The sequence below is a fragment of the Polypterus senegalus genome, chromosome 3, assembly GCF_016835505.1.
Source record: "Polypterus senegalus isolate Bchr_013 chromosome 3, ASM1683550v1, whole genome shotgun sequence".
Classification (NCBI taxonomy): domain Eukaryota; kingdom Metazoa; phylum Chordata; class Cladistia; order Polypteriformes; family Polypteridae; genus Polypterus; species Polypterus senegalus.
Genome location: NC_053156.1, coordinates 270,254,052 through 270,398,230, shown reverse-complemented (window position 1 = coordinate 270,398,230; position 144,179 = coordinate 270,254,052). Strand labels below are relative to the sequence as shown.

Genomic DNA, 144,179 nt, shown 5'->3' with positions numbered 1-144,179 from the left:
GGACTACCCAAAAAAGACATAAATCGTTTGCAACGAGTGCAGAATGCAGCTGCTAGAATCCTAACTAGGAAAAGAAAATCAGAACACATTTCTCCAGTTTTGATGTCACTACACTGGTTACCTGTGTCATTCAGGATTGACTTTAAAATACTGCTTATGGTTTATAAGGCCTTGAATAATCTCGCCCCATCTTATATATCAGAATGCCTGACACGTTATATTCCAAATCGTAACCTCAGATCCTCAAATGAGTGTCTCCTTAGAATTCCAAAAGCTAAACTTAAAAGAAGTGGTGAGGCGGCCTTCTGCTGCTATGCACCTAAAATCTGGAATAGCCTGCCAATAGGAATTCACCAGGCTGATACAGTAGAGCACTTTAAAACACTGCTGAAAACACATTACTTTAACATGGCCTTTTTATAACTTCAATTTAACTTAATCCTGATACCCTGTATGTTCAATTCATCATAATAACTATTCATGGTGGCTCTAAAATCCGTACTGACTCCTACTCTCTTTTCTGTTTCTTTTTCTGGTTTCTTTGTGCTGGTGGCCTGCGCCACCACCACCTACTCAAAGCTTCATGATGCTCCAACAATGATGGATGGATTAAAAGGCAGAACTCTACGTGACCATCATCATCATCAAGTCCTTCCGTGAGAACCCTAAATCCAAAGAGGACTGTTTCATTTATGTTAGGTAGAATGCCCAGAGGGGACTGGGCAGTCTCATGGTCTGGAATCCCTACAGATTTTATTTTTTCTCCAGCTGTCTGGAGTTTTTTTTTGTTTTTTCTGTCCTCCCTGGCCATTGAACCTTACTCTTATTCTATGTTAATTAATGTTGATTTATTTTGTTTTCTTAATGTGTCTTTTATTTTTCTATTCTTCATTATGTAAAGCACTTTGAGCTACTGTTTGTATGAAAATGTGCTATATAAATAAATGTTGTTGTTGTTGTTGTAAAAAGTAATACCACATTTGACGCTGAAGGAGTCAAATTTCAAATTTTTGAACAACAAATTGAATCACCTACAGTACTGCAGGCAAACAAAGCTTTTAACTCAGTACATAACATTTAAATGGAAATTGAGCAATTTACCTTTATAAATCTCCATAATCTTGTAAATGTCTCCTTTGTGAAGCTCAGACGCACGATTGATGATCCGGAGGTTGGGGTATCCTGCAAAACATCAAGCACCATGAGGTGATGACGCACGATCAATCGATTGAGAGGTATGGGGATTGGAGACCCCCATGGATCAATGAGTGCTGGCGTGCCTCAAAGCAATGAAACAGTCAACAGTCTTTGTCCCCATTAACATCTGCACTGCAGCTCAAAAACAGTGTTAAAATTGCTGAGCTACTGCCAGGACCTCCAGCAGAAGAAATGGGACTGAGTGTAAGCAGCATGTGTTGTATCTAATACAGGCGCCCCTGTCCCCAGTGGCAAAAGCGTGGATCAAACCATGGGATCACAATCAGAGCTTGCCCAGAAATCAATACTAGACCTCACCCTTGTCCACGGATCATTGCAAAGTCCAAGTTCCATCCATTAAAAAAAAAAGCTATTTGCTTTTATGAATGCTCTGCCTGAGGCAAGAAACCCGCAAAAATGCGTAATTCTGTGGCCCATTCACAGGTGACAATTGCGCACACGATGCTTGATTCTTTCAATATCATAGAGCAGGCACACTAACTAATACTTTGTAAATGATGTACAAATGACAGCACACCGCAGCACATCAATTGCACCACGAAAAAGTCGGATAGTGCAGCTCACTCAGTTTTGGTGAATCGTGACACCTTCCTGTTTGTCGCACCCACTGAAATGCCATCTCACACCCCTGGCATGTTAAGGGTCACTAAACAGGCAAACCCATAGCTTGAGCATTAACTGTCAGATCTTCCTTCCTCTCAGTCTCACACTTTATTCAGCTTTCCTAGTTTGAATCCATGGTGTCAACATGTTGAGGTAAACACTCCCAGCTCTTGTATCAAGCTCTCCTTGAGAATCCATCTGAGAGATACAATCTCTCCATGATGTCACACTTCTTCTCCTAGTGGGCATCCTAATTACATCCCAGATCCATCTCAGCTGGCTCCTCTTGATCCAGAAAAGCAGCCGTTCAATCCCAAGGTCTTCCCAAATTGCTGAGCTCCACTTTCTCTGTCATGGAGCATGAACCCAACCATCTTGCATTGGAATCATAACTCTTATACTCATAATCTTATTCTTTCAGTCACTACCCAGCACTCACAACCATAGGTGAAGTTGGGAATGTAAAGTGAAAGCTTCATTGGAGGGCTTAGATGATACTTCAACACCAGAGTCCAGTAAAGCATTTAGAAATCTGTTGCCATTGACTCGCTGGTCAGTCTCACTCATGAACAAGACCCCAAGACAAATTATACTGAACTTCTCTACATGGGGCAGCTCATAACCTGTAAGGAAGAAAACAGGCCGTACTGGACACGTCAGAGAAATTTGGATGTGCTAATTCTCATCCTGACTACACTCACAGTAGTTGTAAACCAGTTGGTGCAGGCCAGAATTCACAGTCTACTAACGCCAAGAGAGCAAAATTGACTTAATGTCAAGTATAATAAAGCTTCACAAAAACAAGAATCAAATGACATGCAGTAACTGACACGAAAATCCATAATCTTTTAGTGCCATCCTCATGATAATACAGAGTACAAGTATCATAAGGCAATGTCCGCCTTTCTTCATTTGAACATTCCGTTTTTAAAGGAAATGATACACTCCACACTAGTGTTTTCACAACATGTATGAAAGTATCGAAGTCCAAACCAAAATGACTGAAAATCCATATGATGCAGACATTCACCTACGCTAGGCATCTATCAGAGGTAAAAATCCTGGAAGGGGTGGTAGCATTGGGACTTAATGCAAAACTGTAAGGACCAGTAAAGTATGTGCCTTTTGCATATGTAGGCAATGTTCAAACTGTACAAAACACAATTTAGATGCACACAAGAAGCGCCAAGGAAAGGACCTCTTTTATATCCACTATTTTGGAATATTTTTTTCTTCAATGAAGGATGACTAGTCAGGGAATGAGACATTGTAATGAGCAAAAGCCAATCAGGGAAGGTCTCCATAATAAGCACAAACCAATTGTATCCAGCAGGGGGCACATGTTCCCTGGTAATGGGTTCATTAGTGATACAACAACAACAACATTTATTTATATAGCACATTTTCATACAAACAGTAGCTCAAAGTGCTTTACATAATAAAGAATAGAAAAATAAAAGACACAATAAGAAAATAAAATAAATCAACATTAATTAACATAGAATAAGAGTAAGGTCCAATGGCCAGGGTGGACAGAAAAAACAAAAAAAAAACTCCAGACGGCTGGAGAAAAAAATAAAATCTGTAGGGATTCCAGACCATTAGACTGCCCAGTCCCCTCTCAGTGATTGCAGCGCGTTACTTAACCAGAATCTACTGTATATCTCTCTATTATATAAAAAAATCCTGCGATGAGATGACACTTTTTTTGAAGAGATTTTTTCCAAGTCCTGCGGGACGAGACATTTGACTTGAAATTGTTTCATGTCACGCCCTCCTCTCAACTATATTCAAACCAGACCACGGTAATCTCACCTCTCATTCGTGTGAATGCTTTTGACAGACACATTTCCTGCTCTCTCATCTCTTATACATTTTTATGTTTTCGTCACTTTAAGTCCCCAATTAAAAAAGACGTATTATGTCCAAATCTTATTGATGAATTTCATCCTGAAGGGACATCAACAGAAGAAATGAGTACACGGGCAATCCTAGCACCGAGAAACAATGAAGTCAAACATATTAGCGTGAAAATTGTCAAACGGTTACACGGCAAATTGGTTAAATGCGTATCAGTAGACGGTGCTGAAACAGTTGGTGGTGATCGTGCGGAAGATGAAAACATCAACTTACAAAATATCCTGAAGAATATCTACAACTGTTAACACCGTCCAGTCTTCCACCGCACGAATTACTGTAGAAAGAAGGATGTATCCAAGAAAGGTAACGTAGTACAGCTTCCACCAGATAACATTTGACAACAAAGGAGATCTTGATATGCCATTCGTATTAAAACATTAACCGTTTCCCATTAGAATAGCTTTTGCAAAGATAATTAATAAATCACAGAGACAAACATTCGAAAAAGTCGTTTATTTATTAGAGAGAAAGAAACTAAATTCTCTCACGGACAGTTATACGTTGCATTGAACATCCACTTCCCGATGTGCAAACAGCTGAACCGTAAATTGTTTTGCGCATAGCGCTGGCCCTGGGGTTGGCAAGCGAGGCGAGCAGCCCCGAAGTAGATATAAAATAAAAGTCTATATCCCTCCCCGTGATATGGCGGCCATGTTATCCTACAGAGCATAAAGAATCCTGTCAGATGAATACTTAGCTTTTGTTTAACGTTGGCTTACACTGCAAGTAATCAACTTTGGCATTGAGGAAGGTATTTTTGGTAGAGGTGGAGACGTCGTCCATTCATCCGTAGGTGAGCTTTAAAGTTCAGGGCAAATGTTGGAGTTTTTTTGCTTTCTCTACAGTTCAAGGTTTCTGAACACACTAGCATGCAATATCCAAACATTGGTACAATTTTTTGCTGGCCTAGCATACATAGAAAATAGTACACGATTACTTCAACTTCAAGCACAAATTGACCGTTAGGCCATTGGACTTACCGCCTTACCTTTAATAGCCTGCCTGAGCTGTTCCTACTTGTCTCTCTCCATCTCTTTATTAGTCTGCTTGGATGGCTGTATCAGTTTCTCTCTCTGTCAGCTGCCATGCATAGTTTGGATAGTTTCTGCCGTATCAATTCATGTTGTCTAGTTTGAGTAAAATCAGGTACAATAAAACAAACGTCAAAGATCACAGTGACATACTTCAAAACCTTTGGCTAAATCAATAAGAGCACAAATAAAGACTGTGCTTTCAAAACTGTTCGTTTTCACCCATCCAATGTGCAAAGTCAAGCTGATATTTTTAAGTTATTTATCTCAGGTATTAAAAATACCAGGGTAATAATAGTGTGAATACAAGGCAAAAATGAAGAGTAATGTCTGTGATTTTAAATGAAAACATAGTAAAGTGGATGTAGCCTAACTCACCAAAATGACAATAAACAGGACTGGCAAATTTTCATTTCTGTGTGGAGACAGAGAGCTGGCTCATCATTCCATAAACAGGATGGATTCTACATTGCACATTCTGAACCCAAGGCTTAACTTATCAATGGTGTCCTCTGAATAGTAGGCACAATAGGTCCTAAGGAATGTGCCCAACCCCACCCTCCTCAGAAAAGGAGGGCATTCTATTGCCCCCATTGTTTTAACAAAGGGCACAACTACCCCAGTCTGCCAGGCATTGGGCACTGCTTCCTAGTATTCATGTTTCTGGTGAAGTTCTCCTTGGTTTTAAGAAGTTCTGGGTGGTCCAAATTAACCAACAGTATGACAGCTTATCTTTATGAGAGATGCAAGCCCATCCACCACTATAAGTAGGGGTCCTTGCTTTCTGCAAGACTTACTTTAGTAGATAGATAGATAGATAGATAGATAGATAGATAGATAGATAGATAGATAGATATTATATAACAGATAGATAGATAGATAGATAGATAGATAGATAGATAGATAGATAGATAGATAGATAGATAGATAGATAGATAGATAGATAGATAGATAGATAATGACTTGGTTGAGATCACACATTGAATTGGAGTGGTCTATAGAAGTCAAAACCAGTAGTCACTTGGCCATTCTGTCTGTGCTGGCCAGTCGTCTCCCACTGCTCCTGACACATTCAGCACTAAGAATCAGCTCAGATTGGGATGTCAGACCATTTTAGGGCACATAGACACTGACTGGAGCAAGAACTGACTCCTGATCCCTGGAGGTGTGACAGCCATGCCTTAACATCAACAGACGATAGAGTTTAGTTTAAGTTTAACTAAACTGCTGTTTTATTGTGTGTTGGTATATATTTTGATCATTTTGTTTTGCGCGCTGCTGAAAGCCATAAGTTCAAAATTTCTAAAATTATGGACATGATTTGTCAGATGAATGAATTGAACAAGGAACGTTTTAATGTTATAAGAGATATGGTGGCTCATTGGCTAAGGTTTTGTTCAAGTGCTGTTACTGCCAGAAGGGATCTTACTTTGTTCGGCCCTTAACATAAAAATTGCTCTGGGGCGCTGTACAATGGATGACCCTGTGCTCTGACTTCTAAAGGTCATGTGAAAAGACAATTTCCCCTCTGGGATTAATAAAGCATATTAAAATCAAAAGACATACAGTAAATCTAGATACATGTTTAGATAATGAACGTTTGACGCTATTACTGCTTGCCAAGTATTAAAGCAGATCTTACGAACCATCGATAGATTTGCCAAAAATTGATAAAATCAGCAAATGCAGGAAAAAAACTGTAAGTGACAGATGTCTAAAATTTGGCTTCTTGGCTGCCATGCCCTCAGTACTGTTTACAGCTGCCTTATGCAGGGCCTGCCTGGCAGCCATAGGCTCAGCCCTGAATTGAACTTCAGCTGCATCATTTTGAATATTACAGATTTTTTCCTTCACGTTCTTTTCCAAAGTGACCTATGCATTATAATACTACAATTGTTTCCATATTTCAAGAACTGAGGCCCTGGCAAGTTATACTGTTTACTTGGGGTCAGAGAGTGAGTCATTGGGGGGACGGAACCAACAGCCGTGTGCACAAAGCCACTCAAAGTCCAACGTGACTGCAAATGTGTCACTCTCCCTAAAGAGGGATTTGCAGCAGCTTTAAAAGAAAGATCACCAATAAACCCTTACCGGACTGTTTAACCAACACTATCTGCTTTTATCCTGCAGGAAGAATAGATAAAGTGCCTTTGAAAAGTATCTAGACTCCTTCACTTTATCACATTGTTTTATATTGTAGCCTTATGCCTAAATCATTTAAATTAATTTCTTCCCTCATCAAACAACACTGAATACCTCAGGATGACAAACCAAAAACAGGATTGTAGGAATTCTTGCAAATTTATTAAAAGTAACAACTGAAATATCACATGGACACAAGTATTCAGACCCTTTGCTATGACAGCTGAACGTTGTCTCAGGTGCCTTCTATTCTATTGATCATCACTGGGAGGTTTCTACACCTTGTTTGGAGTCCACCTGTGCTCAGTTCAATTGAACTCGTAGGACATGACTTGAAAGGCACACACCAGTCTATAGAAGGTCCCACAGTTGACAACATTAATCAGAGTAAAACCCAAGCTATGAGTTCAAAGGAATTGTCTGGATAGTTTAGAGACAGGGTTGTGTGTCAAAGCACAGCTCTGAAGAAGGCTACAGAAAAAGCTCTGCAGCATTGAAGGTTCCCAAGAGAACAGGGGCCTCCATATTTCTTAACCTGAAGATGTTTGGGACAACTATGAGTGTTCCTACAGCTGGCAACCTGGATAAACTATGAAACTGAGGGAGAAGGACCATCATAAGAGGGGTAGCAAAGAACCAGATGGTAACTCTGGCTCCACTTCAGAGAACCTGATTAACAAAGGCACACATTTGTCTGTAGAAGTTCCCACAGCTGACAGTGTGTATCAGTGTAAACGCTAAGCCATGAGGTTGATGGAATTGTCTGTGGAGCTTAGAGACAGGATTGTTTTGAGGCTCAGGTCTGGGGAAGGCTATAAAAAAAGTTCTGCAGCACTAAATGTTCCCAGGAACACCGTGGCCTCCTTAATTTCTAAATGGAACAAGTTTGGAACAACTATGACTGTTCCTAGTGCTGGCCAGTCTTGCCCCAGGATTTTTTAATTTAATAATAGAGAGACTGCCTGCTCCAGAGTGTTTCTACCTAAACAAAGCAAAGACAACATACTAGTGGCTTAGCGTCAACTCTGTGGATGTCCTTGAGTTGCCCAGAAAGAGTCTGAACTTGAACCCATCAAACATCTCTGGAGAGAGCAGAACACAGCTGTTCACCGACAGTCTCCATCCAGTCTAACAGAGCTTGAGGGGGTTCTGTAGAGAAGACTGGCAGGAAATCCCTAAATCCAGATGTGCAAAGCTTGACATGTCAGACCAAAGAAGATTCCAGGCTGGAATCGCTGCCAAAGGTGATTCAACTAAATATTGAGTAAAGGGTTTAAATACTTGAGTCAGTGTGATATATCAGATTTTAGTTTTTAATAAATCAACAAAAATGCCTAAAATCCTGTTTTTGCTTTGTCATTCTGGGTATTGAGAGCTACTTGATGAGTGAAAAAATTTGTTTAAATAATTTATCCAAGACCACAATATAACAAAACGTGTACAAAGTGAAGGGTCTAAATATTTTCTGAAGACACTATATATTTACCTGGATGAGTAAATGCTAACATTACTCAAAGTTATTGTCTGCTTTTACATGCATTTTTTATTAGTCTTTAATTAAATATTGTTTTTTGTATCAGTATACTGCTGCTGGATTATATGAATTTCCCCTTGGGATTAATAAAGAATCTATCTATCTATCTATCTATCTATCTATCTATCTATCTATCTATCTATCTATCTATCTATCTATCTATCTATCATATGATATAATATTTGTCAGTGGCACAATGGTTAAAATTAGTGCGATGGTACAGAAAAATCATATAGGAGAAAATGATGAATGAGTGAGAGACTTGGTACATCTCTCAGAGACTAGTGCAGGTTTGTTGGCAAATCTGTGGAGGCACTTGGTGGAACATATATTTCAGGCGCCATGGTGGGAGTGCCTGGAGATGATGACACACAACCAGCATACCCTGAGTCGTCATGTTTAATGTAATGATCAGGAAAGCTCTGCTTGAGGAAGCATCAGCAAGGGGCAGTGTGCATTAACAGAGCCCTGCACCACCTGCTGGGTGAGTTTCGGTCCTGGTCTTGCCAGAGGAGTGGTGAGAGAAGAAGGCTTTGAGTATTTTTTCCCTCTTGTTTTGCTCTGACTACTGTCAGAATCAGCTCTCGAAAGCTGAAAATAGATTCATTTATTTCTACCCTGTCTTACTCAAAGGTGCATTTCTTACATACACTCACCGGCCACTTTATTAGGTACACCTGTTCAACTGCTTGTTAATGTAAATATCTAATCAGCCAGTCACACTGCAGCAACTCAGTGCATATTGCCAAGACGACCTGCTGAAGCTCAAACTGAGCACCAGAATGGGGAAGAAAGGTGACTTTGAACGTGACATGGTTGGTGGTGCCAAACTTGGCTGGCTTCAGAAAATGCTCATCTACTGGGATTTTCACACACAACCATAACTGGGCTTTACAGATAATGGTCCATAAAAGGGAAAATATCCAGTGAGTGGCAGTTCTCTGGGTGAAGCCTTGTTGATACCAGATGTCAGAGGAGAATGGTCTGACTGGTTTGAGCTGGCAGAATGCAAGGCGACGGTAATTCAAATAACCAAGGTGTGCAGAAGAACATCTCTGAATGCACAACATGTTGAAGCTTGAAACAGATGGGCTACAGCAGCAGTAGACCACACCGGGTCCCATTTCTGTCAGATATGAATATGCAACTGAGGATTCAATTTGCACAAACTCACCCAAATAGGACAACAGAAGAGGAGTCTGGTAGGATCAGAATTTGGCATCAAAAACATAAAAGCATGGATCCATCCTGCCTTGTATCAATGGCTCCGGCTGGTGGTGGTGGTGGTGTAATAGTATGGGGGATATTTCTCTTTCACACTTGGCCCTTTAGTACCAGCTGAGCATCATTTAAATGCCACAGCCTACCTGAGTATTGCTGCTGTCCATGTCATTTCCTTTATGACCACAGTGTGCCCATCTTCTGATGGCTACTTCCAGCAGGATAACACGTCATGTCACAAAGCTGAAATCATCTCAAACTGGTTCCTTGAACTTGATAGGGAGTTCACTGTACTCAAATTACCTCCACAATCAACAGGTCTTAAACCAGTAGAGCACCTTTAGGATGTGGTGGAACATGAGATTGGCATCATGGATGAGCAACTGCCAAATCTGCAGCAACTGCATGATGCTATCATGTCAATATGGAGCAAAATCCCCGTGGAATGTTTCCAGCACCTTGCTGAATCTGTGCCATGAAGAATTATGGCAGTTCTGAAGACAAAAGGGGGTCCAACCCAGTACTAGCAAGATGTACCTAATAAAGTGGCCGGTGCGAGGATGTAAAAATTACCCCAAACCTTCTCTACTTTAGCCAGAATTATTAGAAATGTCTGCAACTTCTTTGTGATTAATTTGAAATTTTCTGTTTGCTACTGAAATGCTGCAGACCAAAGTGCCCCCTAGCACAGTTAGCCCTCAAAATGGCATTGTGTAATGATAAGCTTATTAAACGAAAGGCTATTACAGAATTTCTTGGGGCAGAGAAGAAATCGGTGCTTAACATTTACAAGTAGTTAAAAATGTCTGTGGAGACAATGTTACTAATGAAATCATTGTGTTAGCTGTTAAGCTTCATGAATTGTTGGTTAATAGAAGGTCAAGCAAAGCGCATTGACATGCTTCTCTCTGGCCAACCAACATGGCTTCAATGTGTTGATGAACTTATCTGAGAGTACTGCAACCAGAAAACCATGAGACGTTAGTAACAAGAGGGATTTGTGAACATTGATGATACCCTAAGATGGGCTTCACAAAGCCTACTGAGGTTTACAGAACTGTGCAGAAAGCAGTGTGTTTACCGTTGATGAAAACATCTGCCACAGATTGTCACTACAGATGAGACCAAAAGACAGTCAATAGAATGGCACCACACAGCTTCTCCTCAGAATAAGTTTAAGATATCCCTCCAACAGGAAAGCTCATGCTTTTTTGGAGACACAGAAAGGTTGGTTTCAGTAGACATTATGCCACATGGTCAAACTGTCCTTCAGAGGTCTGTCTTTGGACTGTTACTTTTACTGATGTACAGTATATTAATGACATCAATTTCAATGTTGTTAGTAAACTTGTGAAATTTTCAAATGATACTAACATTGAACGAGTGGCAAATACAGAGGCAGCAAAAAATAATTCAAGGAGACTTGAGTAATCTACAGAACTGGCTAAACATTTAGAAATTCTAGTTAGTCTAGAAAAGTGCAAAGTGCTACAAATGGGCAAAGGCAACACCAATTATAAATACAATATGGGAGACACTGTCATAGAGGAAGAAGGGGTTGATGTTGGCACAACTTTTTCATTGTCTCAGCAATGCACAGAAGCAAATTAAAAGGCAAATAATATGTTGGGTTATATGGTAAAAATTGTTGAATTAAATCAAGGACTGTTATGATCAGACTATATAATGCACTAGTAAGACCACATCTGGAGTCCTGTGTGCAGACAGCAAACAAGCAAACAAGTGCATCCCAGGACTTAAGGACATGTCCTACAGTGACAGGCTCAGAGAATTAAACCTGTTTAGTCTCGAGCAGAGGAGACTGTGTGGGGACGTCACAATGATCAGATGTACTGATAAATTAGATTGAGCAGAATTCATATCCTCAAGGAAACCAATGGAATTTGAAGGGAAGTGAATTTATGATTTAATTGACACCCTGACCCCAATCCACACCCAGCCAGGACTTGCTAAACAGACAAAAACAAACTCCCAAAAAATCTTGCAGGAAAAAGGGGAAGAAATTTTGGGAATTCAAAGAATGCCCCTTTCCAGGTAGGTTGGGTGTGCAATGAGTGTCAAAAGATTTGCCAAATACAAGACAGAAAATAGAACATAAATAGTCCTCTACTCAGTGCAAGATGGCTGGTAGAGTTATTGGTCTCATATTAATTGAGAACATCCGGAAACAGAGTCTTGTTTTTTAGACATTCTGTTGCTTTAGTTGTAGGTCTGTGATGGGATGAGCTGGGATGTGTCTGTAGATCTCTCGATAGAAGACCTTTGCTGGTTTTGGCAATCACACTGATCTTTGGCACATACTACCAGGTGGAAAGGTTGGCATGTTTTAAAATAACCTCAGTGTGCAGATGCCAAGATAACTTGAGAGAATAAAGGCAAAGTGTATTAGCAACAATATTTTTTTTCAGGGCAAAAGTCAGCTCTGGCATCTCTGGTTGGGACGGCTGACTCAAGAAGAGAAGAGAGATGGCAGCCATGTCAGAGAGTTTTTTGAGACATCAGCACCTCTCCACCACCGCAAGAATTCAGGAAGAGAAAGAACAGCACTAATCTCTCAGTTGGCCAAATTTCTCTTTTGCACAGTTCTCGCATTTTTTTGCATCTTGATGTATTAGAAGGTGCTGACAAACATGTGGTTGTGAAATGATCTCAAGCAAAGTGACATGGAATAATGAACCATATGCTAAACCAAATACACGTGTTTCTAATCTAGAGGGACAAATAATGTTCTATCTATCTAGGCGGCACGGTGGCGCAGTGGGTAGCAGTGCTGGCCCGCAGTTAGGAGACCCGGGTTTACTTCCCGGGTCCTCCCTGCGTGGATTTTGCATGTTCTCCCCATGTCTGTGTGGGTTTCCTCCCACAGTCCAAAGACATGCAGGTAAGGTGCATTGACCGTGGCCGTGACCCTGTAATTAGGATATAGCGGGTTGGATAATGGATGGATCTATCTGTCTATAGACATAGAGAACAGATCAATGGTAGATTGTTGGTAGGGCAGAAGCTGAGACCTAATCAGTTTCAACTGGGTCGCTTGACAAGGATATCAGATGTTCAAAACACCCAAAATACTCAATGACCCCCCGTAACATCACTGATGAATACATGATATGTTGATGCATAATCACAAGACTCAGCAAATCTGAAGCTCATTTACTATGGCTATTGATGATGGCAAGATATTACAGTTTTTCTCAGTTGCTTTGGTGCATTTCTCACAACAGACTTAACATTTGCATAACAGCGAGTGCATTTCTCAAAACACTCAGTGCAAATGGCGAAACATCATGGATGACCAGCAAAAGCAGGCAACCTCTTCAAAATCCTTAATCCATGAATCAAAAGCAAATATTTACATCGCTGAATATGTCAGTGCCATCAAAACGCCATGAATCATCGTCCACGGACATGACAGCCAAAATGTAAAGTCATGTTATCAATATAAAATTGGCACAATCTACACATTTTCTGATGCACAAAACATCTGAATGACAAGGGCAGGGAACATTAAAATACAAAACACCGATTGCGGGAGATTGATTCAAGAAGAATATTTTATTGATTCTACAGGTATATGGTGACATACCATCCACTGCACTTGGAGTCTAGCAAAAAAAAGCATTTCAATACTTTATGCATAACATATGAAATGAAGGAAAAAAAAATGACAACTTCGAAAACAATGTATACGTACATACTGAAATGTGTTTTGTATTTTGATGTTGTTTGCCATTGACGATGTTTTGAGAAATGCACTCGCTGTTATGCAAATGTTAAGTCTGTTGTGAGAAATGCACCAAAGCAACTGAGACTGATTGATCTAAGATCTCACACCTGCCCCGAATAACGTGTCACCTAAGAGCAATTTAAGGTGGCGCAGAAATCATTAGTATTGTGAATAGAAACCAAAAAAAGGTTTGTAGAAACCTATAAAATACACTTGACAGCCAATGATATCTTGTTGAGCACTTTTGACTGCAATGACTTGCACAATGAAAAAATGCCAAGTTTGTCTGGAGTGTAAGACTATGCAAAAGAGGGCAACACAATGCATTTTGATCATCATGACATAAGCAACCACTGATGCATGATATAGCTGAGAATTGCACATAAGCATCTGTCTGAGTGAACTAAAGCCATTGCAAGATGATAAAAACACCCAGAAATTGCTGTTATGATATGCACAACTGACTAAATCAATCAATCAATCAACATTTATTTATATAGCACATATTCATACAAAAAAAATGTAGCTCAAAGTGCTTTACAAAATGAATAGAGAAATAGAAGACACAATAAAAAATAAACATAAGTCAACATTAATTAACATAGAATAAGAGTAAGGTCCGATGGCCAGGGTGGACAGAAAAACAAAAAAAACTCCAAAGGCTGGAGAAAAAAATAAAATCTGTAGGGGTTCCAGACCAAGAGACCGCCAAGTCCCCTCTGGGCATTCTACCTAACATAAGTCAAACAGTCCTCTTTGTATTTAGGGTTTTCATGGAAGGACCTGATGATGATGGTCACGTAGACTTCTGGCTTTCAGTCCATCAATGTTGGTGCATCATGATGCTTTGAGTAGGTGGTGGTGGCGCAGGCCGCCACCACAAGGAAACCGGAAAAAGAAACAGAAGAGAGAGTTGGGGTCACTACGGATTTTAGAGCCACTGCGAATAATTATTATGAAGAATTGAACATACAGAGTATCAGTATTAAGTTAAAGTGAAGTTATAAAAAGGCCATGTTAAAGTAATGTGTTTTCAGCAGTGTTTTAAAGTGCTCTACTGTATTTGCCTGGCGAATTCCTATTGGCAGGCTATTCCAGATTTTGGGTGCATAACAGCAGAAGGCCGCCTCACCACTTCTTAAGGTTGTGGGAATTGAACAAGCAGTTTTGAGAACTGCAATTCTGTTGTGAGCAATGCACCAAAGCAATTGAGAAAAACTAACTTTATAGAAGCTGATTGTGTGAATGCGGTTCTGCAAATGCGGCCCTCAACCTCAATACTCTGATATGACCCATCTTAACCATTGGCAAGTAAGGGCTTTCCACTTCCAGTTCCTGTCCCTGCTATCATTTGCTCCATTGACATTTGAGGCTGGCAGCTGCTGTGTTCCTCTCTGCTTCACAATGAGCTGTGGAAGATTACAGAGGTGGCAGGTGGGATTTTGAATATGTTACAAAACAATGCCAAGTTCTGCCCTTTCCTGTCCTATGATGAGACATTGCATAGTGCATGAGAGGATCTGGCAAGTGTCTACCATAATTTGAACTAAATAAATGAGAACGATGAATTGTATTATGTCATGTAAGCTTAAATCGTTCTTCCCCAAGCATCATTTTAATCTCAGTTTATTGTTATTGCTTTTACAACCATTCTGGTGCCTCAGGTCAGCTGCACAAATGTTCTTCTCGTCCATTATTGAGGCATTTCAACTGGCACATGAATGATGGAACGTGTAGTATTAGCAGAGGACAGACAGTGCTAAGCTATATATTATACAGGCATTGTCACCTAAAACGCTCCAAATGTTGGTCTTTTTTTTTGCATTTTCATCTTCTGCAGACATTCAGGGCCAATTATATGGCCAACAGGAAGCTTAACCTCCAAAAGAGGCGTATGCGATTTGATCCTCATTTTATGTAATGCTCGGATCAGATTACTCTTAACAAATTAATCAAGGAAATAACTTTGCAGTTTGCAGAGTTCTGTACCTTTGAACATCTCATAAAATGCTTTGCATTTCTGGGTGCTCTTACTTTCTCACATGCAGAAGCTGAGAAGCGCTGGGGACGAGGAGAAGCAGGTGGTGGTGTATAATACAAGCCTCAGAGGGAGGTTGTAATGTAGGGCAGCCACCGTTCACTGCCCCGGAGGTCAATGACTACAAAAGGGAGGCTTTTAGCCATTACTGATGGCGAAGGGTCAGTCCAGGCATAACAGAAGGATATTATTTTGAGGTCACAGCAGGGTTGTCCAAGGAGTTGTTTGCTCTGTCATATTACACTGTGAACCAGCAGTGTTCAAATAAAGACCTGAAAAATGCCTTGGTTCTGAGCTAGTGACTCCCACCTAAAAATGGTCTCATCAGCAGGATATGTGCTTTCAAAACAAATTATTTGCAACATGTCAGATTTTTTTGTGCACAGTCAGAGCACAGAAAATTTTAACATGATGGACGCATAGTAATTTGTGCTTTTAAATGTGATTTTATTGCATTGGTATGAATTGCTTAGAGACCGCAGAAAACAGTTTCAGAAGGCATCAGTAAAAGGGTGCTGCCCTGTAGGGGGGTGTTAGGAGAAAGTCAGCACTGGGGCTATTCATTTGCTGAATGTAGAAGAGGAGTAATGTGGCCATTGCCATCGCTTAACAAAGATTGCTGCTGTGCAGTCTTAAAGTGTGTGCTTCTGCCTAGTGAGGTGAGCTGGCCAAATCATTGACCTCTAAACTCAAAGGCTGCTGGTTGAATTACTGCCTCTGACTCACTAGAAGATCCTAAGAAAGTAATTCCATCTGCCTGGGCTCAATCTGCAAAGTTAAAATAAACAGACAGATTTATTTTATGAAAATAGACAGTGGTCCTACGTATGGAAATAAATGAAGAACTAGTAGAACAAGTCCCATCCTCCAAATACTTAGTTGTAATAACTGATAACCAGTTCCAATTCAATGAAAGTGCTTTAGATACGCTAAAAAAATCCAGAAAAGGTGTTTGTTTCCTGCACATATTGAGCGACTTGAGCATGAACTGCCACATTCTCCATATGTTTTACTTCTCTGTTCTACAGAGTGTTCTTTCTTTTGGTTTATTTTGTGTTGTTGGCTACAAGCATGCCCAAGACAAACTCAAACTCCGGCGCCTGATTAAAGTGGCGAGTAGTGTCATTGTGATGGAGCAAAAATCAGTGCATCAGCTGTATGAGGACCTGCTTCTTTAAAGGCTCCTTCAAATCCTCAGCGATCCCACATACCCACTGCATTGCAAATCTAATTTTAGCTCTGTGGCGATAAACAGATTCTTACAATGTTGGCATAAAAACTTCCAGATATAAGAGCTTATCTGTACCCTCAGTGATTAGGCTATTTAAGGAAAACCAGTAATTGGAATACACATTCATCACTGACATGGCAGGACCACTATGAAGATAGATGTCAAGATGTCATAAATATGTATTTATTTGGGGTGGCACGGTGGCACAGTGGTAGCGCTGCTGCCTCGCAGTTTGGAGACCCGGGTTCACTTTCCGGGTCCTCCCCGTGTGGAGTTTGCATGTTCTCCCCGTGTCTGCGTGGGTTTCCTCCGGGTACTCCAGTTTCATCCCACAGTCCAAAAACATGCAGGTTAGGTGCATTGGCGATCCTAAATTGTCCCTGGTGTGTGTGTGCCCTGCGGTGGGCTGGCACTCTGCCCTGGGTTTGTTTCCTGTGTTGGCTGGGATTGGCTCCCTGTAGTTAGGATATAATGGATGGATGTATTTCTGTGTATTATATGCATGCATGTTGGTGTTCAGATAGATATACAGTATGTAGAGTCTTATACTGCATTTTCACCTTTCTTTTTTTAATATTAAAAACCTACTAGGGGGCTTTTCCCCCTGTTCGCTTCGCTCGCTAATAGCCAAATGCTATGTGATGTTGTGAAGAGGGGGGCTGAACGCACCCCAAGGAGACACAACCGCTCCTCCAAAACCCCCTCTTAAACAGTATTACAATGGGAAAGAAATTCCTTTTTGTTTACCTCCTCTTTGCTCGATCAGCTGCTGGCTTGCTGCTGCTTCTGTGCTGCGTGATCTGCATTTCGTGTGGCACTTTGAACGTTTTATAGTCACTGCCTTGTTTCTCTTCTCCCCCAGACATCCTCAAACACTATTCGATCTCTTTTCGCTGTTCCGTTTTTTCACCGAGTAATATTTACGTTTGTTTGTGCTAATGTGATCTTACTCTCATTTTCTTGAGACTTTTGAATTTTCCTACTTCCATTATCTCTAACCTGCTCTGCATGTGTATCACGGGACTTGCTTCTAAAGGTTGTAAGTATGACGTGACTTGTCCATCTCACGGGACGCCAAAGTGTCTTTGTCTCTCTGTTCATAAGATCTCTCTTCCAAAGATCACGTCTCATCGAAAGATATTTTTTTTATAATATGCATTTTTTTTTTTTTTTTGCACTGTGACCTCAATAAAGTATTGTCATTTTTTACATACCTGACTGGTGTCTCTGCTTTCTTTAGGTACCCTTGATCCATTCGGATTCACTCTGTGGTCTGTGACACCCAAGGGTTCAGCGAAATTGTACAAAAGTTCAGGAGTTTTGCCAGACTTTGCAAAATGCATTGAAGTCAATTTTGTATGAAGATCTGAAGTAGTTTTGAGAGGATTATAATGGTGCATTGGTCTTTTAAGCGTCTTGGGGGGTCTAGGGAAGTGTTTGCCAACTATGCTGAACTGATAAGTGTAGCCAAAAATGTGACATAAGCTGGGAAGCAACTCAAACAAAAGACACAGAAGGAACAATAACTACAAATAAAATACAAGAAATGGCCATAAACTAGAAATAAGTAAAGAAAAATATAGTTCATTGCACTCACAGAGTTCCAGTCTTCAGGGCACTGATTAGCTGTGCCACCCATCATTTTTTGAATTTTTTGTTTCCGATCTGTCTTTGAAAATATTTCACACTTTTTTTTTCTTCCATCAAGAAGATAGAAGCACCTTGAAAATGGTAAATCTTCTGTTAACATAATTAAGCTTTTCTGATCCAAGGAGGGGAGTCGGGCCTTTAAAGGCAGGTCTGTAGACCAATGAATGATGGGAGAGGCACATCTTCAGTTCAAAAGCACAGTATTATGGGAATGCCTTTCCTGCTTACAGTGCATGTTGACTTTATTGTAGAAGTATCTCTTCATTATATTTTAGCATGTGTGGAGGTTAACCCGGACACAGACAGGCAGACACCACCATTGTCACCCAAACACACGTTTATTTACACTAATATTGACAATAAGTGCACCACAAAACCCCCAAAGTCCTGGCCACACAATGCCTTTGTCTGACTCTCTTCAGGCCGCCTCCTTGCCTTCTCCAGCTCAGTCCTCTCCGTTCCCGACTATCGCCCTGAATGAAGGGAGGCGGCCCCTTTTATCCACACCCGGATGAGCTCCCCGGCAATCTCCCGCTGACACGCCCCAGTGGGGCGGAAGTGCCGGCTGTTCTCCCGGAAGCTCTCCGGGTGTCCCTGCTTCTCTTCCCCCCAGCACTTCCTTGTGTGGCGGAAGTGCTGATGTCCAGGGTCCCGAAGGCATTGGGGTGCCTCCTGGTGGTGACCACGGGCCCCTACAGGGTGGGGCTTCCACGCCCTGAACCCGTGGCCCCCAAAGCAACCAGGAAAGTGGCCCCCACGTGATCCCAGATGGGCACACGCCCACTTCCGGTCCTCCAAGGCATCCCGGCCGGGTCGTGGCCCCTGACACCCTCGACACATGCTAAATTACTTTTTCGCACATTTTGAGCATACGACTGGATAACTGATTATGCAACATGAGTAACATGATATTTTTAATGGTCATTTTACACTTTGTTTGCCTTTGTACATCTTTGGTCACAAATGCGTTCTGTTACATCATAAACCCTTTTCTCTCATTCTGCATGAGAACATGATATTTAAAATGTTTCCCTTCCGACACTACGCAGTACACGAGGTAAGTAACAACTACAAAAAGATCGTCATTGGGTGGAGTATTCCTTTAATGAAAGGTTTAAATTGAATAGCCAATGAAAAGACAAGAGTTAGGGCCTAAGTAAGACAGTTGTCAGAAGGCAGCTTGGGGTCGACTCCAAATTAAACTAGAGGAGAATCGGTTATCACAGTCAGGAAGCAAAAAAAAAAAAATCAGAAGCAAGGAAACAAAACCAAAAAAGTTTAAAGCCCTCTTCCTAACTAAATTCTACAAACTCACAGTTTCTTTACTAGTCTCTAAAAGCGTGGGTACAGAGTGCTATGTGCTGCCATCTTAAATAAGTGAAATGCAGTAACATAGGGACACAATTAGAAACTTCTTAAGGGGAAATTTTGCAGAAAAATCAGGCATTGTTTTTACACAGGGAGCCGTAGATACTGTACATGGAATACCAAGAGTGTGGTAGACAGTGGGACTTTATGGACCTTCAGAAACTCGCCTTGATGTTATTTTGGATGTAATAAGTGGATTGGGCTGGTGGCCTTTGTTGGGCTGAATGGCCTGTTCTCTTCCAGAGTGTTCTAATGTTCTAATGAACTTCAATAATAAATAAAAGTGGAGGAGGAGTTCAAGTATCTCGGGGTCTTATTCACAAGTCTGGGAAGAATGGAGCGGGAGGTTGACAGACGGATCGGTGTGGCATCTGCAGTAATGCGGGCTCTGCAACGCTCCATCAAGGTGAAGAGAGAGCTGAGCCAAAAGGCGAGGCTGTTGATTTACCAGTCGATCTACGTTCCTACCCTCACCTATGGCCACGAACTTTGGGTAGTGACTGAAAGAGCAAGATCACGGATACAAGAGGCCGAAATGAGTTTTCTCCGCAGGGTGGCTGGATTTTCCCTTAGAGATAGAGTGAGGAGTTCAGTTATCTGGGAGAGACAAGGAGTAGAGTCACTGCTCTGTTGAGGAATATCAAACATGATATGAAATGAGATGCAACCAAAACAGTTTGCTTAAACAATCTTTAACTTAAGAAAAGTTATTAAAAGTGTGTAAATAGAGCTGTTAACTTAGCACGGTGGAAGTGTGGTAAGTGCGACGTAAATGGCACTTTAATACAAAAGCAGATAAATTGTGCCAAGAATGCCTGACTTACAATGAGTCCCTGTGTAATTGCTCTGACTGAAACAGCCAGCTACAGACATGACAGCTCCTGTAATGAGTTGTCTATCTAAATTGCTTTGATTGTCAAAAAAAAAAAAAAATGGTCGACATCACAAAATTTTGAATTACAGATTAAACAACCATATTTTGGGTTACTAAAAAAAAAAACAAGGTGGAAAATATACACATGGCATATCATTCAGGTACACCCGAGGATTGTGCTAGGCAATGAACTAAGTTCCATAGGTCGGTTCTAGAACCTTCTCAGGGCCAAAGGCTAATTTACCAGGATTGGACAACAGGCTCAAACAGACAGGGCAGGACTGTAGACTATCACAAAGACCACTGTCACTCATATACAACACTGTCACACACAGTGACAATTTGCAATTGATGACAATTAACATAACCAAAAAAAAAGCTTTTGTAATTAATTCCTTCGTTGTTTGAGCATGTCTGAAATGGGACTGAAGTGAAGGGCTAACTTTATTACTGCAAGTGCCCATTATGGATACCAGGCGATTGTGGCAGTCTGTTGGTAAATTGTGGCAGCTGTAAGATTGGATTAGCGCAGTGTTTTTCAACCAGTGTGCCATGGCACGGTGGTTCACCATGAGAACTACCCAGGTGGGCCATGGAAGTAATAGTGCAGAGCATTTGGGCCTGAACCTGAGTGAGACAAGTGGTGGTCGAGACTTATCTGAGGAAAACAGGATCACCGGGAGAAACTGGCATAAAAGCAGTCTGCTATCGCTATGTTGCAGCACTTAGAGCACTTCAGACACGTCTCCTGGCTGTTGGAGTCCATCTGCTGGGGTATGTGGTCTCCGGTGAGCCTCACAGGTCTGGTGGTTAGTGGGCATTTGGGTTGCCTCTGAGGCAAAGGGACAAAGCAGCTGGGAGATGCCACCGGTGTGTTCACTTAGTGCCGTGTCGGAGAATGCCGATCTTGGAGAAGCTTTTTTATCGGCTTCTCTTGTAGTCCCACCCCTTCAGACAGCACCTAATCAATAATATTTTAGAATAATCATTTATATTGGGGAGAAAAGACTCCTCTCTCTTTTAACTACTCTGTATTGTTATACTCTAGCTGTTGGCCTTCCTCTCTTTCTCATGGGTGGGGGTTGATTTGAATTTAGTTCTGTTAAGTTCTGACTTGATTGTATGGAATGTTACATGTTTTTAATAAATTCAATAAAAACAACAAAGAAAAAAAGAAAAAAAGAAAGATCATTAACCTTATATGCAGTTCATTAGCCTTTAGGCAGTCTAGAAGCAATACCCAGGCTCACATGAGACTCACTAAATCTGTTAAATTCTAAGGGAACTCATTTAATTTATGAAATCTTTGTTTATAGCTTACAAGATATAAAAAGGCAACACAGTGGTTACGACTTAAAGCATCCCGAGGCATTAGATACTGATATGCTGGTTCTCTTCCATTTGCACACAAACAGTTGAAAAGTTTTCATAAAGCAGAAGGAATTTTTATTTTCTGTTTGCGCTCAGCTGAACTTGCTGTAAGAGGACTGCTTGCCTGTGTACGCCGAATTGGCTTGTGAAAGTGACTTTCTACCCCGCTCACGCATTCTGCTAGTATTTCATTAACTTGTACTGGGGATCCGTTTGCTGTCAACAGCAACTTGACAAAAATATACAAGTTGGTGTAAATGCTGTCAGGGCAAAACAGTTAACAAATTCACAGTTGAAGTTGCTCAGAATGTTTCTCTGTTTCAAGATAGATGACTTTGCATATTCGCCAATGCGTTTCAAAAGATTTTATCATTTCAAGACTTTGTACAGTGTGATCTGTTTCAGCTATCTCAAGAAAAATAGAACTGTTTTGAAAATGTCTTGAACGCGTAGGTGTGCCAAATTTCAACTAAAATGGTCCATAAAGGACTGAGTTGTTTCATGTGGACAGACAGACACAAGCATGATGTTGCATTAAGAGCTTCTTGAATTATATGCAAATGCACTTAAAAAATGACTGCATTATGCCATGAATGGAAAAAATATGCTTAATATGAAGTGTCAGTTATGCAGTTGATTAGCCTTTAGGCAGTCTAGAAGCAGTACCAAGGCTCACATGAGACTCTCTAAATCTGTTAAATTTTAAGGGAACTCATTTCATTTATGAAATCTGTTTATAGTTTGTGGTAGCGCTGCTGCCTCGCAGTTAGGAGACCCGGGTTCGCTCTTTGTTAATGTTATATACTACATGCAGATACAGAACTTCAGTCAAAAAAAACAGAAAAGACATACAGGATGGATGGCAGGATCTTAATTAGTAGAGCATGATAAAGAAAATTAATTACTTTATATGAAAGAAACAGAAATTATAATGTTATACAGTAAAAAACCTAAATGAAATTCAGCAATATTCATCACTACTGCCCTAGCCAATCACAAGCACATCTCATTCACCTCAAAAGTGGACCTAAAATACAAACTACATCCATCCATTATCCAACCCTCTATATCCTAACTACAGGGTCACGGGGGTCTGCTAGAGCCAATCCCAGCCAACACAGCCTCGCAGTTAGGAGACCCGTGTTTGCTTCGCAGGTCCTCCCTGCGTGGAGTTTGCATGTTCTCCCCGTGTCTGCGTGGGTTTCCTCTGGGCGCTCCGGTTTCCTCCCACAGTCCAAAGACATGCATGTTAGGTGGATTGGTGATTCTAAAAATTGGCCCTAGTGTGTGCTTGGTGTGTGGGTATGTTTGTATGTGTCCTGCAGTTAGTTGGCACCCTGCCCGGGATTGGTTCCTGCCTTGTGCCCTGTGTTGGCTGGGATTGGCTCCAGCAGACCCCCGTGACCCTGTGTTCGGATTCAGGAGGTTGGAAAATGGATGGATGGATGGATGTTTATAGCTTACAAGATATAAAAAGGAAATACAGTGGTCAGCACTGATGCCACACAGATTCAGGGACCTGGCTCATTTTCTGGCCTAGTCCCTGCTTATGTGGAGTGGGGGCCAAACTATCCTAGGCCATCAGAGTAGCAAAGCATGCCCACACCCAGAGAATCCACAGCCATTTCCAAGACAGTGATGATGCACAGTGCATGCGGCAGGGCATCCAGGGTCTATCACTAACAACAGGGTAACACCACCAGCCTGTGACAGTGGTGCCTCCCTAGCAGATGCACTGAACCACTTCTTTGCACAGTATGAGGCACAGAACAACGTGGCAGTGAGGAAGACCACCTCTCCTCTCAATGATCACTTACTATGTCTGACCATGGCCAACATGAGGAAAACTACGCAGAGTCAACCCACAGAAAGCAGCCGGACCAGGCAATATCCCTGGCAGGGTGCTCTGCAAAGCAGTTGGTGGATGTTCTCACTGACATCTTCAACATTTCCCTGGGAATTGTAACTGTTACAATGTACTTCAAGACTACAACAACATTTATTTATATAGCACATTTTCATACAAAAAAATGTAGCTCAAAGTGCTTTACAAAATGAAGAATAGAAAAATAGAAGACACAATAAAAAATAAAAATAAGTCAACATTAATTAACATAGAATAAGTAAGGTCCGATGGCCAGGGTGGACAGAAAAAACAAAAAAAAAACTCCAGACGGCTGGAGAAAAAAAATAAAATCTGCAGGGATTCCAGACCAAGAGACCGCCCAGTCCCCTCTGGGCAAGACTACTACCATTGTTCTTATGCCGAAAAAGTTCTCAGTGTCCTGCCTCAGCAACTATCATCCTGTTGCACTCACACCCATCACCATGAAGTGTTTCAAGAGGCTCGTCAAGAAGCACATCAAGATCCTACTACCACCCCTCACCAGAGCCACTGCAGCTCACATACCGCTGAAACCATTCAACATACGATGCCATAGCCACCACCCTCCATTTGTTCCTCTCTCCCCTGGACAAGAAGGACACATATGTGCGAATGTTGTTCATAGACTTTAGTTCAGCATTCAACATACTCATTCCTCAGCACCTGATCAGAAAGCTAAGCCTGCTGGTCCTGAAAACCTTCTGTAATTGGATCCTAGACTTCCTGACTGAGAGATCTCAGTTAGTCAGGATTGGAAACAGCATCTCCAGCATCACCACACTGAGCACTGGTGCTCCACAGGGCTGTGTGCTTAGTCCAGTGCTGTTCACTTTACTAACTCACAACTGTGCAGCATTCACATTTCAAGCCACGTCATCAAATTCACTGACAACACAAGCACAGTGGACCTCATCTGCAAGTATGACAAGCAGCATAACGAGAGGAGGTGCAGAAGTTAACAGACTGGTGAAAAGCCAACAACCTGTCTCTGAACACAGACAGAATAATGGAGATGGTTGTTGACTTCAGACATCTAGAAGTGATCACTCTTCACTCTACATCGGCGACTCAAGCATGGAGATTGTCAAGAGCATTGGTGATCACCTGGTGGAGAACCTCACCTGGTCCCTCAACCCCAGCTCCATTGCCAAGAAAGCCCAGCAGTTTCTGGGCTGAGGAAAGCCCATCTGCCATCACCCATGGTCACCACCTTCTACTGAGGGACTATTGAGACCATCCTGTGCAGCTTCATCACTATCTGGTTTGGCAACTGCACCGTCATAGATCGCAAGACTCTGAAGAGGGTAGTGAGGACAGCTGAGAAGATCATCGGAATCTCTCTTCCCTCCATCATGGACATGTACAGTACACACTGCATCTGCCAAGTTACCGGCATTGTGGAGATCCCAACGTAACCCTCACATAAACTATTCACTCTCTTGTGTCTGGAAAAGGGTACCGAAGTGTTCAGGTCTTCACTACCAGAATGTGTTTTAATTTCTACACTGATAACACATACATACCTTCCCACTCAACTAGATCATGTCTTTATTTTTATTATTATATTTGTTACCATAATGTTACTTTTTTCCTACATCCAGTGCCAAGTTTACATCTGTTCATTCTATTAAGATATTGTCATATTTTGGCTCACAGTTTGGTAATCTCTGTATTTGTAGATATCATAAATGTGTACTGGTTGGCACTGCACTGTTTTCGTTTGTACCATTGTCTGTCTTTGCATTGTCCTGCAATGTCTGCACATGCACTTTATGTTAACATATGTAGTTTGTTCTGTAGTCCTGTATTTCTGGGTAGCAAGGTGGTCATGGAGGACCCTTGTTTAATTTCATATACTAACTGTATATTACTGAAATGACAAAATGCTACTACTACTACAACAAAGACATGCAGATAAAGGCCCACCGGTGTCCTGCAACAAATTTCTATCCAGTCCAGGTTTGGTTCTTCCCTTCGGCACAATGCTGTCTGTGAACATGGAGAAAGAAAAATCAAAACAGCCAGAAAATTAAATGGTGGATCGTTCATACTGGATGTGCTCAAAGGTTTCCATATTGATCTTACAACATGTAATAAATTTTAGTGCATACAGACCTTTCACAACAGTCACAGATTAAGAGCTTACCTGTTCAATGTTAAGGAATGGCTGTTGGGGCAACTCATCTTGGCGACTTGGAAAAGTTTTGTTACTGTATTCTGTGTCCAACACTTACAATTGTTGGTGAAGAGAGATTCACTGATTTAGACTGCTGTGATCTTTGTGGAGTCAATGGAGGTTCTGACTGGGTCTCTTGAGAGACTGAGTGAGGAGTCTGAGTGTCTAGGCTTGCGAGTGTCCTGGATAAAAACCAAGATCCAGGTCTTTAATGACCTCTTGGGCGCAGCCATTAGAAGTGTGTCTGTCGGCAGAGAGATTGTCGACCTTTTGAAAGGTTTACATACCTTGGCAGTGACATTCATGTCTCTGGTGACTCTTCCTATGAAGCCAGCAGATGGACTGGCAGAGCACAGGGGGTCATGAGGTCACTGAAAAAGGGTGTGTGGCCCTCCGGATATCTCTGCAAAAGGACGAAGGTCCAAGTCTTTAGAGTGTTGGTGCTCCCTTGTTTTGCTATATGGTTGCGAGACATGGATGTTATCCATTGACCTGAGATGAAGACTGGACTCCGTCGGTGCTGTGTCTCTTCAGATAATCCTTTTGTACCACCAGTTTAGCTTTGTTTCGAATGAACGGTTGCTGACGGAATCCCAAATGACGCACATTATCTGCATTGTGAGGGAGCATCAGTTACGGTACTACAGCCATGTACTGAGATTCACCGAGGATGACCCAGCTCGCAGGATCTTCATTGCTGAGGACATGAGTGGCTGGACCAGGTGAAGGGGACGCCCACATAACAACTGGCTGTGGTAAATAGATGGTCATTTCTGGGGTGAGACTGGACCAGTGTCTGGCTGGGGGGTTGCCAACTGAGATCATGAGCTTATTTGTCATGTGGCGGATACGGCAAAGCACTGCACCAGTGCATCCTCCCCATCCTAACCTAACCTGTAGTGAAAGAACATGTAAACTGTTTGTCCTACTTACTTATCCAAATCCTTACCCCAGGAGAACAAGCTAGCAACACCATTGGCCTATAGTTGAGATACGACAGTTCTATGAGGTTAATCAACTTGCGTGTTGTGGACAGAGTTGTAATATGCTGTGGCAGATGTCATTTGAGTGTTCCGTTCGGTTGAGATTTGGAGAGAGAGGAGGCCATTTCTTAAGACTATTTTTACTTATCAAACCATTGGGTGATCACAAGTGCCTTTTTAATTAACTGGATTCAGAAAGTTTTCACACCCCTTCACTTTTTACACAATTTATTGTGGTGTATATTTAATTTTAAATAGATTTTAAATAGGACGGCACGGTGGGGCAGTGATAGCGCTGCTGCATCACAGTTAGGAGACCCGGGTTCACTTCCCGGGTCCTCCCTGTGTGGAGTTTAGATGTTCTCCCTGTGTCTGCGTGGGTTTCCTGCGGGTGCTCCGGTTTCCTCCCACAATCCAAAGACATGTATGTTAGGTGGATTGGCGATTCTAAATTGGCCCTAGTGTGTGCTTGGTGTTTGTGTGTCATGCGGTGGGTTGGCACCCTGCCCGGGATTGGTTCCTGCCTTGTGCCCTGTGTTGGCTGGGATTGGCACGATCTTTGCACACCTGTACTGGGGCATTTTTTCCCTGGTAGATCCCCTTCGGCTTCAATAGATTGAATGGAAATCACCTCAGACTACCATTTTCAGGTCTCACCATAGGTATTCTGTGGGTTTTAAGTCTGGGCTTTGGCTGGACCACCCAACAACAGTATGAGATTTACCCTGAAGCCACTCCAGCATTGTCTTGGCTGTATGATTTGCGTCACTATTGTTCTGAAAGGTATTTGGCTGCATTCATCCTTCCTTCAATTCTGAGTGGTCTTCCAGTCCTTCCCACTGAGGAGCACCCCCTTAGCATGATGCTGCCACCACCATGCTTCACCCTAGGGATGAGCATTACCTGGGCTTTGCCAGACATAGGTTTGGAGTTTCCGTCTATCCACTCTACCATAAATGCCTGATTGCTGTAGTGCTGCTAAGATGGTTGAGCTATTGACAGGTTCTACCATCTCAGCAGAGGACATTAGCGAAGCTCTGTTAGAGTCACAATTGGGTTCTTAGTCACCTTCCTTCTTGCCTAATTACTCGGTTTGGCCAGATGGTCAACTCTAGGAACAGCCCTGGTAGGTTCAGACTTCTGATTCACAATTATTGAAGCTACTGCGCACTTAAAGCTTTAGAAAGTAACTGAAGTTTAACATGAAAAAGCTAAGATTGTAGTGAAACAGTGAAGAAACCTTTTTTCCCTTTATGCCTTTTATTCTGAGTGTAAAGTAAGTTTTTCTGATTTTTTTTTGTTTTTTAATTTTTAATAAACCTTTTTAAAACGAACCTTATTAGATTGAGGAATTTATTTTGTTACACATTTGACTCATGCTGAATCCTACCTACCTTGACAACTCAGTCCTGACATGCAGTGTGAATTACGGGGCCTTATATACGGTATACAGGATGTCCAATCAATTCAGTTTGTCACATTTCACTCCAGTCAAGTTCTAGACACGTCTCAAGATGCACCTGACCACAATGTAGAGTGCAGTAGAAAAGGGTCTGAATACTTATATGAATGAGAGACTTAATAAATCTACAAACCTTTCAGAAAATCTGTTTTTGCTTTGTCATCATAGATTATTGAGTGTAGATTGATGGACAAAATAGCAAATATATCCATTTAAAACTAAATCTACAAAGCAATAAAGTGAATGTACAGAAAGTGAAGGGGTCTGAATACTACCTGAATCCACTGCAAGATCATTATTATCCTGGGATACATAAGTGTCCAGACAACAGGAAAGAAATCCTTATGTAGTACTTAGCATTGACCATGACTTCTAAGGTTGGTTAGAGCAAACAAAAAAAGAACCCTTTAAATGCAGGCCTCTTTGGAAGAGTGTAGTAGAATAAAATTCATGGCATCTTACACCAGTTTTAATAGTTAAGAATTTCATCTCCAAACTTAAAAAAAACATGAGCATTTGTACACTGGTCAAAACACGGCAAAGGATTGACCAATATCTTAACTATCTTAACTTCTCATGTGTGCTCTTACACCTCTGCCACAGATAGATAGATAGATAGATAGATAAGGCACTATATAACAAATAGATAGATAGATAGATAGATAGATAGATAGATAGATACAGTTGTGCTTGAAAGTTTGTGAACCCTTTAGAATTTTCTATATTTCTGCATAAATATGACCTAAAACATCATCAGATTTTCGCTCAAGTCCTAAAAGTAGATAAAGAGAAACCAGTTAAACAAATGAGACAAAAATATTATACTTGGTAATTTATTTATTGAGGAAAATGATCGAATATTACATATTTGTGAGTGGCAAAAGTATGTGAACCTCTAGGATTAGCAATTAGTTTGAAGGTGAAATTCGAGTCAGGTGTTTTCAATCAATGGGATGCCAATCAGGTGTGAGTGGGCACCCTGTGTTATTTAAAGAACAGGGATCTATCAAAGTCTGCTCTTCACAACACAGTTTGTGGAAGTGTATCATGGCATGAACAACGGAGATTTCTGAGAACCACAGAAAAAGAGTTGTTGATGCTCATCAGGCTGGAAAAGGTTACAAAACCATCTCTAAAGAGTTTGGACTCCACCAATCCACAGTCAGACAGATTGTGTACAAATGGAGGAAATGCAAGACCATTGTGGTCGACCAACAAAGATCACTCCAAGAGCAAGACATGTAATAGTCGGCGAGGTCACAAAGGACCCCAGGGTAACTTCTAAGCAACTGAAGGCCTCTCTCACATTGGCTAATGTTCATGTCCATGAGTCCACCATCAGGAGAACACTGAACAACAATGGTGTGCATGACAGGGTTGTAAGGAGAAAGCCACTGCTCTCCAAAAAAAAACATTGCTGCTCATCTACAGTTTGCTAAAGATCACGTGGACAAACCAGAAGGCTATTGGAAGAATGTTTTGTGGACAGATGAGACCAAAATAGAACTTTTTGGTTTAAATGAAAAGCGTTATGTTTGGAGAAAGGAAAACACTGCATTCCAGCATAAGAGCCTTATCCCATCTGTGAAACATGGTGGTGGTAGTATCATGGTTTGGGCCTGTTTTGCTGCATCTGGGCCAGGACATCTTGCCTTCATTGATGGAACAATGAATTCTGAATTATATCAGAGAATTCTAAAGGAAAATGTCAGGGCATCTGTCCATGAACTGAATCTCAAGAGAAGGTGGGTCATGCAGCAAGACAACAACCCTAAGCACACAAGTCGCTCTACCAAAGAATGGTTAAAGAAGAATAAAGTTAATGTTTTGGAATGGCCAAGTCAAAGTCCTGACCTTAATCCAACCGAAATGTTGTGGAAGGACCTGAAGCGAGCAGTTAATGTGAGGAAACCCACCAACATCCCAGAGCTGAAGCTGTTCTGTACGGAGGAATGGGCTCAAATTCCTCCAAGCTGGTGTGCAGGAATGATTAAAAGTTACTGGAAACGTTTAGTTACAGTTATTGCTGCAAAGGGGGTCACACCAAATACTGAAAGCAAAGGTTCACATATTTTCGCCACTCTCAAATATGTAATATTCGATTATTTTCCTTAAATGACCAAGTATAACATTTTTGTCTCATTTGTTTAACTGGTTTCTCTTTATCTACTTTTAGGACTTGAGTGAAAATCTGATGATGTTTTAGGTCACATTTATGCAGAAATATAGAAAATTCTAAAGGGTTCACAAACTTTCAAGCACCACTGTAGATAGATAGATAGATAGATATGTTAAAGGTACCCTGTAATAGATAGGTAGATAGATAGACAGACACTGTAGACCGAGTAGCTTTGAAAGATAACAATGCAGGATGTTTCCCGCAGGGGCAGCACTTTCTGAAGCCATAGGGTCAGACTGAACAGGTGACAGAAGACACTGTAAAAGTGGTCAGCACAGGCCTTAAGAATTGGAGGATTGACTCCATTTGGTCCTGCAGCTTTTCCTGTGTGTAGGTTTCTCAGTTGTCTCCTCACTTGGTCAATGGTTATAAACCACCCATACTGATGGTTAGAGGTGGACTTATCACTAGCCATTCCCAAGTAATAGCAGTGTCAGTTGTAGTTGATGGTGTGGGGAGACTGGCCATTCAAAGAAACATACAGTGGGAGGTAAAATCTATTAAGTCTATCATCACATGCCTCTCGATATAGTTCTTGAAAGTGACTGTAACCCTTCCTTTTCACTGCAATTTCCTCTCTACATAAAGCCAAATCTGGTTGTCTCACTCAGTGTATAAACTTTGTTTTTTAAACCCCCTTCCCTCCTGCACTAATGATGACCGGTATATCTTCAGCTATAAATGTCCATCCATTACCTGACATTTCTTTTGCAGGTTCATGTTAGTCAGGAGCCCACCGTGACAGCATCAGCAGCCAACCCTAGATGGGACACCAGTCTCCTTTGGGCTTTTAAAGATGTTGTATTAATTAACTTTGACTGCCCAAATGAAGGTTATGTGAACCTGTTCCTCCAAGTGTGTATGTGTGTGTAAATGTGCTTTGCTATCAGAGATGGCTCCTCTAAGTGCCCAGTGCTGCCAGTATAGGCTCCAGCCCCTATGACACTAAACTGGAACAAGTGGGATGAGTACTGTAATTGCTTTAGACTGAGCCCTGAACCAAAGCAGGGTTTATATGGCAACTTTCATAGAAGACCAACCACAAAGCACTTTTCGAGCATTCTCAATTAGAAGCATGTCAGTAAGGATGATTATAAAATTGCATACATGATAAAGTAACAAGAGATTTGGAGGTTTTAGCACAGAACATATTTTTTATTTAATATTCTCAATATTATTGCACAAATAGACTCCAGTCGAAGTAGGAGAAATGGTAAAGTTTTTTTTTTCTGTAACAGTTACCAACTCAGCTCGCTGGTTGCTCTCTTCTTTGGTTTAGAAGATAATAGAAGGCACACCTTGCTTTGCTGTTTAGTCTTTTTGCTTCATTTATAATTAGCAAGGTGATAGGAGAAAGTCCATGTATTGGAGATGAGAGCAGAATCCCCTTCTCAACAAACAGCTGCTGAGTATATATACCCTGGTCAAATACCGTACATTAAAAAAAAAACAAACAGTTAAAAAAAAAAGCTTCAATCTAAACTATCTTAGCTTTCGGTTGCACCCTAAGGAAACAGGTAATGAAGACATTTCCTTTATAAAGTCCATCGTAAGACCTAATAACCCCACCAGAAAAGAGAGTCAAGGTCCTCAGCAAAGACAAAGGCAACTTGTGACAGCATTATAACCCTCAGGAGTCCAGTGTCGCTCAACACGCCCCATCTGACCAGTCCCGCCTTCTGTCCCTCCCTCTGGGCGGGGCTTTGTCCTCCATGCTGTTTCTTCACAACTTTCCAGAGCTGATATCACCGTGTATTTCTTGTGCATGGGGTGGGATTTGAGTTACCAAAAATTCCTAACTTAAACAACCTTTTTTTTCCCCCAACTGAAAAATATATATAATATAAAGGGAGAAAACCTCAGAATAATTTAGATTAATCATCAAAAAAGAACACAGCAGTATTGGTTGGCAATGTGTAGCCAGGCTTTTGAGATGAAAGTCAAAATGTGGCTTTTCATGCTTCCTCTTTGCACATCTAGTAGGGATAACTTACATGAATTCGACATTCATCTCTAGTCAATGAGTTCAACAGGAAAATACCATGAAAGCATGACTAACACTTAATTTATAAGTACAAGTTATAGGTAAGGAGACTGAAATTGAAATAATCGAGCAGCCCTTATAAAGCACCTTATCATGTCACTGGGCACAGCGCGCTGTGGATTCCTGTGGAGTGCTGTGATATTATTTTGTCTGTTTAGATGGTGTAGCTTGTGTGTACAACTTATCTCGTCTGTATGGTCGTTTGGCTCACACAACTTCTTTCTCCACCTCATGATTTACAGTTTTTCATACACTTGTTCACATGAGTAATTGTTTTGCACACACATTTGCTGCATGATTTATTACTTTGTGTAAATGATAAATTGTCGGTTTATGATTTATTACATAGCTTGCGCAAATGGTCAATGCTGTCAGGATCTCCCTGAAGAACATTTTGTTTTATTTTATTTCATGTTTGAAAGTATTACTGTCATTATTTTTTGTTGTTATTGACAGAATTTCATTAGAGAATATACTCATTTGTTTCATGCAATGTTTGGAATAATTGCTGTTTGTTAAAGAGTTTAAATTTTTTTATATATATTCTTGTTGCTATTTGTCATTGGCACCACCGTCTGCTAACCACATGAGTCGACACAGGCATGACAGAGGACGTCGGCACACTGCTGCTTTAAATGATGGTGGCACAGAAATACCGCGTGAAGATTTGGACTGTCGAGGCAAAGACTCAAAAAACAGCACAGTGCTGGAGTACTGAAGAGCAAAATAACAAAATCCGAAGTTTAGCAAGGATACGACTTCAGTCTGAATGTTCAATTACGTTTGGGTAAAAGGCTAATGCATAACCTCGGCCTGGTTAATGGCCATGTCTTTTTAACACAACACATAATCGAGACAATTCAATACTCAGAAAAATTAAAAAACAAAAGGAGAAAGGCCACATTTGCATAAATTACTTCTGTACCTTCAGGGTGACGTGTTGTTCCCATAACTTAGTAAGAAACTATTCACCGTTGGGCTAATTCATGTGATTGCTTTCAGTTGCACAAGTGATTTTATGAAGATAATTTCTCTTCTGAAATGATTTATTGTTTCCATAGCCTAATGTCATATTAACAAAGAATGTTTTAACTCATTTCTGAGAAATTACAGTTTTTGGATATTATCTCATTTCAACTGCTTATCTTGTTTGTCTGCACCAAATCCTCCCATGCAAGAAATATGTGGGCAGCTTTACGTGTGCCGAATGTATTTCTGAAAGTGGAATTTCTCTACCACAAACCATTTTTGTGAGCTATTAGATTCAGTGAGAAACACCATTTTGAGAGAGAGAATAAAACATTGATATTTTAAAGTTACATGTATCTAGTGGCATAAATATTTTTTGTGCTCAGAATATCATTTGAAGTATATTTTGAGCAGTCTACCTCGTCCTTAACGTTAGTTGGAGTGGAGGCACCCACAATCAAGTATTTGCTAACATTGTCAGCTCTCGACTGGTTTATTTTTTCTCCTACAAACTTGCCAGGAATTTATTTTTTGCAAGGCTAGAAAAACGCTATTTTATTGCCCAAAAGTGAGAAAGTTGTTGTTTAAATGGCTTTTATAGAAATATGCCGGGTTGGATTGATCCAACCATCATCTTGACCAGTTAACTGGTAAACAAACGGTAAAAAGATTCACAATATTCTTTTATTTAAAAAAAAAAAAAGTGACACCATTTTCTTGGGAATACAAAGGCGGAAAACTACAAGGAGCTTCTCACTTCCTACCAGCACTTGAGTGCAACAGATCTTTAAAAGTCCATGTCCTACTCTCTCATTTGGATTTTTTCCCATCTCTGCTGAACAATGGTCGAGATTCCATCACTCAAACGGAGAGACGCTATGGTGGAAAGTACAGTGAGTCTGTGTTGTTTTTTTACCGTGAAACAGGATTGTACGGTGTGAAAAACTTCCAAGTGACTGTGTTTTGTAGGCAAACATTTGATTATATGTCTATTTTGAATTAATTATTTAGACTTAAAATTCTAAAATATTCATTTTTTTATAAAATACTTTTTTCTTTTCATTTTAAGCCTTCATGTCTCGTAAACTGGAAGTGATTCCATTGCCAGATTTGGATTCACCACAGTCAGGTCTGAAAGGGACACTACGGGTACAAAAACAAACCCAGACCAGTGCTGTTATTAGCGCATAACTTGTATTTTTATCGACTTCTAATGTTACAGCTCAGCATCAATTTTGTGCCTGATTTGCTGCATCTTCTGGCTGACGTAATTGTTCCCATGACTTGTCTTGTTTATATTATTTTTCCCATTTGATCACTTGCACTTAATGACTTCTGTCTGCAGAATTGATGATTTTCTGTCTTATTTAAATGACATATTGTTCCCATAACTCTTCATTTGGTTTACACATTTTGTGAAAAATTTTGTAACTAATTTGTGAAATGTTTCTCGGTGTGATTTTATATTTAACTAAAACCCTTCTGAACATGATTCCTTAATAAGATTGCATCACAACATCAACAGATGTCTCATTTGCACGATTTGTTATCATTTAAACAATTTTTTACTCACAATTGTTTAGTATGAATGGTCCTTTCAGGCTCACTTACTGCTGTTCCTGGCTGACATCTTCCTCCTGTTCCTGGGACGTCTTATCCTGCTGGTATGATTTTACCCAACTGAGTGCATTCAAATAATTAATGGCATTTGATGAACTTGTGCTTAAGCTGTTTGCTCATTTCAACTGAGATGAAGTTGCGAGGTCTTGTTTTCTAGTTTATTTGACTATTTTGGGCACAGAACATTTAAACTCATTTGAAAACTTGATCTAATTTATCTCGTTTCAGCTAATTATCTTCTGTGCATGACCATATCAGGTGCAAAGTACTTCTTCTGCCCAAATGGTCTCATTTGCAGGATTTATTATCTAATTGGAATGACATATTGCGCTACACAAATAGATCATTTTGTTTTCACAACGTAGTTTCACTGCACGATTTGTTACTAATGTGTTCTGCAGAATTTCTTGTGCAAAACAGATTTACTTCCTGTGTTTTACAACATTGACTCACCTTCACGTTTGCATGCTGTGTTATTTAAGTTTAGCAACTTATTTAATTTGCATGATTATCAACTTTTTGATTTATTATCTATCGTACATTAATTATTAACCAATTTAAATGATTAATTTTGTCGGCATGATCTACTGTTTTTGCAGCACTTATCTCGTGTACACTACTTACTCCTACATGTGGATAGTTTAACTGTTTCATGCACACAATTTACCACTTTGATGTGTTTTCACACACATTTGTCTCAGTACAGCATGATCTCGCTGTGGTCAATAAGGTGCCATAGGTAAGGACTTTTAAAGGCTGCTGTGAAATATGCCAAGGCCAGGGTGTATTAGGTGATGGTCTATAATCTGTTAGTTGAAGTCCTGCTGTGTGAATTGTAGTTTGGGATAAAGAATCATTGTGATAAAGCAGGGTCACTGCTGTAAATAATGATCTTGAGATGGTTAAAATAAAAGTTGTTTCCTGCAGGATAATCCATTTAAAAAAAGAAATTAAGCTGTAATCCTGCATCAAGCCAGTGGGGTTATAAAAGATAACCAAATCTATAGGCCTCTTTGACATTGCAGTGGCTTTTTTTTTTTTAACAGTGTCAAATCAGAAAGCAGCTATCTGCAGCCATCCAAACCTATCAACTCTTTAGTTTTCTCACTTCACCTTTAATGGTGAAGAAGACACGTGAAGAAATGTCCAGAAGGAAGAAGGGAATAACCCAGTTAGGCTGGTTGAACCTTGTCCCTGTAGATACTTGCTTCCAGCACTCTGAACCTCCGGTTCATTCTTTAATACACGTCTCCTCTCACGTTCCTCCCCATACGCCCTATTAAGCTGTCGAGGTCCCACCCTCATTAAGTGCACAGAGAGCTCACATCCAGTTCCACTAGTTTAAGCGGGGCTCAAGTTTCATGAGGAGAAGCACAGCCCGCAGCACTCCATGCAGATCTCCAGGCAGTCGGCAGACTCGCAGCAGGCATCGATGATGCCACAGTCCATGTCACAGGGCATGTCGCAGTCCCCACACTCCTCAGATGCACAGCAGCAGCAGAAGCACGAGTCTGAGGAGGTGCAGGAGCCACAGGTGGCACAGTCCAACATGATGTTGCACAGGCTGAGGAACTCACAGAACAAGCAGGCCAAGATGCAATGGACGCAGCAGTCTGTATAAAAAGATCAAGGGCAACAAGGTCAGGGCAGATCCTATTAGGTTTATCATTTTGTGTAGCCAAGGCTGGTAGAACTCGCAAAACCCCACCATGTCAATTAACACCGTATGGTAGTCTGAATCCTATTACCAGCCCACTTCTTCACCCTCCCATAGTAGGCAAACAAACAAGTTGACCAAGTCTTCCCCTCTCTGATCATACCCCTCATAGCATAAACCCACTGATTAAGCCAAACTGTTCGAACCCCCAAATGTTTAATCAATTGTACATATTTACTGTAGGCTACCAACCTCCTTTTTGAATCCCATAACATACCCATGACCTTTTAATCAGTCATTTATACCTACTCTCAGCAAACTGACTGCTAACTCAGAAACTTCTCAAAAGGGATAAACCACAACCTCGCCAACTGAATTCCAGTCTTTTACCCCATTATGCATACATCTTCACAGCATGCTATCCACTCCTGCCTAGGCTTATAGAGAGAGAGGAGAGAGGTTAGGAGCACGCACTGATACAGCGCATTGCCGCACCCACCACACGACAAACCAACTCAGGATCCAGATTGGGACCCGAGTGCAGTCATGCAACGGGTGATACCTCAGCACCACAGACTGACACAAATTACCCCCTCACCAATTGCATCAAATTGCCGTGCTCTCTGACTAAAACACCTTCCTCTTAGACATGCTGCTTTATTGATATTCAAAACATCACCTTGCTGACTAACCTTGTCTATTATACCTCCCTCATGCATCAAAATGGCCCACCGATAAAGGCCCATAACCTGGCCAAATCTCCAAACAACTGATCAATCCCCCCACCTCAAAACTGAATTCCATAAACCTGGCACTCTTTAATCGTATCATTTACAGCCACTTAATGTGCAAGTGATCTTCTAGCGTTCTCCTTTGGCAAAACGTTCCAATGTCAATGAACTGCACAAAAAGAGTTAAATGTCATCATCGGTCACCATGAATCTGAAAGCATGACGCCTTGTGTTTTATAAAAATGTTTAGTCAAGCTGATGCTTTATTTATAGCAGAGCAAACTCTTCTCTGCTAGGGTGTGCGACTGAGCCCTGTGTAGGATCCGGTACGCGTGCTTCTTGCCTTACACCCAGTACTACTGGAATAATAATAATAACGCAGGCATTTTTACTTCAATATGATATGCGTTAGGTTACTTGTTAACTTTAAAAAGTATCAGACTACCCTACTGCTGTCGAGACTGAGTTGCTGCATTTAGCACTGTACATTCAGCTCATTAACATAAATTTAGCAGTTTCTGAAATACAAGAACAGATTATTTCTGCCAGGAGAAGGAATAATGTGATCGCTTGAACATTTGCATCTCGTAATGTATTTTGTTAACATTTTACCCATGGCTGCTGAAACCGTGAGCAAAGTAAATACATGGGCAGGCTGTTAGAGAGCAACGAACATGTGCAGACTATAAAACTCTTAACTGTAACCCGGTTAAGGGTTTACATGGCCACATAATTGGCTTATTACCAGAGAAATCTACCTCTGCTAATCAGGCTTCTCCGAGGCCAATAACCCAATTTCTGTAATCGGAATAACATGGCATTTTAGTAATTGGGGTTCTGTGGCTCCCTGGGTTATTGAAGGACATGTAAACGCACCATTTGTTTGAATCTTGTTGGTGGACTACACCTTTAACCCATTATTGTGTACGTGGTCACTGAAGGCTGACCGCTCCTGCTCATGCCAAATGACAGCTTCAAAAAGTTGTCAACAACTTTATCAAACTGACACAAAGTATTAAACAAGACTGACAAGCATGTTCACCTTTTTAGCCAAACAGGCTGGTTGCATCCTCAAATCTTTGGCTAACTCTGTGAAAATTTGTGACTTCCTTATACGTAGGTCCTCAGGCTCACTAATTTCTACTCACATCATGGCCACCATTACCTAATAAGTTATCGGTAGGGCAAACCATCACCTCGGCGACTATGTACGTACTCAAAATTGGCTAACCACTTTCCCTTATCAACTAAATCCCATAGGATGGCTATTCACTTCCTCATAGGCCCATTTATTTTGAGTCAAGTAGGAAGTTTAGACCTTCACCCTTTCAATTCAATCTTCTTATTAAATCTGTCACAGCAGAGTGGCCACTCTGTCGTAGGCACATTGAATCAGCCAAAAAGGTTTGCTACATCCCCACCCCATTGTCTAATTTCATCAAATGCTGCAAATCTCTCACAACTAACCAGCTACTACTTCATGGACCCACTTGCCAAAAGGCCCAACGATTCCTTAAAATGCCCGCCTCCAACTTTGCTGAAATGTCTCATTACTTGTGTTTAGAAACAATTACTTTGACGGCTACTTACCTCCCTCTACCTCTGCCGGGATTTGGGAGTTGGTGGATTTTGAGCTGCCTTTGCTTTTCTTGCTGCTGTGGCTGTTGATTGATGGATTTGACTGCAGCTTTTTGTGAGGCTTCTGCGTAACAACCTGGGGGAAGACCCGGGGGCCTCCGTGGACCGTACCATTCTCGACGCCGTTCTGTTGGGGACCTTGAGTCACAACACTCTGCCATTGAGAACCATGTTCAGGTAACATTTCCAGTGCAGATAAAGGCAGGGCCGGCTGAGCTTGAGGCTGACCTTGAGGAACACATCAAACAGCATTGTATTAAAGCATATTCTTTCTTTAGTCTATTGCTGTGCATCTAAGCAAATCTTGGCTTCTAATAAGCCCTGATACCATCACTGAGAAGTACCGACTAGTGTTAGTCGTCAAATGAAGAAGACTCAATCAACATTTTCACTCATGATTACAACACATGGGCAGCACATTGTGTAGTGATACCACCTTGCGGATTCAGCATACTGGGTTGTCCATGTGGAGTTTGCACATTTCTCCAAATGTCTGTGGGTTTCACTCCTTCCCAAAACCATGCATTGCCCTTGGTATGCTGTGCGTGCAAGCTCTGGCCCCCTGTGACCATGAATTGAATCAAGCAGGTTTGGGAATGCTATGTTACATTACATACATCAGGAGGGTGAGGCCATTGTGCCCGATTTTACTTTCATGATTTACATGAGCGATTAAAAGAAGGAGAGCCGGACAGCAGAACAGCGGTTAGTGGCTCTGCCTCCAGGCATCTCAAACCAAATCTCAGCTCCCAGTCCAGATGCTGCCTCTGTCCATAAAGCCGGACGCTTCTCTCACATATGCACGATTTTCCTTTTATTATTGGATTTACCCCTCTCCAAATCCCAAAGCCTACTATTAGATTGCTTTTTACAAATCAAAGTTAATGGTACACAATCATGAGCGGAGTGGTGGCTCTGAGGCTAGGGATCTGCACTGGCAACTGGAAGGTTGCCGGTTCGAATCCCGCAAATTCCAAAAGGGACTCTGCTCAGATGGACCCTTGAGCAAAGCCCTTAACCTGCAATTGTTGAGCGCTTTGAGTAGTGAGAAAAGCGCTATATAAGTGCAAAGAATTACTATCAAAGAATTATTATGGTACTGTATATATGAATTTACCACACAAAACTGTGCTAAGGACATGCAAACTCCATATGCTGTGAGCAGACCATAACTTGAATTGAGTTGAATGGCAGTAGCTGTTATCACCGCACTATATTTGGATATTCACCCCCTGGAAGATTTTAGATTTTATTGTTATATAACCAACACCAATTTTATTTTGTGTTTTATATATGTACAGTACCTAATTTCGTTGTATTTGTTACAATGACAATAAAGATATTCTGATATTCTTTTATAAATATTAAAAAAAAGGACAGCCATATAAAAATTCAAAAATGTGTCACAATCTTGAAAACCTGAAAAATAATAATGATTTTTGTTTAAGGGTCACCAGGTAGCCATTCATTTTTACTTATTTATTTATTTTTTGCATTTCAGAAGCTAGCCAGCCAGTCCTCCGTTCATTCATTTTCTTATCTCGGTTAATCCAGCTCACATCAGTCACCACTTAATTCTTCTTGGATTTCATCCTAAGTGGTCTGTCAAAATGACTCATAATAAAAAGCTGGCGCTACAACGCCAGTCATCTCAACTGTGGGCAAACCGAGCTCACGGTCAGAATCACAGCAAAATGAAAACTAAAAAGCCCAAACTGGTCCCCAGTTGGAGTGACATTAGCCTCGGTCAGTTTCCCCAGTGGACCATGGACTACATCCTTAAAGCCTTGAAAGCTTTCTCCAAAAACAGAAATTAAAAAAAGTCTCTTGTTTTGGTTGTCTGCCCTTCAAATGACGTTTTATAATCTTCTCTTTGTTTTACTACTGGACATTTTGCCACAAACTGTCAGCGTGTCCCTTACATTAAATAAGGATCTGGCAGTTTGCTGTGTTTTTTATTTGCTTATATTTGAAAATGGCACCTGTGATCTCATGTGTTGATGTACAGTGAACTATAACATAAAGAAAACGGGAGGAAGGCCAAGGAAAATGGTAAAGTAAATGGGATAAACATCAAGAAACAGCATGAAAAAAGCTAAAAACAGACTTTGACATAATGTTGTTTGAGTGCCCGTACTTCTTCATTTGTTTATATGTAACGTGGTTGGAGCTCATTTCTATAATATCTGAAGCATAATAAAACTGTAAAAGAAATTAGATGAAAAAGATTTCCTAACTGATTTAAAAAAGGTGAATCTGTGCATTTCAGATTGGAATGTACTTTAAGTGGCTGTAGCTGCTGTGCCCATCTGGGTGTCATCGACTCACAGCCATCGAGCTCTCCTACTAGGAGACCTTGTTCCCTTATTCACCCTCCATTGTTGTTCTTGGAGATCTAATGGTGCAGACAGTGAACAACTGGCCCCAATAAGATCTCAATGAGATACCCCTTCAATGCATATGTCTACAAAGTCGCTGTTACCACACAACACGGGCATATTTTAAAATGGTTTGCACAAGAGATGTCTGCAAAAATGACAGAGATAGACATGCCTTCTACGGTTACTCAATGTTGCCACCTGCTGACAGCCACGTGCATTACAGCTACAGTATAGTAAGTAACCGTTGCTCCTCCTCATAATCAATAATATCGGGGTTTGGGAATGCCATTTTCATAGGAAGTAACAGAATTTAACTGACATGTTCATTTACACAGGACTATTACTGATACTTTATAGAAGGTAAAAGGCTCTGTAATTGTTACTGACATGTGAACGCACAGTCCCTAAAAAGTAGCTGACAGAGCGAAACAGCCGGGACTAAAATGACAGAGTTCCTCTGGTAATAATTACTTCATCTTACCTCCTGGTGTAAAACTAACCCTGTCCAAATTGGGCTTTTATCGAATTCTCCATCTTCATCTAAAACGTCGTCTGTCATCCAGAACTAAAACACTGTCCTCAGTGAGCTGCAATCATACTAGGACTAATATAAGTATTTAGAGAAGTAAATTCTTTTTTGTTTTTGTTTAAATCATTTTTATATTTTCAAAAACTGTCACAATTAACAACCTAAATATTGATGAGTAAACCCTGCCTTGTGTTTGGCAAAATTAGGGAAATGTTCACGAATTTTACTCTGTGAACTCCATAAAATGCATTGACGTCAATGGGAAAGGAGAACTAGTTTTGAGCGGATTATAATGGTGCAATGGTCTTTAAAGTGTCCCTAATGTCTAGTGAAAAGTCTACCAACTATACTGGACTGATTACAGTATTGTGGCCAAATATGAGATGTGAGCTATGAGGCAGAAGTGCTAACCACTGCACCACTGAGCCCCAAACAACAAAAGCTGCAGAGGGAACAAATACGACAAAAAAATTACAACAGAACAGCCACAAACTAGCAATAAGTAAATCAAATATAGATCATTGTGCTCACAGAGTTCAAATCTTGGTGGTTACATTAGCCTTGCCATAAAGCAGGATTGGCTGGTTCCATTGTTTGAAGTTGCAGCTCCAAGCACAGTGGGAAATTGCTTTTTTGTTTCCCGTGTATCTGTGAAAATGTTTTTCCCTTTCTTCTTCCATCAACGATAAATAAACTCCTTGTAAATAGTAATAAACCTTTTGGTTTTATTACATCACAGCATGTCCGTATTTTCTGATAAGGAGAGGGCTCCTTTAAGGCTTGTTTTAAGATTGTTGCTGAGTGAATAATTAGCCATGCGGTGCTGTGTTGCCAGCACACAGTGATCAGTGTTATATATCTGTTGGCAGTACTTTTAACACCACAATTTTTTAAAACACATGTGGAATGGAAATCCGCCATTGTTTCTCAACCTTTATTGCTACAGAAAACATTTTTACCTTTTTAAGTTAACTGATGACCCACATACGTCATTTGTTGAGTCTGGTGGGTTTAAACAAGTGCAAAAAATAACATGCAGCTTTGTTCAGTGAACAGGGTGGTCTCAGTGCATCTCAGTGGCTGAAACTGCATTTTGTGGTTACCCTCATGTGCTTGAGACACCGTGATGGCCAAGTCAGGAATGATCTTACGGTAGGCATGCATTAAAGTTCTCTGCTTGGTTGCTACAACTCTGTGATGTGACGCTGGTCTTGAAAAGCATCATGGGGCCCTAGAGGGAAAAAAATGCTCACCTAAACAGGCTGTACAGCGAATATCTGGGAATATATTCGGAGAACAAGATCACAGGTGAATACGGCATATTCATAAATATTGAGGGTCAACACTAATCTCAAACAAGCCCATTAACATCTCAAAGTACTACACGGCCCAATATACAGTACATACTGCAGATAAGCAGCCTGCCGCATGCGTTTAATGGATGCAGGTCAGGGTCAATTTTGATTTATGAACATTTTTACTTGTCAGGAGTTTCCAGAACAGGATGACTGCAGTGCTTGAGGTGCGTCTGTATACATTTGGATCCTTTTCATATCTTTATGAAATTAAATTTTATGCACTGCAAGTCTGGTAGTGAAATCCTAATCTCATGCTTACATAATAACTAAATAAATAACTTTTAAGTGTATCTGTTTTTTTTACCACATGGCCATTTTGATCACTGTATCTTGGCCAATGTCAGGTAGTTTAAGTTCTGTAGTGTGTTGAACATGCTGAGTGTATTAAATTGCAAAGGGAGAGTGAACTTAGTAAACTTTGGACCGACTCTATTTTTTCTTTTTTTTTTTTTAATATCAAATAAAAATGGCTCATGCTTCTTCAGATTGACATAAGGAGAAGGAGGAAGGGCTGTCGCTCTTGGAAAAGTTGAAGACACAGAGTGGCTCTGTGAGCTTGTTGTCTACAGAACTTCCAGTGATCTGCCGCAGATGTAAATGAGGCAAAAATGTTGATTTTGGCAGCTCACATTAATCAAGCCATCTCCTACATTTTATTTTGAGGCCCAAGAGACAGGAAAATAAATACCATGAAGATTAACTTTGAGGACTAGAAACTCTTTGAGACGCCATACAGAACGGTCATAAAATAAGCCATAAGTGTGGCTGAGGTTTCCTTCAGTGTTCCTTCCGCTCTTCACTGTCATGTATGCAGGCTGACCCGAAAGGTAGAAAGTGTCTGATCACATTTGCTTAAAGCTGACAAACTGTCCTGTCAAGACAAGTAAATGATTTGTTTTCATTACTTCTCCTGCTTCCTGTTTGCAGGCTACCTAAACCGGGGTCTCGTCGGATGCACGACGTGTGCATACAAGCCCGACCTCAACTGAGGCCAGATGGCACTTCCTGTTTGGACGGCTCAGGTCACTCGCAGTCCTTCTTCTTAATGCCTAATTTTTTTTTTTTTTTTTGACACTTTTCCCCTGGTGGACAATACCTCTTGTGGGATATGGAGCTGTTTACTTTGTCTTTCAGGAAAAGCAGCATGATTTCCAGATGGTCAGACTCGCTTTAAGGAGGGATGGGGCCAGGCAAGTTACATTCTGGGCTAATAAGGGGCCCCAGTCACCCTCCATGGCTTTACAGCAGGCTGGTGGTGGAAATTACAGAAGACTAGTGGTCAGATTCCCTTTTTCATCACACTAGGGGTCCTTTTATTTGCCTGGGTCCACTTCACAAGTCAGTATAAAGGGGGCGGCAGTATAAAGGCGTTTTCTCCAGCATGAAAAAATTAACCTCCTGGAGACCATTTTTCTTATGGATAGATTTAGACTCTTGAGGCAAAAGATCTTTTTTAACTAGCTTATACTTCAAACAAAAATGATGGCAACCTACGTGAAGACCCCCACCATAAAAAAAAAACACCTTATATGCCAAATAGCTTCAGACAGGACGTCAGATTATAAAACATCAGCGGTCTGTTAGTCATTCTATTAAAAAGACACCTCCATTACTTTTTCCTTAAAGCTGACTGATGTCACATTATGTGATTTCTAATCGTAGGGTATGTTGGATTCGCCTACTGTAGCTGCTAATCTTGTCGTCAGACCATGTCAGCTTACACAATTTAAAATTGCTGGACATGTGACATTTACTGAGTGCATGCCCCCCCCCCTTCCAGCAGTTGTGCTCTGCCTTTTTGAGACAGCCAACAGCTTGCTGCATGAAAGAGCCCTGTTGTACGAAGTTCACCAGCTACAGCGAGTCTGACTACAATATCTGTCCTTTCTCCTGTTTTCCATTCTGCCGTGGTAAGTAAAACACGATACATCAGACAGATGAGCTTCTCTCTCTTCTTGTCACTGGATATTATGCATTTTACTTCTGGGTGAGCATTCACTTGTTGTCAGCTCTCATATCCATAGAGCCTGTCTCTGTGACTAAAGATAAAGTCAAACCTGTTTGATTTTTCTGGGAGTTGCTGGGTATGTCACATTAGGCAACGGTCTGTGGGGGAGTGTGCCACCAACTGCCTCCGACTCACTATGATTATGTAAATGCAGGCTGCATCTGTAAATAGCTAGACAAGTCACGTAATGTGACATGGCCTTAAATTGTAGATGGTGAAATCATATACAAAGAATGATAATCTTCTAATTAGTTGGGGCCCCCACAATTATTTGCCCCTTCTTAAGACTAATATTTAGTACAGTTCCCAATGAAATAGAAACTGTTTTTCAATTTATGTGACATAGCAACTTACTTTGGCAGTCTAAACAGATGGAAAGCTTACAACAGTAACAACTCGAACACTCCTCTTTATCCACTCAAAAGGTTCTAAGTGTAGTACATCGCAAAAGGAGAATCCAAAGAAGAGGTCCCTTTTGATGGCTTCTGGTCAAGTTTAGGGACTCTTTTGGTTGCCAACGATGGAACATTCAACATATGGATTACGAATATTGTTATCCCTGCTTACCCATAAATTATCCTTGCATGTTAGGTTAATCAGCAACATGTTAGTTAAATTGATTTTTGCATGAGTGTGTTATGCATTGGATTTTTACTTCATCCAGGATGGTCCCTGCCTTGCCACTGATTCTGCCTGGATAGGCTCCACCTTACTACAAATGTATTTACTGGATTAAATGGGCTTCCAAATGGCTGAACGCATTGATCCACCCATCCATTTTCCTGTAAAGAGATCATTGGGAGCATGTAACCAAATAACAGTAGAGCGTACTGCGGAAGTAAAATTAGACTTGGGGTAACATAGACATTCAGGGGTAAGATTGCTGTTGTAAGCTTATCAGTAAAACCAGATTACGGTCAAGAGAACAACATGGAACAAGATGGTTCTGGGTGATGGGTTCAAGATAATTGACTGACTGACTATCGTGTACCCAGTAAGATTCGACTGATGTCACACATACGCAAGAACTCAAGAAGATTATTGTAAGGACCAAGAATTGAGTAGAAATGAGACTTTATTTGGATTTGTGATTTGGGTATGTAAGCTAATGAAGCAATCAGGTGATGGGTGTGTAAGCCAAACAGAGTTAATTGTCACATGATGTGTATGCATTAATTCATCACTGTTATGTGAACTCAGTTGATTATGTACATAGACATCTGCTCTTAATTTTTGACCATTTGCTGACAACCTCTGACCAGGATACTGACCCTTAGTAGAGTGCTGTGACAGGAATGCTCCCTCTTTAAGCTGAAGAGAAAATAAAGGACATAATGGACAAGCTTCCTCCTGTCTGGTTTCTGACTCAAAAAAGGTCCTAGTTGAGAACAAGATTTCTATCTTTAATATATTTCCAATTTAACTCTTTGAGGGCTGAATATTTTTTCCAAAAAACAGTTTTCCGAAAAGCACACAAAGCAATGATTTCACACAGAAATCAACATAAAACATCTGTTGCTGCACATCTTCCACAGAGTATTTTGCTTTATGCATTCACTTCGATCTCTTGCCAGATGTTGATGCCATTTTTGCCGTTGTTTGCTCCTCGCTACTCACACGAGCACAGGGAATCTCCGTCAAACCAATGAAGCTAACTTTCCTTCTGGCAAAGAAAGTCCAATTAAAATATAACAGCAGGTGTTGTCACTGTTTACAGGTGATTACCACCGTCGACCCCTCCTTTTGACAAGTCGACATCCACCCTAAAAGAGTTCATTTCTACCACAGCACCCAGGTCCATCATAGGGCACCCATAGCCACAGTAGGCCGATTTAAAGGATGAGTTGGGTATTTTTCAGGTCAAAGTTATTTCTTCACAATAATGGAATACTAATTTGTCTAAAATGAAGTTTTTTATTATCTCTTTATTATATTAAAAACGTCTTCCATCATGTCCGTGTTATTCAGCCTTGACCACTCCCCTCCACACCGCTCACCCAATCGTTACTCCTACTGCACACATCCTTTCTCCATACCACCCCATGACACTCTCAGTGCTAACTCGTCCTTCAACGCTCATTACGTTTAAGCTGACGTCATCTGTTCCCTTTGTCTTGGATCTGAGCAGGCCACTTCCGCATTTACTTTCACCTCCCTCCCTTTATTGCTTCTAGCAAAGCAACACCAGATAATAGCCACAGAGCCTGGCACCAGCACTTGAGGTTTACAACGTACTTGCTAACCATTGAGCTTCGCCAAACTTTTTCCTTATATTTTACACCTGATTATAAACACCAAAAGTGATCACGTCCAGGACACTGCCACTTATTCAGTCGTCCATTCACCACATTGGTTAGTGCAGCACGTTTGAGGGGCGCATCAATCACGTCTGCTGTGTCCTTTGTTTGCATAAAAGCCCCTTGTTAAGGCAACGCAGAGCATGTATGTTAGCATAAAATTTAGAAATATCAACACATAAACAAATCACAGGTCAGCTAATTTTCTTTTTTTTATACTGTCACGCAATTTCAATCAAATCAGTCAAAGCCTTTTTGAGATTTTGGGGTACAGTAAAACCACAAAGCAATTTGTTTCAAACCTTAAAAAAAGTGCTAAAATTATGATGATTCACTACAACACTATTACGCTCAAACAAAACCCAAATGAATCAGCGACAGGCTCTGATTTTAAATGAAACGCAACCATCAATTCCCCCCTTGATAGGTTTAAAAAACAAAGCAACCTCCACAACATACAAATTACTGGAGAAATGGCAAGTGCGGATATAGATGCTTCTACAGCATTTCCAACAACTTTAAAAGCCTTAACTGAATTGTCCTCCTGAATTGGTGTTTAATGTTGATGAAATGGGTTTATTTTGGATGAGAATGGCACACCACACTTTTATATCATGTGAAGAAAAGCGAGGATTCAAAGCTGCAGAAGACCACTTAACCCTCCTTTTGGGTGGTAACACTAAAGGAGATTTCAACTTAAAACCGCCGCTTGTGTATCACTCCAAAACTCCAAGAACAATGAAAGGAATTTTAAAAATTTAGTTTACCTGTGGTTTGGGAAGTTAACAGGAAATCCTGGATCACTGTGAACATTTTCCCAAATTGTAAATCGTTACTGTGAACTTTAAAAAACAGGGCCGAAAGCGTTGCTGCTGATGGATAATGCACCAAGTCATCGCACCCACTTATCCGATCGTGCATTCTAGTTGAAGCAGTTTATCTACCACCCAATACTACTTTGTTAATCCAGCCCATGGATCAGGGAGGCACATTAAATTTTAAGGCATATTATCTTCATCGCACCGTTCAACAACTTATTGAAAAAACGACTGACGCAAATGCACAATCTATTAAGCAATTTTGGAAGAACTATGGACACCACAGACAACATTAAACTCCTCTACTCCTATTTATTACGTGTTACAATGATCCCATTTAATGCTATTTCGTTTAGGAACACATCCTGAGCTTTAACCAGGTGTGGAAGGGGGCCCGGACACAGACAGACGGACAACGGTTTCTCACCCAACACACCCATTTATTATATTTACACTATACTGTATACAAGTTAGTCAGTGCACGTCCCAGTGCCTCCAGCACCGATCTCCCAAAGTCCAGGCCTCACAGTCCCAATGCCTTTCCTTCTGGTCACCTCCAGTCCTCTCTCCAGCTCCGTCCTCTTCCACCCGACTCCAGCCGCTGAACGAAGGGAGGCGGCCCCTTATATAGGAACCCAGATGGGCTCCAGCTGCTTCCCAGCAATCTCCCGCGGACACAACCCCATGTGGCGGAAGTGCCGGCTGAAGCCCTTCAGGTGTCCCTGCTCCTCTATACCCCCGGCACTTCCTGGTGTGGCGGAAGTGCTGAGGTCCAGGGTTGTTCAGGCACCGGGGCGCTGCCTGGCGGTGGCCACGGGTCCCTACAGGGTTGGGCTTCCAAGCCCTCTACCCGTGGCCCCCTACACAACCAGGGCGGTCGCCCCCTCGCGGTCTGGAGGAGGTACAAGCCCTCCTCCGGTTCTCCTGGGCGTCCCGGCTGGACTCCACCCCAGCCACATGCGACACAGGGTATTACTCTATTAAGTTTTTTTCTATCCTTTCTTAGCAGATACCTATTACCGTGGATGCACAATCCTGCCAAAATGTCATATTTGAACTAAACAGGATATGAGTGTTTTTGTTGATGAGTGAGTGAGTCAGTTAGTCCACTTTACATTTTATATACAGTATATACTCGGCACAGCATCTATCCAAGATAGCTAACAAATAGCTAATTTAAAAATATTTGCAATCTCTTGTCTTGCGTGTACTTCCAGTACCCTTCCTGTGTTTTCGTGTGTGTCTACACCTCTTTTCACTGGCGCTCCCGCTCTCGTGTTCCTTCCCATAAAGCCTGCTTCTCTAACTCTCGGCCATCATTTTTGAGGCACCTTTCTCGCCTCCAGTCTGCTTTTATACTTTGAAGGCGACTCTCTCAGCACACACCTTTAACTCACTTATGCATCTTCCTCTTTTGGCACATCACCAAAGCCAAACTGACCAATCACATCAAAGCCAGACTGACCAATCAGATTGCTGTGAGGGGCTGAACACACAAACGTTACTGTTTTTATTAAACAGTAGATTTATGTAATAGAGAGACAGTAAAGAAATGACCTACAAAAACTTTGAAATAATCCCTTAACAACTGCAATCCTCCTAACACATGTCTGTGGAATGTGATGTTGAAGAAAAGTGTTGTGAATATTTAAAAACCATAAAGATGTTAACTTGGCTGGGATTGAAATCCTGGTGCAAGGAACTTTAACTCTTTGAGGGCTGAATATTTTTTTTTCCAAAACACAGTTTTCTTGAAGCACACAAAGCAATGGTTTTACACATAAATCAACATCAATCTACTGTTACGCAGTGATGTGGCTGCTGTCGGCGCCTGTACGCCATCTCTGGTGGATGCTTGGGGGTGGCTCAAGGGCCAGCAGAAATGTATGGTGAGTCGGCACCCTGGCTGTCATCCATGCAGCAGGTGGGTAGCGGTGGCATTCGCAGTGTAATGCAATATGGGTTGTATTTCTTGTCAACATAAGTGGCTGACCTCCCAGGCCTACCTCCGTAGGCGCATCAGCTACACAAACGTGTTCAGCACCACGATCAGCTGGGGAACGATCGGCTAATGCTGATACCTCACTTTAGTTTTCAATCTCCATCTCCTGATCACTAGCATCAAAATCAGAGGTCCGACAGGTCAGGGTCCGATTCAGTCATAATACGAAAAACAACGTCCACAGAGTTTCTTGCTCTGCGTAATCGCTTTGGTCTCTCGCCACATATTGACGCTAATTTAGAGACTGTTTGCTCTTCGCTAACTCGTACACGTGCAGGAAATCGAGGGCAAATCAACAAAGCTAACTTTACTTCTAGCAAAGTTACTAAAATGTAACAGCACGTTTTGTAGCAGTTTACAGCTGATTACTGTCCCCTAACCCTGAATTTCGACAAAAGTCGACATCCGCCCTGAAAGAGTTAAGGCAGGAATGCTAAGCACTCAATGACCATGACTTGGTCAAAAGAGAAAAATCCAAAGATTTTAGTGCAAACTAGCTGTTGCTGCTTTGTTGATTTTGTGACATTTCTATAAGCAGCATAAATCTGAACCAATAATGTGCAGCAATTTTATTTTTTAAGGAAAAGGTACAATTATGGGAAACCACCCATAATAAGGCATCATTATAAAGAAACCTCAAGGACAGAGTTAGAAACCTCTTCTTATTCTCTTCCTATCTTTTTGAACTCAAATGATCAATACGTGGTCTGGAATTTGGTCAAATGATTTAGGATGAAAGGCCGTCATTGTGCAAATCTAAAACCTCAGTTTACTCAAAGAAGCCACTGAGACGGGCAGGCCGTTCGCAAAAGCTGTGGAGATTTTGTTATTTAGTGTTTAACTTTTAATGAGCCCTGCGTGTTTATCTGAAATTTCACGTGGGTTTGGGCCTCCCTTCCAATTAGTCCTGCGCCAGGCTGCCCAGCCCACACCCTTTGAGGAGTACGTTGGCACTAAGGGCCCACACCCTGCTGCCAGGCCACAGCACCAGTGTATTAGTGACAACACCTCGGCGTGGGCTACGCCGGGTAAGCAGACAGACAAATCCACCCCCTAAAAGATCTCTGTTCGGCCTCAGGTGAGTCTTTAAACCCTGTACTTCACATTCTATGAAGGTGCATCTAGTGTCGGAATGACTGGCATATGTTAAACACTTTAGAGTGTTATTTGACGTTAAAGGCAGTATATAGGAGACAAACGGCGTGATATGCTGAGGAAGCTGCGGTAAGACTTTCAGCTTCATTGACATGTACGAGCCCAGACCTGCCATTTACCAGGGAGAGCTGCCTTCCCTGATGTCATTTGTGGGCCACAGAAATCTCAAACATTTTTTTCTCAGGTGGGCCCACCCTGTCAAACACACGTCTGCCCCGGAATAACCCCCTAATCCTCTTCAAGTCTGTTTTCAATGACAATTGGAGAGACTGGAAGCTCTAATCAGAAAATTATAGAGCAGAAATTCAGGGCCGGGGCTCTAAGAAGTTTATTTCCCATGACAGACTTCTACTGAAGTACAATAATTAATGAATGAAAGATGCCAAGAATGATGTTTCAAGCCTTAAAGAGACTGAATAAATATGCTCTTAAATATCAAGTAAGGATAAGAAAAAAAAAATTGTAGGCTGACTGTGACTCAGAGGGTCAGGTGTAAATATAAAAGTCATTTGGCACGGCTGGGATTTCTTGTCAGCTAATACAAATGCAAAGGGCAAAGCACTGACTTACTAGAACCCGATGAGAATTTTAAAAACTGCCCCCTACCCTGGCACCCAAAGCTGTGCCAGTTCAAGCAGGGAGATGGATGTTCTTAGTTTTAATTTACAAAATGGGCTAGGCTACTGTGACCAGCCCAGATACTGTGGTCAGGTACTCCTTAATAAGGGTTCTGTTTGGTGGCTGACAATGGCGGGCACCTCAAAAGCAGCGTGAAATTAGAACTGCTAGTCGGGACCGGGAATGCTGTTTCTGTTCAGAGGTTCGTAGACAAACCTAAAGGAAAGTTGGTTATAACAATCCAGGACATGAACATGAAGGATCACTGGGGGTATCAGCTGCTTCTTCACCACAGGAAGGGGGCTATGCCTCACTTTTCAAAGGAGCTAGAGATGGGTGATCGTTGAATAATTCCCGTTAAGAAAAGGGAGAAATGGGGTACAGTACCTGAATTTGCACCAAACTGCTGTGGCTTCTCCCCAGTCTTTATTTTCTGGAGAACTGCATACCGAGGTGTGGCAGAAAAGTAATGAGACTGATTTTTTATTTACCAAAGTTTTTATTTTTTTCAAACATCAATGTTATCCCCTTCAAAGTAGTTCCCTTTGGCAGCTACACACCGATGGAGACGTTGTTCCCACTGTTGGTAGCAGCGCTGGAAGTCTTCAACCGGTATGGTCTTCAGCATGTCCGTTACACTCTTTTGGATGTTTTCTAAAGTCCCGAAATGACGTCCTTTGAGGACATTTTTCAGTTTAGGAAAAAGTCACACGGACTGAGGTCAGGTGAATAAGGGGGCTGGGGAACCACAGGAATGCCTTTTGAGGTCAAAAATTCTGTTATGGAGAGGGCAGTTTTTCGGCACCATTTTGGCACAGACCTTTCGCATGTGCAAATGTTCAGTCAAAATTTGATGAACGGTAAATCTGTTCAAATTTAATTGTTCACTCAACATTCTTAATGTTAAACGACGGTCTGATCTCACAAGAGTGTTCACACGTTCGATGTTTTCATTGGTTTTCGAAGTTGAAGACCTCCCTGAAAAACTTGAGCTCGGGATAAAGAATGTTCCCCATAGGCCTGTTTTAACTTTTCAAACGTCACACTTGCCGTTTAATGGCACAACGTTGCTCCAAATTCTGCTGTTCCATTTTGCGTGACGCACAACCAAAAACACAACTTCGCTAATAGCAGTCACAAAAATCACGTAGTTAACGGAAGGAGTTAAAACTCGCACTGAGCTATGGGAGGGTACTGATACACGTGCTCTATCAAGGACAACAGCGAAGTGTTGCCAGATCGCTTGCAGTGTTGCCAGTCTCATTACTTTTCTGCCACACCTCGTATTTTGTAGCCACTGCTGGTGCTAGGTTATTTTGTGCCTTAAGCCAAGCTTATTAATGTGCCAACCATGTGATCAGTAGCTAAGCTTTGTGGCTGAGTGGCTGTGTGGTTGGGTGCCACCCCACCCCCCACAAATTATAATCTGCACCCTTTCGCCTTCATCGTGGTGCCAGCCCTGTTGGTAGCCCATTAAAAGCATGTGAGTCTGCATATTAGCTGGACACAAAGTCCTTAAGATGATGATGATGATGATGATAATAATAATAATCTTCTTATATAATACGCTACCGTGGCTGTCTGTTTGTCCGGTAGCTCGCAAACCGTTTGATCTATTGACCTGAAATTTGGTACACATATACTTTGTGACATGTACTGTCCACTTTTGAGGTGATGATTGACCTCCAAGGTTATTCGTCTTTTTATTTTTATTTTATTTTATTGTAGAATCAAGCACATGCGTACGGGCGCCATTCTCATCATTACCACCTTCGCCTTCACTTCCCCTACCTCTTCATATCTTAAATCATTCTTGAGGCAAATTGAAGAAATTAAGGAAAACATAATTGCAACACAAACACTGACTTAATCAGTTTTAACTCGAAAAGATGCCAATAAAAGAAGAGAAGAAGTAGGCCACTAGGGTGGAGAAAAGATGAACTGCTCAGGAAGCAGCAAACAAATCAACCTCTGAGCAAACGAATGCTAAACGTGCAGAGAAAGAGGATGAAAACTAGGAATGCTCAAGTCAAGTATATTCACTGCACGTTACTGTGCACGGTGCCGTTACTGGTAATAAAAATAATACATTTTACTTATATAGCACTTTTGCCATACTAAAGCAGAACAGTATTATAGGGGGTACTGAACTTTTAAAAATTAAACGTTATGGCATTGGGGCTCTTGCATAAGTTTTTGCTCCACTAAGCAGATTAAAATAAATTGGACACAAATACACTTTCCAATCTTGTCCTTCTATGAGCGAGCTCTGCCCAATGTTATGCCTCAACCTACTCTTGGGCACCTATCCTTACCCTTCACTTGGGTATTCAAGTTTAATTGAGGAGAGGTATGGTGGTCTTCAGTGTCTAATTTGCAAATCATCAGGCACCAGAGCTGATAGTGACTACAATTTGAGCACTGGAGTGCAGTGCGGTTAACACTGAACAAAAAACAAAAAAACAGATTGTTTTGTTTGGACCAGCGATGAGCTGGAATTGTTATTGAGGGTAACGCACGAGTATAAAGACAGCAAAGCAGTTGAGAAAGAGTAATGAGCAGGATCCATTCAGGGAAGGGCAACGTAAAAAGGACAAACTAATCAAAGCGCAGTTGACAGTATGTGTCATCACCCATCCACACTGCAATGCTGAGCCTGTGTTATCAGAAATATATGGCTCTGGAGAACGTTTACAAAAGTCTCTGTTAAAAATGCAAAATGTAGTGGGTACAAAAGGCAAAATTGGAGACTAACATCTGCATATTTAAATGAAAACATAGGAGTGTGGACGTAGCTGCAGCCTCCATGCGGTATTCATGCCCGATGTGCCATAACCAGCTCATTTAACGATATTGACCTGATGATTTATTTTGATTTATCACTTCCAGTGTTTTTGCAACATTTTTTTTCATTTACACAACTAACTATACTACTTTTCTAAACTTCAAATAAAGTCTGCGTAATAAATTATGTTGATTTAAATTTTAGAAAAAAATGTAAAACAAGCAGGCTTGAAAATGAATGGATGGTTTAAGTGAGTCACGTGGACGACTAGGAAATAATAAAATATATTAAAAAATTTGCACTAAAAAAGCAAAAAAATAATTTTCTTTAACCACAATTTTCGCGGTTATATGTGACTAAATAACATTGTGGGGCACACATAAATTAATTGATTCAAACAATTAAAAGAACAGCTACTTTTATCATAAAATATAAAAACACAACAAAATGAAAATTGTGGTTAAAGTTAAAGTTGCTTTTTAATTCATTTATAACTAAAGTAAATAAAATCGTTTTACTTAAAAATAAATGTATATATTTTTTACTATTTGAGTATTTTGCAAATGATTTTATTTTAATCATTCGTCATGAAAGGGAAGTATTATCTTTAAAAGTATTACATAATATATCTTCTTTGCAGAATTATTTGAATACTAAAAAATATATATATTTTGGTCTCTATTTTTCTGTTCACGCTCTTATGGGATTAGCGTTCGGTCACTGCAAAAAAAAAATATTGACGACAAGCTTACGGCAACACTTCCTCACCGTGATTATCATGGCTACTCCTTCACAAGAGTAAACAAGTAAAGTCGGCAGGCGTATTTACCCACTCCACTCACTGGAAGAGGCCAATGGGGGCAATTCGATGCGTCTCTCACTTGTATGCTCCAATATCTCACTATATTCTGTCTCTGTCATTGTTGTGTGTGCATTAATTGGAATCGCATAACCATTAATTACAGCAAAATTTGTTAAGTAATTGCATCGGTTTTGACAGATTATTGTATTGCCATCGATACTGAACATGCATGTAACATTTGAAGAAATTCATTTCACCAAAAGTGGGTTTAAAATCAGTTGCAAGATTTGACCCAGACAAACAGACAGACAAAGGAGTCAAGTTAAATAAAAGCATTTAAAAACTCCTAGCATTGTGGTTTAAATGTGATGAGGGTGGCTGGAGGATATGGTCACCTAGCTAACAACGGTTCAGTACACTGACTTAGTACATACTGAAATGAGAGCAGCGGGAAGGGTCATTGCTGACTGAAGGCAAAACAGGAGCAAAGGGAAGTACCGCCGTTATTATTAAATGGCATTAGGAGCACAATGGTAACCAGAATGGTATGCAGTAGTTAGCATCCTTAATTCAAATGGTCACTATTTCTCTGAGTTCTCCTGGCGTGTTCCCTACCTATTCTGGTTTTTCTTCCATGTATGTTGGGTAAATTGCAGATTTTACATTGGATCTGTGTGTGTGTGTGTGAGAATGGCACTTAATCCAGAGATGTTTCCTGCCTAGCTCCCAATGTTGCTACGGTAAGAACAAGCCCCCCAAAACTCTGAATTAGATTAAATATGTTTGAAAAACATGTTCTATTTTACAAAAGTACATGAGAAATCGTGACATATGATGAACAGTCCACAGTAAATACTAGAATAGCTGTATGTCAATGCAGTGTAAAATTTGTGGCTAAGGGTCTGGTTAGATGTGAGACATTACAAACCCAAAGTACTGTAATGTTCTCTGGGCAAATTAGTTCAGAGAAAGTACAGCAGAGACAACAAAAGGGAAGTATACTTTCCAGCAGTGAAAATCAATCGATATGCAGTGCTAATAAGCTTTGAACTCATACAAATAATCTGCTGATTAAATATTTTTCTTTCATATACTGAGGACCGCATGGTATCGGTTAGAATTTCTGCATGTCTCACTAATCTTACAACCTGGATGAAGGAACACCATCTCTGGCTTAGCCTGGCAAAGAATGACCTTCTCACTATCCCAGCTCACCCAACTATTAAGTACTGCTCAGCTCAGTTCATGACCACTAACGCCCCACCAACCTTGTTTGCAACCACAGGTTGTTGATTTACAACCAGCTGTCCTTCAAGGACCATGTTGCAATTGACTTTCTTGGTCTTGCTGGTTCAATCTCTACAACTCTATACAACATCTATAAGATCAGACCATAGCTGAAAATGCAACTTCTGATCCAGCCTTTGGGTCTTGTCAAGTCTCCAATGGCAGGAGTACCGACATGTGTCACCAAGCTGCTACAAATGATTTCAAATGTAGTGGCACATCTGGTGTTGAATTAGGATGGCACATGCCATTCCTTTCTTCAGATGAAGCGACACATATTGAGTTCAAATCCTTGATGCTTGCCTACAGATTAGTCAGTGGGTCAGAGACACTTATGAGGTCCTATGCTCCTTCTAGAACCATGACATCTGGTGATGCTACCTCTGTGTGACATCAAATCTTAATCCAGACCCTTAATGCGTAGTTCCTGTCTGGTGGAATGAGTTTGCCCACCTCCACTTAAAATTAAAACTCACTTGATGTGTTTAAGAAGCGTTTGAAGCATCTCTTGGTTGGTGAATTTATGTCAGACTAAACTGTTAGGATTCTGTAACTCAGGATTGTAGTTGACTTACATTTTGTTTTGAGTTCTTCCCTTGTGGCGATCAATTTTGTACCCTTGTCTGGAAACACTTGTTTCTAAAAAGTCCCCAGACTGATGCTATTCATTTACGTTGACTTCTTTGTAAGTTACTTTGGATACAAGCGACTGATCAGGAAATAAATGTAAATGTGAATCCATTTCTTGGGCTCAGTCAGGAGAAATGCTTTTAAAGTTCTTTGTTTTTTTTTTAGGGGTTTCTAGCAAGCGGGGTGGGGGGGTATGAAGCTCTATCCTGATTGGTTTATTGTTCCAATATCATATTAGGTTAAAGTTATAAGAGAGTTATTGTGCCCTGGCACTGAGAACCTCACAAATGTGGGACTCTGGACACAATGGAGCACCAAAGCAGCTTCGGCCCCCCTTATCCCTCCACCCTCCAAACTTCTCTGGACATTCTGACGGAGCCTGGACAAGATAACAACTGGAGGACTGAGGTCACCTCAGCTAACAAAGGCAGAGAGAGGGTGTCCTAACCTATATAGCAACATTCATCCAGCCAATATTCATCTAGGGTCTCCTGGCACAGCGTGCTGTGGACTGTGCTCAATGACTCTTTAATACAAGCCAAGTATAAAATTGATTGGTTTGGTGGCTGTTATCGTCGCCCTTGTAGTTTTAAGGAAGCACTATGAGCAGAAAACCCTTACCAGAGCACATCTGCCACCAATAAACACATCTATCCACTTACTGAACCTGCTTAGTCCAGTGTCAGGGTCAAAAGGACCCATTGGCTGTTCTTGCAGCACCAAGCACATGACAGCCATCAATTCATTATGGGGGCACAGTCCACTCATACCCCAGCACTCACTCTTGCTGGGCCGATTTGGAATCGCCAGTCAGTATAACATACACCTGTCTAGGATGTAAGAGAAAAGCAGGCTAAGTGATGACATCTCAGACGGACATTGGGAGAATGTGCAAACTCCACGGAGACAGTGCTAGGGGTGGGATATGAACCCAACAATCTGCAGCTGTGAGGTAGAATCACAGACCACTGTGCCGCTCCGCATGACAAGGGATGTGAATATAATAGGTGCTAATTAAATAAAAAATAAAATGCAACAGATAAAGAATAAAAAAAAGGAAATTAAACAGCTATGAGCAAAAGTCTCAGCTGACACCTCAGAAGCAGACATCTGTGAAACTGGAATCCACCCCATCACAGCAACACAAGCAGAAGGCAGTTTTGCAGCTTAGCGTCTTCAAAGCCAAGTAATCCTTTACAAGTCCGGTCATTAGTGAAACGTCATCTCAGTTTGCACCCAGCTGCTGAGAATCCAGGCGACATTACAGTTAGGCAGTGATCACTGTATCCAAAAATAAATCTCTGATGCCCTTCGATGAGAAATTCCTCAAGAAAGCTTCACTAATTACAAATTCCTCTGCTGTTCCCTTATAAAAATTTAATAATCGGACTCAGACTCTTAGCTCTGGATACCTTGTAAAGAATAAGGTTCACGCACGCATCTTCCCGTGAATGCTCTGATGCAATGCTGCTGAATTTTATTGCCTTTTAACAGGCACATGTAGTGCTGGATGAAGAATTAAGAACAGATGAGTGGCTGAATGAGGTGTAACTTGTGCTTCCTCCACTGTGCTTTGTGCTGAAAATTGTTTTATGAATTAAGACAGCAGCAAAAGATCAGACTTCTTAAAATAAATCAGTCTGGTGTGCAACAGGGGCAGCTGTTTGGAACGGTGACTCAGGAAGACTTTCCTGTAACTGAAATAGCTGAAGATAAGGAAGCCCACTGACACAGGCTGTCACCAATAAAATAACAGGGAGGGCGTCACTGAGCGGATATCTGCTGTAAGGAGACGCACGCTTTCCTATGTCCCTGAGGTAAGGAGCACAAGGGCCTCACGAAATTATCCAAACACCCGTATGGAAGCAGCTCTAGAACAGCACAGATGTCTGTACAAGCAAACAAACGACTCAGTATACTGTAATTCACACACCCAAAAAAAAGCACACAGTCCACTATGACCGGTAAGGGTACTCCATAGTGAAATGCATGGTCAAGACACATCAGGCCGGTGAAAACAAAAAGCAGCACCATTTTTGGATAAAAATTCTAATAATCACCTCCTTCTATGAACCCTTAGACCAGAACCACTCGCTTACAACAGGATTCAGTTCAAGCAGTGTAATGTCTGTACTGTGAAAAGGCTTCATTACTCACAGTATAACAACTTGTCTCAGGCTCACTTCATTCCTCAAAGTGCAATACATCCTCAGCTCAGAATAGGCCCCATAGGCCACATCGCAATAATGTTCATTCTGAATGGCCTTATTGGCCAATTCATACAATTACATCAAACTGGCCTCATTTGCCATCCCCACTCAGACAAAGCCCTTCACCTCACTAAGTCAGACTAGACCTTGTGTTTCCCAATATAATAATATTCACCCACCATGGTTAATATTGCACAGCCTGACAACTTCACCACTCAGAGTGGCCTAGTTCACATTATCTCTTATTACTCCAAAGCCCTGTACTTCACACTATAATAGACCAGTCCAGACCTTGCATTACGCAGCATAATATCTCCACCACAGTACCTTCACTATTCAGATTAAGCCTTACATTCAATAATTTAGTCACAACTCCGGATAGGTCTAATAACACGGTCCACACGCCAGGCTTAATATTGTGCTGCAAAATACCTTAACCACTGAGACTGGCCTCATTCACCTCCAACTTCTCTGCTACACCAAAGAACAATAGGGGTACCACTCAAACTAGTTATTGTATTCCACACTATAATAATGTCACCACTCACGACAGGCATACTATGACCTACTAGAACCAGGGCTGTGGAGTTGGTAGATAAATCCTTCGACTCCAACTCAGACTCTTTAGTTTCTGGTACCTCTGACTCCCCGAATCTGATTCCTTTGTATTTAATATGCAAATGTATTTTCCATGTTGATTTAAGGAATGCAACATACACGTCATTTAACCACAGAACAACTGGCTAAGAAGCTGACTCTCTACCGTATTGGCCCGTTTAAACAAAAGACAAGAACACCTGAACACACATCAGGCCATAGCACACACCTCCACCTACATCATTACACTTGTTAACACACAAATGAACTTGTTAAACACATCATATCTGAAATAAAATAAAAACACTTTTTGTAATGTACCATAATGCAGATTACAATACGTGAATGTCAGGTTATACAATAGGTCAGCTGAACTTCACACTAGTAGTAACACAACTATGCACTGGGCTTTATTCTTATATCAGAGAAGTATTTAATTATGACTATTGTTTGAGAAATGGGACATTTGAACTTGCTGTATTTTTTTTTCATTACAATTTAAATTTATGTCAGAGTTGGTACATTTTTGCCGACTCCAGGTACCCAAAATTGTCTCAGACTCTTCTACTCCGACTCCAACTCCACAGCATTGGTTAGAACATCAATAATCAAACTACATGAAGATGTTGCATTTTGTGGTGTAATAAAATGCCCACTCAGACTATATCTTGAATCACGCAGCATAATAACTTCAGCACTCAGACTATGCAAGCATACTGCATGGCTTAAAAAGGCCATCACTGAGACCTGGACCCTCCATTGCCATTTCTTACGCCAAAGTCAGGATTTATAAAACACAAACTTTGGTGTGAAAATTAGCTTAACGTTACAGCATTTTTTGACCAACCGTAAGTACCACACAGACTTTTTCTGGTGTTAATGTTTTACTGACTCTAGATGGCAGAACAATGAAGTGAACAGAAGATCTTGTTTCATGGTGTGCATTTCAGGATGACTCAGTCACATTCTGATGTTCTTGAACTGCTAATTTTATCACGGCTAACTTTTCTCTAGATAGAGCTGTCTTCAGTGATGGTAATAACACTTCAAGAAACCATTTAATGTTACTGTCTTAGTACAAAGACTACAAAAAGTATGTACTGTGTGTGCGACAAAATTAGCAATGGAAGCATTACCAAGAAGCCATCCATGACACCCATCCTGACCCTGAAGTCTGCTTCCCACACTACTATTTGACAAAATAAAAGAATAGTGGGCTCAGCATTACCACCTCACAACAACGTTAGTCAGACGCATTTGAGCGTCACGTATTAGTATATTAATATAATTGGATGAACTGCTTTCTGTTTATAAAAGCAAATCTGTTCTGTGATGGTGCCTTTATCGCAACATGTAGTTAGTTGTGGCGAGTGCTTTAGGAAAATCAGCAATTGCTGCAAATTGTCTTTTGATCTTGGTTTGCTCACCCTGACCATTAGGAAATTGGACATATCTGGGTAGAATCTTAAGTAAAATTAATTATCCCATACAGAGAGCATGACATGGCCCAAGAATTACAGCAAGATTCCTGACTGGTCAACCAGATCACACTGAAAAGTGCTCATCAGTACGGTATGTTGTTAAAACCTGAAACGGAACAGGGATTGCTCAATTAGTACATGATGGTCTCTACAATGTAGGCAGCACACAATACACAAGTGGACAGCTCTAAAGAAGTCTAAATCAGTTTGTTAGCCAGTTATCGTCATTAGCCAAAAAGTAATTGCGATCTCTGAAAATTCACCCCTTGTGTAGCCTTGAAATTATAATCCAAAAGAACAAACACTGCACACCTGTTTTATAGGCAAATAGATAAGCTACACATTAAGGCAATTAACATTAAGCATATGTATTCGCCATTGTCATCAACGTTGATGACAGCTAGATTGAAAGAACATGTCTCAATTCACTGCATCATTTAAATACTCAATGAAATGAGACTTTCCATTCACATCATCCTCCTGCCACCTGGAGTTTTTAAAATGGCAACAACAAAAAAATCTGCATAGGACTTATGGATTGTCGAAACTTGCTGTAACATGAATCCAATTTTCACGGCATATTCATGTTTTATACATTCTAAGTTTTGTGTAAGTGATGACTTAAACATGTTTCTGAGCATACATACATACATGAGGCCCCAGGTCTTATACTTCACAACACAACAACTGCTTGTTAGATAATAAGTTACCAAGTGGCGTAGTAGGCAGGATTACACTGAGGACCCTCAAACGTCATTTTGATGACATTTTGCAGATTTAAAGTCCAGTGCTTTAGCTGTTACACTGCATTGCCTGCTTATGTTCTATGTTTAGGTATTGCATCTCTACAGTGTAACAACTTTTCATCTCGGATTAAGGCCTCGGACCCCATAACGTAATAAACTCCACTGAGAATGAGCTCATTCTATATAGTGTAATTATTTCACGTCTCAGACCCCAAAGCATACTTCTTATCTCAGACTGATCTCATTTATAAAAACGTAACAACTTCATCACTCACTTTAGGACTTGTAACCCAGACAAAGTCTCCACTCAGACTAGGCCTTCTAACTGATAAAGCTAGATCTTCCTTTATGAATTCCCTCATTCAGCAACATATCCTATATAATAAAAAGTTCTTTACTCATGCCCCATAGCATAAAAGCTTTTCCCCTGAAATGGGCCTCACTTGACACATAGTAATAAATAACTCCTCAAGTGTAGTAGACTTCATAGCTGACAACATAATAACTTTGCCTGAAAGATTAGGCCTCACACGCCTCAATGTAAAATTTTCACTAAGATTAGGCCTCATGTCCCATATCATACTGTAATAAGCTCTCCACTCAGACTGGCCTCATTTCCCAAAGCATAATACCTTCTCCACTCCACTCAGACATGCCTTGTAGCTGGTGACATTAGGACCTCCTTTAAGAATGGCCTCATTCAACACGGCATAATTATTTCTTGATACAGACATGGCCTCGTGCTCCACAGCATTACAATAGCTCTTCCACTCAAACAGGACTCATTTCATACACAGCAGTACATTCTCCATTCAGACCAGGCTTCTTATTACTCAATGTAATAACTTTACATTAAGACTGTGCCTCATAGCAAATTCTTCCTGTTGAATAAGAATCTTTCCCCACAGCTTAATAACATCTTCACTAGGCATCTTTCAGTACACCGTAATAACTTTTCTCCAAGTAGACCAACTACCATACTGTGTAATAACTCCGTCAGATAGTATAACACAATGTAATAATGTGTCTGCTCACACTGCTGCTTATTTTGGTACATTAGAGCCTAATAATTCTTCACTAAAGCCCTAATCAGATGGGATACGCTTCAGAACGCACATCTATAAAGTCACTCTACCAACACAATGCTGGTCATTTTTACCATAGAATCGCATGGGACAAGATATGTCTGTGAAAATGAGAGCTGTACATGTTGTAGCAATGTAGCTATTGCTAGCCAGCTTACACAGTGTGATTGCAATATCTCCTCTCCAGTGGCACAGGTGGTTTCACCACAATGGGCTGTGCAAGAATGAGAGGGCAGAGACCACCACAGAGCTTCTTAACTTCAGCCTGAGGCACACTAAAATTCTACCACCAGCTCTCGCTATTAAAATGTTGAAACCCATTTGACTCCCAGAAAAGATTTTTCGTAATATTTTTTGGTGGTATACGATACAAAGAATCAACTGGTAGTAATTATCAAAATGACATACATTATAAAATAGACAAGATTAGAATCCTTGGTGTTTGCTGATGCTCTCCTTACCCACCCATCTGTATGGTTTCACTAATGGAGGAACCAACTCATTTTCTCCATTTTCATTGTTTCTTGTTCTTCTTGGTATGCTTGCTCTTCACTCTTGAGGCATCATGGTGCTTCATTAGATATTATTGTGGTGTTTACTTTAATATTTGTAAGTGTTTATATTGCTATGAGCCTGTCTATGTAGAGTGCACTATGTAAAAATAAACTGAATTGAATACAAAAAAAAGAAAAAATTAGAATCCTTTCATTACATGTATAACAAAATTTTATTATGGCATCTCATAAAAGGAGCAATCAAATTTGAAAGGTAAAGAATTAGTTTGGTATTTTACAAGCCAAAGTCATTTCTTCACAAACATGGTATATATGCATTTGCCATACAAAATTGTATCCTAAAGTTAAGCAGTTTATATAAAGTAAATAAAAATTTCTTGCCCACACTGGCACTTTACATTGGAGGCTGTGGGGCATGGAGGAAAAGCTTAAAAACTTAAAAAATCATCCATTTTACAAGCCAAGACAGTTGTTGAGAACTAATCTGTGTCTTTCGATTCCACACACATTGTAAAATAGTTCACATATGGCATTTCTGAAGAAAAAAAAAAATCAATATTATGAGATTCGGCCATTGTCAAAGAGGAGCACAATAGCTCAGCTTCTTCCCCATTAGGCACAGTTTTCTCACAAAAGACCAAAACACACTTAACTTTTCATAGCATGTGGTTGGTTTTGTTTTAATGAAGCGAATAGAAAACATATCCTAAACCACAAAAAAATCATAGCAGAAATATGTAATAAGATTGCTTTGGTTGTATGAAACACACGTCGGAAACACAAAAAGTGCGGTCAATACTCAACAACTGTCTTGGCTTAAAAAAATGGATGTCCATGCCACATACCAAAAGTACCAGTGTGGGTAAGGTATTTTCTTAAATGTATAGAAAGCACTTACTTTTATAGCACAATGCTTATATACTATGTTTGTGTAGAAATGACTTCAACTTGAACAATACCAAACTTATTCTTTAACATTCAAATTTGATTGCTGTTTTTAGGAGATGCCATAACAAAATTTGGCTTACAGAAATTTACAGAAAACGCATAACTTTAGAACACAATTTTGCATGGCAAATGTCTATGTACCACGTTTGTGAAGGAATAACTTCAACTTAACTCTTTCAGGGTGGATATCGACTTTTCTTGAAATTCAGGGGTAGAGGAAGGTAATCAACAGTAAACAGCTACAAAACTTGATTTGATTTTGATTCCTTTGTGTGAACGAGTAGCGAAGAGCAAACAACCACTAAAATGGCATCGACATCTGGCAAAAGACCAAAGCGAACATGCAAAGAAAAAATGCTCCGTGGGTAACATTTTGTGTGTTACCGCTGAATTGTACTCTGACTTGTTGGACTCAAAAATGAAATTGAGGTACCAGCATCAATTGATCATATGTGCCTGTTAAGGGCAACATTCGCCTAGGAGGATACTCGCGATTACGATGGCAAGAGGTACAAATTAGACTGCATTGCACTGCGACTGCCACCATCACACAAAGATAGCCAGGCAGCCGGCCCGCCATGGCATTCCTTCTGGCCGTCGAGCTGTCCCAGAACAGCTGCCAGAGACAACAAACAGGCGCCAACATCAGCCACAGCACACAGCAACAGACATTTTATGTTGATTTATGTGTGAAACCGTTGCTTTGTTAGCAGTTTTTTTTTTTGGAAAAATATTTAGCTTTCAAAGAGTTAAAAAATACTGAACATATCTTTTAAGAGAGAACAATTAAAAATAGAAGAAATTTGTTTGGTGCGTATTCATTATTAACTGATTAAAATGTGAGAACAACGGGTGTTCTCGGTAAACATGATGTACCGTATATGCTTGTGGATAAGTTCTCCCGTGATAAGTCGGGACTTGATTTTACCGCATAATTTCTGGTATTTTATAATGTCGGTCATTTAAGTCAAATGTGGAAAACTCACACTATTGGTCCAAGAGATTATGATATACTAACGCCCGCCCGAGACAGTAACCACAGAGCACACTGCCTTTTTCTCTATGTGGGTGCACCAATGCGCTGTATCAGCATGTGCTCCTAACCTCTGTCTCTCTGTCTCTTTATTGTGCCTATGTGACCACACGGTAATACCCAAATTATTCCAAAGGGATGTTCGCACTGATTTGTGTTTTTTGTATCTCACACTCTCATACACCTTTATCGTAAGAGCATTCCTTACCTATGATGGAGCATTAGATCAGAAGAAAATATGAAGCTGCTTTGAAATTAAACGTTGTTGAAGTAGCAAAAGAAATTGGTAACTGCACTGCTGCAATAAAATTTTATGTGTCTGAGAAACTGATGCGACATTGGAGGAGGTAAGAAGATGAAAAAAAAAATTAAGTGTTGCATTTTTGAACAGGCGTACAAGTTGGGGTCTGATTTTATGATCGATTTTTCGGATTTCAAGACCTGACTTATAGGTGTATATATACGGTAGATCTAGAAGACTCAAATGGGTTATTTACCTAACAATGTCACAAGCATTAATCCTCTGACAAGAATTGTGCATTTGGAGCTCCTTTGAAAACAAACTCGTCCACTTGACAGACGTGGTATGAATCGGTTTAAAGTAGTGTTAGTCGATGTGAGTTGCACAGAGCATGGACAAGTTCTTCGACTGTCTCCATTTTTTCTGTGGAAATCTTAAAAATCCCGAGGGAAATGCTATTTTTCACAGAAAATGTTGGGATTTTACTGACATGTTGATTCGTTTAGGTCTAGTTTAACCTGGGGGTATTTTTAAAGGAATTTTTATAGGAGTTAAAGGGCTTCATAATCTTTACTGAGAGACTGTAAAAAAGGTACTGAAATAAGTCATTTGGATGGTTACTAAAATTGCAGAGGTCCTCCATTAATAATTACCTTACCCTGCCTCCTGCTGTAAGACTATACTGGTCTGAGTAGGGCTTTAGATTATACTCATTTATGCCTTCTACATTAAATCTGAGCATCTACCCCAGAGAAAGTCTGGCTACCCCAAGAACAGGTTTCATGGCACATACAGCACACATACTGTATATCCAGTCTGCTCAAATTAGGTTACACACAATTCCATTGTGCAGTCAGACATAGTCAGCCAGAATGCAAGTTGACAACCTGTTATTACATCACCGATTACAGTAGGCCTTTTTAATTCTACAGTTAGAACTATTACTTTTGAGGCTAAATATATCAAATGTGGAGATTCTTCCAGGAAGTTTATTCACTTATGATTAACTAGATCAGACATTTATAAAATGCTACTACACACACCTGACTACTACCCACACTCATCTTTCTATTCTGGAACCTTCTTTTACATTCCCCTTATTGTATTTGCAGTAAAAGCACCAATAAAAATAATGAGGTGTTCTGCATACGCCACACCCAGGACTTCACTTGGGAGGGCAAGTGTGGCATCTTGTTCCAGAACTTCTAACACGGAGAGTCCCGTCATGTCTGCTGAGTCATTGAGGTCTGTTTTACTTTACTGGTCTAGCTGTCCTCCTGCCGGATTACAACATGCTCATTACAAAGTGACATATAACACTCACATGATTTTTTTTCTCTCTTTCACAGTTGCATACCTCAGAAAAAGCCAGCATGCGTTCTGAACTCAACTGGCTAAAAACCTTGCTTCTTCCAGACACGTCATAAACTCAGTGACCTGGGAGCTCAGTTGACTTTGTAATACAGCAGCCGACTAACGACATCCTCTCTGGCAGACAATGAAAAGGAAGCATAACTGCCAGGAAAAGCACACTGTCAGGTTGCAAAGTACAGGCTGAAAAAATGTTCCTGAAGTGCACCTCTGTTCCTACCACAAACACTGTTCAGTCCATCCAAGTCATGTAAAAATGTGGAATTTAAATCAAACAAGAATGCCACCATGCCAACTACCAGACGTTCGTGTTCATATAACATATTCTCAAACCTGCTTAATCCAATTCAATGTCACAAAGCGGTCCCAGAGCCTATCCTGACAGCACTTAACACAAAGCAGACACCCCTGTGCACCCAGACAGGTCAATCTGGAGCCAATAATAACCTCATCAGCACCACTTTAGGGCGGTGGGAGGAATGGGCTACATGGCACACATGCACTGTTGGAAAATATCTAAACTGGTTCAGTTGTGGCGTTGAGACTATACTGGAAATGATTTGAGTAATATCAAGTCAGAAATTGAAAATGTTTTTATATTGTAGGCTGCGCTATGCTTATCATGAGTGAACCTGATGGGTTTTTCTACAATAATTTGGTCTTTGTGAGGGTGGGAAATAAAGCATGGACTGGGTGGAAATTCTATCTGTCTTAACCTGGCCCTGCTACGAGCTCTCGAAGACCAATGACATGGCTAACCCATGTCTGCATTACTAAATGGCAGAGCCTCAAGTTGTTCCCTGCCAAGTATCTTAGGGTACATCCTGCCATCTCTTTGGAGTCTAAAATGTACAACTAAAAGCAGTTTATAATTTTTCTGTTTCAATGTGTTCTTCACCGGCGTCCATTTTGGCTTTTGAATCCAGGGCTCACTTGTAACATATTCTCAGAACAACATAAACTGAAAAATGAAAACACCAACATGTACTGTAGACTTTAAGGATTATCGATTTTGGTAGCTAAGAGGTATGAAAATAATTCCAAGTTAAAAACTGTCCAGCTTAAAAAATATGCCATTTTCTAATCCACTTAGTCCAGTCCATGTGGGGATCTGGAGCCTATCCCAGCTAGCACAGGGCACAAGGGAGGGACAAACCCCGGACACATCACCCGGCCATCGCAGGGAGAACACACAGACACACAAGGGTCAATCTAGTACCACCAATCCACCTAACCTGTATGTGGATGGTGGACGGAAACCAGAGCACTAAGTGGAAACCCACCCAGGCTTGTGGAGAACATGCAGACTCCATGCAGGGAGGACACAATCCTTGGTCTCCTTACTGCAAGCCAGCAGCACTGCCACTGCACCACTGTGCTGCCCAGCTTTAAAAAATAATACACTGCATAATTTTATTCTCAAATGACACTGCTTGTTGTAGACTTTTTACCTTATCCTATAGCAGTGTTTCTCAAAATGTGGGGTTAACACAATAGTGGCTCCGTCAAGGGGGGCGAGTTTGACCTCGGGGAACATGCTTTTTTATTTTTCTTTTAAATTTTTTTTGAATTTAGAATGCACTTTAAATCTTTTCTGTTACATTTAATAAAGCTGTTCTTTGTTGTAAATTGGTCCATATTTCTTTCTTTTTTTATTCTCTTATACGTTAATAAGGATACAGTGTTATGCAGAGGTGTACTTATAACAATTTTATAGACAAATGATACTATTTACAGTCGCGCGGGGGGCGCGAGATGTTTTCTTCTTCCTAGGGGGGGCATGACAGAAAATAATTGAGAAGCACTGCCCTATAGTGTGGCAAACAATGAGAAACACTGATGTTATGTAGAATGACAACATACACATATAAAACTAACATATTTATGGGGAGATTTATGGGGAGAATTTCTGAATAGACAGTATAAATATACAATTTATACATACTGTAACATATAGTAGTATAAAGTTCAATTCTGAATATACAAAGTCTGTAAGTAAATATTATTGTCCCATCTCCTAGCTGTCAACATAGATTATTCTCAAATTATGAAGTTTCTGTGTTTGTCTTTAAATCTAAATACATAAAGTCAAGCCCTAAACAGAGGCCCAAAACTACAAGATGAAAAAAACACAAAAAAATAAACAAATACATAAAAAATAAGAAGTTACCCTATCTTGTCCATACAACATAATGTCTCACAAAATCCTCCGTAAAAAAAAGGGTCTAGAATGACAATACATCCATGCATAATTATGAACACCTTACTTGAACAATAATTTTCCTATTATTCTATTATATATTATATATTATCCTATTTTATATAATATTTTGGGACACTTAATTCACAATATCACATTAAGAATCCTTACGACTTTACTAGAAATGTGCTTGAGCTTGATATATTTCAAATTCCACTTTACACATTTAAAATTTCACCATGTATGTATTCAGTCAGTTTCCAACCCGCTAAATCCTAACACAGGAGCCAATCCCAGGGTGCAAGGCAGGAACAAATCCCGGGCAGGGCGCCAGCCCACCGCAGGGCACACACACACCTAGCACACACTAGGGACAATTTAGGATCACCAATGCACCTACAGTGACCTGCATGTCTTTGGGTTGTGGGAGGAAACCTAAGTACCCAGAGGAAACCCATGTAGACACGGGGAGAACATGCAAACTGCACTCAGGGAGGACCTAGGAAGTGAACCCAGGTCTCCTAACTGCGAAGCAGCAGCGCTACCACTGCGCCACCATGCCACCCTTGTATGTATTCAAAAATCACTAAATATTAGATAGATAGATAGATAGATAGATAGATAGATAGATAGATAGATAGATAGATAGATAGAAAAGGTATTATATGACAGACAGACAGACAGACAAAAGATTAAGATATAGACATATAGCTCTTAAGGTGGAGTGGTGGTTCTGAGGCTAAGGATCATCGCTGGTATCGAGAAGGTTGCCATTTCAAACCTCCGTTACTGCCGAAAGTGATCCTATTCTGCTGGGCCTTTGAGCAAGGCCCTTAACCTGCAATTGCTCAATGGGTGCTTTACGGTGGCTCACCCTGCGCTCTGACCCAAGGGGTATGCGAAAACTAACATGTATATATATATATATTGTGACCCGACAAAATCGCGAAAGTTTCATTAAATATGAATTACTAGTTTAAAGCATATATAATCATGTTTATTTTAGAAGTCAATATTATGACACGCGGCATACCATCAGCACGGTACGCTGCGCAGATAGTCCTTAAGATCACGCCCTGCATATGTAGGAAGAATTGCATCAAGACGTCTTGATAGTTGAGCGTATTTAGGCTTGCTGGCTGCCTGACTGCTGGTAATTCTGCTTTGTATACGACGCGTTATGCCAACCCTCGACTGAGTTATTTGTTCGCGGCATGCCATCAGCAGTTATAACAGTTATAACCTAGCACATAATGTGTACATAATGCGCACGTACGCATCCCACTCTCTTGGCCTCTCTCGCGATTTTGTCGTGGCGATTTTGTCGGCGCGCATTTGTTGAAAACCAGTTAGCGGGTTCACCGGCGCTCATTTGTCCGTCCCGGTTTTGTCAGCGCTCATATGTCTATATGTGCATTACCTGTAATTACATCTAACTGAAAGTTTTGATTGTTTATAAAAATAAGCCTGTCCTATCCTAACTGCTAACACTTGGGGTGTCACATATTCTAGCTAACTCAATCCAGGTGCCCTAGTAATACATACAGTACAGAAAAAATGTTTTCGAGTAATGGAACTGTGCCTTGTACCTATTTTTCATACTGTAAATGAGGTCAGGTTTTCCCCCGGTAAACTCTGATTGTCCCATTCATAGCCCTGCTGCTAATTTAAGATGATTTAGCCAAGGGAGAATAAAAGCACTCTTATCTATGGTTGTGGTGTATCAATGCAATATAAAAGCCTTGTCCATTAGATACTATTGTATTATTTTTCTAGCTACTTGCCAAAAAAATCTAAACATAGACATATATGGGCACAAAAAAGTCTTGTGTGTGATCACTGATTACTTGATCTCCTACATTATTTGCCAAACTTTTAATGCCTCTACTCATCATTTTATGCACTGCTTGTTCTTATCTGACCAAAAACAAAGCCTGAAGTGGGAATCAGTCCACTACATCACAAAGTACTGTATGGGGTCATTTAAGAGTCACCAGTCAATCTAACATTCAGATCTTTGCCCACCCAAAAACATCCCACAGACCATAACCAAGGTGGGATTTAAACCCACCCCCCCTAAAGTCGTGAGGCAGCAGCACTAACCATTGCGCTTCAATGCCACTTTAAAATCTTTATAAAACGTATTACTGCACACTTACACTGACAGTCCAAAATGTGGCCAAATGTGCACCTCAGTAGCCTGTAGACACAGACAGTATGGTGCCATAAACATGCCCCATTTGACATGAACTACACCCTTTTGTCGCTTTCAGTATTCCCATAATAAGAGTAGCAGCAATTCTGACAATTATAAAGATACAGGAATACTAGGGTGTTGTACCGTGTTAGCCATTATGAATGTAGAGAAAAGCCAATAAAAGGTGTCATTTTGCTTGGCTTTTCTCTACAAAGATACAGGGACTATAACAAACCCACCAGAGGTCAGTCACTGTCACTTTGTACCACAGACTTGACACCTCTTACATACACTAACCCCTTGCCACTTGATTAAGTACACCTCTTCAACTACTTGTTAACACAAATATCCAACCAGCCGATCACATGGCAGCAACTCAATGCATTTAGACATGTAGACACTGTGAGATGTGAAGTTCAAACTGAGCATCAGAATGGGGAAGAAAGGCAACTTAAGTTACTTTGAATGTGACATGGTTGTTGGTGTCAGATGGGCTGGTCTGAGTATTTCAGAAATTGCTGATCTACTGTGGTTTTCACGCACAACCATATCTAAGTGTTTACATAGAATGATCCAAAAAAGGGAAAATATTAAGCGAGCAGCATTTCTCATGAGTGAAGATGTCTTGTTGGTGCCAGAGGTCAGAGGAAAATGGCCAGACCAGTTCGAGCTGATAGAAAGACAAAAGTAACTAAAATAACCATTCGTTACAGCTGAGGTATGCATCTCCGAATGTACCACATGTTGAACCTTGAAGCAGATGGGCTACAGCAGCAGGAGACCACACCGGGTGCCACTCCTGTCAGATAGGAACAGGTAGCTGAGGCACAGACTCACTAACATTGGACAGCAGAAGATTCGAAAAACGTGGCCTGGTCTGATGAGTCTCAACTTCTGCTGTGACATTTGGATAATAGAATTAGGATTTGGCATCAATAACATGAAAGCATGGATCCATCCTGCCTTTTATCAACAGTGCAGGCTGGTGGTGGTGGTGTAATGGTGTGGGGGATATTTTCTTGGCACACTTTGTGCCCCTTAGTACCAATTGAGCATTGTTTAAATGCCACAGCCTACCTGAGTATTGTTGCTGACCATATTCCATCCCTTCCATCTCCTGATGCCTACTTCCAGCAGGATAATGCACCATGTCACAAAGCTGAAATCATCTCAAACTGGTCTCCTGAACATAACGATGAGCTCACTGGACTCATGTGGCCTCCACAGTCACCAGATCTCAATCCAATAGAGCACCTTTGGGATGTGGTGGAATGGTGGACATGATGGACGTGCAGCTGACAAATCTGCAGCAAATGCGTAATGCTATCATGTCTATATTTAGCAGGACCCCTGAGGAATGTTTCCAGCACCTTGCTGAATCTGTGCCACATAGAATTACGGCAGTTGTGAAGGAAAAAGGGGGTCCAACCCAGTACTAGGAAGGTGTACCTAATAAAGTGGCAAGTGAGTGTATAGAGTACCCTGATGCCACATTCTAAAGCTAAAAAATAAAAGAGAAAACAACATTATGTTAGCAGATTCATAAAAGAAGTGGATGGATGGGTAGCCAGATTTCCACTACCTGGTGCATGTCACCTGATAATGATTACACTTATTAACATTGTGAAGACTTGACTATATGGTGCATATAAGGAGGTTTGAAGTAGAACTCTTCCTTGATATATCCATTCCATTCATCAGTGCCTACTTTACCAACTGAGGGTGACAGATGGCATCACTGAGCACAGGGCAAACGTTCACCAGGGCAGCCGTCAACTACAGGGCAGACTCACTCCCAATGGCCAAGTTTCAAGTCAATATGATTGGGATGTTGGAGAAAAACACAAGTATGCAGAGGGGAAACATGCATACTTCACACAGACAGTGACAGAAGAGAAATGGAACCCAGTGTGCTGGAGGTGTGAGCCCCACACCAGTCAGCCCTGACATCAGGACTACTTGCTGGCACTCGAGGTCCAGGTTCTCTGTAAGTAAAATGTCGATTTAACTATCCTTTCTGTCATACAGAATTTGTATAAAAAGCAAAACCCCGGTATGTTCTGAAGGAGGACTTGGAATTTCAAAGGGGACAAAAGGTGAGACAATTGATAACTAATTACATTTTAGTAATGTTTTATTGTCTTTAAATGCTTGTTCATTTAATTTAAAGAAGAAAATGAGCACACTATAAAAGATAAAGCACAAGCAAGATGAAGCCTTAAAGCATGACTTGGGCTGAAGCTGACATTTCCACAAGTGTCGCACAGCTGTGGAATCCGGTGGCCCTTCAAATTGGTAGCAATGCTGAATATTTAATTGTTTAATGCTCTTATATTTCTTTAGGAGAGCCAGATGAAAATGTTAAGTAGTGCCGTTAAATAGTGACTGCAGTGACATTTTTTAATCTTTGCAAAGCTTTTTAAAATAATGACAAAGACGTGACCGTGAAGTGAGGGTAATGGTGGAACGCAAGCGATTTGAATTCTCATTGTTGAAAATTGCTCGTTAGGCACATTAGAAAGATAAACGCACCGTTGCCTTCCCTTCCAGTTGCAGTGAAAGAGTTATTGTCTCCCGCCCTTTGAAACTTCACAAATGAATCAGAGCTGAAGGAGAAGAAATACGCTTGGTGTCTAAATTAAGGTAGTTTGTCTAAGGCAGAAAAGCAGTTACAGAAAGAAACTGCGCCTCATACCTATGGAGATTCCAGCATGTCAAAGCCCTCTTAAATGCAAAATGCATGATCTAATATGCCACAGCAAGTGTAAAAACCACACATGGCAGTGAGAGGTCATATTGGGCAGGACCCTGCATCAAGACCCAATTACCCAGTCGAACCCTTCAGGTCCTGGTGGTTCACCGCACCTTCTGAACAACTTATGTTTTGTGCAACACTCTTCACTGAGTGCAGGCACAAAGTGCGGTGAACATATTCTCAAGTAAAATAAATGTATGGATAATACTAATTACTAAATACAGGATTAGTACATATAATAATACAGGTTAGGGTTAAATGGAGCAGGATTATACAAAAACAAACATATGGACGTGATGAGAGGAGTGCGCTTGTGGACTTGGAAACAACAGACAATGGACTAATCTTCACGTCATATTATCTAGCCTGCTTAATCAAGTCAAGGGTCGTGGGGGTGCTGGATCCTAACCCAACTACCTTAGGGTGCAAGGCAGAAAACAAGGTGCCAGTTCATTGCAGGGTGAACACACACCCTCCCACACCCAAGCATACACTAGGCCCAGTTTAGCGTTGCAAATTCACCTAACCTGAATGCCTTTGGACAGTGAGAGGAAACCATGGAGAAAACACAGGAAAGGAGGACCCGGGATGCAAACCCTCATCTCCTTACTGTGAGGCAGCAATGCCAGCACTGTGCCACCGTTCCTCCCTTCATCTTCATTGCTTTACATATATTCTAACTCACCTGATGGCGATGTCACATTATGTCGTTTGGTATATTAGATTTTCTGATTGCAGTCACCGATTTCATCAGTGGACCACATCAATTCAAATGACTGAATATTACTGGGAATTTCTAATTTAGCGGCTATATGCCAACTTTCCAGCACAGGTGTACTCGACCCTTTAATGACAGATAATAACATGCTGCTTGACTGAGTCAGTGCAGTCTGAAGGGTTAACAGGTATGGCGAGTTCAGCCATAGTTTTGGCCATTTTTCTCTTTTATCCTTTCTCTTTTTGTACGTAAAACACGAGACATCAGAAAGATGACCTCTTCTGTTTACGAGGTCCAAAACACCTGCATTCGTTATTCCTCATCGCTACATTATATGCATTGTACGTCAGCATGAGCATTCATTGGTTGTCAGCTCTCATGCACACAGAGCGCACTCCTACGACTAAAGTCAAAATCCAACCTGTTTGATATTATCAGTGAGAGTCGCAAACTTGGAGTGAGTCACTGGGTATGTCACATTATACAGGATTACAGTATTGTCTGACTCCGACTTGCTTCAATTATGTCAATGAAGGCTATGGCAGAAAATAACTGAGACAGTCGTCTAACGTGACATAACCTTAACCAGAACTTGACATTTCTACTATTTTAATATGTTGGTAAAACAAAATGGTTCCGTCGTACAACAGCCAATTTGGAAAAATACAAAATTCTCTCCAACTGATCTGAAATTTTACTGCAAAATGTTGCTCCCATAGTCCCGCAACAGACAGTCTGGCCTAAAGGTTGGACTTTCAACTAAAATACTGACATTCGGTATCTGCAGTGCCACTGGAGTGCCAATTATAAATCTACAGAGTGGCACATGCAACAGTAGCCCAGCATTAGTGTCAATATAATTAAGGGCCTTATTATGAAAATAACAGCAAATGTTATACTGCACTTTTATTATTATTAAGGCAAGTTACTGAAGAAAGTTGCTGGACGTTTTAAAGGTTTTGTTGAAAATGATCTCCACCGGCTGCAATGCAAATAGGTTCACAGAAGCAGACCTCAGTCTGTCTATTGTGTTAATCACCATGTCATCTTATTAGGACTTCCTTCCATACGATGTCCAATGTCGGTGACAACCTTTGAGGTAAATAAGGAAGGAAGGATTTCTTGTTTTTGGTGTGCATTAGTAAGCCACTTTTTCGCCAGCTGCAGTAACTGTTCATTTCACAGGAGCACGCGTAACAGGACATTAATCCAATAACCCCTCACATATTAACTTGAAGAAGCCTTTAAGAACATCCGGCTCCACAATCCAAACCTGCTGTTTCACTGTCTTCTCTTCAGCACACACACATATAATGGAACTAAGTAAAGAAAACACAAAGTGCATGGGGGCTTCCTGCTAGCCTTACCCCCTTACCATGCCCATGTCTGTTTCTTCATGCACCATCCTTTATATATGAACAACTGTACTCAGTACTTGTAATGCACCATTGCATGGTGTGGAAAGGCTCTATATAAATAAATACTGACTGATTTATGGACATAAGACCTTGTAACACACACACAGCATCCATAGATATTATATTCTCATCATAAAGGCAATTTCAGGGCATGGGGTGGGTGTAGTACTGGGTGCTGTGAGAATACAAAAATTCCATCTTCATGTATTCTTTTACTGATGGACTGGGGCAGACACCCAGGCAATGCCCTGCAAAAAATTAAAACTCACAAACTACAAGATATGTGTTGGGCAGGGAATGAGTCGGGGTGAGCCCAATGGTGTGCGGAGAAATGAGAAGCACTTACAGGACTGGCATCACCTGGGCTTTACTTGACTGCCAAAGGACGTAGAAGGCCTGTTGTGTGAACCTGAACAATGTCACCCCTGAATCTGCAGTGTGATTTACAATGTTTTCAAAATGAAATAATATATTTTAATGGATCAGCAAGGTCAGCTGTTCATATGACTAGTTTAAAATTTCTGTTATGTTCATAGCAACATATTTATAAAAAAGTAAAGAAAAATGGCAGCCACACGACACTCGGACTGATGATGCATCTCTCACTCATACACAAAATCTTTCTATAAATCTAAACATATGTGTACTGGGACAAGCTGATAAATATACATCATTAAAATCTGATTTACATGTACTTATTTTGCTTAGCGAGTTCCTAGTAAGACAGAGAATGAATAAGAAAAAAAGTGAGACAAGGTGACGGGCCTTAGCCTCTCCTGGCTAGGATTGTTTCCCGACTCCATGTGACCATGAAAGTGTGGATAACACCATAAATATCTCCATGTCACCTGAATATTCTTTAAATACAAGGCCATCCATGGATCCACTATTGAACATGTGTAATCAAAGTTCAGAACTGGACATTTTCAATAAGATCTGAGCAAAGCTGCTTCAAGCCACATGAGTGTCTGCCTTCAAGTTCAAATAATGAAGTCTTAATCTACTTGAATACTGCGCTCAAAATGAACTTTGTTAACAAATTCAAAGGCGAGGTTCTTATTTACATGAAGAAAAATTCCAACATTATGCCATGAAATGCTCTTCACTTGCTAAGCTGGGTTGCAATTTTTAAACATTACATTTATAACTGGCCTACACAGAGCCTTATCTGTTGCATTCTGCTCTTTAAATTCTTTTATATGTGGTAAAATACGTGTAAATGGTTACCCCGTTAAAGAGCAAAGAGATGGAAAGGCACTGATGGACAGCACTTACCCTCTGAGGTGGAACTTGCAGTTTCATGCTGCATTTGTTTCCTGGTCACATGAATATGAATGGGGGGCTAGCAATGAAGCGGGTGGACAACAACAAAAAAAAAAAAAAAATCACACAGGCTCTTTACTGCACTTGACGATACCAAAAATAGAAATGCGGTCAGCTGAGGAAACTTCCGTATACGCATCCTTAGCACTAAGATGCAGTGGTATCAACGGGGACGGCACGGTCTTCAGATCCTTGCACTTTCATTTACAGTTCTTGATCAGAATGACTACCACACATCTCATTCATTTCCAGTGACTATTCTAATCAGGGACAATTTCAAACTATACTGTGTGTGTGTGTTTTGTACTTTTCACTTGCATATATTGCAAGTAATATATATGCAGTATATATAGTACATAATTTTTGTTTATTGCTACCAGGGAAAGAGAATTTGAAAGGTGAATCATCCATCAATCCATTATCCAGCCCGCTATATCTTAACCACAGGGTCACGGGGGTCTGCTGGAGCCAATCCCAGCCAACACAGGGCACAAGGCAGAAAACAAACCCCGGGCAGGGCACCAGCCCACCGCAGGGCACACACACACCCAGACACCAAGCACACACACTAGGATCGCCAATGCACCTAAGGTGAATCATTTTTGCTCTATTTACATATACTGTAGTTCACTTCACCTTTTGTTTTCTCCTTGCGACGGACTGGTGCCCTGTCTGGGGACTGATCCAGCCTTGAAATCTACGCTTGCTGACAAAGGCTGCCGGCCCCCCGTGACCCTGCTTAGGATTAAGCTGGCTTAGAAAATGGTATATCATGGTATGGCATTGCCAGTGTAGGAGTGATAGGAAGCATAAGAACATGCTGTCCAATTCCAAACTAACATTCCAGTGCCATTGGCCATTCTGACCTTCATAAAGGCTGGACCTTGTTACAAATTAATTAATGGCAGTTGCGGATGCTCATTTACAAATGCCTAGTCCAGTGTGTGTGTATGTTTGAAGCCTGTCAGATCTTCTAGTCATGGACCATGCCCTTAAAACCACACTTATGAACGACTGTAGCTTCACCATACCCACACATGGATGTGACACCAAGTGCCTTTTGTTAATATTTCATAACTGTTCTTATTCACTAAATTTTCAACATTTGACAGCCTACACAAGCAAAGCAATGAAATATGAGCAGACTATAAAGATTAGTAACAGCCCTGTGTCCATTTAATTTTATTAAACTTTTAAATATAGACCATTGCAATTTTTATTCTATCCAAAAATAGGGATTGTTCTGCCTGAGCAGAGTTCTGCTTAAAAAATAGATTGGAAATACCAGTGGCCTGGAGGAATCGGCTCTGTTCCATTTGGTTAATTAACTTTTAATATTTCGTAAAGTATACCCTAATAACATAAGTCAGTAGGCCCAGTTTAAGAGGCTGCACAAAAAATGGCTCAGTCTTTATATTCAGAGCTCAGCGTTTGAGAAGGATGGATCTGCTAGAAAGAAACCATTAACAAATATACACTAATGTGCTAGGAGTTCAAAAAGAGCTAAAAAGTTTATCCAGCTTAATTTGCACAAACTGACACACACAACACTAAACCTTATGGTTTGTGAGAGCAACATTCAGGAGAGTAATGAAGTTCTTATTTGTACCAAGAAACAGCCCTTTATTGTTTAAATTTTAAGGTGAAGGTTAAAGACTTTAAAAAAAAACAACTGGCCTGAAAAAACTGATTGCTCCGTCACTGAATATTTCTAACGAGTGATTCCTTAAGTGTGAATGTACTTAGTTTCCCTAAAAATGTAAAATTCATAGCTAAATTGTCATTCAAGTGTGTGCTTCAGATTTATTTTAAAATGAAAAACACTAGTAGAAGTGCTGTTCCATTTTCAGTTTCAATAGAAACAAAAAGAGAATATCATATTGGAATTTATTTTTTACTGAGGTTCAAAATGAAGACCCTTACGTCTCCTGGCTCGAGTCAATCACAGTGGGTTGTCCGCAGCCACAAAGCCTCCCACCACAGTCACATTGTCCACACAGAAGTTTTACCTATATGTGGGCCTCAGCTCACCAAGTCTCAATAAATGTAAGAGATATGACACACAAAAACGAAAATGGCTAACAAAATTCAGCTCTCATCATTCTAAACTAACTAATAACATGTCGAAGACAGCTGAAAGAGACAAGACGTGGCATGATTATATTTAAGAGCTTCTCAGAGTACCAAAACAGGCACCATGGGCAAAGAGACACATCCATCAACTCAGTTCAACAAGTCTGCAACTCGACCCAACAAAAGAGGTTTGATTTTGTCTTATGTTTGAACCTCACTCATCTGTTTGATGTCTTGTGTTTTAGTAACACAACAAAATGGGTTCACAAAGGTTATTGCGGAACCTGCCGTACCTGGAAAGTATTCATTCTGCACCAGCATTGATAGGCAGAACATTACTGGCTGTCAGGAAAAGAGACAAACTTGTGACACTGTGCCAGAATGTCGACTAATTTGACACACCCTGTGATTCCTAGTCATGTACTCCGACATCTTCAGGCAACAAGATCAGTAACTACAGTTGATTGCCATCCCCTTCAAGTAGAAGTCGTACAGCGGGACATTTGCTTTACTGAACTTGCACTGTAAAAGATAGCTGCAAAACTGCAAACGTCCCGCAAGACAAGGCATTGAGACAAAAGGGCAGCTGCTGTATAGGCTTTTAAATGTTTGAAGCGAGCAGGGGGCAAAGCCCCCTAGTATGTTATATTAACATTTATAAATAGATTGTTCCCAATATCAATGAATCAGTTAAGGAAGTTAATGTTGGAGGAAATGAGTGACGTAACCATTGTATGTTTTAAGCAGGGATTTTTGATAGAGTAAGCAAATATCCATTATCCAACCCGCTATATCCTAACTACAGGGTCACAGGGGTCTGCTGGAGCCAATCCCAGCCAACACAGGGCTCAAGGCAGGAAACAAACCCTGGGCAGGCCGCCAGCCCGCCGCAGGGTGCACACACACACATGCCCCCACACACCAAGCACACACACACGGGGCAATTTAGGATTGCCAATGCACCTAACCTGCACGTCTTTGGACTGTGGGAGGAAACCCACGCAGACACGGGGAGAACATGCAAACTCCACGCAAGGAGGAATTAGCAAATATCATTAGACATAGTTTGAATTTGTGAGAGATGACAACCAATGAAAGTACAACACATAGAATGTGTCGATAAGGAATAAGGAACTCCGGTGTTTGGGACCTCACAAACAGAAGAGAAGTTCATCTACCTGATATCTTGTGTTTTTATGTGAAAAAACATGAAAGAGCTGAGATTTCGGCTGTACTCACCATACCTATTAATTCTTTGTACAGCAACAGCTCCGTCGGGCAACACGCTACTGGCTGTCACAAAAAGGGGCGAGCACGTCTGTGCTGGAAAGTTGCATTAATTTGACATGCCCAGTAATTTTCAGTCGTTTAAACTGACTTAGTATGGCAACAAGATCATCAATAGCTACAAATGTCAAGTCTGACATGCCTACAACTACAAGTCACGTAATGTGACATTGGCTTAAATAAAGAATCTGACTGATTTTATAATGCCAAATTTTGTTAATGACTATTCAGTAGTATTTAGTAAAGTGCATAGAGGTGCTGAAATTAAAAATAAAGTTTCACTTAGGTAGCTGCAATGGCTTCATTTTAACCAAAATCCTCAGAAACAGATTTTTCCCTGGTGCCGGCTCTGACCATGTGTCCCTTTTCAGTGCTGAACGACCAACCAGCAAACTAAACATTGATTTAGAGGATGGCAGGCCCCCTCGAGTGGCTATCTGGATGATGAGATGGAGCTAAGGTTGTCACTGGACATCCTCTATCCTCCTTATGCAACCCCAATAGTGAAAGATTGTTGCAGGACCTTCTGTCTTTCTACCCTTGTCTTCTATTTGAATAAGTGTAACTCACACATACAAAGGGTAAGATGCATACCACCTAACGTCTGGCCATTTATTATTACAGTATAACGGTCTTATGAATTAGACTGCTCAGATGTGTCTGTCATGACCGGCATTGTAGGCCTAACCCCATTGCATTGCATTACACACAGCCTATTAGATTTAGTCTCATTGTATTTGGTTTTGGGGACTACAAGCCATCTCCTCAAGACGGCATTATAACACATAGCCTCTCAAATACTATGATGGTGCTCCAAATGCTACGCTGTTTATTATGTATTACTTATTATTTGGTTGACACCTTTATCCAAGATGACTTAAGACATCTGAGATACAACTGGTTACATTTTCTTTCCAGTTGAACCCACAACCTCAGAGTTTGAGGACCAAAAGCTTTATCCACTATGGACCACGCTGCACACACTCTGTCATCCTACCACCCGTATCCTGGCATTTTCACTTTCTTTTTGCTTGAGTGTTGGGAGTTTGCAGACCTCTAATGGGTTGCATGGATCCACCTGATGGGTGAAATGTCCTCATTGAAAGGCCAGAAAATGCTGTGGTTCTTTCTGTTTATCCCCACCCTTCCCTGTTAGGTGTTGTAAGTGTTTATACAATAAGAGCAATTGAGACTACCTACAAAGTGTGACGCCATAAAATACTCTGTTAACCAATGAGCTGAAATGCCCAGTAAGACAGCTGGGCAGGTCCGTCTACTCACATGTTACATTTTCACTTAAGGCAGCCAGACCTGTATGGCTACTCTTTTCAACAGACATGCACGTCCCCAGTCCCGCATCTTCACCAGCTTCTACTTCGGGCAGCAATCTGCTACCACAGTCATCTTCTGGAAATAAAAGTAAAGAAAGACAGAATAAGCAAAGCAAGTCTTAAATGAGATGTTTACCAGATGAGAAATGTGGACACTTCCAGTATCTTCAGGCTCCAGTGGTTTCCTTCCACCTGCCATCTCTTCAAATAAATATGGAAGCTGAGTCAACATTATTTTTGATGTACATAATTCTTCCTTGGCTATTACTGTTATTATTATTATTATTATTTTTACTGTATTTTCTCATCCTGTTTCAGAAATGCCTGTTAAAACACCCCAAACATGGCTGAAGCGCTGATCTCTTAAATGTCATTACCATAATGAAGGTCACTTGGCTGCTCTCACCTTAACCTTCAAGTCTCCTGCAGTTCCGTTCAGAATAAACTCTGCTCAAGCACATTACTTTAAGGGTGAGATAAGCATGAAGATAACAAGAAAAAAAAAAAACCATTTCGTTTTCTCCGCTTCTGGTGAGCTTATAGTTAAAATAAAATAGAATAAACTTTTTGGCATCAATCGGGTTTCAAGCAGCAATTTTCTGTTTGTAAATCAAGCAATATGAGTGAGGTGAGATACATTAATATTTATCAAACAGCAACGGTGTTAGGCTTTATTGCTTTCTAATCAGTGTTTTATTATTGTTGATGATTTTTAAATAATGCTGCATTCTTTTCTGTAAATTCATTACTAATTTACACCTTATATAATGCCTAATTCATGTTTATTTCATAGATCCTTGCTTTTGCTTTTCTCCCCTCAATGAAGACAGGTTATGGATGGATGGATGTTTATAAGTATTAAAAATAAAGTCTGTGCTGCTTCATACATTTGAATTATTAATACAAAAAATGTTATAAAATTGAAAACAGTAAGTCTTGCATTATTTTCCATTGTTCCATAATAAATACCATACAGTATCGGCACCTCTTGTGTCATCTGCTCTTATGGCCATATGGTTTAGAAATAGGATTTTAATGATTACTTATCAAAACTGAGCTGCTTATGAGTTTATAATTACAATTTAATACAGAAAAAAGGCCAATAAAATTTATATACTCGGTGAAATTTCTCTTAATTGCATTGATGTAGTAATTAGCAGTCATTACTAAAATCATTATTATCATTACTGTATAATGTAATAATTAATGAATATTACAACAGTACAAACTAGATATAATTCAGCAATCCATTTTCCAGACTCACTTTCTCCATTACAGGGCGATTCGAGCAGAAACACGTCCTGGATGGGTCACCACATGGACACATCTGCTCACAACCACAGAGACCACTGACCTCTGGTCCAGAAGGCAAACTGCTGCTGCGTTTGGTTTAAACGCATGATAAGGCACAAATGATGGGAACAACTGGACAAACTGGGTAAACTGACTAATGTCTAGAAGTTTCCATATGCACCTGGGCAACCTGGCATTGAAATGACTGAAATGGTTCTTACTAGGTAAGCCGATACTGAACCAAACTGCTCCACCAAGGCCAGGAATACACTGTGTGATTTTTAGAAATCGAGGACACGACAGGATCACCAGTCATATACAGTATGTGCTCAAACTGTTGAGACACATTCAGTGTAACTGACAAACATGGCCACTCAGACTATACAGGTGCATCTCAATAAATTAGAATATCATCGAAAAGTTCATTTATTTCAGCAATTCAATTCAAAAAGTGAAACGCATATTTCTTGACAATGCCTCATAGATTCTCTACCGTGTTTAGGTCAGGCGAGTTTGCTGGCCAATCAAGCACAGTGATACATACCATGGTCATTATTGGTACTTTTGGCAGCGTGGGCATAGGAAATGAAATCAGCATCTCCATAAAGCTTGTCAGCAGAGGGGAAGCATGAAGTGCTCTAAAATCTCCTGGTAGATGGCTGCGCTGGACTTGATAAAACACAGTGGACCAAAACCAGCAGATGACATGGCTCCCCAAACCATCACTAACTGTGGAAACTTCACACTGGACATCAAGCAGCTTGGATTCTGTGCCTCTCCACTCTTCCTCCAGTCTCTGGGACCTTGATTTCCGAATGAAATGCAAAATTTACTGTCATCTGAAAAGAGGACTTGGGACCACTGAGCAGCATTCCAGTCCATTTTCTTTTTAGCCCAGGTAAGACGCTTCTGACGTTGTCTCTGGTTCAGGAGTGGCTTGACACAAGGAATGCAACAGTTGTAGCCCACGTCCCGCATACGTCTGTGTGTGGTGGCTCTTTAATCACTGACTCCAGCCGCAGTCTACGGTTAACTCCATTGCTTGCGCACCTTTTTCTGCCACATGTTTCTCTTCCACTCAACTTTCCATTAATATGCTTGGATACAGCACTCTGTGAACAGCCAGTTTCTTTAGCAATGACCTTTTGTGGCTTCCCCTCCTTGTGGAGGGTGTCAACGACTGTCTTCTTGACAACTGTCAAGTCAGCAGTCTGATTGTGTGGCCTACTGAACCAGACGGAGAGACCATTTAAAGGCTCAGGACTCCTTTGCAGGTGTTTTAGGTTAATTAGCTGAGTGGAATGTGACACCAGGAGTCTTCAATATTGAACTTTTTCACAATATTCTAATTTTCTAAGATACTGAATTTTGGGCTTTCATTAGCTATAAGCCATAATCAGCAAAATGAAAAGAAAGAAATGCTTGAAATATATCACTCTGTGTGTAATGAATATATATATATATAACATATGAGTTTCAGTTTTTGAATTGAATTACTGAAATAAATTAACTTTGCAATGATATTCTAATGCGCCTGTACATGTATATGGCCCCAATGGACAGTTTAACCCATTGACATTTTGCAATAATGCCTTACCTATTCAAAAAACAAAACTGTCACAGGATTATCAACAAAAGTGATCTGTAAATTATAATTTTATCGCCTTTATTCCTGATGCTATTTTTTCTAAGGTAATGATGCGTTTTCTCTTTGCTCGTGTGACAGTTGTGACTCTACAGGTGGAGTTCTCACATAAATAAAGAAATGAAATGTTTACTGTGATTCTGTCTTTCGAGAGGAAACCACTCCTCTCAGGGTGAAAGGTTCTGAGGGAGCGTGACAAGCTGGTCTTTATCTAATATGAGTGAATCCTTATATATAATTTGATACTATCTGTAGGGCGGCACGGTGGCGCAGTGGTAGCGCTGCTGCCTCGCAGTTAGGAGACCCAGGTTCGCTTCCTGGGTCCTCCCTGCATGGAGTTTGCATGTTCTCCCCGTGTCTGCGTGGGTTTCCTCCGGGCGCTCCGGTTTCCTCCCACAATCCAAAGACCTGCAGGTTAGGTGGATTGGTGATTCTAAATTGGCCCTAGTGTGTGGGTGTGTTTGTGTGTGTCCTGTGGTGGGTTGGCACCCTGCCAGGATTGGTTCCTGCCTTGTGCCCTGTGTTGGCTGGGATTGGCTCCAGCAGACCCCCGTGACCCTATTCGGATTCAGCGGGTTAGACGATGGATGGATACTATCTGTATGTATGGTGTTCACGTCAATACCTCGACTCAATACAAGTTAGAACCATGCAATTGGGCTCTGCCTCTGTAGTTAGAACATAACTTAGCAAACGCAGACGCAGTATGGCATGATTGGCTAAGAATGTTCGAATGCTTCAGTGATACCGCTGGACGGCTGAGTATAGTAAGTCGGTGTTGGTTCGAGCAGATAACAGTAAGTTCGGTTGGTTTTTGGAACGTTGCTTTGTTGGGGCGTACTTTCCAGGACTAACATCGTCGACTGACTTAAACCCTTCGTCAGCTCCGGAACCGTAAGTAATTTAGAATGTACAGTATCACCATTTGCTTGGTACGTCGAAATCTATCTTTGGACATTTCGGTTTTGGCATCTGTCCTTCTAATATCTATTGGCAAACTGTGTAATGACGGCTGGGTATTAACAATGGTCATTGTTTAAATTTTAGCCGATCTCAGATCTAAAATGAGCACGCCAACATAATTATTACTCCAACTCTGATTAGAGTCGTATAATACGGTTTGTTTTGAAAATTTGTTTGCCGAAAAAAATCAAATAAGGTGCACCGAAGAGCTAAGTTCACGTCTCGCAGCCCCGTTTAAACAGGAATCTCTTCATTACATCGGCCGAAAAGGTCTATTTTAAGCACAAATCAGTGACATGATAACAAAATCATTTCAAGGACTAATAGACTAGAAAGAATTCTTTGCAGAGAAAGTATGGATTTCACAAACGTAGAATTTGTAGCCCGATTCGATCGGGCTCCCAGTTGCTAGACTCATATAATTTTGTTTGAAAATGTCATGTATAAGCTATTTTAAATGTGTGTGTAATCTCAAGATGCAGATCGATGCTCGATAACTTTGTTGACTTGAAAAATGGGTGTATTCAGTAAGTTTTTATGCTTTTATTTTTTGGTGGTTCTCCGAGCCCCAATGCCCACATTATAAAACGCCAGGTCAGGTAAGATTTTTTTTTTTTAATTTTATTGAAAATGCCTAAATTTTAGAACACAGTTTTTTGTGGCAAATGCATATGTTCCTGGATGCTTTTCCCAGTGTCTGCATGTACATATCTACACTTGACTATTTTCTGTTCACGTATGTCTGAGTTTACTTAAGTAATGTGTTAATTTTTGAACAGTCTATGATTGGCGAATTGAAATTTAATGTAAATGTATTTTATTATATGTAAGCTTTATTTTTGCTAAGGACCCTGCACACATGTTTTTCATTTGCTTGTACATTTGTGTTACGTGATGTGAAATTAAACTCTGACATAACACGACATACCACTGGCTCAGCCTGACACTGCTCACCTGAGGCCAGTGGCCACGCCATCTGCCACACTTTCACCAGCTCCATGAGCCAGCATCCTACTGCAGCCGAAATCAGCATCTTAAATGAAGAAAGAAACTTATGCTCTACCAGGACAAGTCAGTGATCAGGCAGGAGAAGGGCTTGTCCATCTGCGTCATTTATTACTCTGGCAGTACCACACTGAAGAGGGAGCACTCATCACAGCAGTCTGATACAACATGGTTAGAATGAGCAAAGAAACAGAGGGTAGAGGTTCATTTGATGAACTTTTGAATTTACACACACGGTCATGCAATGCACACGTCTACTCTGGTTGGTTTGTGGGTTTACACCCAAATGACTTATATAAAATAAAAATCTATTTTATTATATTCTTATTCTTCCTGTGTATTATCCTTGAAATTTCTGGGTATGTGACAACTGTCCATTTATGCTTACAGGACATCTGATGACCTCTCAGTCATCTTTTAGTAAATTTTGTGTATTACGTCTTTGTGTCTCACTTGGCCTTTATCTGATTTCCTGATGTGCCTGAACAGGTTTCTGACATTTATTAACCCTTTATACTGTTTCTTTAAGATTAATTCTTTCACACTACCCTAAGGCTTGCTGGCTGGCCATACACCCAGCCAATGGGCTTTAGCAGCAGAGGAGAGGTCTTCTGTAAGTGCTTCTCCTAAGTGCTCTACTTGCACTCCTCTTCCTCTATACTCTCAGGAGCTGCTTTTACGAATGACTTCTGGGGGTTCCTGCCCTTTCTGATAGTCCTTGGCCAGCTTAGAAATGTGTCCTTCTCAGGTTGGGACAAAGGACTTTACATCATTTTCTCCTCAATGGTCAAACAAATATGTTTTTCACACTAGCGGCAGACTGAAATCTTTAAAGCCACTTTAGTGTTACAGGGAGGATTTCTTCCTTGCCAAAGAAGGCTCAACTTAATATGAAATATTAACATGCACCTCTTACAGATTTGGATTCAGTTTTTACAGTAATGGCAAGCATGTAATGAGGCACAGACTAGTTGCCCACAGCCAATGAAACTGGATTTAACATACAAGACTCTCATGGCACTATATACTGTATACTCTAATCCTATTGATTCACCTTCAGTAACGCATTCTGAAAATCAGTGTTTTGGCCATTTCAAACTAGCGCCCTTTACCTTGCTTGCTTCTCAGTTTCATTCCAACCCCTCTCCCCATTTTTAATGAGTGTCTTTGCTGTCAGTCATCCCAGTTGGATTGTTTCAGAGGCTATGAGGAGGTGACGGTGTCATTGGGAAAATTTACTGTATTATACTTTATTGGGGGGAGTGATGGCTCTGAGGCTAGGGATCTGTGCTGGCAATCAGAAGGTTTGCTGGTTCAAATCCTGTAAATGTCAGATTCCACTCTGATTTCACTCGGAGCAAGGCCCTTAACCTGTAACTGCTCTGTACCAGGTATAACATTAACCTGCAATCAGCCTTGCAAGTGGGTCCTCCAACTTGCAGGGAAAACTCGGGGGGTTGGTGGCAGGATTTGCAGCCCAGCCACTGTTAAAAACCTCACACTGTTCTATTCCCTTTGAAGGAGTGTGGAGCTGAGGTGCCACCCATTGCACAGCTGCGCTTGGGTCCTAATTTGGGATCCTGAGGTGATTCGTTGAGTGGTGGGTGCGGCATCACGCTGTATTAATGCATGGTCACAACCTCTCTCATTCTCTTTCCATGCCGTAGAAAAGAAAGCCCTCAGCAGCTTTATAGGCTATGTGTCAGATCACATACTACCCCCAATAAATAGTACACTAAATAGTGGGTAGTAGTATGTTACTTGCCACAGAATTGGTGCTTGGATGAATTCAATTCATTTAATGACACAATCATGTGGTGACCCATCACAAACATGTCCAGGTAAGAAACAAAGGTTTAGAATGATAAAATACTGGATGTCAGCTCATACTAAAAGTGCTAGGCCATGGCAGAGTGTTTGGGCCAGGACATATGAAGCTGTATGGCGTGGAAATACCACATACTGCACTGCCATGGACGTAATGGCTTGTGCCTACACAGCAAAATATAGGGGCCACGAAAACAGACAAACTCAAAGATGAAGGGCCAGTGTGGGCAGACATGAGTCACCTGTTAGGCTTCGCTCCAGGGAAGACCAGCAAAGGACTGATGAATTCCTGTTTAGTACAGCAAAAGAAATGCAACCCAAAGACAGGCAACTCCTGCCAATAGCTAACCAGAGTGGGGAAAAAAACAGGGACAAAGAACGAGTTGCTATCCGAAAGGCAGAGAAAACAGGACAGGAGAAGGAGGAGGAGAACAGGAGGAGGAGATTTAATGCCGTGAAGGAAGGTTAGCCACCCTACCCAGATGCTGGTGTTGTGTGCCAGGCCTAGTGTGGCAAACTGGCTCAGTCTTCTTCCTGTTTATTTCAAGTCCTTATTATCAACCCTTCCTTATTTATTGGGTTTAATTTTTTTTTTTTTACTTTTGATATTTTGGACTTTAGCATATTATTTTAGTTTGAAATGCTCAACAAGAAGAACTTGCTGACCTCCTATTGTAGAGAAGGATCCTAAATGTTAGTACACCTTAGGGTTCTAAATTGTAATCATTCTGAGTTTTATCTGCACTGTTAGCAATGTGCACACAAACAAATAAATTCAAAGTGAAAAGGCTTATTTTTAAATGCAGTATTCTGTGCTTTCAAGTCTAAACATTTCCATGCCTTATGGGCAGGAAAAAAAAGAATTGACACACCCGAAATTAGTCACTATTAAAACAAATTCACACAGGGTGTATATGCCTGATGTAAATTTGAATATGTTTGCCTATGGGCTCCCAAATTCAAATCTCCAATTGGTAAAAAGTTACCAGTTTTTAATTAAGAGGTGTTAATAAGTTTAAAAAAGTTTAAATACATAGTGCTGACGTCCATTTTAAACGGGACGTGTGGGACCCAAAAGTTTGCACCCAGGCTGAATTCAGGTTCTAATGAAGAGTTTGTGGATTTTAATTAATATAAGAACACAAAGACAGCACGCCATTTGCACATACACGTAGTGATGACATTTGTAAGGAGTGAACATTTACAACAATTTTTTGGTGCACACAACAAAAACAAAAAGCATATGAGTATTTTAAGTATTTTTAGACCCCTTCACTTTCTACACACTTTATTGCTTTGTGGATGTAGTGAGAAGTCGAGCAAAATGACGCCTTTTATTGGCTAACTAAAAAGATTACAATATGCAAACTTTTGAGGCAACTAAGATAAGTGAATAAATTTCCCATGTTTGCTTATTAATCAACATTCAATAATCCATAATGTCAAAGTGAAACTATGTTTTCAGAAAGGTTTGTCAAAAATTGAAATCTCTCATTCATTTAAGTATTCAGACCCTTAATTCAGTACTTTGTAGAAGCCCCCGTGGTATCAATTATACAGGTAAACCGATCTTCTTGGCTAAGTCTCCACAAGCTTTGTACAACTGAATTTAGGTAGTTTATTCTATTCTTGCTGGAAGATCTTTTCAGGCTCCGTTAAACATCTGTGAACTGCCATCTTCTGGTCTCTCTGCAGATATGTAAGGCTGAGCTTTGGCTGAGCTTCTCCTGAAGCCACTCCGGTGTTGTGTTGGCTGGATCATTGTTGTATTGACAGATGAAGTATCGGCCCAGTCTGCGGTGGTGTGCACACTGGAGCAGGTTTTCTTCAAGGACCTCTCTGTATTTGGCTACATTTATCCTTCCCATAATTATGACCAGCTCAAAGACCCTGCCACCATAATGCTTCACCATAGGGATAGTATTCCAGTTCCTGGAGCACTAAGCAAAGAAGTCATATTTTGTCTCATCAGACCAGAGATGCTGTCGTATGCCTTTTATTCAAGGGTGGCTTCTGTGTAACCATAATTGTCTGATTGACAAACTGCTGCTGAGATGGGTGTCCTTCTGACAGATTCTCCCATATCAGCCAAGGAATTCTAAAGCTCTGTTAGAATGACCATTGGGTTCTCAGTCACTTCATTGACTAAGGGCCATCTTGCCTGCTTACTCAGTATGGCCAACTCTAATGAGAGTCCTGATGGTTCCAAACTTCTTCCATTTTACAATTATTGAGGACACTGTGCTCCTGGGAACATTCAAAACTCTACAAATGGTTTTATCCCCTTGCCTTGATCTATGCCTCACCACAGTTGGATCGTGGAAGTCTACAGAGAGTTCCTGGTTTTTCCTGGTTTGGTTTTATCCTGCCATGTAGAGTAAATCGTGTGTCCTTATATACAAAGTTTTGTGACTGTCTAAATGATGTCCAATTAATTCAGTCTGCCACAGGAGGACTCCAATCCAGTTCTAGACACATCTCAAGGATAATTAAAGCAAACAGGATGCACTTGAGCACAGTTTGGAGTTCCACAGAAAAGCTTCTGAACACTTATATAGAACTGAGATAAGGTGTCCCACAAGGCTCAGTACTGGGACCTCTACTGTTTCACTTTGCATGCTTTTACTGGGATCTATCATTAGAAAACATCATGTTAATTTTCACTCATACGCAGATGACACCCATTTATACCTTTCTTTTAGATCAAATGAAGTTTCCCCGATGTTGTCTTTAATTAGTTGTTTTAGTGAATTAAAAGGAGTGGATGGATGAGAACAACATGTCTTTAAACACTGATAAAACAGAGATGTTAATTATTGGAGGGAATGACGCTGATAACAACAATATTTTGTCATCATTTAACTCGGTTGCAATCACCATTAATTATACTGAATCAGCCCACAATCTGGAAGTTATCTTTGACTCTAGCATGTCACTTAAAGTGCACATTACAAAGTTGTCCAAATCATGTTTCTTCCATCTTAAAAATGTTGGGAAATTACTTTTTAAATTAGCAGGATTCTGAGAAATGAATTAATGCATTTATTTCTAGTATGTTTGACTACTGCAGTTCGGTGTTCACTGGATGTTCAAACTGTTCTCTATACAGCTTCCAGTTAATCCAAAATGCTGCTGCAAGATTTATTACAAGAAAATACAAACACATAACTCCACTTTTTAATCCTTACACTGGCTTCTGGTTAAGTTTACGGCAGATTTCAAAATCCTTCTTTTAACATATAAAGCCTTAAATGGCGAAAGTCCAGCTTACTTGTCTTAACTTATCACTTACAAACCAGAATGTACATTAAGATCTCAGGATGCCAGTCTGTTTATGATTCCAAGGATTAATAAAATAGCAGTGGGAGGTCAAGCTTTTAGTTACAGAGCCCCTAAACTGTGGAATGGTCTGCCTGCTACTATAAGAGATGCCCCTTGGGTCTCAGCTTTCAAATCCCGGCTGAAGACTCACTACTTCAGTTTAGCATACCCTGACTAGAGCTGCTGATTAACTGTACAGACTGCATCTCTGTTGTTAGTCACTAGCACTAAAACATAAGTAATATGATACTAAACCTCACCTACTCTGTTTCTCTCATTTGGTGCCACTCCCCAACTACCAGGTTGTTTTACCTGCCTAAGGTAAAGTCATCTCTGATGGAGGATCGGGTTCTTTCATCAGACTGGCTGGCCCAGCTCTGTATCAGATGTGGAATGACCAATAGAGGGAGGCAAGCTAGATGGCCGAGGTCTCCAGGACTCTGAACAAATCCAAATTGTATGATGCGATATCATCTACTGCTGAATTCTGCACTGTACTTGTCATACTTCTATTGTACTATTATATTGCATTGAGGATTACTCATGTTCTGTTCTGTATATTGTATTGTGTTTAACCCCTTTTTTGACATCCACTGCACACCTAATCTACCTGGAAAGGGGTCTCTCTTTGAACTGCCTTTCTCGAGGTTCCTTCCATTTTTTCCCAACAAGGGTTTTTTGAGTAGTTTTTCTGGTGGAATTTAAAACATATCAAGTGAAAAATACATTAAAAGTCAGTTCCCCCATTTAGGCCGAAGTCTGCCTATGGAGTTTAGGAATCAGGCTGCCTGGGGTGATACCTACCCTATGAAGGCTGCTGCTCCAGGATTGGCTCCTGTCTTGTATCTGATGCTGCAAGGTTAGACTCTCCCTCCCTAATGTTATGACTTCGGATCATTTTGGATTAGTTTCTTGGATTATGGAGTTCTACTTCATTTTTGATTTGTTACTGTCGTTATTATGTTGCATTGTGCTTTGAATCTACTGACACTTTCCTGTCACTGCAACACCACTGGGTGTGCATCTATTGACGCATGCCATGTTGCTTAATGGGACGCATAACATCTTGCCAAAAATTTACTTAAGACACTAAAAATGTAGCTCTTTCAAGAAAAGAAATGATTACTGTGTGCAGGGCCTTGGTTGAGAACTGCTGAGTCAGCTCTCCAACAATTTCTGTTATTGCCTGAATACAAAGGTTCACCTGATCAATCAAACCCTCCTTGTCCTGTGGTCACAGTTCCAGTTTGGGTCCAAAACAAAGCAGACTGCCAGCAACTGTATCTGATTTATGAAGACTTCACTTGTCACACCTCTGACTCCATGCAATAGGGGGGTTTGAAAATTGGATGGACAGCTGCAGGTACAACATTCACATGAAGGTCATGCAGCCTTTTTCAATCAAGATGTCGTAAGAGGGCCTCAAGTGTTCAAATGGACGAGGCATGGTAAGGAGAGCGGCGCCTCTGTAATGAATGAGCCTTATTCAGGCAAGACTTTACTTAGCATTGCAAATCAAGACAGCATGAATGCTATTTAGTTTTATAATGCAAAATGACATGAACACCAAACGTGAAATGTGCTAATTTTGGAAAAAAGCGGTGCTCCTATTTCCAAATGGAGAGGGCCGCACCCTCAGGACCCTGCAGTTACCACCCGGGCCCTTCGTGCAACAACAACCACAAAGGCTTCTGTGCCTCAATCAAAAGATCAAAGCGGCAGGTTCTAAACTTTAGAGCAGGGTGCAGAGCTCAGCTCTCATTTCCCCGAAATGAAATGCAGCTGTCCATTATTTACTTGCCGGTAAACACAACCGTGGCATAATGTAAAACATCACACTGGAACCGATCCAAGCAGCCACACTTGGAAAAAGAAGAAAGAGGTGGGCTTTCAGAATGAAACCCACCAAAGCCACCCACTTCACTCACACTTACACACATACACAGGACACACCCCTAAATAAGCATGTGGACCTCTTTGGCAATGCATGTCTGAACAGCAGGACCCTCCTTTAGAAAATGACAATAAATGACCATACCAGGCATCTTCTACGAGCCTTACTAGCATAACAGCCCTGCACTGCCAAGCTTCCCTCTTCATTCTCAGAGCTCAGCTTCCTCTTCCTCGAGTGCTTTTACAGCCTCTCATTTCCCAAGATGAAGATCTGATACACCACCATCTTCACTAAGGGGCTGAATGAATGAGGCCTGCCTTCTCTCTCTGTGCTCATAAATTATTTTCTTGATCCCAGTGATTTCTGTCAAGAAGCTCTTCCCTTTGTAGTGGGACACGCTGCTCTAAGCTGGCCAAAAGTCTCTGAAGGTTCAATCTGCCTTGGGACATTCAGTGCCATTCAGAATATGTCTCTGTCAAAACTATCCACCCGTTAAAAAAAAACTACTGTCCAGCAAATCTGAACGTTTACAAAGAGCAAAATGACACGGCAAGATACCGAACAAAGGAAAATCACAACTTCATTCACAGGACAGTGGGGTCAGTGATTGGCTAGAGCACTTGAGGCCTAGAGGCAGTGATTGGCTCTCTCACTTTCCTCTTGGAGACCCTTTATGGAATTCTAGGTAATTAATTGTTGTCCATCTTCTCTCCTGACACTGAGTGCCCTACACTTTAGAGTCAAACTTAAATGTCCATCATTGTCTTACAATTAATTTTGCATCCTGCCTCCAGCACTGGCCTCCCTTTACCAAACAGGTATTGATTTGACCTTTTCATTTTTTTCCTGCAAAACAGATCTTTATCTTTTTATGGCAGTACAGTGACATTTGATCACATAGTTGGAGGGGTCCCCATGAACATTTCTGAAGAGGTGCTGGATCTACACTAAGAAAAGGTGCTGAAACAATAAAACATACCATGTCACAATGCAATAAAAATCATCGAAGTTCAGGGTCCCCCATGAAGATAACTGATAAAGAAAAGGTGTCAGTAAGGTGAAACTGGACTTGGGGCTGCAAGTAGACTTGGCAGGCAGCTCAAGTTCTCGCACCACATTACATCAACTTCTCTGACATCAGACATGGCTTTAACATCTGCCTCTTCAAAGCAGGTGCTCCTAGTGGAGCTGACAGTCTCATGGGAAGACTGTATTGAAGAGTCTAATGAAGGAAAGCTTTCCAAGTACCATGAGCTGGTGCAGCATTGCCGGAAAAGCAGCTGGAGTGCTCACCCACTGAGGTGGTGGGTACAGGCTTTGTTGGCCACTCATCATAGAATGTCTACACCCTGCTTGGCATCAGAGGAGCAGTGAAAAGGAGAGCCATAAAGTCCACCTTAGAGGCTGTAGAGAAGGTCTCTGTAGAGAAGGTCTCCACGTGGCTTTGGATCAGGAGGTCCAAATCGTAGGCTATTAATGCTGGCCTTATCAACCCTGCCTGGATCACCTGGTTACAATGGCAGGGGTTAGTGGGGGCTGTCCCTTGTGAAAATTGCCAAAGAGGTGCCAGTACTCCATGTTGAAACTGGAAGAAGTGAGTAAAGGCCCACTCCAAGCACTGGAATTAACGAACAATAAAACTGGAGCTTGCTCCATCTCAGGTTAGTGGCTGCCATGCACCTGATGCTGCCAGGATAGGTCCTTGACAGGCTGAATCAAATTAAACAGGTTCAAAAATGGATAGATAGATAATCTTAAAAGCTAACGCTTCCATGGTGTGAAAGGCACACCCACCACAGTGTTGCCAGCTATGTGCTTTTCTAGCCAAGCTGGCCTTTTTCTGATTAGTCTCTTCTGAGAATATCAGACTTTGGCAGGTTGCTGTTCTCTGGGATTCTTTACCAAAGCCAATGCAGTATTTTATGTCGTCTTAAAAAATAAAAATAATATTTCTACAGTTGTGCTACACTCAGTTTGCATGATATTGCTTGTTTCAGGGCCAAAATTACAAGAAAAGAAGCCCTAGCCAGTCCCTGAACTTGGTGGTGAGTTTGAGTCCTTAATATAATCATTCAATGAGTGTGTTTACAAGAACTTTAATAACCCTGATAGTCACAGAAACCTGGGTTCAAAAATGCCATGTAGGACTTTTAAAAGTAGACTTGATGCTTTATTTAGAGTTAAGTGGATAGTTGTCACGAGCCTTGTTGGGCTGAATGTCTAGATTGTTCTAATCTCCTAATGTACACCCTTACTCCAGCTAGAGTGATCGATCTCTGAGGAGCCGGGTTAGCACACATCGATTTCTCCACAAGTTATGTGGCATTGTAACCACTTAACCAGGTTTGAGTTAAGGCTTTTGTAGTCTACACATGTGCGTGTCTGTGGGCATAAAGTCACCAGCAAGCACCATGGAACACAACTCCTCTGTGTCCACTATGATGGGATATGAAGGGTGACCAATCAGAGAAAAGACATTGTAATGAGCAGGACCCAATTAGGAAAGACCTACATAATAAACACCAACTAATCGGAACATGACACAAATAGGGAACTGCTAAATAAAAATGAAATAAGAAATCAGCAGCAGCAAATCACAGCACAATTAGTGTCTGCCTTTTCAAAAGTGTTTGTTTTCTCCCATCCACATTGCAATGCTCAGCTGGCCTTTTCAGAAGTGTGCAACTTTGTAGAGCACTTTCAAAAGTCTCCAGGGTAGCATGAACGAAAGTCAAAAATGGAGATTAATGTCTGCGTTTTTTAAACAAAAAAACAGTAGCAGTAATAATAATAATAATAATACATTTTATTTATATAGCGCCTTTCCCATGCTCAAGGCACTTCACAGAGTTTAAAAAAGAACAGCAGGGTATACAGTATGTAGTATTGTACTAAACCAATAAACAAAGAAAAGTAAGAGAGTAAATTCAGAGAAAAGCCTAACAGACAACAGAATTGATGGTCTTGCACACACACACACAGGTTACATGAGCATCTTGACCGAGAGGTAAACTGAGAGAAGGGGAATGAAGTCAAGTAGAGCTAAAAGCCTTCCTGAACAGATAAGTTTTGAGTTGTTTTTTTAGAAGAATTCATGGAGTCAGCTGATCTAATTAATTTTGGTAGGTCATTCCAGAGTCTGGGCGCCATACAGCTGAAGGCCCTGCTGTCACCCACGGAGTGTAGATTAGTGTGGGGCACAACAAGATTACCAGAATCAGAGGACCTTAGTGGGCAGACAGGCACATAGTGATGGAGAAGGTCACTGATGTAGTTTGGCGCGAGGTTATTTAAGGCTTTATAAGTTATTAATAGGATTTTAGATTCGATTCTGTAAGACACTGGGAGCCAGTGAAGGTGGAGCAGGATGGGTGTGATGTGCTCAAACAAGGACACACAAGAACAGCAATTGAACTTCTGACCTCTCTGGTCATCCTAACTCACCTTACTTCCCCCATTGTGTTACACGAATGACAATGGGCCATTCAGGTCCAGCCTAATTAGAGCTTTAAGGTGAGTCACATCACCTCTTGTCTTCAGAGGAGTTTGCTGAGGGCTTCTGCTCAGCCACTTCAATATATGCATCGCATTCAGTCACGTTACCCTCCACAGGAGTCATTAATCGGTTCAAGTCTTGTTGGCACTCCCTGTGGTCCCCTGTGTCATCTCTCTCAACTAATGGGTCGGTTTGCGGGCTGCCACTGATGGGTCATTTGTTTATAATGGTAGTGAGTCGCAAAGTCAGTCGTGGGGAATTACGAGACAACAAATGCTTCAACGATCCCGCTGGAATCACCAAAAGGAAAGAGTGACAAAGACACTTCCATGGGGAAAAAGTGGGTTGCGACACAAAAAATGCTGGGAAACCCTGCCCTACAGTATGTCACATTGCCTACCTGTGTAGTCTGTGAAATAACAGGTGGATTAAGTCAGAGCTCAGCCAGTTAGGTCATTTACCATTTTATTGTTCGCATTTTCATCATTATGGCACCAGAGAGTGGTTATGTGCTACATGTTGGTCAGACATGCAAATTCACTGCACTTTGTACGCATGACAATACTTAAGCTATTACTACTACGACTACTTCTGAATTCTTCTGAGACTCCAACTCACCCTGAATTCTTTTGCCTTTTATAGAAGATACAGTGATGCTGGATGGTTCAGGTCCAACCTCACATCCAGTGTCTCACTCAGGACCCCCCAGCTGGTTAAGGTCTCAGCTCAAATACTCCATTCAGAATTTGGCTCCCTCACCAACTTGCTGTGATAATCACAGTTTCCTCTCTCAACTCCAGCACCCTCTGGTTTTTCAGACACTGGCCAGACCAGAAGATATTTTAGCCACTAACATCTTGTGTGTCAGCCTGGCTCATGTTCTCACCTGGTATTCTTAGAAGAGACGACTATGCCAGACTCAAGACTAATCAAATTTCGCCATTTCAAAACTGCAGAATCACTCACACTAAATGACATGTTTTCTTGTAATGAATTGTCTTATCATAGTAGTGATGTAAATACAAGCGGTCCAAAAATTACCAGATCTTTCTCCTAACAGAGAGCATCCAATTCTGAAACCTCGCTGTCTCATGAAAACATATCAGACTGCACTGTCTGTTTTTACATGACTTTGCCAAAATGGAATCATTCAAGCAGCTAGCAGAACAAATTGTCTATGCTCTTATTTGTTCAGAAAGAAAAGAGAAATGAAGAGCAGACTATTGAGGATAGAGTGGTTAGAGGGACATGGGCAGAATCTTGTCAGAGTTCTTCAAACTTCTCTTCCATTCCCTGAAACTACACATTCACCTACATAATTCTCAAGTGGTTTTCGATTTCTGCCACGTTCATTTTGTTTCCTCTCACATTCTCTGTGCCTTTTGCTCATTGCTGTTCTCAACTCTAGTCGTAGATTTGCTCAGCTATAGATTGTGTTGATAATTTCAAACTGGTGAAAAAGCTGGGGCACCTGACATCTTAAAAACTGGTTCAGATGCATTAGAGACTGTTAATACTTCATGTGCATGGTGATGGGCATGTGCACCAACCTGGCTCTGATCGGTGGGTTTTTTTGTCAACAATGTCAAAAATTTGACTGTGACTGGAAAATCAGTGCTAAAATCATACAGCGTGTGTGGAATTTTGTGTTGCCAGGTCATCATGACTCATGACACAAACGCGTGTGCAGAGGGTAGATACGGCCTTAGGAAGATGAGGTCCCATAGCAGTGCAATGTTGTGTGCATTGCCTCGTGTGGTGCTGCCTCCTAGTGTTCACAGATGAGAGTGTAGCATAAGGAGATGTGAAACTCAGCTCAACCACAAACTCCCTGTCATGGTTCAGCCACGGTTTTATCTCTTGCTCATGTCTGTGTGTTTTTTTGTTTAGTGGTTTCATTTTATTTTTATTTTTTTGATTTTAGATATTGCTTTGTATATTGTGTAACCATCTGTCATGTGATTATTTGTGAACCTTAATCTTGGTCTTAATTGAAAGCTTGTTGAGATATGTGCTGGTGAAGCAAAAAATGTGGATAGCAGCAACTCCGCAAGGTTAGCAAGGTTTGCGTCTGTCTAGTAGCAAACTGCAGAGACAGACTGATTGAGGAAATGACATGGCAGAAAAAGAAGAGTAGCCTAGTGTAAAGCCAACTGCAGAAGCCAATTACTTAATAAGAAGAAGAATGATGGCTCCGATATTCAATGAGTGTCAAGCATGTGAGCTGTGGCAACAGGCCGGTACTTGCGAACTACTCTTGATCTTGGGAGGACCAGAAGTATGTGTGTTTTCTAGACGATTATATTTTGCTTTTGTTCTTTCTATTTTTGTGATGTTTAATATCGTTCATACTTTATTCTGTATAGATTTCTTCACTGCGCTGTTTCCTTTATCTGGAGCCTCAGGGGGCAGAGCCATCCAGTGTTGTTGCTGAGGGACTGCCCAGGACTTAAGGAGAAGCTGTGGATAACTTGGCTGCTTCAGCATTGCACCAAATTCTGGACTTTTGGTTATGTGATTTGGATTTCCCTCATTTTGACCTCTACTGCTCCATTTCAGATTATTAGATTTGTTTGCTTCAGGTTTTAAAGCAAACCTACTTGGTTTCTATTCTGCACATGCCTTATGCCTTTTGTGCAATTCTTTCTCAATTTTCAACAATAGATATTTTACTAAAAGGCACTTAGTTTACTTTTTGGACCAGAACATTCTTCATAGTTTGCTCTCCTCCATTTTGTAAACATTTTATTTTTAAAAGTCTTTGCCCCATTTTCGGGCCTGTGCAGGTTATAAGCCTCCCATTTAAGTTTGGGGACAGGTAGTGAGGCCTGCACTTCTTTTTTTTTTGCTTTGCAAGTGGCAGGATCAGAACATTCAGAAATGGTCGCCCAGCTCTGTGCAAAACGGAGAAAGCAAACTTACTAAATTTGGCAGGACGCTGGCTTTAGGATCACGAGTGATCATCATAAGATGAGTGGAGGAGAGTTCTGGTAAAAACAAAAAAAGAAAATCACGAGACGCGAGGAGCCCAGCAATGGATGTGGAGATAAAGGGCCAAGCAACAGCTGGCACCCCTTGGCCGTGAAAGACTGCAGGACCAGATGAGTAAAACGAGAAGAAAATCTCAGCTCTGTAACATTTCAGCGACGCTCTTCATTTAACAAAAGACATGAAAAACTGGTCAGCTGGCAGCCTTCCAGAATCCCCACAGAATTTTCAGCACTGCTGATATAATTTCAGATTTTATATTCAGCTCTTGGCAGCGGGCTAACTCCGATTTTATAGCAAAAGGGAGGGCTCAGCTTCCTGCTAAGATAACATCTTGCTTGTAAATGTTTGGGGCAGCTTTTCCTCATTAAAAGTTGTGTTTGTGTGGCTCAGAAGTAGAGCGTGCCGGACAATCTGTGATTCTCAGAATCTGATTTTCTTAACGTGGGGATGGGGGAAAAAAAACATAAGCCACCGTGGAACTGTTACACAGCGCAAACAAAAAATGGCAGATAAAAAAAAGCTGTTATCAGATTTTTACAAATGGCTTAAGGAAGGCATCCCACTCAAGACACATACTGGATCAGAGGTGAAACAAGTAGGTGTCACTTCGACTAATCTGAACTCCAGGGAACGATATGACTTGGGAGTCAATTAAAGAGGTGTTAGGGCTCGTTTATATTTCACGCTCAGAGCCCGTATGCACCCACATCATGGCTGCCATGCGTTCTCAGCATTCATTTGATGCGTCCTCTGAGCAGGTCCTCAGAAATTAACACGACGCTTGCGCGAGTTGCAGTACCAGCAAAAAGTCGGGAGGCGCAGTGTGTTAAAAGTTGGTATGTGATGTCAGAGTCTCTGTTTACTATCTACATGTGACAGAAAGCCGCTTTGCGGATCCTACGAGATCGGTGTGCGTGCTTCGCTGTTTGATGAATGGTTCGAAGTGGTGAAGCAAAATGCCGACATACTGATGCATTCGTGGTGCTTTTATATTCAAGCTTCACATATTCCCGATCATAATGACACGATACATTTTAGAAGTCTCACTTACCATGTTTTGTGCCGTGTTTTTTGCAACTTCAAAACAGCACCATAATGTACAGCGCTGTATTTGAGCCACTGAGAAAAAAAAATTAAGGACATGGTGATTTGTGATTAAAGTGGAAATTTCGGCTTTAATATCAAAATGTCCACTTTAACCTCATAGTTTATCATTAAAGCAGACCGTCGTAAACGTCATCCGAGTTTTTAATCACTACAGCAAGCAGCAGTAGAACACCACACAGAACAAATTAAATTATAACTCTCTGCACATTTAGAATCTTTAGATTTGTACTTGATATCACTTTCATGATGAAATGCATTAAAGTGTGTATGTTACATTTTACAGATAAATCGTTAATTTTGTTTATATAATGAATACTGTTAATAATTACACACATGGGGGTGACACGGTGGCGGAGCGGTAGCACTGCTGTCTCGCAGGGAGTTATATTGCTGGTATTCCCTGCTTGTATTCCACACTGTGCTCCAGTTTCCTACCAAAGATATGCAGATTTGAGGATTTGGTGCCGCTAAAATGACGCCAGTGTATGTGAGTGCTTGTATTCACCTTGCGATGAGCTGAGGCCTCGTCCAGGGATTGTTTCTCAGTCTTGCCCAATGCTTGCTGGAATGGACACATCCCTGGATTGATGGATTTAATCAATAAACATCATTTTCAGAGATATTGCGATAAGGTGTCATCAGAATTTGATGGGTGTTTTAGTCAATTCACAACACAGAGAAGCCGAACATGTTCTCATCATGATAATATCTCGCACTGCCACCTGGTGGATTCCTCCAGATTTACGTAAAGTAAGCACGCAAGCATAAACACTACAACGCTTGCGTAGCAGGAGCATCCGCTGCAGCATGCGTTGCATCACGTGAAGTATAAACCCGGCCTTAGAGGGACCAACTTTTTGTCACCAAGACTCCTCTGAACACCAGAGGGCTCTATAACCAGGATGGACAAAGAGATTCAGTGGCTGTACATATAACAGAATGATCTGGAAATGCCATGGAGGAGTGGGAGTCAATGAAAGAACAGGCAGAGGCAATTTCATCTGAATCTGGGGACACAAGCAGTCAATGGCTGAGAGGATAAAAGAACTGTCTGGCGGCTCTAAGACTCTTTGGACACTAGAGGGCCAATGACATATGGGGACAGAGGTATTGGCCCAAGGGGACTGTAGGACCTTATGGTGTCACTTAGACTTCACTAAACATGGAGGGGCTAAACATGGAGGGAATAAGAAGGACAGAGGGAGTTTGTGACTAAACTGAAAATAGAAGTTTCATGTGTCACAGACACAGCAGGAGACAACATGACAAATGGATGGAGGTAGCGAGTGGCTGAGCATGTCACCCTCCTTTAAACCCCAGGGGGAAATATGACACACGAAGATAAAAGGAGTCAGTGGCTGAATGGGTAACTGGTTCCATTTAGACTCTCATGAACACCAAGGAGTGATACAACTTGGCACAGACACGCAGGGGTCTGTGGCCGAGCTGGTGGGAAGTCCGCCCAGTGAAAGTTAGGTGCCTCTGAACACCAGGAGATGATATGGGACTCCCCAGTGGTGAAACCACTCACTCAAATTTAATCAGTATGGGAAGTGGCAGTGGAAATTGATGGCGTAACTCAGTTAAACTGGAACGGAGTTATGAAGGTATTATGGGTAACCTCTGAGCAGGGACCTCTGCACCATCACCAAAATGGTTCCTGAAGCAACTAACAGATAACTCCAACACCTCCGTCTTACTGCAGCTTCCCTGGGTCATCGCAAGATAGGCAGGAAGTTTCAATCATGTCAAAGCAATATGGAGGGGGTCCCCCGTGAAAGTATTAATTTCATTGAAGGGTATTGTTTAATTTCATGAAATCTACAAAATTGACCTTTTTCTACAACTGCAGTAGAAAATGACAAGGGAAGATGAGGCTCTCAGGAGACTGAGAGGAAACCTGCTGCTTACTTCTGGTGCCAAAAATCCCAAAAAGCTGTTATCACATTGCTTATAAATTTACTGCCCAACCCTAGCTTGGACTGGTCTGCCTTGTTTTCTGGATTCTTCTGAGCAGCAGAGGACAATGTGACCCGGCCAGACAAACAAACCTGCATGTGACTCAAGTTGACAATCAGAAGAGGATTTGTATCTTTAGAGTTACACTGGGAGTTTCAAAGCAAGGAGTGGAATTTTCTGATGTCATCCACATTTCAGGTAACATGAGGAACAACATGAACAAGCTTGATTCTCATGTCTCGAGATCTTTATAAGCTCCACAGTAGGAGACAGCAAACTTGATTGATAATCAACGTGTGAGGTGAGAACTGAGCCCGCAACTGGAGCCCTAAGGCATCCTGGGGGCTTCTCTGAAAGACGCCAGGAGCACGTGAGACATAGACACAGGGTGTAAGCAGCCCCCTTTGCAGTATCAGTGAGCGAGTCGACTCATGGTGACACATGGGATATGGCGGCTGAGGCTGGAACTTTTTGGAACGCAGCACATCATTATGGTTCAGTGAGGCAATGGCTTTTGTGAAGAATCACATCAGGGCGTGAAAGCCACACCTTTGCATTTCAGACAAGAGGCGAGAGGCACAACATTTGCAATCAGCCTTATTGTTTACATGCTCTTTTACTGGGCTTTGATACTTTAAATCCACTTACAGTGCAAGGTCCCCCCCATGCTGGACTATTCTGAACTCCCCAGGCATTTAGACCACAAATACAGAACACCTGGCTGAAAGGCTTGAGGATAAGAAGGGACAGGAAGCCATCATGAAGCTGCAGGGCTGCCCCTATGGTATTCTTTAATCATCAGTGAGCACAGGCAGCACGCGAGGTGTGGCTTCAGACACACCCCACCGAATACTCCATGGCTGAATCACTGCAGAGCCAGCACTCGATCTCATCTTGCTAGACCTCCCTTTCAGAGCAGATGGCATGACTGTCACCTCCAAACACGGTCTCAGCAAATATACATAAAGTAAGGCGAATTCTGCCCAGGGTGGCACGGTGGCGCAGTGGTAGCGTTGCTGCCTCGCAGTTAGGAGACCTGGGTTCGCTTCCCAGGTCCTCCCTGCGTGGAGTTTGCATGTTCTCCCTGTGTCTGCGTGGGTTTCCTCCGGGCGCTCCGGTTTCCTTCCACAATCCAAAGACATGCAGGTTAGGTGGACTGGCGATTCTAAATTGGCCCTAGTGTGTGCTTGGTGTGTGGGTGTGTTTGTGTGTGTCCTGCGGTGGGTTGGCACCCTGCCCAGGATTGGTTCCTGCCTTGTGCCCTGTGTTGGCTGGAATTGGCTCCAGCAGACCCCCGTGACCCTGTATTCGGATTCAGCGGGTTGGAAAATGATGGATGGATGGAATTCTGCCCATTGTGCAAATTATACTTCATTTTCAAAGAAACAGCCATTTCCATTATAATCTGCTACATTATATTGAAGTTTGTCTTTAAAAGATAAAAAAGCAAGTCTTACAAAAAAATATGAGGGAGAATAAAAAAGAAAAGGCAATTTTAAAATGACACTGTAACCACAATGAACAGACGCTGATGCAATACAACGTGTTTGCGATGGCTTATGGGAAGTTTAGACACGCATAGCGCAGATCCCATTCATTAGTCTAGCTGTAGCCTAGGTCGAAGGAACACAGACGTTGTGTTGCGGGATTGTACCACTGATGAACAATGTGTCATAGTGAGATATCTTTAGGCAGAGGGAGTGGAACCTGCTGAAACGCAATTAAGTGAAAACACCATGACTCAACGTAAAGCTTGTGAATGGATAGAAAGGTTTAAGGTGGGGAGAACAACAGCAACCAATGAAGCTCGATCTGGTCGACCATGGACATGGCACACGCAAGCCCACATGGTGATCGCCTTCCTCAGAGAAGACTGACGGATTAGGTTATCCACTGTTGCTGCACAGCTATGGGTCTGCACATGCCATAGTCCTTGATGACGTGGTCTACCATAAAGTTTGTTCAAGATCAATACCCAAACATCTTACTGATCCGCACAAGCCAACATCCTTCTGTGAATTTCAGAAAGTTTCACTCCCTTTGACCAAAGAAATCTCACCACGTCATGTTGTTCAACAATGGAGCAATCCCGCAGCGGAGCGTTCATGTTCATTTGGCCTTGACTTCAACTAGACTAACGGCAGAGCTCTGCACTGTCCGTATTTGAACTACCCATAAGCCACCATGTATGTGTTGTATTACACAAGCTTCTATCCATTGCAGTTAATGCATAATTTTCAAGTTACCTTTACTTTTTGTTTACCTTTGTAATGAGTAACATAATCTAGAAATTGTACCTTGCTGGTGTAGTGTTTAGATTTAATTCCAGGTTCAGTTGCTCTGCAGAGTTTAAAAATCACAAAAGATTCAGTATGTATATTGCATGGGTGCAACAGACCACCATCCCTTCCAGAGGTGGTTCTTCTCTTGCACCTGATGAGATGAGCTTCACTCTTAGTGTAGACTGAACCTTTTATTTATGTAAAAAACCCCTTGAGGATATTCAGACATTGAGAATGAGTGAATGTTACTGGTGCTCTTAATAGTTCAACCAATGCTGCTTCATTAATAGATCCTGTACGCAGACTCCTCAGGTTAAAACGCAGGATTAAACTTTGACCACTTTAATAACAAAACACGTCCCGCATCTGCAAAAGGCAAGTCTGTTTACAAGCTTACAGGGTATGCCTCAAGAAGGACTCTAAATAACTTTATCAATAAAAGCTGATAACATTAAAGCTTGCCTAAGCGAGCAGATCAGAGAGGAAGGTTACAGAATGTGAACAGTCAGGGGCTTCCAGAAAAAGCTCACACTGTGGATTAAGCCTGGCAGACATGTGTTACACATGTGAGCTTGGGAGTCAACCAAAGGGTCTAGAAAACGCCAATCCCACGCCAGAGGTTGCGCTAAACCTCTCTCTTTTCTCTCCACAGATCACATACGAGAAATCCTGCCTGTCCCGTCCCCGAGAACATCACTTCCTGGGAACCGACTATAAAAACCCCTCATCCTTCATACTTGATCAGTTCTACTTTGAACTCGAATCTGTACACATTGTACTCAACTGAAAGCCTTTTGCAGCCAGAGAAACTATCTGGGTGGCTGCCCAAAACCTTTGTTGTGTGTCCAGTCGTTTATTGCACACGTGATATGCTATGAACTTCAAAACCTGTCAAACTCTGCTTTTTTTTTTAAATTTATCTGCTGATAATGCATTTGTCTGCATTTTAAATAAATTGCTTACATGGCGATGTGATCTTTACCCCAGAGGAGAGAGAATGGAAGATGCAGAGTGGGTAGAAGACAAAGTCAGTGTGGAAACAGCAACCTTATCATCTGAAGAGGAAGCACAATTAGTTGAGCTTTCATGTGATCACAGACTTCAGAAGGAATTCTTGGTATCGAGTCTCCCCCGGCTCTGGTGCTACGTTCCAAATCAATCTCTTGCACTTGCCAGCCATGCAATCACAACACTTCTGCCCTTTAGTACCACTTGGCTTTGTGAGACAAGATTTACAGCTCACAGGACAAGTTTGGCATTTTTCAAGTCGAAGTTATTTCTTAATAATCATGGGGTTTTCTAGTTTGTCACATGAAACTGCATTCTAAAGTGAAGCAGATTTTATAATCTTAGCCTGCTCTCGCATTTTATAAAGGAGCCAATGGCTATTTGAATCCCTTTGTAAAGAAAAGCCTTAAAATGCACTGAATACGCCCGCTTTGAAATAGCAAAGGTTTCGAGTTATGAAAATCCGAGTTCTGCGTTTCTGAGGCATGATTAGGAAACCAAAAGTAAACTAAAAACGAAGCCTTGTATCAGAGATACTTGGTCCTGTTTTCTCTCATTTGTCTGCTTGCAGTGGCCCTCACTGGTGGAGTTACGTCAACCCCAGCAACAGGCCTGCCCAAAATGGTCTCCAATTGAGGCAGACACATGCTTTATCAGTCCACCAACAGCTGGCAATACCTGCCTTTGCTTCCGTACATTAAAAGAGTGAAAGCGATGGTGTGGCTGTCTCAGTTACTTTTGTTTAGTTGTGCACTGAACAGATGCGGCAATTCACATTGGGTATCAACATTTAATGTCAGTAATGGCGCATGGTGATGATTTTCCAAGGTCAATTCCCACCCTTGAGGCTGAGGGGTTGCTGCGGAGGAAGATGAGGAAGCAAAGTGCACAGACCGCCTCCTTTTAAAATTTCACAACAGTGGTTTGCATATGAAACCTCGTGGATACGCTGGCTTACCAAACGCCCGCAATCTCAAGATTCGGTTCAATACCTGGTGACATTTTTGCCTTGAAAAATGGACGTATTCTGTAAGTTTTAAGGCTTTTCTTTATAAATCGGAATGCCATAAGCTCCTTTATAAAACACAAAAGCAGGCCAATTAATTTAAATGTGCTTCATTTCAGAATGCAGTGGTGAACTAATATATAACATGACTGTGAAGAAATAACTTTGGCTTCAAAATTACCCAACTTACGCTCTAAGAACAAAATCGGGAATACGCTGGCAGCGAATCCGGCCTTCAGAACTGCGCGGTCTTCACACTCCTGTGTCGAGTCATTTCTGGGTGGACTACAGTGAGTATTTAATCTGTTGTGTACGCTGCATTTAAATACAGAATATGTATTTATTGTTATTTATTAATGTCACTCATTCAGGGGAAAAATGCTGATAGTTTACAATAAAATTACTGCCAATAAAGGGTCATCAGTGAACAGAAACATAAAAATTGGTGCCATGGCAAAAAAGTACAGAACCACGGTTGTAGAAGACACTTTCTGTTTTTTGTATGGAAACCTGCTTATTGTTGTGCACTGCCATAACGTTAGATTGAGGAAAATGGCCAACTACGGGCCAAGTGGACCAGCACCATCACAATGTGGGGTACTGAGGACCACCTAGGCCAGACTTCATGATCAGACAGGCTCAGACTACAAGAGTTCAATAATGCAGTCCACAGAAACGTACCAATCTGCCGGTAGTGAGGTAAAGACACAGATCCGGGCCTCGGCTGTGCAAGGCTTCAGGCTAACATGGCAGAGGAGTTAAAGCAGTGAAGATCCGTTATATTTAGTTTTGAATTTAACCTTGAAATAATTTAATGCTGGATGTGGACAGCAGAAGAGTGTTGGAGTGGAGTGTTGAATAAGGACAGGCGGAAACTCGACTCGACTGGGCTGAGTCAAGATCAAGCAGTAGAGAGCTGACCATCAAATGCTTACAGAGTGGTCAGTGGGTCAGCACCTTTATATATGGAGACACCTGTGAGGTCCTTAAAGCTCAACCACCTAGATCTGCGGATGAACAGCGTCTGGTGCTACTACCTCTGCCTGGTTTCAAATCTCAGTCCAGACTCTCCACCTGGTTAGAAGAATGAGCTGCCCATCTCCATTCTGAGTCCCTCAAGAAGCATTCAAGAAGCATTTGAAGACCCTCTTGTTGGGCGAATTTCTGCCTAACTGATATTAGCTGGTAGACTTTATAACTTCCATCCATCCATCCATTTTCCAACCCACTGAATCCGAACACAGGGTCACGGGGGTCTGCTGGAGCCAATCCCAGCCAACACAGGGCACAAGGCAGGAACCAATCCTGGGCAGGGTGCCAACCTACCGCAGGACACACACAAGCACCAAGCACACACTAGGGCCAATTTAGAATCGGCAATCTTTGGACTGTGGGAAACAGTCCACGCAGACACAGGGAGAACATGCAAACTCCACGCAGGGAGGACCCGGGAACGAACCTGGGTCTCCTAACTGCGAGGCAGCAGCACTACCACTGTGCCACCGTGCCGCCGACTTTATAACTTAGGAATTGTAACTCACTTGTATTTTGTTCGGAGCTCTATGCTTGAGACAAATGATTTTGTACCCTTGTACTGTAGCACTTGTTTCCAAAATTTAGCCAGACTAACACTTACTCGATTATGTTGACCTCTTTTGTAAGTCATTTTGGATAAAAGTGTCTGCTAAGCAAATAAACGCAAATGTAAATACACCCAAACCAGAAAGTTTATTAACATAAGGCAAGGGGAACTAAAGTAACCATACTGTAGTCGAACAACATCAGAGAAGCCACACTGAATACTCAAAAGTAGCATGAGCAGGATATAAGGGGTTAATATAGTTGGAAAAAATGAGGAAGGAGCCACAAAAAGGAGAATTTTTGCAAGATCCATCAGAATTGACTGGTGGGAGAAACAGAGGAGTACTACGGCACTAACAATTCAGAATGCCAAGAAATTACATAATCTGACCACAAAAGGGTTAATGGTGCAGGGTGCAGACATTTGGCAGGGTCATTCACAAAGTCTAACCTAAAGGACCCACACGCTATGTCCACACTTCTACATTTTAATTCCAAAACAGCATTTTTAGACAAAAACGATCTCTGGACACACTGGCCATATGCACATCAGCTGAAAAATATTTGAACGGAAAGTAACACTACCGGACAAGGGACTGAATGCTGAACTGTAGCGACCGTAAATTATTTGCCTTTTGTGCACGTATGCAGCCTCCAGACTGTACACAACCCAGTTTAGACACGGATAAGCAAACAAAAAGCATCTGAAACCAACTCGTCTGTGTTTTTTATGTTGAAATGATGTTTTTGTTCTACAAAGGGTGACCAATCAGGAAATAAGATATTGTAATGAGCAGGATCCAATCTGGCAAGGGCTACCAACAATCAGAGCACTATTAAGAGTCTTAAGTTTTCAAAAGTCTTTATTTTTTGCCCATCCACATTGCAAAGCCCAGCCTGCATTTTTATAAGTATACGCCTCTGGACAGCATTTTCAAAAGTCTCGGTTTTCAGGGTTTAAAAGCACCAGGGTAGTGTGGACAAAAGGTGAAAATAAATGTCTGCCTTTTTAAACAAAAATGTAGTAGTGTGAATATATCCATAGGCCGGGGTTATACTTCGCGCGCGTGCTGCAGCGGACACTCCTGCTACGCAACCGTTGTAGTGTTCATACTTGCGCATGTACTTTATGTAAATCTGGAGGAATCCACCAGGTGGCAGTGCAAGATATTATCACGGGGGAGAACATGTTCGGCTTCTCTGTGTTGTGAATTTGCCTAGAACACTCATTAAATTCTGATGAAACCTTATCGCAATATCTCTGAAAATTATGTTTATTGATTAAATCCATCAATCCAGGGATGTGTCCATTCCAGCAAGCATTGGGCACGAGTGGGAAACAATCCCTGGACGAGGCCTCAGCTCATCGCAAGGTGAATACAAGCACTCACATACACTGGCGTCATTTTAGCGGCACCAAATCCAAAATCTGCATATCTTTGGAAGGAAACCGGAGCACAGTGTGGAATACAAGCAGGAAATACCAGCAACATGACTCCCTGCGAGACAGCAGTGCTATCGCTCCACCACCATGACACCCCCATGTGTGTAATTATTAACAGTATTCATTATTTAAACGCAATTATATGTAAAATGTAACATACACACTTTAATGCATTTCATCATGAAAGTGATATCAAGTATAAATCTAAAGATTCTAAATGTGCAGAGAGTTGGAATATCATACATTTAATTTGTTCTGTGTGGTGATCTATAGCTGCTTGCCGCTGCTGTCAGGTCCAAGAAGCTTGTAGCGATTAAAAACTGGGATAACGTTTATGACGTTCTGCTTTAATAATAAAGTAAACTACGAGGTCAGAGTGGACATTTCGAGATTAAAGCCGTAATTTCCACTTTAATCACAAAATTCACGTTTTCACCGTGTCCTTTATTTTTTTTCAGTGGCTCAAATGCAGCGCTATACATTATGTTGCTGTTGTTAAGCTGCAAAAAAAAAAAAAGACGGCACAAAAGATGGTATGTGAGACTTTTAAAATGTATCGTGTCATTACGATCAGGAATATGTAACACTTGAATATAAAAGCACCACGAATGCATCAGTATGTCGGCACTTTGCTTTACCACATCAAACCATTCATCCCATAGGATCTGCATAGAGGCTTGCTGTCACATGTAGATAGTAAACAGAGACTCTGACGTCACGTTCCAACTTTTACCAAACTGCGCCCCCCGACTTTTTGCTGGTACTGCAACTCGCGCACGTGTCACGGTAATTTCTGAGGACCTGCTCGGAGGACGCGTGAAATGAACTCTGGGAACGCGTGGCAGCCATGATGCGGGCGCGTACGCGTTCTGAGCGTGAAGTATAAATGAGCCCTAAGAGGTCAACAACAGGCCTCAGTGGTGTAAGACTTCAGGATACAGAGAAATGGCATGAAAAGACTGCAGATGGGTCACTGATGAAGAAAGTTAACAGAATCACAACTGGGATTCATGCAGGATGAAGACAATCAGTGGGGGATTTCTAAGGGGGTGCCCAACAGGATCAGGCCACAGTGGGATAACATTTCAGGGTAATGAGAGATAACATCTTCGAGGTAAAGCAGGATGAAGATATTCCACAGGTCACGAAAGGTGAAACGTGAAGAGTCATAAGAGTTAGGCAACAAGAGGAGGTTTTAATATAATAAATAACACTTTGATACAAAGAACTGTCAAGATCAGGGTACAAATGGTTACTCATGTAGTCTGTCACATATGGCTACCCTGCACATAGCAGGATCACCAGCATGCAGGTTAGCATTTCAGGATAATGAAAGATAAAATTATCATGGTGTACACAGGTTAATAAAAAAGAACGGGAATGGTCACAAAAAGCAAACCTGTATGACACAAAGAGATGGCAGATGAACTTTGAGGAAGAACCAACAGGATCAGGCGCTAGTAGTGAATGCAGGACCTCAGAATACCAAGAAATGACCTGATTGGCCGATAAATGGATAACAGTTAAGGATGAACACACTTAACAGGATCGGTCACGTCAGCCTGTCTGTGGTTCTGAGGTTCTGGGGTGGGCTAATTTGGATTCCGCCTGTATGTTTTTCATGTTTAGTTTGGCTTGAGACTATGACTAATTTCATCATACTTTTTTCATTCATTTTTAGTTTTTATTTTCAATCATAGTTGTTGCCATTCCGTGTCTTTTGATATTGGCTATGGAACCAGTCTAAAACCATGAGGTGGCCTTAAGTGGCAACGCATGTAAGATGGTGGCACACTATTGTCAGCATCCACATTTGTGGGTATAATATTAAAACTGTGTGCAGTGGCTGCTAAAAAACTATTCTAACAAGTCAGGATTTTACACATTTTTTTTACTTTGATCATGTTTAGGTAATTTTGCTTTGACTAATCATTCTGGTTTGACCCTGGTCTGTTTCATACTTTTTTTTTTACATTTTATGTGGCTTTGGGAGTGCCAACTTTATCCCATCTTGGCAGAACATTCTGAAGTAAAGAGTCAAGCAGAGATGAGTCAGACATGACTAACTAGATCAGGCTCTCGTAGGGAACTCCAACATGACGTGATCTGGCTGTAGAGGGTTAATAATGAAGGCTAAAGATATTTAACAGGACCATCGCAGAAGTCTGCAGAACACAAACAGATGGGCTGGTGACTGTCCGAGACAAACAACGCCACTCCATTAGCCTCCTAATTCACGATACTGAGGCTACGTTCACCCTCCAATGTTCTTAAATAAAAAAGACCTCACACTACCATTTTCACATTGTTTTAACAATGCTATCAATAACTAAAAACTCATATGACGTAGAAGCAGAATGTACAACGATGGAAACAGGAAGTGGAAGTGTCCTCTTAAATGGGGTAGATATGCTTTGTCACACACGAGTGCTTTGGAAGCAGTCAAGAAGCCTGGAGGTGAGTGAAATATCGCATGACAAGGGGTTGATCCACGGGAATAACGCCTCTCTCTTCTCTCATCAGACAAAAAGAGGAAACATAAAATACCTCCAGTACTTCTGGGTTCCCAAGATGGCGACCGGTCGTCACGTCCTCCTGTGACTCCCAAAGACGACGTCACTTCTGGAGCCCTCGTCATGACGTCATTTCCGTACGTCTTTTTTTTCCTGTATAAAAACGCCATTTTTTTCTCATGTACTTTGTCAATTGCTATACAGTATTTTGATCTCAATTTCTAGTCTTTTTTCTTTATTGTCCTTCGGACATTATATGGGGACGGTCCCCAACTCTTTTTGGTTGTGTTGGAGTCATATATTTCATCACAGCTGTGAGCCACCAGTAATCTATGTGCCTTATGTAAAAATATGCAGCATTCAAAACATACAAACGACAATTTAGATGCACACAGGTAAGCAACACGACAAACAGAATGTAAAGTGCACTCTTCTCTACCCACCATGTTGGTACAGTAAATAGTTTTCTATCATTAAGAGTGACCAATCAGGGAATAAGGCGTTGCAAAGAGCAGGATCCAATCAGGGAAGGACTGTGTGATAAGCAAGGACCAATCACAGTGCAATTACAGTCTGCACTTTCAAAACTGTCCAATTTCCCCCATCCACATTGAAACAGCGAGCCACAGCCATGGAGTGTGTTTTTAAAAGTCTCCATTTTAGGTGGTTAAAAATGTCAGAACAATGTGAACGAAAGGTGAAAACAGAGACCAATTTCTGCATTTTTAAACTAAAACATAGCAGTGTGGACAAAGGCTGAGAAAAGGCATGACAATGCAGGGAGATAATAATGAGGGTTAGAGAAGCTGGTGAGGTAGCAGACCGACTGTTAGGAGGCTAAAGACCAGGCTTTAATTAAGGCTTAGTAGCTTGACGGTCCTACAGGTCCTAAGGAGCTGCTTGGTTACGTAAGAGCTCACAGCTAGAAAGCATTTTCAAGTTTCCTTCAAAAATGAATCTCAGCACATTGTTCATCTCAGGAGCGGAGTTCCCATTCTTTGTTGGTGTGACATGTCTCCACTAGAAGGGACTCACCTGTGGAAACTGAAATGGGGCACTAGTCAAAGCTCAATTAGCAAATGAGAAACTGCTCTAATTTCTCTAATTAATGTCAGTGCGGTGAAGACGGCAGCTTAGCATTGCCTAAGAGGCACAACCGACTTTCTGAGGTGACACGCGACTGCATGGAGGCAAACAGGCCACCCTCCAGGCCGCATTTCAATAAGTTCATGCTGAACTAAAACAATGGAGCCTTAATCTTCCTTGTAACAGAGGCCTAAGTGAAAAGAGATACGCTTAAGCACTTGGGAGGAGTGCTGGAACAGCTCCAAATCCTCAGCTTATTACCCAGAAAGCATACAAAAGCGCGCCTGCTAATTAAGACACAGAGGCGACTGCAATTTTCATATCGCTATGTAAAGTAAGCCGTCCAATCTCGGACAATGCACGCGCCTCTCTCTGCTGCCCTCAGGGTCAAGGGCCAGCTGCAACAGTCAGGAAGAAGTGCAGACACAGCGGGTGCTACTGCTGACTCCAGACTGAGGGGCTGGGGGGCTGCAAATCTGAAAAGTCTGACAGACTCCAATAAACCAAACTAAAACCAAGGCCTTCACTTTGAACTGGCAAATCTGTCCAGATGGTCTGTTCCACAAGTGGAGGTGACAATAAGCAATACATTAAATGTAAACATGTTGAAGGTTTATCGTGATATACACAGCAGTGATGGGCACACAGACAGACAAGTCCAGCCTGGCATTGTGACGTGATGGTGCCACAGGCAGAGACACATGAGACGGAAATGCACCTCCACACCAACTGACCCCGACAATCCAAATGAGGATCTGTCTAGCTGTATGTTATTATAGAGCGCCTCTCATATCTGCTTATCTGTGACTGGGTTCACTTGACATTGGTGGTACCCCTGACACAAGCTGCCCCTGCTACACTTTGACCTGCCCATTTGTCTTAGATGGACATAAAATTACTGAATATCTACCTCATTTATAAGCTATACACCTACGGGGTGCTTTTCATATCCCACTTCCCTCTTATGTGTGTCTGTCACTCTACCTATTTTATACAGTCACTGTCACCCTATCTACTTCCTACCAGATGCCTTTTGTACTTATGTGTCACACCCCTTCTCCATTTATCTGTCTATCTACCCATCTATCATATAGTGCCTTATTGGTCTATTTTATACAATGGCTTTCTATCTTTGTATCAATAGAAAATGCCTTTCATATTTATAGAACCTACCCACTGCTGTCTCTCTCCCTATCTAACTATCTACGTTTTTTAAAGTGCCTTTCATTCCTAGGTATCATTATATCATTGGTCTGTCATTCTGCCTTTTTAAATACTGTCTTTCTAATTATTTTAAGTGTGTATCATACCCCTTCTGTATCTGTCTATCAATCTACACATTTCATATAATGGCTTTCTAGTTTTATATCTATTATAGTGCCTTCATATCTGTTTATCCAATCCACTTCTCGCTCATTCTCTCTCCAGCTGTTTTATAAAGTGATTGTTGATTTACTTATTTATCTGTCACCTGAATGTCGTATCCTTTCTCCATGTCTGTCTGTCTATCCATCTGTTGCCCCATACCTTATCTATCTCTTTACATAGTGGCTTTCTATCTTTACATCTATTATAAAGTGCCTTTAATAAATGTGCATCCCAACCGCTTCTCTGCCTGTCTTTCAATTTATCGACCTCTCTATCATTAAGTCCATTTCATTTCTCTATATATTATAACTCTTCTGTCTATAATGCATCTACCAGTCTGTCTACTGTATTTCATATAGTGTTTTTTTATTTATCTAGCTATGTATTATAAGGAGACTTTCATATCTGTGTATCATACTTACTGTATTTACTGTCTGTCTGTCCATCCATATACATATTTTTATAGTGGTTTTCTATTTCATAAATACATTACAGACTGCATGGGCAGCACGTTGGCACAGTGGGTAGCGCTGTTGCCTCACAGTTAGGAGACTCGCGTTCGCTTTTCAGGTCTTCCCTGTGTGGAGTTTGCATGTTCTCCCTGTGTCTGTGTGGGTTTCCTCCGGATGCTCCCTCAGTCCAAAGACATGCAGGTTAGGTGCGTTGGAGATCCTAAATTGTCCCGTGTGTGTGCTTGGTGTGTGGTTGTGTGTGTGTGCCCTGCGGTGGGCTGCCACCCTGTCCAGGGTTTGTTTCCTGCTCCTGCCTGACTCATATCTGTATGCCATATCCATCTCTCTCTCTCTCTCTCTTTATATATATATATATATATATATATATATATATATACAGCGGTACCTCGGTATACGTCTGCTTTGGAATAAGTCCAACTTGGTATACGTCCTGTTTAGAGGCGAAATATTTTGCTTGGTATACGACCTTTGTTTGGAATACGACTCATGTGCTAGAACACCACGTGTGGTATACCGGGCGTGCGCCTTCAAAAAAAAAGGGCCAAGTTTTAACCTGTACAGTAATCCCTCGCTATATCGCACTTCGACTTTCGCAGCTTCACTCTAACGTGGATTTTATATGAAAGCATAACTAAATATATAACGCAGATTTTTCGCTGCTTCGTGGGTTCTGTGGACAATGTGTCATTTTACTTCCTGTACATGCTTCCTCAGTTGGTTTGCCCAGTTGATTTCATACAAGGGACGCTATTGGCGGATGACTGAGAAGCTAACCAATAAGAGCACACAGTTAAGTTCTCCTTACTGAGAAGCTAACCAATCAGAGCACGCAATTAAGTTCCTGCGTGCTGAATGCAGTGTTAACCAGGAAGTCTTGTCTCACTCATTCAGAATCAACGTGTTTCGCTGTGTAAAGAGTTGTGCTCTTTTGTGTTTATCTTTGTGCATAGTCAAGCCCTTCATTATGGCTCCAAAACGATCTGCTCCTGCTACTGCTTCAGGGGCCGTGCTCAAGCGCCAATGGAAGATGTTAACGATTGCTGAAAAGGTAAACGTTTTGGATTTGTTGAAGGCTACGATTCTTTTTATTTAAAAAGTAGGAAAGGAATATAAGATCTACGGACGCAGTGTCCTTTTAACCAGGGTGCAAAACGAGTTGTAAGTGGATGTAATAAGGCAGTAGTCTGGATGGAATCTGCTTTAGGGATTTGGATTGAAGACTGCCAGAAGAAGAACAACGGCAGTGCTACACAATCGCCTGAAGAGGCTCCTTTGGAAGAGCTGTAACGCTCTCCTTTGTTGTGCAGTAAAATTAAACTCATTGTTATCGGACAAGTCATTTTCATTTATTTCATCTAATTGCTTTTGTATTTATGTATTTTAGTATTAAGCAGTGTTTAAATTATTTTATACAACCCCTTCAATGTATAATATGCCAATAACAATAGGATTTTTTTTTCATGGGAACGAATTAATCATTTTCCCATTATTTCTTATGGGAAAAATTCGTTTGGTATAAGTCTAAGGATCTGCAACGGATTAAGGACGTATACCAAGGCACCACTATATATATATATATATATATTTATTTATATATATAAAATCCTACGTCTGTCTGTATGTCTGTCCCCATTTCATGCCTGAACTACTTAACAGATTTATATCAGTTTTTTTTTCTATAATTTGCTTAAACATTCCAGTTGATTTTGCAAGTTCCCTCATTGCACTAAGAATCATAGTTTGCTTGCGGTACCGATTTATTTTCATGAATCTGAGAGAGACGCAGCAGGCCGAGGCCCTCCTCACTCACACGTCAGCCTTGGGGCGTATCTTACATCCGCTAAGCTAGCGAACGAGAGAACTACTTAACAGATTTAGATAAGCTTTTTTCTATAATTTGCTTGAACATTCACAATTCTGTGACTTCTCTAATTGCGACAACAATCATAGTTCACTTGCAGGAACGATATATTTGTGCTAATCTGAGACAGAGGCTGCAGGCCGAGGGGAGGGGGAAGCGTGACATCAGGAGTGATCGGGTCCCTCCAGGCAGGCTACTCCTCACTGTCCTGTTTCACTACAATGTGGGAGGAGACACAGGGGGTGGCTAGTATTTTATATAGCGCCTTTCTATTTTATATTACTGAGTCCCTTTCATATCTATTTACCCATCTCAGTCCTCCCTCTGTCCCCTTTTATCTACCAGTCTATCGGTTATAAAGTGCCACACCTATCTGTGTGCCATACCCTTTGTCTGTCTGTCTGTCCATTCACATATTTTATATAGTGGCTTTCTATTTTATATACAGAGTGCGCTTCATATTGATTTAATAAATCTAGTGTTGATGAAGTGCCCTTCCTATCCAGGTGCCACAGCTCCTCTCCACTCTCACTTTCCCTTTGTCCCTGACTGCTCCGCTAACTGCGCCACCCTCTGGCTTGTCTGCGTCTGGTGTTCATTACGCCGATTCAGGACTCGATTCTGGAGTCTCATCTTTGGTTGTCATGTCCAGTAAACCTTTAATATTTAAGACCTTTTGTTTTCTGTACTTTGAATCTTTCTCTTCAGCCCGCTCTTTGCACTTTTTCACCTGCTCCTCTCTACATCTTTTTATTCTGCTGCCGTTGCTCTTGTTTTCACCTGCATGGCATATTAAACTTTATGTCCTCATTCTTTTTATATATTTTTTTTGTTCTGTTCTAGCAAGTTTTACAAAAAATATTTAAACTGGACAGGGCAGTGGATGCCTGCTAATAAAATGCATTTTTTGAAAGTTCAAATGGTACACTTGCATTCAAAAGATTGGACTCATCCAGAAATTGTAATGTTTTTGATATATTGATACTGTTTATCAGGGTAACACTTAATTGATTTAAAAATACAGTCAGGACATTACTAGTGTTTCTAATATCAACTGATGCTTGAAATGACAGATGTTTAAAGTATTACTGACATATGTGACTGCAGAGCCATTCCTTCAGTGTCCTAATGGTCAGCTCTCCCAGCTCATCCCTGTTTAGATGTTAATCAGTTCCTACAGAAACCTTTGGAATTGTGATAGCGCAGCTCAAATTGGTTATTCTGTTCAAGTGAACTGGGTGACGACAATGTGACTGCAATTCCTAAAGTTCAATTCTGGGTTAAAAATGGCCAAAATGAAAGAGCCTTCTCAAGAAACATGACAGTCTATTGTGTTTTTTATGCTCTTGTGTTTTTTGCAAAATGAAGGTTATTCCATGTGAGAGGTTCATACAAAGGTGTCCATTACTGCCTTGAGAGAAGAGGGCAAACTGAATGTGACCAGGATAAAAAAGAAGAAGGTCCAGAGGCACACCTGCATAAGAGGATAAGGACAAGGACCTCAGTGTCTGTAGTGCGAGAATCAACCCTCAGTTGGCTTCTTCCTTAAAAACACGCCGAACGTTTGAACACTAGTGAATGTCACGGTATGTGAAAAATGTTTAAAAGTATTTTTCTTGGAAGACTCGCTGCAATTAGGCTGGAATCTGGTCTACTTGTGGCCACTCTGATGTTGACCACACATCTAAAAGGGAATTTAGAAGGCCATGTGGTACAAGGGCCGCGACTTCAACAAATTCTTTACCAGACACAGCAGGTCCATTTCATCCATAACTTTGCTGCTGTGTGTTTTACATTAAGAGGTTTTAACTCTAAGTTTGCACAATCTGATGATAGAGGACTGTGGGACAATAAAAACCACAAAATCCAAACATCCTGAAGAAGTCATGTCGACATACACATAGAACAATGACCTGCTGTTTTTAGTTATTGGTTATAGAGGGTCTGCAGCTAACTACATTTCAGATTTCTTAAAGATCACATTTTTTGAAAGAAAAATGAACAGTGAAGTCATTCTAAACAGCCAGATGACGTGACAGCGAGCTCCCAGACGCACGCACAGCAAGTTCTGCTGAGGATTCACTTCTCTCTCGGGAGCAGCCATCGGATGAGTAAAAGAGGAAAATACACAATTTGAAAGAATCTCTCACATGGTAAATTTGAAAGGGCTAATTAATCAGTAATTCAGGTCGCACAGAATGCTGCCCTGTTTCAAGGCAGATTTGCATTGGTTGTGACGTGGATGGAAAGGATTAGGAACGAATACATTAGAGGGTCCGCTCAAGTTGGACGGTTGGGACACAAAGTCAGAGAGACGAGATTGTGTTGGTTTGGACATGTGCAGAGGAGAGATGCTGGATATGTTGGGAGAAGGATGCTAAGGATAGGGCTGCCATGGAAAAGGAAAAGGGGAAAACCTAAGAGAAGGTTTATGGATGTGGTGAGAGAGGACATGCAGGTAATGGTGCAAGATGCAGAGGAGAGGAAGATGTAGAAAAACTGTGATAACCCCTAACAGGAGCAGTCGAAAGAAGTAGTAGTGCAGGACACCCCCTTCAAGATGAAAGTTGAACATTCTGACAAACTTCCTTGAAGAACAAATATACCACATTTCAAAGAAATCAGGCCACTGAAAGTCAAGTGGCTTCTTGAAAACAGACTGCCAAACAGTCAAGGCAGACATGACAATAAATGCATTTCATGAGAGCGCATCTAAAAGAATCAAAAGTTAGGCACAACCTAGAAGGCCATGTCTGCTAACATTCAGACAGCCATAGCACATTACAGGCAGAAAGGGAGCATGGAGAATACTAAGAACTAGACGGACACAGTTGTCATCAAAATCCAAAACAGGACCCTCACAACCTCTCCCTTGGGTTTCTGCATGCTGATGTCACCTGTGATGCACCTGAGAAGACTTTTTTTTTGAAAGACAAGATAGCTGTTGTTTGGCCCAAATTGCCTTTCCTGCTCCTCAGATATCCAGAGTTTCATAAATACATCCAAGATCACAGAAAATGATGGAACGGACAGTTCTGTAGAGCTCAGCTTCATTTCTGACTAGTAAAATCACCATCAGGGGCCCAGTCCGAAGAACACAATCCATAATGAACTACGCATACGTCGTACATTTCCTAAATCCACTTCCTCCACGTTAACAGCCATGACAGGCCGCGGCATATAACAAAAGCACTGGGTGCAAGGCAGAAACCGACTAAGGCTGAGTGTCAGCCTGTCAAAGGCCATGCTTGCACACACCTCCACTCACAAGTTCTAAAATCCAGAATGGCATCCCATCCAGAACTGGGCCCTGTCTTAGACCTGGTACCAATGGGATGGACTTTAGCATATTATAATGCCATATTGTCCATTTCATCCCCCTGTCCATGTTCTGTCCTCCTAAATCCAGTTCAAGGTGACAATGGGCTGTAGCCTATCCCAGAAGCACTGGGTGCAAGACAGGAACCACTCCTGAAAGGTTGTGTGCTTTCACCCACAGTCATTCATACAGGGTCAAAATAGTGCCACCAGTTACCCTAACATGCATTTTTTGGGATTTGGAGAGAAAATTGAAGTATCTGGAGAAAAACCCTTGAAGACAGACAAATCCCACACCGGCAGTGACTAGACTTGTATGTGACTGCAGGGTGAGGAGCATCATGGAAGATAACATTAGCCAATTCATTTTTAAATAAATTATATATATATATATATATATATAAAAAGTACATGATGTGTGTTTCGCCCTTATTGGGGCTCATCAGGCGTACACACTTTCACACTTTTGCATCCCCTTATGGGGTTGAACCTCAGATATCAGTGCCTGAGGCAAAGCTTCTGATGTTAACTCACGGAGACAGGTTCACTTATTTGACAGGGTGAAGATCGGAGTACGGTATTACATTCTTTGGTCTGAATTGCAATCTAATTATTCCGGTGGTTACCTGCCAGGTAACATTTGGGGTTGGTCGGCCAGTCAGCAAAAATCCCCCACGTCCTCTTATACAGTGCACTGTATATAACCCCACCTTTGGTGCGTCAGAACCTGACCTGCGCAAGTTCAGAATAAGCCCTAGATTAAGCACTAATAAAAATACACTGCACATTTTATTTATTTATATACTATGCTTTTTCTAAGAATTAATGTGTATCCCCGAGAAAAGTGTGTGTGTGGAAGGATATTTTGATTTTTAGCCCTTCTGCTTTTTCCATTGATGTTCTACACACCTTCGCTGAAGAAACAGGTTAAGCAGAGTTGGGCAGACATCTTTAGTAATCCAAGTCCTCCCGAGTTTTCTCCTGGCGTTTCCAGTTCTGTCTTGAGGTATGGCCCCTCCAGTGTGTCCTTGGTGTGCCCATTGGGTCTCAGACCCCTTCTTCAGCTGACCAAGCAACTTTAACTTTATGCTTTTTCACCTACCAGCGGCCTGAGGAACTCAGCAGGACTTGACAAAATTAAGTGAGTCGTTATAAATTTAGACAATTACAATCAATGCCAGGCACTCACAGACACCATGGATGGCAATGTCTGATTACCAACACCTTTGCCACCAACTCAAAAAAAGTGTTCCACTTTGGTTAGTCTTTGAGATCACCGTGTTCAGCACTTACACTATACATACATTTACCAATTATTGTGTTCACAGCAAACATTCAACACGTTCAAGTGATACGGACATAGGCACGCTACCTAACGGCAGACAGGCACTCTCTGGCATTGGCGTTCACAGAAATCATTCAGGGTGACTGCTGTGTCTTAGCTAATTACCTCTCATTCTTTCCCTGGTTCTTTTAGTACGTATTTTGACTCAAGTTGGGTGTTTTCTTCCCCTAAAGATTTTGGCAATAATATTAGTCTTTTGCCTCACGACTTAATTTCATTTTTGTGAAATTATATGAACCATTGCCATTTTTGAGTACATTTTGTTAGGTTGCGTCCTCTGAGGTTGTGGACCATCAATCACAGCGCAACGGGATAAAAGTTCACCCTAAGATCACATCTGTACCTGAATTTACAGATTTTAAAAACAAATCCTTTTCTTGCTATTACTTTTGTTAACGGTTTACTCCGATTATTGTCTCACATTTTGGCTTTGGTCGTTGTTATTCTTGGTCTCCTGGTATTCAACCCATTTTTTTTCTTTTGGCCATGTCTTTTCTCTTGGTTACCTTTTTAAAATCCTTCACCTTTTCCCACAAAGCATGACAGTGACGATTAAGCAAATAATATGTATCTGTTTCAAATTATAGTGGGAGTCATGGAGGAGCAAACTGGGGTGAGCTAGCAGGATGTAGGAGAGGCGAGGCAGAGTTTAAGGCCTCAGCTATGCTATCTACCTGTAGAGAGACACTCTCGGGCCTTGGCGTTCACAGCAACAGATGTGAGACACAGAGTGACATTTAAGCACATAACAGATATTTTTAAATTGCAGTCGAATAGTAAACTGGGGTGAGAGAGAGGGAGGCTGGGAGCATGCGCTGCTTATTGCACATTGCCGCACCCACCACACAATGAACCTCCTGGATTGGGATTCAAGGAGGTAGCAGGATATAAGACAGTTGCGGCTGAGTAATTTAAAGACTGGAGGCTTGGACACTGCAGGGCATATGCTGTCCTGGCTCAGCAGGAAACAGATAACTCATTTTTTGAGACAAACCGGGAGCTGCATGCAAAAGGTAAAACAAAACAAGTAAAATATATATACCGAAACTCAAGTAAGAGGCAAGAATCGAATTAGGGCAAGAAGTCAAAACCAAGCAAGACACAAATATCAATTAGCAAACATTTTGGTGTTTAAAGATTCATCTGCAGATCTGATAAAGCCCGGTGCAAGTGCTGACCTTTTATTCCATGATGCCAAACAACTCGAGGTCATGACCCCAGAGACCACGCCCCTAGAAACACAGGACACAACCCTAACAACTGCTATGAAAAATGGTGTCTAATACAGAAAAAGCAGTAGGACCCTAAACTTCAGCCCTGATCATGACATCGGGGAGAGGTGACATCAACACGTGTGCTCTCGGCTGACTACACTAAACCCCACCAAGAGCCATTTTAGAGGAGGTCTTCATGAGCAAAGCAGTCACCTCCCAAAGAGAAAGATGGCAAACCAAAAGAACAAATAAACTTTAACCAACATCAGTTTTGAGACCCTCCTGTAACTCCTCTGAATGCTGCCATTTTTAAATAAGAATTGTGACAGTAGAAAACTACCCAAGAACAGAGCAGGACACCTAGAAAAGGGGGGCACTTAATGATGTCAAGTATGATCACCCCAGCGTCATCTCACAACAGTCCAGGACAAGCAGCAAGACCAGCACTAGGTTTGGACTCAGGGGCCGTAAACTTCCTAGATCAGAGGTGGGCAACGTCAGTCCTGGAGGGCTACAGTAGCTGCAGGTTTTTGTTCCAACCCAGTTGCTTAATTAGGAAATGATCCTTGCCGATAATTTAATTTCACGGCTTGTTCGAGCTTTAACTCTCACATCCTAGATTTTTCTTTTCCTTTTTAAGAATATCATCCAAATGACTTAAAGTCTAAAACAGATGAGCAATTCTCAGTCCTTCACTTTTTTGTCTTTGCTTTCTTTCCGAGTATTGAATTAAACCAAATAGTGTGTGATGAATACACACAAGGTAAGTAAAGAACTGCTGGTCTCTGTTGTCATTTGCATCTTATTGCTAATAAGGAGCAATTAAAAACTGAGAATATAGCTGTTTAAGACATTTTAACTGAATTATTTTCATAAGTGGGCGGCACGGTGGCGCAGTGGTAGCGCTGCTGCCTCACAGTTAGGAGATCTGGGTTCACTTCCCGCGTCCTCCCTGCGTGGAGTTTGCATGTTCTCCCCGTGTCTGCGTGGGTTTCCTCCCACAGTCCAAAGACATGCAGGTTAGGTGGATTGGCGATTCTAAATTGTCGCTAGAGTGTGTTTGTGTGTGTCCTGTGGTGGGTTGGCACCCTGCCCAGGACTGGTTTCTGCCTTGTGCCCTGTGTTGACTGGGATTGGCTCCAGCAGACCCCCGTGACCCTGTGTTCGGATTCAGTGGGTTGGAAAATGGATGGATGGATATTTTCAAAAGTAATAATAAATTGAAATAAATTAATAATTGAATTATTTTAGTAAGCAAAAAGAATTCAAAATCTTAAAGAGTGAGACAACTAAAGTGAAGCAGAATTGTTACTTGAACAATAAGTGCTCCTTATTAGGCCATTGGGCTGGAACAAAAACCTGCAGCCACTGTGGCCCTCCACGACCGACTTCGCCCACCGCTGTTCTAGGTGATGAGTGACTGCTCTGCACGCCAAGTGTTTTTGCCTATGTAGTTACACCAGTGGGCACCACCGAACCCAAAGAAGGAAAAACCAGCAGAAAACAAGAAGCAGGAAGAGGGCAAAGGATAAAGACAGCAGGGAGCAGCAGGGCGACGATGCATAGACTTTCAAAGAAGACATTAAAGATACAGCTACGATCAAACATGAACAGAGTCCTGAGAGCAGCAATGGGAGCAGCTGAGATGGGCACAGAGGGCTCCATTCAAAAAACATGCGACCTAAACACCGAGCTCGAGACCCTGGCACAGACTCACAGAAGGCACACAGCAATGTGAAGAAGAACAGACACTTCACGATGATCTAAACACACTTACTGTAGGAGCAACAGACACTCGTAACAATAATTCACAGCCCCCTCACTATTAACAAAAAAACGAACCGAAATGAAAATGGCAAGATATAAAATGACAGTCCACATCCATCACGATCACAAGTATGCAAATAACATCAGGGCTCTATTATGTTACATTTCTCACATTATTCACCCATCCTTTGTTAATCCTCTTATGATAATCAGAAGCGTAAGGGAGTTTTATAAGAAGGTCTCTCCACCAGTTTTGTGTTCCCAAATTTCACTCTGTGGAGTCACAGGGGGCAGGAGACTAAAGCTGGAGACACAAAAGCAATGCTGGGCCCACATGTAGGCAGTTTGTAATATAAAGTACAAACTTCTCAGTCCCGCTTCACCCAAATGTAGGGCTCTGGACAAAGCGCCAGCCCATCACTGGACACACACACACAGGCCCACACACCCTTGAGTCACCATGTAACCAAACCTGCATGCCTTTGTGGATATGCAAGGAAATCCAGAGTACCTGGAGAGAAACATCACAGACACAAGGGGGACATTCACAGAGATGATGACTGGCACAGCATTCAGCCCTGGAACGCTACACCAGTGAGGCAGCCCTGCTAATCACTGAGCTACTGTGCCCACCATATGACATCGTGTTCTAAACCCACCTATTCCAGAGCAGCGTCGCAGGGTAGCTGAAGCCTGTCGGGCACAATGATGCCAGCCCATCGCAGGTTGAACATGCAAACATACCAATCCATCTAACCTGCGTATCTTTGGACTGTGGGAGGAAACCCAAACAGACATGGGGGGACATACAACGCCACGCAGTCAGCCCCCAGGACCTAAACCTCGGTCTCCTTGCTGAGAGGCAGCAGCACTACGACAGTGTGTCCGTGCCACCCATATTATATTATATTATATTATATTATATTATATTATATTATAGGTGACAAGGTGGTAAAGATAGCAGAGTGGCTCTGAAATTGACAGAGAGCACCTTCAGTATTACTTACAGGAACTTTCTGGACTTGCTTATGTAACTTCGGGTTTATGGAGGCTACAGCATGGACGGGGCACAAGACCACCACAGGGCTTTTAAATTTACAGTGTTTGACCCTTGCAAGTTTTCACATTATATTGTTAAACAACATTGAATCACAGAGGATTTAATTTGGCTTTTTTATTGACACTGATCAAGAAGACACAGAAGGCGACTGGCCAGAGATTTAAACCCAGTCTCCTGGCGTGGTGCGGCAGCAGTGACAACCTGCACCTCCCCATCTAATCTGATCTGCCTTGTAACATCTAACATGATGGTGGTGGTGCAGTGGATGCTGACAGTGTCTCCCACCAGTTGAAAGTCCAGTCCATTTCCCGTCTGTGTGGACTTTGCTTGTTCTCCCTGTGCTTCTTCTCACTGTCCTGAGCTCTAGCCTGAGTGAGACATTGTGTGTGTGTGTGGCATACATGTTCCCAAAAAGTAATGGGCAGGTGGGCAATGTGACAGGATTGTCTTTATAGTAATCGCACCTTAAGGAAAGAAAGAAAGAAAGAAAGAAAGAAAGACCAGGTGCGACCACTACAGAACAATATCCAGACCTCCTCACTCTGTAATACCGCCTCCTGCTGCTTTTAGGAGGTCCTTTCAGCCTTAGCTGCTGCAGCTGCTTTAAACAGCTTTCAGGAAGAAAAATTCCCCTAAATCAGCCATCCTTAAGTCGATGCTAATGACCCCCTTACTCTTTATTTTTCTGAATCTACTCTCTCAATCCTCTTAAGGAGTCTAAAGCTTCCCATCAGCTTTCTGTGAGGCTGATCCTTTTTATTCTGTCCTCCTATAAATCAGGTCCTCGAGTCCTGCTGACCGTATTTAAAGCCCAAGCGTAATCCCGACTGCAAAATACTGTAAATATATGCAATATGGTGTGCGGTATTGTGCACCTCAAGAGAAACATGAACTGGAAGAAAGGGCAAGAGCAGACACGTAGGTAAGGCTGGGCTTAGAAAAACAGCGGCGGCACAATCCAAAACTGAAGTCAAACAAAGTCAACGTCTGCCTTTCTGGCACCTTCTCCATATTAGGCAGGGTCACATGTCAGCTCAATGGCAATAAGACCCCAGCTCAAGATGTCTCACAGGTCACTGCTTGAATGCCCACTCAGTTAGTGACTCCATCAGCTCGGTGCTCACTTAAACTTCATCATCACAATGGCCCCCTCCACTGCAGTAAATACATCCATTCATAATGTCACTTGTGTCCATTTTCTATATGTGGACTTCTGCACTCTCTCTGCCATCAGACTCAACCAGGCCAGAACCCAGAAAGGATGGAAATGACTCAAGAAGCTTATTTCAGAATGCCACCAAGGAAGTTAGGGCAGGATGCTGGCTCCGTTGTCAGTATCTACCAAAATTGCTCACTACAGCCACATAAATGCAATACGTGTGAAGTCAAAGCACCCAAAGTCAAGGTGGGACCTGTCTGTGAACTGGGCCTTAAATATACACTATATCACCAAAAGTATCGGGACCCCCCCCTTCAAATCATTGACGTCAGGTGTTCCAATCACTTCCATGGCCACAGATGTATAACATCAAGCACCTCGGCCTGCAGACTGCTGGCTTCTACAAACATTTGTATAAGAATGGGTCGCTCTCTGGAGCTCAGTGTATTCAAGCTTGGTACAGTGATAGGATGCCACCCGTGCAATAAGTCCATTAGTGAAATTTCCTCGCTAATAAATATTTCATGGTCAACTGTTAGTGGTATTATAACAAAGTGGAAGCAATTGGGAACAACAGCAAGTCGGCCACGAAGAGGTAGGCCACGTAAAATCACAGAGTGGGAACAGCACATGCTGAGGTGCTCAGAAGTTGCCAACTTTCTGCAGAGTCAATAGCTATAGACCCCCAAAAGCTCAAGAACAGTGCAGCACAGAGAGAGAGCTTCATGGAATGGGTTTCCATAGATATGCAGCTGCAGCCAAGTCTGACATCACCAAGTGCAATGCAAAGCGTCAGATACAGTGGTGTGGTTTCTATTACACACCTGAAAGAAAGAGACAATATATGTAAAAACATCATCACACTGATGCAATATTATTTGAAAACGAACACCGTCAGATCGGGTGTGAATTTATGCTGGCACTATTACTTAGAGTCAGATCAGGAGGGGCGGGGTGGGGTGGCACTGACTCAGTTTTCTTTCCTGCGCGTACATGTGCGTTGATCACCACCAGCATGTTGTAGCACACAGCAACTGGCCACCTGCATGTTCTTAGGCGCACTGAATAAGCTCCTGATCTGACTCTAAGTAACAGCGCCAGCATAAATTCACACCCGATCTGACGCTGTTCATTTTCAAATAATATTGCATTAGTGCGATGATGTTTTCACATATATTGTCTCTTTCTTTCAGGTGTGTAATAGAAGCCACAGCACAGAGAGAAGTGTATACATTGTAACAGGTACACGCGTTGTAGATGTAGGAAGGACGATCCTTGCGTGAGTGTGAACTGTTAACATTTGAATCTGATGATTGCATATAGCGCTGAACTTACTGCTCTGTACTATTCGTTCGTCTGCATGTCCTGGAGTGCAAAAGAAACAGCATACAGCAACATGTGGGGACTGGCAAGATCAGGGAAAAAGAAACATGCGGTCACTGATTACAAACCGCAAGATGTTATGCGAATGAATATGAATAATATGAATAATGTTGCATCTGTGCCACAAAGTTTTCCGAAATGTACTATTCGGGTCATAAAATGAATCATTCCAAATATCATATATACCTATGTCTGCGTTTTTTTTGGGTTTTTTTTGACATCATAGACCATAAGGTGCATACTAATTCAGCGTGAGCAGAAGCACTCAATAAAACTGAATAAAAAAAATCAAGTGACTGTGAGATACGAAGAAGGCAGATTCGCCAGCATTTGTGTGTCAGCCTTAATCCCTCCAGATGAGAGAATGTCCAGTTCCATTGTCTCAAAACACCACTCACATCTCCAGTTATTCCCAGTTTCAAATAAAAATTTACAGCGTCAGATCCCTCCCGCACCTGGGGGGCGTTAGTATATATCGTCATTGTGATTTAGAGAGAATAAAAGTGAAAAAAAACGGTAACTTTTACAAGTCCTATAAATGTACACCATCTGTTACAGTTGCAAACCAAGTGTATGTGTGTACTGTATAATATTAACAATAAGAGCAGCTCAGTACTGAAAACGGATAATAAAGGAGTGAGTCGGGATGGAACCGGTGCCCCCTTGATTACAAGTCAGCTTTGTCTGTTGTCTTTTCCTTGAACCTTTTGTGAAAGTGTTTACTTGATCTTTGGACTTCAGGCTTCATACATTATACAGTTTGTGCCTACATTTTGTCATTTACTACTAAAATATGAAAAACATTTCTGTTTTAAAAACGTGTTTACACAGATTATTGTAGAAACGGAGCACACATGAAATGCATGTGTTCCAAATAACAATCTATTATTTCCACTCTAAAACTCCACTTCACTCCCAGATAATCAATCAAGGCATGAGCTGGGAGAAGTTCGTGCACATTCTAAGTCAAAGGGGGGATGGAATAGCCGGCTGCTTGATGCTTGTCTTTATTGGCACATTTACAGGACAAAAGATGCTGACGGAGAGGTGCGAATGGTTTTAAGGTGGGTCAGATCTATGAGTTTTTTCGTAGGCTCTGGTAATTCTAGTGCTAATCAACCATCCATATATTAATGCCTTGAACCCGCTGAGCTATTTCAAGACAAAGCAGTCTGTGTAAAATGCCAGCCTCTATTTAAAATGTAAATATCTAATATTTTAAAAGCCGGCTTAATGCAATTTAGGTGCAGAATTGGGCACAAGACAGAAAAGCGTGGGACAGCAGTCCATGTTCGGAGTTTTAACTAAAAGTCTGTGTGTTGTAAGCCTGTGCACTTTATACTTTAGCACATGTGACCTTGCCTATTTGTCCCCGGGGCCATTTTTGCCTTTATGTGACAGTAATGCTCATCTTGTGTGAAAACCTTAGATGGTTAAGGGAAAGTCAAGGTGAGGAGAACAGAAAACGTGGACATCCTTGTACTGTCTCGCTTGGCCACGCTAGATGGCCAAGATAAATCTGTCCTGTGACAGGCGGACAATGTACTGAGATGATGACCTGTTGCCTGAGGAGCCAGCAGATTGAATCCAGTGGGACCTGCCTAAAAACAGGCCGCTGATTAGATCTTCACAGCTCAATTCACTGCAAACATGCCGGCTGCTGAACCCAATAAATGAGGGAAAAAGACAATTGGCCGACTTCATTAAAATGGAAACCTAACCCTGCAGGAGTCCCTCAGGCCGGGCTACCGTCACACAAGGCTGATTCTGACACGGCGGGCAGCTCTAGACATCTTGTGAGTCAGGGGTTTATCAGACAGGTGGAACCCAAGATGCAGATATTAACTAAGGGGAACTGTGGGTACAGCCCTGAGGGTGGGCACTATCGTCACTAGGAGTTCCAGTCAGACAGACCAGGTGGCATGGTAGGAGTGCAGATCACACCATAGTGAGCATCATATTCTGTCCACTCACTAGAGGGTTACAGTGGTACTGCAGTCTCACAGTTCACATGGGGGTCTCTACAATCCTGTTCCTGGAAAGAACGGCTTAAAAAGTAAATTGTTCATCTCTCTGTGCGTCTCAGTTTGATTAGGCAGCCAGGATCATGGGAAGGCAGAAGCAATGGGTGCAAGAATGTGGTTAATTTCAGTCCACCAAAAAACATACACTCAATTTGGATAATAATAATAATTTGGATTTGCCAGTCTGCAAATCTTTGAACTGTGGGAGGAAGCCAAGCAGCCAAAGGAAATGGCCAATAACACAGAGAGAACAAGAAAGTTCAAAACAAATGTCCCCAGGCCAAGCACAGAATGACTAGGTCACCCTCTACAAGATGGCAACACCATTTGGTGAAAACCAGGGCTGCCCACATTCTATTCTATTATTGTAGCACACCAGGGTTTGGACCTGAGAGGGACCCTGTCACACACTCCTCAGGTGGCTGAGACCTGTCCGGAAAGTCCGGGGAAAGCCGACATAAAAGCAGCATGGTGGGGGAGTAAACACATCACTTTGGACGTGTCTCCTGATGAGTAACTGCTAGCGACTCTCAGATGCGGCTCACAGACTTTTGGGACATTATTGCCTATGGGTACCTGAGTTGTGTGGATGAGGAGGCCACTAAACAAACGTCCTTTTACAGATACATGCCAGCAGTCGGCACAAAGTGGCCAATTCACTTCCTCGGTATCTCGAACCCCCCTAGGTTGTTACATTATGTTACATTGTACTGTATTGAGGTGGCACGGTTTAGTGGTGGTCAGCACAGCTGCCTCACACACTCGCTCAGTGTTCTCAAGTTAAATCCCAAGCCTGGTCGTGGTCTCTGTGGACTCCGCACATTATCGCGGGGTGTTTGTTAGTTCTTCTACTGTACCTCATACCCCAAGATTTGCAGGTTAGATGACATGTGGGTGTGAGAGGGGCCTGTGATGGACTGACACCCTGTCCGGTGCTGCCTTCCTGCCTTGTGCCCAGTCCTGCCAGCATAGCCCCCCTGTCATGTTTCAGGTCTCTTTTGTTCATTTGGATTCTTTGATTTACTGTATGTTGTTTAAATGAATTAAGAAGTTAACTGTGTCATGCCACATGCATATTGTGGGTGGTCTCCCAAGAGACCAATCACCGCCAGGATCTGCCCTATGCCCTATAAATCCAGAGGGTCTCCCACAGTTCCTGGTGGTTCATTTCAAGCATCTCTGGTAGTTTTCTTGTGCCTTTTTCTCTGGTTTTGTGAGTTACTGGATTTTTAACCTTTTTACTCTGGGTTTCCATATTGGGGCCCTGCTCGCCTGTTAGTTTTATGTAACTCCATTTTGCCTTTTGTGCTCTACAGATCTTGCTTTGTCCTTTTGATTTCATTAAGTTATGTGTTTGCCTTTGTGACAGTTCTCCCCTCTAGCGGGCAGGTGAAAAGCAGACTCCGCTCTTTGGCTCCCTCAGTTTAGAAGCCAGCTGTCTTCTGCAGAGGGCCACATGCCGGGCTTGACAGAAGTCACTTGGGTTTAGTATGTTAGTGACGAGATCCACATGCTGTATATGCCACCTGCATCCCACACCTCTGTTTGTTCACTTGTTTTCCAGTTAGGCTTAGTGGCTAAGGTGTTGGACCATTAGGCTACCAGTTCAAGTACCGTCTTCATTCCCAATAACATAACCGGCCTGCCCTCCAAATGTTACAATAGTAATTAGTGAATAAGTCAGAGCCGAGGATAAGCCAGCAAAAAATGGAAAAGCACCGGCTGGTGACATCACCAGCTCAGTTTTGGGTGCCTGTTCTTCCTCATTAATGAAGGCTAATGCCCATTAGCACACCCAAGTGCTTCTAAAGCACACCTCAGACTGAAGCCTTAGACAGAGTCACCTTCTAGAACATTCAGAGCCTGGCAGGCAGGAGCCGCACAGCTGGCATTGTGCAGGGCAGAGCAGCGTATCAAGTTAAACTCCCTTAATTAACTCAACAACCTTTGGCTCACCTTCACCTGTCGCCATCTCGTCTCAGACCTGCCGCTCGTCTTTTGCAGTACCAGATTTACATAATCCTCCATCGTACTCATTACTCTGATTAACATAAGAGGCAGCACTCCAAAAAAAAAAAAAAAATTTTACGGAAAAATTAAGAAAGCCCGGCTCTTAAAAGGGCAGCTGACCCGCCTAAGCCTCCATTTGAACCCTCCTGGTAAAATCAGACATGAAAGGCCTTTTTAACTTGATGTTAAATGACTCCCCGCACCTATAAGATGGGCTGGCGTGTCGCTTCAGGGCCCACGTGTAGGACTGAGAATTAAAATGAAAGAAGACACCGAGAGACCTGGAGGGGCATCTCAGCCAGTGTGCCAAACAGCTTCATCCCGAGGTCACCAAGCCCAACGACCTAAGAATAAAGCGACGAATTGCTTCAAGTTCGGTCAGAGATCACTCGCGTTCTGTGGCCCTTTCTGGGAGACATCTGTGCTGCTTAGAGAATTGAATTAACAGAGCCAGGAATACTGAAAGGCATCAGCTTGAATGGCTTCAAGTTTATTTACTGTTACTTTACAAAAAAGTAAAGAAGAGAGCTCAGAAAAGTACCTGAACAATCCATTAATGTAGAAGTGGAAGAAAGAAAGAAAGAAAGAAAGAAAGAAAGAAAGAAAGAAAGAAAGAAAGAAAGAAAGAAAGAAAGAAAGAAAGAAAGAAAGAAATTTTTCGAAAGCATTTTTCAAATTCCGAAAATATACAGACAGTAAAAGTACCTGAACAATCTGTTAATGTAGGAGTGAAAGAAAGAAAGAAAGAAACTCGAATGCATTTAAGCCAAATTTATTAAATGGGAGACGTGTGTGGATTTACAGACACATAGACAGACAGAGCTACAAGCACCTGGGGGTCCATATGATCATCAGTCTGAACATTTCTGACAACAAAGTGGTGCTCACGCAGACTGCACTTTCTACAGAGACTCATGTCAACTGATGTGTGCAGCAACTTACTGGAAATGTTTTACTGGTTTGCTGTAACCAGTTTGTTGTTTAATGTGGTGGTCACCTTGAATTCAGGTGATAAAAACAATCACAGGACTGACCCTGGACTCTTCGGAGGCTGTGATGAAAAAGACGGCGGTTTAAAAAATTGGATGCCATCATGAGCAACTCCACTGTTCCCCTCCAGGGGGTCTTTAAGGCACAGGCGCTGTCCTCCACAGTGCGATAAGTAGCACTCCGGGATCATTAGGCAGTTCAACATGTCTTCCAAACGCCCCGACCTCCACTCCGGTCATAAGCTAACAGAAGACATTACAGACTCGCTCTGCATCCTCTTTATTGTATTACATGTTCTTTATTCGATTGTCTTATACTGCACTTTGACTTGATAGCTGTGTATTCTGCATTTGGTTGGGAATGTATGCCCCCTGATGGGCTGGCGCCCTGAGCCCAGTGCTGCTGAAACAACTGAATTGGGTAAGCAGGTTAGGAAATCAAGGAATCGATGATTGACTGAGTTGGGTGGAGGGCTGAAAACATAAAGACGGGCCTCAAACTAAAATAATTAAGACTGAAAGACTGACTGCAACTGAAACAGAGGGACTGTAATGGAGCTTAGTTAACTCACTGTGGAAAGGCCTCACGATGATGTGCACTGCAAAAGTCACTGGAAAAACGTGAGGTCTCGAGGACAGGTGGCACGTGGTTAGTGCAACACCTCGCACTGCCAGGATCGGAGCTCATCGTCAATGAGCCGTCTGCAAGTTCATCCCGAGTCTCTCTACGCTTTATTCAGGAACTCGGGTCTTGGAAATGTTAGTTTAACTAATGAGGCTAAACTTTCAGTCAAGAAAGAAGGATCAATCTTTCTGTAGAGAGATAGATAGATAGATAATGAAAGACACTATATAATAGATAGATAGATAGATAGATAGATAGATAGATAGATAGATAGATAGATAGATAGATAGATAGATAGATAGATAGATAATGAAAGACACTATATAATAGATAGATAGATAGATAGATAGATAGATAGATAGATAGATAATGAAAGACACTATATAATAGATAGATAGATAGATAGATAGATAGATAGATAGATAGATAGATAGATAGATAGATAGATAGATAGATAATGATTGGCACTATATGATAGACAGAGACAGACGGACAGATAGATAAATAATGAGAGCGAGATGCCCACCCTGATTTGTGCGGCCCCTCGGTGCTCATAGGCCCACCCTGCTAAGTCCCGCCAGTCATTTGTTTTTTCTTATTTCAGTCGTTTTAGGGACTTGACACGTTAATGTAATAATTCATTAACACGGGCATTTCACTGTCAATGAGATTCTTGTGCCTCTAAGTGAAAGGATGTTATGAGAAATAACCTTAGCTTTGGTACCCCCCCCCATATCCTGTCTTGGGGGATACACGGCTTAATTACATCTTGTCAACTTCAAGCGCCAGGCTGATGTTAAAAGAAGTAACACACAATTCAAAAAAAAAAACTGAAATTGCCACTGCCAGAAAAATAAAGGATATCTAACAAACAGAGCAATTTAGCCAAAATGACTGCTATTAAACTAAAATGCACACAAAAGCAATAATTATGCATCCCAGAATCACGTGCTCACTTAAAAGTAAGACAGAGCCTGGCTCCGGTTCAGGGGGCACATGCGGTGCCCGCCGATGGGGAGCCGCTCTGCCTGCCCCGGCGCTGGCCCCCTTACCTGAGAAGTGGCTGGTCTCTGGCGTCTGGACCATGAGGACATCTTCTTCACCGGGTACGCTTACCAAATCTCTCCTCTCTTCAGACATCTGTTAGCAAGCTGTGTGAGGACAGGCAGAAGGATGGCAGTCAGTAAACGGGAGCTCCAAAAGTCTCGTGGCATGACAGACAAGTCGCATAACATAACATCCTCAAGCCCCCTTAATCCAGTCCCAGTGCATGTCCTGGCAGAAGGCCGATGCGGGCAGAATGCCAGGTCATCGCAGACACCCACATCTGCACTCAGGTGGCCTCGAGTTTGGAGTCACCCACATCTAACACACACACACACACACACACGTTTAGGAGAAGCCCACACAGACACATGCAAAGTGAAGTGGGGTCTGAACAGAGAACGCCCAGTCCAGGAGGCAGCAGCGCTAACCACCGCACCGCCCCTCGTGAAGGGCAAATAGTGAAACTCAAATCAAGATGAAACCCACAAGTTGAATAGAAAAAAGTCGATTTACGTGCCGTCTTGGGTCACACAAGTCCTGATCACAAACCTATCAGCGTTTGCTCACCGGGAATCGTACATCAGCCGAGCAATTACAGGCGAAGTTCATTCACGTCTAAATATATAAACAGAAATATGGCGAGCTTCTAATTGGTCATTAAATGCTCTGTGAATAATCTGTAAAAATACATATGTGATCATTAACTGTAACCCTATAATTAGGGGATGTTGTAATAAATGTTAAGCCTACTTATAAAGTCATTTTAATTAAAGTTAATGAACGCTGAGTTGTGTGATTGAAACAGCAGCCAGCCAGCACTGTGCGGCAAATCCAAAACGGCAGCCACTTCGGAGCAGCAGGACTACAAATGAACGCGGTGGGCAGCAGAGTGAGCTCAACGGCCTTGGAGGGCACACGTGAGGGAGACCGCAGACAGGACTGAACCGAGTTCAGGAAGCTGGCACCCACCCGGTGTGCCACACATCCACTGCCACTACTGCAGGTCAGGGCTCCTGGGAGCTGGACGGGGGGAGCAGTGCATGATGACACACACACACTTGATAACAATGCTACTTTATGAGCACTTCAACGGCTCGGCTGGTAGGACCATCTCATTCAGCGCAGGGTTCTCTGGATGTGAATTTGGTTGCTTGGGCTTTGATAAAAGTTCCTGATGTGTGGACAGCACAGAAATCTTTAATGCTGAGTGGGCTGCCTAGCGGAATACTAGCAGACCAAGAAACCCCGAACCGAGCCGGAGCTCCGGTGGGCAGCAGGAGGTCTTTTAAAATCAGGAACCCACTGGTGTTTCACAAATGTTGTCATCTGTCCGTGGCCATTTAGGAAACCTGTTATGGACCTAAATAAATAATCAGCAACATTCCCTCTGGGATAAGAAAGACCACCAAACCTAAAGACTCTGTGGAACCTTCATGACGAGAGTTCTTTAGTGAACCCAAAACGGTTTCCCCTCTGGCATCGCTCTGAAGAACCACTACGGCACCTTTATTGTTTAAGAGTGTAAAGTAATTCTGAAAACTCAAGAAAGACCAGAGCCATCGACCAGGGGTGACTGAACCTGCAGACAGCGCGGAGTGGGGGGCAGCCATGAAAAAGCGGGCGTCACCACTGCCACCAGACTGGGCAGCATGTCCAAAGGCACAGAGTGCTGTGGGCGTTTATAGGAACTGACGGTATTGGGGTCCTAGCCTACCTTTACAGGTGTTTTAAATATTACATAACTTCTTAGGCAAGCATAGGACCCTCACTGAGTTTCTGTTGAAGTCCATTTATATAAGAGCAATTTTGGGTTCTCCTCCTCAGAGGTTCAAGTCCACTGATAAACATAAAAAGTGGTGAAAAGTGGTGGGGGGGGGTCTTCCTTGTGGGTTCAAGTGTCCTGATGTATATCTATAATGGAGTGAAAAGTAGGGGGGTTCTCCCCCTTGGAGTTTCAACTTCACTGTTTCATATGTAATATATATATATATATATATAAATAATGTGATTGTGGCAAGCAGGGGAAGGGGATGGATAAATAAATAACAATCTTAAGAGGGGCTTGGCACAATATATCAGGGGTATAAGCCTTTAAAGTCCCACCAATCTGGACACCATTGGCTGTATAACACACTTAAAATTAAAGGTGCCACAGCAGCTCTTCAGAGCAATGCCGTAGGGGAACCAGTTTTGGCTCCAGAAAGACCCCTCCTTTGGAAGGTTCCAGAAAGGCCCTATTATTTATTGAGATCCATAACATTCCGCTGACAACCAGGAACAGCTGACGCTAAATTGGAGTTTGGTCAGGCAGTGTGTCCCTGTGATTAATGCTTTGGATTGAGACCTTGAGGTCACAGGTTCAAATCCTGCTAATGCCATTGTGTGACCACGAGCAGGTCACTTCACCTGCCTGAGCTCCACTTGGGAAAATTAAGGACATGTAACTAATTGTGTCTCCGATGATTTAAGATAAATGCGTCAGAGCTATCAATGGGTTGCTGATTTTCAAAAGGACCCTCACTGCGTACCCAAACGTGGGCTAAGTTCCCGTTGTCTTGATCTGTTAGTATCCTGCCAGGTAGCCTACTGCACATTAAGGATTTCTGTTTTGTTTGTATTTTTGAAACCTTTTCCAGCCCAAAGTGCCAACTTCATGTGCGCAGAACCCTTCACAGAATGAAACAGTTCTTTGTCAAGTAATGGCTCTACCTGGAACAACTCAAACCAGTAAAGTGCCATTCTGGCACCAGTATATTTAAGAGTGCCACAGCTCTAGGCCACACTGGGCAGCACACATGACACCTGGCGACAATCCCAAAATGGCCAGGTGACCGTCGGGCATCAGCCTTCAGTAGATAAGGGGGGCAGCAAAAGTGCATCAGTCCAAGTGGGACAGCGACTGGAGAGACCAAAGCGCCTGGGAGTATCTAAAGTGGCACCGAAGTGCCCGCTTTGTGTTAGACAACTCTTCTTCTTTTAACCGAGTGGACTGGTGGTCGCTCGGGGATTCGGGACAGGCGCCCCTGCGTAAACTTGGAGGAGCACGCGCCTGCTGTCTATGTCCGGTAAAAAGCCCCCTTATTTACCGGACAAAGGGGTCATTGCTGCCACCACGCAGTGAACCCTCAAGGAGTGCAACGTAAGGCTGGGGGTCGGTAATCTGCACAGGACCGCGTCGGTTCAGAGAAGTTAAGAAAGCAGAAAGAAAAAGCCGAGGCAGTTTCTCGTCTCTGTGTAAACCTACAAGATTTACATTCACGTACTGACAAAAGAGGAAAGACAGCGCAGCAAAGCGCTAAGCGAGCCTCGACCTGCTTCTCTACAAACTTGCAGCAACTTGCCGGACGCGTGAATCCTAAAATAGAAATAAACAGATCGGTATTTATGGGTTAATTAAAATAAATAAATAAATGAAGGGATCTCACCGGTTGAAGCGCGAGCCCTCAGCGATAGCGAGGTGTTCTCATTGTCCGGAGATCCGCCGGGGATCTGCGGTCGGGCTGCCGTGACTTGAGAAAGTTCAGCTCCGGTGTCAAACTCGAACGAAATCGCGCAGCCGCCGCCCCCCAGTCTCCCTGCCGTGTGCGCTTCCTCCTGCCCTCCTGAGCGGACTCGTCTCCTTTTCTTCGTTTCAATCGTGCCTTTGTGTTGCTGTTATTTCCCCGTGGATATGATGACTTCCCGCGGAGTTGTACAGAAGTTTGTTGTTATGGTGTTGTTTTTTTCTTTTTCTTTCTGCCCCCTCGGACTGCACTCTTCGGCCCCCTTTCTCAGCCTCCCGTCCTCGTCTATTCTGCTCACGTCTTCGATCACTTTTTTTTTTTTTTTTTGCTCACTCCTTGCTCACTCCTGCTTCGCTGCTCTTCTCTTTACACATTTAGCTCCAAGTCGCCACGACAGGAAATTACACTCGATGCTGATTGCCGCGTTTCCTTCGGGCCACAACTTTGTCTTTTAACTAATCTGTAATTAAGTTGCGAGCGAACTGAGACACAAGTCTGAGGAATTCTCCGTCCTGGCAGCGGGCACCAACTCTGCGGCTTCTGCGCGCTTTCTGTCGAGTCACAAAGTTCCTTCAGTTTCGCCTGTCCTCCTACAGCACGTGCTTATGGGCTGAGTGGCACCGATCTTCACGAGGAATCTCAAGCGTGTCCTTGTCCTACACGGACAAAACAAATCACTTTTCATTAAAAATAGTCCTTCAACTACCGCTTTTTGCAAACAAATCAGTGTTGGTCGTTTGGTGCAATTCAGGGACCAGGTCGTGGTCCAGTGCTCTGTGAGGGAAAGGTCCACTGTAGCTGTAAGGTGAGACAAGTGTGGGACACTCTGAGATATTAGTGACCCCGGTTTATGTGGAGCTAGGCCTTTTAAAGATTCTGAGGGGAATCTTCCATGGAATTGACTGACATCCAGTCCAGAGTTTGTTCCTGCCTGGTTCTTGATGCTGCCGGGACAGCCTGCTATAAAGTGGGCTCAGCAGCTTTAGTTAATGGGTGGATGTACACGTGAGACCCCAAAAACGATTATGGACAAAGATAGACGGGGAGTCGCTGAAACATATCGTTTATAAGACAACGAACAGCGGACAAGTCTGGACTTCTGATTGAGAACTTCTTTCAAGTTATCCTAAATAAAGGTTCCCCGTTGATTTGATATTCTTTATTAATCCCAGGGAGGGAAATTGTCTTGCGCCTGACCTTTGGAGGTTGCCTTCAGTTCTAAGATGTAGTATAACCTGATAAGAATTTCCATCTGGTGGGACTCAAGCGGTGCGTATCAGAGGTGGTGGTGTGTGATATTGGGATACTGCAGGGTACCATCCTGTCTACCTTCTTGTTTTCACTCTACACAATGGACACACAGTACTGTATAACACCAGCTCTGCTCAGATCTTCCATCATAAGTTGCAGAGATAATGGAGATGAGTCAGAGTACAGGAGGCTACTGGGGGATTTTGTCTTGTGATGCAGCTCAACATCAATAAGATGAAGGAGTTGGTGGTGGACATCCAAGGTGTAAAGGAGACCTGGAGACCAGAGGGGACAGAGCTACATGCACTTGGGGGGTCCATATGAACAAAAAACTGGGCTGTATAAAGAAGGGCCAGAGCAGACTGTACCTGCTGAGGAGACCCCGGTCTTTTGAGATGCGTCGCAAGCTACTGAGAATGTTTTACCAGTCCATTGTTGCCAGTGCGTTGTTCTATGTGGTGGTGGGAAGCAGTCTGAGATGAGGTGATGCAATACACCTGAACAAACATACAAGTAAAGCCATCTCCTTCCCAGGACTGGCCCTGCACAGGAGGTTCATGTGGAAAAGACGATGGCAGCAAAATTGTGTCATTGGGAGCAATTCAGCCCATCCCCTCCAGGGGGTGCTTTCTTGGAGTACTTTTAGTCACAATCTAATTCTCCTCCATGGTGCAATAAGAAGCGTCTCTGGTGATCCTTTCTGTCTGCTGTCATTTAGTGCTTCAGCTCTTCCTCCTGATGTCCCTTCCTTCTCTCCATCCAGAAGCCATAGGACTCAATCTACTCAGTTAATTTTAGCATAATATTGCTTGTATCATAGTAACCACCTGAATGAGACAGAGGGATGGAATTAGCCTCCTTATGCAGACTACAGGTGAGTTGCCCTCAAAACGACAGTTGGCATCTTCAGTGGCTTCTTTCACCAAGCTGCTCAGATCTTCAACACACTTTTCCCAGCTGCTGTGTCCACTCTTACATGCTGCCCGTCTCCACCTCGTTTCACTCACCTGTAGCCCACCTAAGATGGCTAATTCCAGTCCTCAGTCTCAAGCACTGCCTGGGTTGTTACACTGGTGGTGGCTGCGGGATATGAGCCAAGTAATGACCCTGAGATGGAGGACTGGTTTAGCACTATGGCTGGTAGACCCCTTGTCCCACTTGAATGTCCCTGTAGATCGAGTTTGTGTTACCATTGAGGGTGACGCCCTGGGTCTGGGATCTCTGCAGCCTGGAATCACCACCCTGGATCCCCAAGTACTTGGAGTGAACAGTCATCATTATTTGAGTCAGATAACCCCCACCACCAACAACCAACCAACCAACCAACCCACAACCCTAATTTTAACCATAGTGTAACTGGACAGAACTCTGGAGGTCTGCAGGGTGACTCTATAGGCTACCATTGAAGTCAACTCCAGCTACTTCAAGCTCCAGGGTGCAGAGATATACAACGCTGAAGCTTGCAGAATGGGGCTTGGCTAAACAAGTATTAAATATTTAACTCTGCCCATATAATCCACAGATGTGACACCCCATTACACATGTTGACAGTATCAGCAAAGCCAGAAAATGCAATGTGGATGGACTTGGAAACAACTGGGTGAACGAGCCATGAGCTGTTCTGGTGGGGGAGGTCTCCCTTGAAGTCCACAGCAACTTGATTCTTGACAGTTGGTTTAAGGTTGGACCCTGTTGAAGTTTTGCATGTCTTGATTCTATAACAATTGATGTAAGGTTACTTGGTGGGTTGGTGGTCCCATTGGAAGTGAGCGGCTAAACTGATTGACAAATGACGATTAACATAAATCAACTGAAGGGTTTGGTGGGCCTGTAGCTTCAGCCCTGGTAAGTAAGGACAGTTGTCAGGCT

The 144,179-nt window shown here is 41.8% G+C and overlaps 1 protein-coding gene across 2 annotated transcripts; it reads right to left on the bottom strand.

The window, feature by feature from the left end:
- Nucleotides 1-31,766: 31,766 nt before the first annotated feature.
- On the bottom strand, nucleotides 31,767-141,622 carry mdfi (MyoD family inhibitor). Of its 2 annotated transcripts, none has more exons than XM_039749168.1 (5): nucleotides 140,982-141,622; nucleotides 137,562-137,660; nucleotides 83,443-83,568; nucleotides 39,246-39,521; nucleotides 31,767-36,880 (listed from the first exon to the last, which is right to left on the bottom strand). In XM_039749168.1, exons 2-5 carry the CDS (start codon nucleotides 137,647-137,649, stop codon nucleotides 36,627-36,629), a joined length of 744 nt encoding a protein of 247 aa, XP_039605102.1. In that variant the 5' UTR covers nucleotides 137,650-137,660; nucleotides 140,982-141,622; the 3' UTR covers nucleotides 31,767-36,626. The 2 variants fall into 2 exon arrangements, with proteins under 2 accessions (XP_039605102.1, XP_039605103.1); XM_039749169.1 differs by having other exon boundaries at nucleotides 83,443-83,565.
- Between the last annotated feature and the right edge of the window lie 2,557 nt (nucleotides 141,623-144,179).

Excerpts from the sequence above, each read along its gene's own strand:
- mdfi (XM_039749168.1), bottom strand. The coding sequence starts at position 137,649 with ATGTCTGAAGAGAGGAGAGATTTGGTAAGCGTACCCGGTGAAGAAGAT. Across the intron at positions 83,569-137,561 it reads AGAGACCAGCCACTTCTCAG|AAGATGACTGTGGTAGCAGA; the intron begins GTAAGGGGGCCA and ends TTTTATTTCCAG. Across the intron at positions 39,522-83,442 it reads CTTAAGTGAAAATGTAACAT|GTCAGCCTCAAGCTCAGCCG; the intron begins GTGAGTAGACGG and ends GTGTTCCTCAAG.